General features: G+C 35.1%; 10 protein-coding genes across 15 annotated transcripts in view; 5 read left to right on the top strand and 5 right to left on the bottom strand.

The window, feature by feature from the left end:
• The window catches only part of LOC128221864 (uncharacterized), a 20477-nt gene extending 18114 nt beyond the window's left edge, over positions 1 to 2363 (bottom strand). The window contains exon 1 of the mRNA XM_052930487.1: positions 2306 to 2363. Within this exon, the coding sequence (XP_052786447.1) occupies positions 2306 to 2356 (51 nt within the window). The 5' untranslated portion in view covers positions 2357 to 2363. The remainder of the gene's footprint in view (positions 1 to 2305) is intronic.
• Positions 2364 to 3922: 1559 nt separating this feature from the next.
• Positions 3923 to 21612, top strand: LOC128221861 (uncharacterized). Of its 2 annotated transcripts, XM_052930484.1 has the most exons (10): positions 3923 to 4111; positions 12275 to 12407; positions 12957 to 13097; positions 14269 to 14507; positions 15376 to 15618; positions 17164 to 17372; positions 17674 to 17722; positions 18006 to 18189; positions 18772 to 18882; positions 19408 to 21612. In XM_052930484.1, the coding sequence occupies exons 3-10, from the start codon at positions 13055 to 13057 to the stop codon at positions 19482 to 19484; spliced, it is 1155 nt and encodes a 384-aa protein (XP_052786444.1). In that variant the 5' UTR covers positions 3923 to 4111; positions 12275 to 12407; positions 12957 to 13054; the 3' UTR covers positions 19485 to 21612. The 2 variants fall into 2 exon arrangements, with proteins under 2 accessions (XP_052786444.1, XP_052786445.1); XM_052930485.1 differs by lacking the exons at positions 3923 to 4111; positions 12275 to 12407 and having other exon boundaries at positions 12960 to 13097; positions 14318 to 14507.
• Positions 5889 to 7412, bottom strand: LOC128221661 (uncharacterized). Its single transcript, XM_052930262.1, has one exon. The coding sequence runs from the start codon at positions 7410 to 7412 to the stop codon at positions 5889 to 5891; it is 1524 nt and encodes a 507-aa protein (XP_052786222.1).
• On the bottom strand, positions 7352 to 8619 carry LOC128221863 (uncharacterized). Its single transcript, XM_052930486.1, has one exon. The coding sequence runs from the start codon at positions 8479 to 8481 to the stop codon at positions 7498 to 7500; it is 984 nt and encodes a 327-aa protein (XP_052786446.1). The 5' UTR covers positions 8482 to 8619; the 3' UTR covers positions 7352 to 7497.
• A 9674-nt stretch (positions 21613 to 31286) lies between the features above and the next one.
• On the top strand, positions 31287 to 35802 carry LOC128221860 (multiple epidermal growth factor-like domains protein 10). Of its 2 annotated transcripts, XM_052930483.1 has the most exons (7): positions 31287 to 31311; positions 31579 to 31685; positions 31885 to 31958; positions 33185 to 33700; positions 34773 to 34887; positions 35078 to 35151; positions 35494 to 35802. In XM_052930483.1, exons 3-7 carry the CDS (start codon positions 31898 to 31900, stop codon positions 35538 to 35540), a joined length of 813 nt encoding a protein of 270 aa, XP_052786443.1. In that variant the 5' UTR covers positions 31287 to 31311; positions 31579 to 31685; positions 31885 to 31897; the 3' UTR covers positions 35541 to 35802. The 2 variants fall into 2 exon arrangements, 1 of the variants encoding a protein (XP_052786443.1); XR_008259007.1 differs by lacking the exon at positions 31287 to 31311 and having other exon boundaries at positions 31319 to 31685; positions 35042 to 35151.
• A 6569-nt stretch (positions 35803 to 42371) lies between these two features.
• Positions 42372 to 46054, top strand: LOC128221660 (uncharacterized). Its single transcript, XM_052930261.1, has 4 exons — positions 42372 to 42541; positions 43152 to 43308; positions 43726 to 44040; positions 46029 to 46054. The coding sequence occupies exons 2-4, from the start codon at positions 43158 to 43160 to the stop codon at positions 46052 to 46054; spliced, it is 492 nt and encodes a 163-aa protein (XP_052786221.1). The 5' UTR covers positions 42372 to 42541; positions 43152 to 43157.
• Positions 46055 to 51039: 4985 nt separating this feature from the next.
• On the bottom strand, positions 51040 to 54736 carry LOC128221859 (tereporin-Ts1-like). Its single transcript, XM_052930482.1, has 2 exons — positions 54632 to 54736; positions 51040 to 52650 (listed from the first exon to the last, which is right to left on the bottom strand). The coding sequence occupies exons 1-2, from the start codon at positions 54639 to 54641 to the stop codon at positions 52100 to 52102; spliced, it is 561 nt and encodes a 186-aa protein (XP_052786442.1). The 5' UTR covers positions 54642 to 54736; the 3' UTR covers positions 51040 to 52099.
• A 2992-nt stretch (positions 54737 to 57728) lies between these two features.
• LOC128221659 (macrophage mannose receptor 1-like) lies at positions 57729 to 82827 on the top strand. The gene is made up of 15 exons (XM_052930260.1): positions 57729 to 57813; positions 60733 to 60821; positions 62638 to 62709; positions 62905 to 63025; positions 65349 to 65449; positions 68817 to 68884; positions 69908 to 70173; positions 70843 to 71031; positions 71867 to 71949; positions 73397 to 73547; positions 75047 to 75259; positions 75786 to 75920; positions 76562 to 76669; positions 77943 to 78122; positions 82597 to 82827. Exons 1-15 carry the CDS (start codon positions 57744 to 57746, stop codon positions 82824 to 82826), a joined length of 2076 nt encoding a protein of 691 aa, XP_052786220.1. The 5' UTR covers positions 57729 to 57743; the 3' UTR covers position 82827.
• A 2740-nt stretch (positions 82828 to 85567) lies between these two features.
• On the bottom strand, positions 85568 to 91040 carry LOC128221858 (calmodulin-like protein 4). The gene is made up of 6 exons (XM_052930481.1): positions 91002 to 91040; positions 90879 to 90909; positions 88879 to 89016; positions 88362 to 88454; positions 87297 to 87386; positions 85568 to 86881 (listed from the first exon to the last, which is right to left on the bottom strand). Exons 1-6 carry the CDS (start codon positions 91002 to 91004, stop codon positions 86787 to 86789), a joined length of 450 nt encoding a protein of 149 aa, XP_052786441.1. The 5' UTR covers positions 91005 to 91040; the 3' UTR covers positions 85568 to 86786.
• A 2731-nt stretch (positions 91041 to 93771) lies between these two features.
• Positions 93772 to 115916, top strand: LOC128221857 (uncharacterized). 4 transcript variants are annotated; one of them, XM_052930478.1, is made up of 9 exons: positions 93772 to 93815; positions 98328 to 98463; positions 98627 to 99763; positions 104040 to 104148; positions 104839 to 105025; positions 105710 to 105826; positions 107183 to 107334; positions 107972 to 108094; positions 111961 to 115916. In XM_052930478.1, exons 3-9 carry the CDS (start codon positions 98657 to 98659, stop codon positions 112167 to 112169), a joined length of 2004 nt encoding a protein of 667 aa, XP_052786438.1. In that variant the 5' UTR covers positions 93772 to 93815; positions 98328 to 98463; positions 98627 to 98656; the 3' UTR covers positions 112170 to 115916. The 4 variants fall into 4 exon arrangements, with proteins under 4 accessions (XP_052786438.1, XP_052786439.1, XP_052786437.1 ...); XM_052930479.1 differs by having other exon boundaries at positions 93785 to 93855; positions 98328 to 98402; XM_052930477.1 differs by having other exon boundaries at positions 93785 to 93855.
• Positions 115917 to 144179: the final 28263 nt, after the last annotated feature.

Here is a 144179-nt window from a genome sequence, read left to right as displayed (position 1 = left end):
TTTGCTTAAATAAACTGGTTATAATATGCATTTTAATATTGGGGGGATATCGTCCGTTTTTTCACTAAGACGGGGGGGGGGGCTATCTTCCGGGAGGGCTATGGTCCTAGGGGCTAATGTCTGGGGGGGGGCAATCATCCGGGGGAGATATTATCCGTACCTCCCTGATTCCATACGTCATACTTTCAAGTCACTGATGAAAACTGTAAGCACTCTCTTGCAATCACACAGTGGAGTTAGGAATTTGAAATATGGTACCTTAAATTAGGAACATTTTTATATAACTTTATTAAAATTCAGGCCAGCGGATTCTTGGAAGATTTCCTTATTGTGAAATTTAAAAGTACAACATGAAGTAAAAAAAATTGGCATGGACAAATCTAAGACCCTTTCACAAGGGTAGTTTTGGTCTTGGAATAAGCCAATTTTTGCGAAAATCCATTGAATCCAGTTGTATAATACTGCTGACAAAAAATTAGAACGCAGATTTTTATATTCAAGTTAAAAAAATCATGTTTTACGCATATTTCTTAAAACCATTAGTAACGGTTTAAGCCATAAAACATTACTTTTGGTACGGAAATATGAAAATCTACGATCTGATTTTTTGTCAGCAATCTTATGTTATTGGAATTTTGTAGATATTTACGCAAAACTTTGCTCATTCAAAGACAAAAAATAAAAAAGTTGTAAAAATGTAAATCTGTGAGAGTGCAGCTTAAAGTTACAAAAGCTCAGTTTCAGATTTCATTAATTTAATCTATAATGCATCATGTACAACAGTGTCAAAACCCATTTCATAGTCAATGAATGCCCACAATACATTTCTTGTGATAGTGAGTTTTTGAATAATAGAGTTAATGAATTTTAAATAATTATAAATATCATAGTTATACACATATATATGAAGTAGTTAGCATCAAAGATTGAAAACTTGAATAAACAAATAGAATTAACAATGCAACTAGTAAGTATTTAAAGTGTAAGATGAAAACTTTTAGCATGGTGCATTTGTTGTTGTTGTTGTTGAGTCTATGAAGGCCTGCCCTTGCATGGTGCAATATACTACACTGCATATCATACAGATCTTCACATTTAGTTAAAGCCAATCAGTCAATAGCCCGAGTGATAGGGGTGGAGCCAATTTATGAGCAACTCAGTTAGGTGGAGCTTTAAATCAACGTGCTTTGACATACTTGATTTTTTCTAATATTGTTTGCTTGTGATTTAAATATTAGAAAGCGTCATAAAATAAAAACAACAAAAATGATATCAAACAATAACTAGTAATACTTGTTCCCATATATAATCCTTTGCCATACTTTTAATAATTTTATACTTAAAAAAGACTCAATAATTGAGTATTATTATAATTAGAATCAGCCAAGTGATGGCCATTATTCAAGCCAAATTGTGTTAGACAATTAATCAATATGACCAACAAAGTATAAAAACATTTTCAACTGAATGAAATCAGCTATTTTCAAAGTATTGCATTTATTAAATATCCATGTGAATCCAGTTCAAGGATGTCCCATTAAAATTTAATGAACTGTTTATTTTGTGACATAATAAAGACTATATATAAGGCAATATTGAAAATTCTATGAATAATATAATGTTGTTCTAGCACGAACCAAATATCAATTGAAAAGAAAGAAACAGTCACATTTAGTAAATTTAGTAAATTGTATGGGACAGTTATTCTGATTGACATGCCTATTGTCTACATGAATGTCAACTACTAATTGGTTATAGCAATAAAACTGTCATCATGATGACTTCCTGGAGTTTAATCCCTGCTTAATCCCCTTGATCTAAACTTCATTTTTTAGTAAATAGCTATGGCTGTTTATGACATTTTTATTTGCAAATTTTATATTTGGATGCATTGCTCTCCCAATTTCATCAAATTAAAAAAAATCAGAGTGAATACATCAAAATATTTGTTTAACTTTTCAACTTTGACATCATAATTCTTTAATACTGAAATATAAATTTATGATGTGATTTTTTACCTCTCAGTAGTGCCAGGGCCATTTAACATTTGGCATTTTCCAAAAGAGACGAAAATACTTATGACCTGAAAGTTGTCCACCAAGGCGGTGCCTGAGAATCATTGATAACGTTCAACTCATCAGAGTAAAAATATCAAATACCTTAAACCTCAGTAATGAGATGAATAAATATTTTTGGTCTAGACAGTAAAATATATTGTAGGCTTGGTTCAATTTAACCTATTTGAAATAAACACACGTACTTTGTGTGCATTTTTGAAATGAATCATATTTTATATCAAACTTACTGGTAACAAGCTGGCCAACAGGCGCAGATTTGGGTAATCGGGCATATACATGCTCTGGGTCTACTCCATCGCTGCAATTCATCAGTACTTCACTTGAACTTGAAGATGACAGGCCAACAAGATCACCTGAGGAAGAACTGTCAGATAGTCCAACTTCATCCTCAGTGGAGGTACATGACAACCCAACCTCGTCATCCCAGTACTCAGCTTCACTCTCCTGCGCCTAAATCAAGCGCAGTAAAAATAGAGTTAAAATCAATCTTGAACTTGAAGCAATAATATTGTGCAGTAATTATACAATTATTGACATACTGGTATGGTTAACTTATTATGAACTTAAATGTTAAAACAATTGAAATTTAATTAAATCAAATATATATGAACATTATACTCATTAACATAAAACTTACCACAATTACAGTGGCTACAACCAACAGTAATAATGATACTGTTTTGTACCTCATCATCAATCTATGAGAAGCTGTGCGCGATTTTGCGACATTTTTCCCGTGTACAACATTTTCTACGCATGCGCACACGTGCCGGAATGAAATGGAATCGCCCCAAAATCGGTTAATTAGTGTTTAATAGGTTCGTCCAAAGTTGATGACCGGGTTAACTGTTTAATTAGGACAATCAGCCTAGTCATTTCCAAGTGTCATCATGTGGTTCCTGGTGAAAAAAGATGACCAGCTGATCTTGAGAAGAGAAGACGAATCGCCGGTTCTTGTCAACGGAATCCGTGAGGGAAAACGCTTTTTCCATGTTGATGTAAGTATTCAATTTTATTTAAATGCAATTATACTGATTAAGTTGTGACCCTGTCGTCGAAAAGGATTCATGTGGAGAAAAAAGTAATGATATTTTTCGAGGTTCATTCGTTTATGCTTCATGAACAGGCAATCCTAGATTTCTACATATTTTTCAACGAATGTCTTGAATTAAATGTTTGTTTTCCTGAATTTTAAGATTGTTTTGTCATCCTACTTTATGGTTTAATATCAGGCCTATTGGATTTTGAATATATGTGAAAAACAGAAGCAGTCCTGTATAACTGAATTATCTAATTTACTGAACATTTATCTTCTTTTTTTATGTTTGTGAGATAAAAAAAAACACATTGGGGTTTTACAGAAAAACCAAGGTGAAAAGAATGAAACAAGTATTTTTTAAACTGTTCCTAAGAAAATTAATTCAAAAAGTTAAAATCACTAATTTATATGGCCTGTAAAACATAAAATTGCAGATGACAAGTAGAGTTAATATTAATGATTGATGATATGAAAACATACATTGTCTTTACATGTGTAACAATGTATAAATTACAAGTATAACAACTAACATATAGAAACAAATCAATTTATCAAAACCCATTTGCGAATTGCTCTTATGACATTTATTTTTTATTAAATCAGTATCAAGTCTCTTGTTGAAACAACATTAAAAGGACTCATGATTGAAAGATATTTGGGGGTTGAAATGTCTGTAAATTAGAGACTGGAATGTTTTCAATACGGCTTTATATTCTCCGATATATTTAGTTTAGCGTTATTTAACCTAACGCTAATTTCACAACAACAAAAAATTATGCGCGCAATTCAAGATGGAGGAAAACGTTTTATTTTTTAAGTTTCTGTCGAAAGCATAAAAATAAACGAAATAAATACAATAAAGATATTTTCAACATCAGTCGAAGATGCCTTCAACATTATACAAATGGGTGTTACTAGGTGGACGGGACCTATGCCGGGGTGTTCAGTTCCTTTGTGAACTCGACACCTCCATGCGTGTACTTGTACAAAATGGGTAAATAATTACAGTATACTTGCTCAACTTGGGTTAATAATTATTGTGAGATCCTTGCTTAAGATGACAATTATTGGCTGGCGATCCTTAATTCTCAACACCAAAGGTGGCCACCACATGGTTAAGATGGTGTATATTTGTGAAATATGACTCCAAAAATGTATTTAACTGAAAAACCCACTATATAAACATAACATACTAACCGTTAGTGTATTATGTTTATATAGTGGGTTTTTCAGTTAAATACATTTTTGGTGTCATATTTCACAACTATACACCATCTTAACCATGTGCTGGCCACCTTTGCTCAACACTATGTTTTTTTGGTCGAAAATAATATGTCTAAAATAACTAGAAGAAAAAAAAGGATTTATACTGGATAAAAAGAAGATAATGAAAGCACACACACAATATACCTTGATACCTTGATACCTCTTCTACAGGAAAAAGGCTATGCCGCCTGTAACTCCCGCTCTATTCTTTTCAAATTCACTGCATGCGTGGGTCTTGTCTCGTACTGTCTACAATGCCAGTACCTATCTAACTTGCTCTTAAAGTCATTGATGTTATTTGAGCTAACTACACACTCAGGAAGACTGTTCCAGTCATCCACCACCCTCAAGCTGAATGAGTATTTTCGCGCATTTAGCCGACTTTGTCGCTTCATCAGCTTCTTGCTGTGACCTCTCGTCCTTGCTTCATGCGACGGTGGCAGTAGTTTGTCTTGATCCAGTCTATCTTTCTCCGTGATTATCTTATAGGCCTGGATCATGTCTCCCCTTTGTTGTCTGTAGTGGAGGGATGGCAGCTTCAAATTCTCTAATCTTTGTTCATACGAAAAGTCCTTTATGTCAGTGCACAACTTCGTTGCTCGCCTTTGGACCCTTTCCATTTTGTCCAAGTCGCCCACAAACTGGCGTATCCTTGGTGCATTACCGTATTCCAGGATCGGTCTAACCATAGTGGTGTATAGTCTTTTTATGACGTTGCATGTTCTGGTCGCAAAGGTTCTCTTGATCACCCCTAGGATTCGATTGGCCTTTCCTACTGCAGTGTTGGTATGGTGGTGGAAGGTGAGCTTATTGTCGACATATACTCCCAGGTCTTTCTCAATTTCAGTGACTTCCAACTGTCTGTATTGTCCATCATTGTCCCTCATATTGTAGATGTGCTTAGGGTTGTTGTGTCCAAGGTGCATAACACTGCATTTGCCTGTATTAAACTTTAGTTGCCACTCTTCAGACCAGTCTGAGAGTTTGTCTAGGTCTCTTTGTAGGCTTCTCCTATCGTCATCTGTTGCTGCTCTCCCGTACATCTTGGTATCGTCTGCAAATATACGAGTGACACTGTTCACAGCATCTGGGAGGTCGTTTATAAAGATGACGAATAGGATTGGGCCGAGGACGCTGCCCTGGGGGGATCCCGCTTGATACCTCTGACCAATTTGATGTGTTTCCATTTACGGACACCCTCTGGGATCTATCATGTAAGAAGTTGGATATCCATGTCCTGATCTTCCCTCCAATTCCATAGCTCTTGATCTTGTTTGATAGTCGCTGGTGTGGCACGGTGTCAAAAGCCTTTTTGAAGTCAAGGTAGACTGTATCTAGGGGGTCACCCCGGTCCAATGCTTCTGTCCACTCATCGAGGCACACAAGAAGTTGCGTCATGCAAGAACGTCCTGGGACGAACCCATGTTGTTCGTCGCAGAAAAGGTCATTGTCGGTCATATGCTTCATCACTGCTTCCCTTATAATGCCCTCCATGACTTTGCAGATCACTGACGTAAGACTGACTGGTCTATAGTTGCCTGGTGAACTCCGATCCCCTTTCTTAAATATCGGTGTAACTTGTCCTTGCTTCCACTGGGATGGCAGTTGTCCAGAATCCAAACTCTTTCTGAATATGATGTGGAGTGGGGGGTTATGGCCTCTGCTACTTCCTTCAATACTCTCGGATGGAAACTATCAGGACCCGACGACTTGCTGATTTTCAATTTCTGAAGATGTCTCATGATCATTTCTTCACTGATAAGTGTTTCTAACAGTTCATGTCCTTCTGACCTGTCATCCAAATCTGGTATATGCGTAACATCCTCCTTTGTGAACACACTGCAGAAGAATTCATTTAGTATTTCTGCTTTAGAACTGTCGTCACCATGCAAGTTGCCCTCACTGTCTTTTAGATCACTGACGCCGCTTTTAACTGTGAGTTTAGAGCTAGCATATTTCCAGAACGCCTTTGGATTTACCTTCACATCTCTTGCAAGCTCTTCCTCAAAATTCTTCCTCAGTTCCCTTGTGTAGCTACGTAGCTTGTTTCTTGCTGTGCAGTACTTCTGGTAGTCGTGGGGGTCTTCTGTGTCTGTGAAACGCTTCCAGGCTCTCTGCTTTGCCTTGGCAAGTCTCATACCTTGTTTATCCATGTAAGACTGTCTTTTTAATTTTCTTATCCCACCTCCAGTATGGGTTGGTATGTGTGTCTGCATTGCCGTGTCAAGTATGCCACTAAAAATGTCCCATGCTTCCTGAGTAGTCTGGTCCTTAAGCTCCTCTGTCCAGTCAATGCTTGAAAGATTTTCTCTCATCCCAACATAGTCGCCCTTATCATACTTGTATTTCTTTGTCTTGGTGCTTTTAGTTTCTGCTATGCATTTATATTCGAAAGCTAGGCAGCAGTGGTCACTATTTCCAAACGGAGCATGGTACTGTAAGTCACTTATTACATTTTCTTCATTTGTCATTACCAAGTCGAGAATTGATGGCCTCTGGTTCCCGCGATATCGTGTTGGTTCGTCAACATGTTGGATCAGGAAACAGTCTTTCACACATTCCGCAAACAAATCTGAATCTGAGTTTTCCCTGTCTGCAACACAATTCTCCCAGTCTATGTCGGGGTAGTTGAAATCCCCAACTATTATTAAGTCATGAAAATTCATGTCAGAAATGTGACGAAGTAACTTTTCTAACCCTCTGTTATTGTCATTACCACTTGAGGGGCTTCTGTACACACAGCCTAACACTATTGTCTTTCTATTGTCAACAATCACTTTCACCCATACGGATTCGTTAAAGTTAAGCGAGTTTTCATCGTCTATTTTTAAAAGCTCCAGTCCAAACTGTGAGGAAACATATATACATATGCCACGTCCTTCTGCATCAAGGTTATGTACTGGTGGGTGATATCCTTCGATCCTTAACTCTGTCTCTTGCAATGGCACTTTACAATTCTTTGGTTTTACTTCTGTCAAAGTTATAATGTCTGGTTCGTGCTCATCAACATATCTCTCTATGTCTGGCATCTTTGTTGTGATAACATCCACATTGCTTGTTAAAAACTTAAGTCCTTTTCGTTTAAAACTATTTACACTGGATGCATTCTTACGTTTATCGCTCACCTGCTGATCCTGACGCCCCACCCTTGAAGCGCAGTGCCTTGTCTTTGGCCTGGACAATTTTGCCTCCCCTGATAAAAATATCCTTCTCTCCATTTCCTTTCCTGTCACGCAGTTCCTTCCTTAAGTTGAATTGTTCTTCCCTTTCCATCTTTGTGAGGTCGGGTCCAATGAAGACTTCTTTGTATATGGTCTCATTTTTCAAACGTTTGGCATCTTTTAGAATGGCCTTCTTTGTTTCTACACTGTTCACAATAATCTTTGTTATACGAGTCTTATCATCCTCTTTCTTACCAATTCTCATACACTTCTCCACAACTGCCTCTTCTGTTATGCCAATAATCTTTAACAATTCACCCACTGATCCCATATCCTCTTTATTTCTCTCTTCAGGTTCCTCTGCACTAGACTCTGGAAGGTTCTGGATAACTAGGTTTCGCGCACGAAATTCTCTTTCTCTCTGTTCATAGATTGTCTCACTCACTGAATTTTGCTGTATAGCACTAGTATTGTCCGTTCCTTTCTTTTCCAGTTGCACTACCCGTTCCTGTAAATTTTTGACGACACTTTTATCTGCCTTCCCTTCGACTTTCTCTTCAATACAGTCAATTTTTGCGGTTAAGCTGCTCATGTACGCTGCACATTTCTCCTCGATCTCTTTGTCACTCTTAACCGCTGTTAATGCTGGCTTTTCACACTCATGACAGAACCAATGTAAATTCTTATTTGCTACCATAACGGAATACACGCTAGGCTCCATGCCCGCACACTGTATACAAAACCACTTGTCGCATCTCTCGCACTCCAAAAGTTTGTCATCAATATCTACAAAAACTGCTTCACATTTAGAGCAAGTCAATTCATTGTCCATACCTGTATTGTCCGTAGCCTGCTTAGAAGTTGATTTCTTACTTCTTCCTTTTTGTTTACTTGTCTTATTTGCCTTACCGGAAGTTCCTTTGTCCATTTCCGCCATCTCAAATGTCAATTTCCACAATACTTCAAACACTGATAATAGACGATCGGCAAAACCAATATATTATCTGCGACTCAGTTACACATGTCTTGAGCAAACAAACACATTGCAATACTTTTTAAATCGCGAATAATCCTTCAAAACCATGAAATAAATTAATTTCTAAGCGAGCTCAAAATCTGACATCTGACATCCCACGCATGCGCATACTTCTAAACTAATTTATACCAGGCAAGTTTGGTCTCTACTATATCCACTGGAAATTGCATGACCTGTGCCTTTTTATGAAAAAACCATGTCACCACTATTTCAATTTTTATTAAAATAAAATGTCTTCCTAGTAGAATTCATTCCTTATGCCTGATTGGCTGGTGAATCTTATGTTTGTCTTTCTGGACCAAACGGCTTAAGTTCTGTCAATCATTTAAAACCTGGTTTTGTCACGTTGCGGTTCTTGTTTACTGTTCAATTTGATTTTTTATTGCTTTTGATTGGCTTGTGTCAGTGCTCCAGCTAGCCAATTTTTAAAAAGCGCAGTGCCCATGCCCCTTTTCTTACAGCCTTGCCCCCTTTTTAAGGAGTGCCCTTTTCACAAATGTTCTATTAGCGCCAATTATCCTGTTAGTGCCCTTTTTACTATTGAAATCATTATGAAAGATCGGCAGTGGCTGTCATAATTGTAACAAATTACGTAATACTAATAGTGTTCCCGCTAGGTGTCACCAAGCTGCCATATTGCCGACTGCTTAAAATATGCCGTACTGCCCTTTCATCTTTCCATGTGCCTTGTCCAAAGTCATATGACAGCTAATTGTGTATTTGTGTAGTGAGAAGACGACCTGTGTATTCATAATCAGTCATCTTTTAATCTGATAATTAGGAAGAGCCAAGTTGGGAACATCGGCAGATAATGCAATAGAAAATGTAAGGGGATGGTGAAATTTTTTGACAAGCACCATTAGATATTTAAATTGTATTGTACAGACGAGACTCGCCATTTTAATCAGACAGTCACTGCTGATTTGTAAACACAGGAAAAGTGGCGCTTACACAATCAAATACATGAATTTTCATTAACTATTTTGAAAGTTTATTTGTAAAATATTCATGGTGAAAAATGCTTTGGAACCTACAAAAATATGTTGATGCTTTATGTAGTGTTTACCTATCATGTCCATGATCTTGCCAAAATTCGCTGAAACAGCCATTTTGTCAGAACGGAGTTATATTATCAATGTTCTATGTTTTGTAAGTGAATTTTTAAGCAAGGGCAGTGATTTTATTGTCATTTTATTCTAAAACATCAGCATATTAAACATTATTTTACCAAAGACAATTAAACAACAGCCAGGCTGATTGTAACATTCATACCTAATCCTGAACGTACCAAATTAAAATCGTCCCCTACATATTTGTTTATTTGTGTATTAATTAATTGGTTGCTTCAAATGTTTAACTGTCTTTGGTTTTTTTTCTTCATTTTACATGATGTTTAGGAGAACTATGTGATTTTGCACTAAAGAAGACTCCAGACAAGTACAATCATACTATACCACAGAGAAAAAGACAAATTTTATTTTTGATATTAAAACACACCCTTCTAAATTTTGAAAAAAACAAACCCATTTTGTTCAAGTCTGAAAATCATGGAAAATGATTTAAATTGAGTATACAAACAAAACAAATTCTTGGGTGAGACCCCCCCCCCCAAAAAAAAAAAAAAAAAATCAAAAACAACCTTGTGCCAGGGTTGACCCCTCCCACAACCACCCCCAATCGCCCCTACACGATATACAGTACACACAACGAGTGAGACCCACTTTCCTCGCTCACTCCGTGGGATATAGTCGATGATCTCGGATAACCTCCGAGGGTAAGACCCCCTCGCTAAAATCCCCCGAGCTCCTCCGATTGGCTGGCTTACCGCTAAGTTTACTATGAAACCGCGGCGGAACTCCGAGTCTAATCAGATAAGCAAGAAATCATTCTAGTTTAGAAGTGAATTATTTTTATGCTATATAAATGCACATTGTTAATCGTAAAAGATTCTTACATGTACCAGCGTTTAATTTGTATTTGTGTCCGTAAACGCCAATTGAATATTGTCTTGAATAATAAACATTGAATCATAAAAGTATTGCCACTAATTGTATTGCATCATAAAGCAGCCAACATTTTACATGATTCTGAACCATGACCTCTGACGTCAAGCACGTGATCAATACAATGTAGAATATACTATTTATCATGGTGGTTAAGAATAGCTATGACGTTTATTGGAATTTTCCACAGAAAACGAGACAAGAAGGCCTTCAAAACCATGTGCTGTAAACTTTGAACGCTTCTTTGACCTCCTCATTTTCCGAAAATGTGTAAACTAGCCTTTCTCCGGTGAAATGTGATTATCAATGTATTCAGTCATTAGCAAAACTTGTTTATAAGATGCATGTGCAACTAGTTAAATACGACTGCATTCTTGTGGTAACTTTATCCAAAAGGGCTGAGGAAAAAGAATAATAGCAATATACTGAAGCCGTTGAAAATTTTACTTAGAAATAACTTTAGGGTAGATTCTTATCAAGTGTCCACAGAGTTTCGCAGAGTTAACCCCTCCGAAGAACGCCGCCTTCGTTATTCTTCGGTCGACTGATCACCCTCCGAGCGCCTTAAATTCAAACTCCAAGGAACACAGACAGTCGATAAAATCATTGTGTTGGCCGCGATAGCGAAAATCCGTGGAGGGAAACGAAAAGTGGGTCTAACTCAATGAGTGTACTGTAGCTTGCCCTTTTCAAAACTCCACCCTGCCCTATTCAAATCCTTGCTTGAGCTCTGCTGTGTTCTATCATTATTGTTTTCCTTTCTAAGACAGAACAGAACATTAGACATATACCAGCACAGTACATAGTCAAATTATATCAAACACATTTAGTGATGATTTACAAATATGAATTCAACAAGTCACATAATAAGACAACGTGATGTAATCAAGCGCTCTGTGTTAAGACTAATCGACTTAGTGCAATAACTCAATAACTGCATATAGAAATAGATGCAGATATTGAGTTATTGCACTAAGGTGACGGACTGCTCTTGTATTGATTAATTCTTAATCAAGTTTGAATGTGACATTTTGGACAAAAACTAGGTCATCATAAGTTTAAAACATAAACTTTTACCTATCATCAGGACGTAGACACTTATTTGAAAGAATCTTGTGTCTGATAAATATGCAATGGATCCATATCTTAAAATTTGCATATATGTCTCATGTTGCCCAACCCCTTCAAAAAAAGCCCAACAAAATTAAACCAACCTAGCAATCGACCGCGTGTATCGAAGGTACAGATTTGGTCACATATAATTTCTGGGAATTTCATTTTTTATGCCAACATACTCATCTGCTCAATATAGAGTTAAGACATGGTGCACTGTAACAGATGGGATAGCTGGTTCTTTACTGTGGGAAGATATTTTAAAAGTTCAGACACTTTGACCCCATATTGAATGTCTCTCTTGGAACCCAAAGTTAAACATGAATCTACCGGTATACACTGTGAATGACATGAATAGAGGTGCTCTATAAAGGTTGATGCTTACAAATTCTTGTTGATTTTACATCAAATCAGGTGATATTATTTACGTGAACACTAATCGTACGTATGGAAAAAGCATTTGACCCTTTTCATCATATACAGATATATCTCATATGTGAAGTACGGTGCATAGAAACATAACTCAAGGTTCAGAAAAGAATAGGCATTGTCACTTTTTTATAATGTGTATCTTACAGGTCCTTCTTGAAAATGACGTGATCTGTTCACTGAATATCCGTGAATTTGACTGGAAGAAATGCCTTCCAAAGCAAGACCAAGTTGGTGAATGCAAGTCCAGAAGCAAATTTGTCAAAGCCTGGTCTAAATATGGTATGTTGAAGACATAATAATTCTTCATTTATTGATAACAGATTTTTGCCAGACCCAATACATTTCAATAATATACCTTACCCATAAGACTTTGACTAAATTAATGTACCATTTATATCTTGTGATGAAATTTTAGAAAAAAATAGATATGCATGATACAAAGATTAACTATTTTGAAGCATTATTATACTTTTAAGACAGATTAAATTATACGTAAAAAACATGGATGAAATTTGCTGTTTTTTCTTATCCAAATTGTAGAATATTTTCATTTGCATTTTGAAAAGGAATGGAAAAAACATGATTCAATTTAAATTATTTAAACTTTTCTGAGTCTATAGTTTTGAACTTTAGACTGGTTGTAGTCAAGACTCATAGGCCCATTTAACAACATCCATAAAATTGTAATTGTTGGATATAGTTCCTTATAAGAGTATGTTTACACTTTTACAATATGCTATTTGAGTATTACGTCATAAACTCAAAAACAATACTTTAGTGAATATTGGCTAATTCAGATAAACAATATTATGCTTGTTGTTTCTAAAGTGCCTAAAAGCAACTGGGTTGAAAGTGATGGTGAGCGTGATGTTTCGGACTCAAGCACTGAGCCAACTGAGCCAAGAACAAGAACTTCAGCCCATGAGATGAATCTGCACCTAGACCAGTTTTTAGAGGACAATCATCTTGGTAAATACATGAAGATTTTTTTCATTTGTTTTTCTTACCCCGATAGAATTATTGCATTGTGTTGCCTCCTTGTTGACTCCATTCATTTAATGGGACATATCAAAGATTCAGATCGTGGCTTATTGTTGTCAAGATGTCCAGTAATTATATCAATAACTTAGGAAGGATTTGTCCAGTCATCACCAAATTTGCTTGGTATTTGACTGGACATATTTTCACAGAGAAATTCCATAAACAGCCATATAGTTTTTATTCTCAAGTTTATAATCTGTCTTAAATACAATAAATCATTCTAAAATCAGTGTTGTTAAAAATGTTTGACCAATGACTTAAGAAGACGTTGTCAGATATGTATGGACCCTACACTTTGGACAAGTTCAATAACACCTCAAAATGCTTTAGTTAGTCAAGACTGAAGAGTAGCTCTTCACCTTTAAATTATAGAATTAACCTTCGTTTTTTTTCCGTTTAATAATGTGAAAATCCTTTGTCAAATTATCACCAATTTGGATTTGAATGTGTATGAACATACAATCATGGATAATTTTAGTTGAATCACTTTATTGTTAAAACCTATAACCTAAAACCTATAGAAATAACCTTTGATTGGTTTTGTCTAAACAATATCTGTAGAAGCCATTTACCAATCGTCCCCTAATTTGGTCAGAATATGTATGGAACAATATCACACCTCCAACATAAATGTCATATTGGCATTGATCCAGAGCTGGTCACACAGTGACCCCATACTTTTCCATATTGGTTCACTAATATTTATATACAATACCAAAATGGTGTCTATTTTCCTGTTTCAATGAAAAATAAAACATTTTCAATAATTGTCCCACAACGTGGTAGTTTACAAAGGGAATGTAACCTTCAGTGATCATGTTTTATAAATATACTTTGCTGTGACATATTTAGAGATTACAGGATCAATCAGCCATGTCTCTTCAGGAGAAATGACTCTTTAATTTGCCTTAATTATAATTATAATTACAGGTCTACTCAATTCACTTATCATGCTAGCACTGTTAACCAAATTTAAAAATATTATGAGCGTTTTTTTTTTTAGACATTTGCCTTTCTTGGTTAACTTACATTATCAAAGGGAAAAATGTGCCTTTACTGCAATGTTTCCACCTTTTATTGGATATTTTATTGTAAACAGGTGTATACGATGTACATATTGAAAACCTCGTGGCACCTGATAACTGCAGAGCAACAAGACATGTGGATCCCCACCATGTTGGATTCCTTGCGGACAGTTTTGCAGAGACAAAAATGGGCCAGCTGGTGGTGCTTCAGGGCATGGTTTTGGATAGAGATGTCGATCCTGCCACTCTGCACCAGCTTGGTGCAGGCAAGGTTGAATGCCTGGGTGGGAACCACACCAGACAAGCCCTACAGGTATGTTGAATAAGTAACAATCTAAACAATTTACGATGCCTATCTTAAGATGTTTTAAGGTTCTCGCAAATAATGCTCTGTGGGTTCTTAAAAGAAACAAAATAATTTCATTTGGATGTAGAAAATAGAAAAGATTGTTGGTCATTTTTTATAAATTACCAAATAAGATGCCATATGGTAATGTTTTTTTTCCCTAAATCTTAAGTCAGATCTCTCAATGACCTTTCCTGGTTATTTGACAGTGATAGTCTGTTTGTCAGGTTGAGGTTTGTAGAATTGATGGCTAAAACTTAGTTTGGTAGGTTATTTCAAGTGTTTTAGGGTAGTTCGCAGTCAAGATTAATTTTGACTTATCTTTATAAGATGGCCAAAGTTGCAGTTATATGTCGTCACCCTCGTGCATCAACTCAATAAAAAGAAGCAGATATTGAGTTCTTAAAGCAAGTTGATGATGAATAAACTTTTTTGCTTCATAGCTTGTGATATGATACTGCAGTAGCAATTTTCCTGACCCAAATGATGTAATTCATTTTCCAGCCAAGGGCTTCCATTTTAAACTGGTCTATGCATCCCTAGGACTCATAAACATTTATTGAGTTCAAATCATATGCCATGGGGGTCACAAGACTTCCCATAGTAAAATATGTCAAAAATACCGGGTAATCCCAGTCTTATATGATGTATAATTAAAATGATCCTTGATCATCATTAAAATAGTAAAACTGTTTCGAAGGCTTGCCTTTTTATGTATTATAAAAGTTTTATGAGTTGATCAATTGATCTTGTTTGATTAAACTCCTAGCATTATTGATTCATTTTTATTTGAAATTTGATTGTGTTTTTATATATTTGCTAATGATTGTTTCAGACGCTGTACCATGAGGGCCCCTGGAAAACAGATTCTGTCAAGGTTAATGTCTTTAGAGAACTGACCAGGGAGGCTGCCCTCTCATTGGGCTACCAACATAATGTTGTATTACATGAGAGGAAAAAAGCTGTCTTCTTCCTGGACAAGGTGCGCATGATGAGGCATTTGCGTCCCGAGGAGACAATGTCAGCAGCCCAGGTGAAGACCTGGAAGGACTCACTGATATTGGTGTTTAAAGCAAAGGTATAATGATGTGTTACCATTAAAATGCTGATTATGTTAGGTGAAGATATGTGATATGTAGATGTTAGTACTATACGACTGTTCTGATGTAATTAGCCTTATTTTTCATTGTGATTTAAAACATTGTAACAGACAATGCGAATGTCCGTCGGACAGTCGGACATGTCCGGTATATTTCCATTTTGACCGACGAAACTTTTGTTTTGGTCGGTCACAATGTCCGGTGAAAAATTACAGTCAGCACCATTTAATTTTCGGAAAATTTACTTTCAGTTTCTAAATAAATGTTCAGAGTTATTTTTAACTATTATATCATGATTATTCAGCGTGTTAATCCGTGTATCATTATTTGTAAACCCCGTTTCGACATGTTTCCGTAAAAGCCAAGGTTCCGATCTCAGCTCGTACTATAATACTTTTATTTTACGGAAATGTTCGGAAATTACAAAATTCCGTATGTATTTATTTTCGGCGAAGTGGTTCCCGGCAATCGTGTTAATTTAAATATGATGATTAAATACCGAGTTGACTTTCTTTCCGCTCTGTTTAACATTGCCAATAACAAGAAATCTACTTTCGTTTTTGCATAAATGTTGTGCCTGAGTTTGACTTGTAGTACAATTCGTTACATTTTATAACTGTACTTTATCTTTAATTTAAAGATGAATTAAAAGAGTAAGATCTAGCAGTTCCATAAGTAGGCGAACCAGATATGATTTTTTTTTGGGAGGCAAGGGAAGAAAAAAATTATGACATAAGATTCGAATATTGATTTTTTTACATGATGTTTAGCTTTTTTTGTAATTTATTATAGTACTGTAGGTCAAATCTAACCAAAAAGATCTAAACCTGTTATAATGGGGAATTACAAAACTTATTTAAAAAGAGGCTTAAAATCAAGGTTTAGGCTGATGTAACCGAATACTGTTTGTAACATTGCGACAGGTAAAAATTTGTTGCGACAGGTAAATTTTAAGTGTTTACCTGTCGCAATGTCCTGTGAAGGAGAAAAAGTTTTCGCGTTGTCTGTTGTAATGTAGGAAACCTAGTCTTTCATTCACTGGGACTTTATTTTGTTTATTTATGTTCAATGCTTGTTCAAGTTATCAGTTTATAACAACTGAGGAGGTTCAAGAATGAACCATTGACATTTTATTGCAATGGAAAATTATCCATGCCACCCCTTTCAATAACTAGATACCTGAATTCATAAATATCTGTCCTCCTGACTCATATGTGCAGGGCGCCTGGCAGAGAGGCAATCTGTAGCCAATATTTAGTATTATACCAAGTCAGCAACTGTACATACTGAAACCTTTTCCTGCTTTGGAAGCAGAAACCCAAACCACTAGGCGGCAGAGATGGGTTTTTTTTATTAAGGGTTCAAATTATTTGGCATTATCATTAAAGTTCTATAATTGGGTTTAATAATGAAATTTAACTGATTACTTGTGTCAATATGATTTAAATACAACATATATTTTTAATGATTCATGTATTGTCTGTGTCTTTTTCGACTTATTTTCTAAACACTATTTGTTACAGGACCGTAGGAAGCTCCAGCAGAGGTGGGCCCACCACCTTCTTATGGCACAGCTGCCAGATGAGATATGGGCAAAAGTGTTGAGGTCCACTCAACTGATAGATGTCAATGAGCGATTCTTTAAACAAATGATGAAACTCAGCCAGGCATGCATACCAAAATGCTTGTCAGTTTTAGAAGAGAGTGGTCCAAAAGCATTTAATGTGAAAGTGTAAGTTTTTCTTGTATCAAATTAAGATAGGTTTGTATCCTTCTTGACAGTAAAACTTTTAAATACATTTAGATATTTATTTGTCATCACAATACACAACTAAGGCAATAGATTTTTGATATAACCCAATATTCCTTTGTACAAATGTGACCATAGAAATAATGCATGTAGTATAAAGGGACACAACCACAGCATTAAAAAGTTTCATAGTTTTAGCCTTTTTCAAACATATATTTTTGGTCACCTCTTTAAAATAGTAAATGGTGGTCACTTTTAATATGTTTAATATTTTACATTTCAGGAAAGAGTTCCTTGCAGTGAATGAGTTAAGATCAGGTCAACCTAAATTGGTATGCATTATAAGCTTAATACTTACCATTGCCATGTAATTACATATGAACATTTTTGTGCATAATTTACTGAGGTCTATTTCCTACTTAATAAAATTTGATAGAAGTTTCTTTTATCATTTATGTAAATGAATATCATTATCTTATTAATTTCGAAACTTTCACACCAAAATATGCACAAATAAGCTTCAATTGAAATGTAGGATAAAAAATCTGTCAATGATGTTTGTTTTGCAAAAGACTCAAGAACTGAAAGACATTTGTATTCATCTAAAACTTTCAGAAAACCCCAAGTCAGCCTCCCACTCCTCTGGATGAAGAAAATCGCGTAGAATTTGATGGTGATGCTGATCTGTTTGATGATATTGACCATCATCAGCCAGACATTCAACCTGCTATAGATTACAGACAGAAATATGAGGCTCTGCTGGTCGAACATGAAAATTTGAAGAAGGAGATGGAAAATGGTAAAACTTACTTTATATTAATATTTCCAGCTTTAGTGTTTTTGTCGCTAGTATTCTTATGCATGTTAATTGTCAGCCAACAGGTAATATAAGGCCTTGATGAATTTAATAGGTGGTCATGTTTATATATCCGTTAAAGGAAGTTTGGAAGTATATTACTCCCTAGAAATGGGTTAAAACTTCCAAAGTTTATTCCTTGGAAGTACAAAAACATAATTTTGAAGTAAACTTCCAAAGTTGAAAGCTTGGAAGTTCAAAATATCAAAACTGGTGTCAATATTACTTTTATGGTCACAATTTCAATCAGTGTTTCAGTAAATTGGAGTATTATAATATAAGGCTGTGAATTTGGCAGGTTATAATTGCATATTATTTGATTTTTAACATACAGTACTGGTTGAAGAAAATGGAAAAAAATACTGTTTTCGGAGACTTCAACTTTCAAATTTCAGTGAAAAACATCCAAAATTGATAGAAAGGAAGTTCATACTTCCAGTGTCATATTCTTAATGGAAGCCCTGAGTTATACATATACATACATGGCTATATTGATTAGAATTTCTTTACTTCTGTATGTAACAGTAAAGAAGCGAAAAAGGGAGGAACATGATTTCCAAGTGGGTGAAGCTGTTCAAGCCAAGTGGACGGAAAAGGGAAAGTCAACATGGCTATCAGCCAAAGTGATTGGGAAAGGTAAGAGACTATGTAAAGATACATCAAACTGCAAAGTTTTCTTATCAATATGTTGATTTTTAACTTGACTATTTGAAGACTAAGGAGGCCTTTCTCTTCTTGTTGTCGGGTTGAGGTTTAAAGGCTGGTTTGCACTTTCACTTTGAACTCCAATGCCATTCATTCAATACGCTTAATACTTGAAACACTTATTCAGGACCATCACACAATGAGGTTTCACAACACTATTTTACATGATACAAATTTTGGCAATTTTCACATTATGCAGGGACTTTTTTGTATATATAATCAGGCTTTCACAAAGGAAAACTTGTTATAAGACTGACTTGCAGCCTTGCTCGGTCGTCAAACTCACCAATGATAACGCTTGTTTAAGTTAGGTTTAACATAATTATACTGTCCAAACTTGCTTTATAGGAAAAGAGTATATGGAGACCTTTAATGTGATTGTGTTTGGGGAAAAGTGGTCGGTATTGAATAACTTAAGGTCTCCATATTAAAGTACCGAAAATTTATTTATTTCAGATCTTACACTGGATGTTGAGTGGGACTGTGACAAAAAGGTTTCCTCAATATCACCAATCCATCTAAGAAGGATATAAGACATCTGGCTACATCTACTAGACTTAATTTATCTGTAAATGAAATTTATTTTTTTGATTATGAGATGTCATTACTGTGCTAGAGCTGTTTTGATGATTAATGCATGAGTCTATGAATCATTTTTGTTTATTGACATAGAAGTATTTTTTTATTATTACACCAACTTCTGATAAAAAATATTTTTGTTTAGATAATTTCAAGACATTTGCACATCTGATGAAACACTATTTTACATAACCCTGGAGTTGTTGAGTTATTATTATTTTTGATTCATTAATTTTCATTTAACTAATTTTTATCATTACTTAGTTCTGATAATAATTATTTAATGTATTTAAATAATGATTTTTATAATAATGCTTAATTTAATCATGGTGTTGTTTATATAGCTATGGCATCAATAATGTCAAAGATTTTATGTATGATATTAAATTGGATTCATTGATTTTATCAATTTTTTCTCATTGTTGAAAAATGTAGTATGAAACCTTGATGACATAAAACATTAGTGTATAGGTTCTTCTCTTAAAGCTGCCTTCTAACAGATTGAACGTTTGACAAAAAACATTGTCTTAGGATGAGCCAATTTATGCGAAAAATGCATAGAAACGATTGATATAAGACTCAGATTGCAGGTTTTCATATCTTATTTCAGAAATTAATGTTTTATGCATTTTTCTAAAACAGTTAGAAACACTTATAGCCATAAACATTATTTTTGAATTGAAGTATGAAAATCTGCTCTGACCTTTTGTCAACAATCTTTGATTACTGCTTTGCAGATATTTAAGCAAAAATTTGCTCAGTCCAAGACAAAAAATGAAAGAAGTCAAAAGAGCCAAATTGTGAAAGAGCAGCTTTAATGTCTTGAGTTGTTTAATATATATTTTATATAGCTAGAACTGATTTCAACCAAAGTGTTTCAAACATAAGAAACTTAAGCTTTAACAATAATGATGTTCAATCTGTGAGAGTGCAGCTTTAAGAATTAAAGAAAAGTTTGTACCTGTATTTATTTGCAAGTTTACCTCACCTACATCATATAACCTTTTTTTAGAGTTTCAGACCCCTTAAGAACCCTTATTCAATATTCTTACAAAGCAATGTTTTTTTATAATCTTTACAGGACAAATGTCATACATAAATGGATTGTCATTATATAAAATATATAATATGCATCACAAACTGTCACATAATATGCTCAATGTCTTTCACTTCAACTTTGTCTTTCATGTGAATCTGTAAATACTCTATGTTAACTGTTTTTGTCTGTAATTAACTCAAATTGAATTGCTTTTAAGCTCACCTATTCAAAGAATAAGGAGAGCTATCCTAGTCACCCGAGTGTCGGTGTCGGCGTCGGCGTAACCACTTATGTTAAAGTTTTTGTAAGAGTTTGTGTACCACCTCAAATATTGACATATGGCTTTGAAACTTTGCACACTTGTTCACCATCATGCCCCCAACCTGTACACAGGAGGAGATAACTCTATCAAGCAATTTGACAAAATAATGCCCCTTTTTCAACTTAGAATTTACGTTAAAGTTTGCGTACCACCTCAAATATTTTCAAAGTCAATTGACATCTGGCTTTGAAACTTTGCACACTTGTTCACCATCATGCCCCCAACCTGTACAAAGACGGAGGAAACTCTATCAAGCATTTTGACAAAATTATGCCCCTTCTTCTACTAAGAATTTATGTTAAAGTTTGCGTACCACCTCAAATATTTTCAAAATCCATTGACATCTGGCTTGGAAACTTTGCACGCTTGTTCACCATCATACCCCAACCTGTTCACAGGAGGAGGTAACTCTATCAAGCATTTTGACAAAATTATGCCCCTTTTTCGACTTGGAATTTACGTTAAAGATGGCATACCACCTCAAATATTTTCCATTAAATTTATGTAAATATCTCAGCACATCATGTATTGCATTGAAATTCAATCTAAAAGTGATCCCTGCATGTTTCGCCAAAACTTTTCAATCCATACACCGAAAAGCGGCGGAATAGTCGAGCGCACTGTCTCTGAGACAGCTCTTGTTTATGTACCGTTAATTTTTTTTTTATTCTTATATCTTTTGTACATTATTTTTTTTCAATTGATAAGATATAAACTATTTAAAAAAAAATACAAACCAAACATTTTCTGTAATGACATTTATTTTTATTTTAAGTTGTTTTTATCAAATCACTACGAAACATTTTCTCTTTGACATTTTTTGTTTTGATGTGATTTTCATGGTTTCTACTGATTAGAAATGGTGTTGATAAACTTTCTCTTTAGACATTATTTGTCAAGTTTTTAGCTTTTATTGTTAGGCATTTTACCACATCCAATTGTTCGGACGACCGAACATTTTTTCTTTGGACATTTTTTGTCTAGTTTTTAGCTTTTATTGTTAAGCATTTTGCCACATCCAATTGTTCGGACGACTGAACATTTTCTCTTATAAAAATTGTTAACTTTATAATGTTTACGCTTTGAAATTTGGTATGTCAATCAAACATTTTGAAAATTAGAATACTGTTTTTCAATGGTTTTACATTTGACCACTTAACTTTGTTCGGACGACCGAACATTTTGTATCAATTTCAAGTTTTGATTTTAGTTTGACCATTTTCAAATTGTTAATTACATCGAAATCCTTATTAGCAATTTTCAAGCATTTTGACCACATCCAATTGTTCGGACGACCACACATTTTCTCTTGGACATTATTTGCCAATTTTTTAGCTTTTATGGTAAAGCATTTTAGCACATCCAATTGTTCGGACGTCCGAACATTTTCTCTTTGGACATTATTTGTCAATTTTTTAGCTTTTATGGTAAAGCATTTTAGCAAATCCAATTGTTCGGACGTCCGAACATTTTCTCTTTTGAATATTGTATACTTTATAATTTCATGATTTGAAATTTGGTTGGACAATCAAACATTCGAAAAATAAGAATACTGTTTTTCATATGTTCTACATTTTGACCACTAAACTTTGTTCGGTCGACCGAACATTTTGTATCGATTTAAGTTTGACTATTTTCAAATTGTTAAATACATCAAAAATTTTACTCTCAATTTAAAAACTTCTTGACCACATCCAATTGTTCAGACGACCGAACATTTTGTATCAATTTCAAGTTTCGATTTTAATTTGACTATTTTCAATTTGTTATCATTACTGAACATTTTGTGAATTGATAGTTTTGAATAGTTTAAATTCTGTCTTGTTATTTTTTTTCATTTGTTCGGTCGACCGAACATTTTCTTATATCTGACTCTTTTGGATGGAATAATGCTATGAAATAAAAGAAATTAACTTTTTTTGTTGTTGTGTTGGTTCTATTTTTTAGTAAAATATGCTTAAAAAGGGCATGCATTATGCAGAAAACCTGTCTGTGAATTGGGATCGATTGGACGATCCCTTTTTAAATTGGACGAGCGTCTGGTTATTGTGAATTTAGGCCCTAAATGCGAAAGATGTGTAGTTGGAGATTATGGTTTTACGGGCTACACTGTATTGATATGTGGAACAGGTTTGAATATGTGTTTCTTCATTCCATTGTGGAACATGTTACTATGTCAATATAATTAAATAGTAAAAACCCTAATTACTTTTAACTCTGCGAAGAAGGAAATGGAAAATAATGTTACGAGATTTGGTAAAGTCGGCTATGATTTTATCAGAGAGGGGACGTTTTTAAGTTCAATGAAAACATTAAGTGGGAAAATGTTCGGTTTCAAACTGAGGTACCGATTATGGTTCCAACTGTTGCGTGATAATAGATCTGTGCATGTTTCTGGTCGATATGCTGAGCCTAAACCACCATTGTGTTTGTTTCATACATACGTTAGCCTCCTTTCAATAGTACCAGTGTATACAGCCGTCTATAATGTACGGTATTAAATAACTTATACCGCTGACTAAGCGCTGGATAACGAGAATTTTAACCGGTGATGATTACACTATAGTAAGAAGGTTAATAACAACTGAAATATTCTAGAATACCGTACCACGACTGCATTTTTATGTGCAAAATCATTAACAACGCCGTGTCGTTATTATCCGTAACACCTACATTGGAATTTTAAACCTACGGTTTGCATGTCAACATCATAAAGAAGTGCCTACGTTCTAACTTAACGACAAACAAGTTTACACTCAATATTTTTTTAGAAACGGATGTAGAAATATGTTTAGAGTACTCCTACATTTATCATTTGCTTTAGCGGTCAATTTCCATATTATAACCACTGAGGTTAAGTCCAGATGGGTACATATAAGATAAAGAAAGTGATTTAGTTTTTGTCATTATTGTCGATTTACAATTTAAAAAAAAAACAACCGTCGGTACTGTTTTTTCATGTTTAGGTATTAATGTGCGGACTGTTTTAACTCATGTTATTTTTTGAAAGCGTATATGTTTCGCAATTTGAAGAAAAGTCATCTTACCAACCAAAAGTAGGTACCAGAATCGGTACGTTTTTTAACAAGGAGCAATTTTGTTTGGAACAGAACATTTTTCTCAATTTTAATTTGGATGAAACTAAATTAAACTAAATTATGCCCCAACTCTCTTTGCTCAATGCTGAATGCAAATTTAAAGTATCCTAACAAAATGCTGTTTTTTTTCTATCAACAGCTTTTAAAGGCGATGCTTTTTTTTGGTGTGTGCCGGAGTTATAGTTGCGATAATGGTGACTGTGGTGGTTGTGAAGTTAATAGTGAGGTATTTGTCGTTCCATAACAAGGTTTAATGTATAAGCTGTATATCTCTTAGTTCAAACCTGTCTTATTTAAAGGCGAAGATGTCAATAGTTTTGATAAATTGAGACAAATAGATGTGTAAACGATTAATATGATCTGACATTTAATTGTTGACACTGTTATATAAAACATTGATTTTAGATATAAGAATTTCTGTTTGTGTTCCATGTGACCTAGATGTAACAGGAAGAAGGCCAACGACGCAATACCAAAAGGAATAAAAACCAGCAATCGAAAATCTGGAGAGACAGGTAGAACTTCTTTAAATTATCACATCAGAATTAAAGGAAATGAAAAGTGTGATCCTTATCAGTACCACTTCTAACACATGTAATATATGAAAATAAACTAAGAGCATGTGCCATTTGCGAAGTTCTTACAATCATCAATATTTCAAGACTATCACATTTACACATTTTTCTAAACAAATGTTTCACATTTTGGTTGATTTGGACACAAATATAATTTATTTATAAAGCATTGTCACTGTATAAGTTATTAAAAAGTGTTTAATTACTATACCGTTCTGTTTTAATTTTAGATTTCAAGCTCATGTACGAGTATTTAGACGAAAAAACACGTGAATAACAACAGATACCTGAAAATGAAATGCCACTTGCTTCGACTTTTATTGTTGGAATGCGGTCTAATGGAGATGTAAATACGGTTTATTACAACAATGCAAATAAAGATAAAATACTTTGTAAGGAAATGGAATAACCAATTGTGCATTCGTGACTATGTAAAAACAGGACACTGTTAGATTGTACTCGACTAACTCTTGTAGATCCTTTAGGTAGTGAAAATCAAAAAAATGTTAACCAAATATTAACAAATATACATGTACGAACAGGAAGCATTGGGTTATTTGTTTTAGATACTGTGTGTACAACTATCAAATAACATAGAACCCTGGAAATGTTTTCTAATACTCGGTTATCCAATACCGATAAGAGATATACGCCTATTTATACAAAACACTTATGTGATGGAAATATATTGCAGATATTGAAATGTGCTTTAAAAATATACTAGTTACTAGTTTTTGAAAATGGAAGTAAACCCCTTAAAACTTTTGGTTTGAAAAAATGAAGTTTTAATAAAAGTTGAGTAATGTTCTTATGTTTGAATTTAATGGGCAATTTATTGCATTCATATTTTTCCTTAACTATTATTTTATTTTTATTTTTTTCTGTGTAAACAATATAGTTTTTTTTAAATGTGATAATGCTTTTGACATGTGATATTAAAAAAACATGTTTTATTTACTGTTAATCATGGATTATACTCATGCATTTGGTCAAAGGAATGTTTTACTGATGTTGCAGTTAAATCGACATATTTAATGAAATGGATAGTGTTGAAGTTAAATCTTCAAATATGAGTATTGAATGTTATTGTTACAAGAATATGATAAATCACCTTAGTGCAATAACTCAATAACTGCATATAGATATAGAAGCAGATATTGAGTTCTTGCACTAAGGTGACCATATACTCATCTTTTACTTTTTTTTAAAAAATGTCTTCAGTATCAGCTGAATGCTCATGTTTTATCCTCATTATAATTATATGCTACCTAGTTCTTGTTTATAATAATAAATAATTTGTCTACTGCAACATAACTGTATGAATATCACATTACTCATTTACAATGGTCATGTGCATATTTATCTTATATTTTATAGCTTTAGTTTATAAATGTATGTAGATAGTGTATCTATGTAAATTAAGGACTCATAAATAAACTGTGAAATACTTACTGCTTGCTTTATGGAAAGTGTGAAAGACCAATACTTATAAGGATTTAAATCTTGTAATAGGAACGATTTCCTTCACACTACTTAGCCGATTTCTTTCACTATGGTTTTAATTACTAATCAAAATACTGAGAGATCATGCAAAGTATGTGGCGTGGCAAGGAAGATGGCGAACAATGGAGATATGCCTGTACTATCATACTAGTATTCATTAAATCATGGACAAATAATGGTCTGTATCTTTTACTTCTTCAAAAATTGGTTTTCTGGTAACTGGAGTGTAGACCCGATATCAAAATAATTATACAGCTGAAAAGCACATTCAAAAAAGCCTCTTCGTCCTTGACATATGAATATTCATAAATTAAGGCTATGTGCTTAACTTTAAAGAACATTTACTGAAAAGTTTTTCGACTTGTCTATAGAAAACAGCTAGTTGTTCTTGATGGCCCGAGAGGCAAAATTACCGGCCGCCATGTATTGTAGAACACGTGTTTCATAAAAAGAACTACGATTCTGGCAATAACACTTCAAGCCCGTAGAGGCAGCGCCTTAGTTCATATTAATGAAATATGATGAAACGATGTATATTAATTTGAACTCGTCTTTGCATTTTACTTAACTTTATTGCATATTTAACACTTAACGTTTTGATTACTGACAGCATTTCGTGGGTGCGACCTTCAGAGAGGAGAGACAAGTTTTGAGGGCACATGTACCGAATGGTATTTGCTATACCTTCGGCTTGCAAAAGAGTGTACCAAAATGAACAATTAAATAACTTGTATCCAACATTGAAATATTTAACATTCCCACCCAGAGTGTTGGTTCCAATAAAATTTACCTCCACGCACACAATTAACCTTTTGTAGCTCTGAAATTAAGGGCAAATACTTCAGATTGAATTGTATGTACAGTCTGGCTTATTATCTGAATTATATCATGGGTGATCTGAACGGATTATTTTGAAAAGTAAACTATTTTATCACCAACGCAGATGGTTCGATCTATTCGAAGAATAACTCACTTGATGGTGAATATTCTAACTATATATACATTTTAACATAACGGACAACAATAAATCAATTGAAGTTTAACAAATGCCAATGATAACATTGCACAATCAAATTTTTAAGACATAATTACATTCGAATAGCTTGATGACATACAGATTAAATAAGTCAAGCATTTGTTTTTGCACTTTGCATGTGGCAATCCGTTGGTAAATATCAACATTCAAATAATTATCAAATATTGTTATCGTATTAGTGTCGGTTAAACTTATCTTAAACGATAACGTTATTTCAAAAGCCGAATATAAAACTTGAATCTCAAAATCTATTTGTTAGTTAAGTATGCAGAACCAAGGTTTTAGGATATTGTTCGTTGCTGGATGACATTCTTAAAACTTTTTTATTTTAATATTTTAATAGTAAGTTCATGTTTGGGTTGAACAAGTATTTCCGACTATGTCGTGATGATTTTATGAGAGTTGGATATTTTACGATCTCGGTGTCCTAATGCTGTATGCATATTTTATTTCAATAAGAACGTAAAAGATATCAGTTATATAAACGTACATGTGTTCAATATGGACTACCCTTCTTTATACCACTGAATAAATGTGTATTGCCTAAATTGCAAGCGCTTTTATTGTTCCATATAACTGTTTTGGATAAAAAATGTTTACTTCGTTCAAGTATTATACTTATTTTATGTTGCATCATTAAGTTTTAAATCCGCCAATCCTGTATTTATTTAAAGTCAACATTGAGACATCTTCTTGATATTTCAGGACACTATGATTCAATCGTTCAAATATAACACATATTTATGTATTCATAATTTTTAATACTCCAAATATGGAGAGATTAAGATTAAAAATGGAAGACTATTTCACGTATTGTAGAGCAAGCAAACTTTAATTACTGTTCAAATGTTGATTTAGCGCACCACTTGTTTAAATCAAAAACGACATGTACAATTCAATCAAATCATTGCCCTTGATCAGATGTTTTGCTAAATTCCAGTATTAACGAACACAAAAGTAAAGTGTGTATTTAGAAAACAATTTTGAACATGTTTTTACACTACGAAAAGTGTATCAAATCTTCGTAGCACAGGTGTTGTGCTACAAAAATTGTTGTAGGCGACAGCTGAACTGTCTTACATTTTTTTCAAATGTACTGTTGTTAAACTGTTGTATACATGTCCATGATCACAGGCCAATTTTGCTATACCGTCGTGTGAACCTCTACGACGTCTGACGACTGGGTTATAATAAAGATAGGAATTTCAAACGAATGTTGGATTATCTGTGATGTTCCTACGATAATCCTATGATTATTGTACTTTGAACACACGACAACCCTACAGATGGTCAAAGTCCTATCTGCAAAACATTTGGTTCATCGCTCGAATATATTTCGTTATTATCAGTTTATTATGAGGAGTTGTTTTACTTAAAGCTGTAAATGCCTTTAGATATTTTATGACATCGTTGAACTGCATTGGTTCATATTTATGTCATGCAATATTGTGAGTGAACTCTGTGATAAATATGAAAGATAAATTCATACTTTAAGGTTTATTGTCACTAAAACTACAGGTCATGTGACACAAAAACTGGAGGATTTTGAAACTTCAAACGACTGTGGTTTCAACTTCATGTCATGTCATCAGCGTGTGTTTAAGTCTTGCCAAACTTACATTAGTGATTTAACGAGTATTATCTGTTTTCAAGATTCATCTCATTGATACATGATATACACCGGACAAAGCTTTTTGTTCAATTTACAATAACAACAAAAAGGTTTTCCGTGCACGACGTTTTAATGCATAACAAAAACATTAAAGTGGTTTACGTATACCTGATAGCTGGTTAATACTGTATTGTTTATAATACAACTGTCGAAGACGCATGTATGGTCGAATTTAGTTGATGTTTGGATGGTTGAGTTTAAAGACAGAGAATAAGAAATTGAATAACATTCAAATTAAATTTTAATTTTAAGGCGGACCTTAAATAATAAGCATAGCCATGCAAGATTATCATCATCTTATCAAAACCATGTTTAAAACTGAGTGCCGATCCAAATCTTTATTGTGTGTCTATATACCTTATAGCTCAATCCGATTCGGCAGTCCAATCAACTGACAACTATGAGTTGTAGTAGTAGTAGAAGTAGTAGTAGTAGTAGTAGCAGCAGCAACAGCAGCAGCAGCAGCAGTAATAGTAGTAGAAGTAGTGGCAGCAGTAGCAGTATCGGTAGCAGTAGAAGAAGCAGTAGGAGTAGCAGCAGCACCAGTAGTAGTAGCAGTAGCAGAAGCAGTAGCAGTAGCAGAAGCAGTAGCAGTAGCAGTAGAAGTAGAAGTAGTTGTAGTAGGAGTAGTAGCAGTAGTAGTAGTAGTAGTAGCAGTTTTAATAGTAGTAGTAGTAGTAGTAGTAGTAGTAGTAGCAGCAGCAGCAGCAGCAGCAGGAGGAGCAGTAGCAGGAGCAGTAGCAGTAGCAGTAGCAGTAGCAGTAGCAGTAGAAGTAGTAGTAGTAGTAGTAGTAGTAGTAGTAGTAGTAGTAGTAGTAGTAGTAGTAGTAGTAGTAGTAGTAGTAGTAGTAGTAGTAGTAGTAGTAGAAGTAGTAGTAGTAGTAGTAGACTTTTTTTTTTGCAAAGTAGAGCAAGGATAAGAATAAATTATTCAACCAATTTTCTTTGAAGATAAAATTATGCAGGTTTTAATTTAAATATGGTAACGCAGCGTGTTTATTCTTATGGCCTCTAACAGCCATATACACGAGTGTTCCGGGATATTTTGACATGTATGTTCATTGTTGGTCTTGTCCGCCATGTACGAAAAACTTTCATTTAGGTTCAGTTAAAACCTTTATGGACACCAATCAACAAATGGGAACTGGTGAGATTTATCATAACATTCTCCCTTTGGCCAGCTCGAAGCCTTGACTGTTCCCTCAACTTACGGAACAAACAGGGCATGTTTTTAAATCCAGTGGACAAAATGAACATTGATCCTAAATATACCGTACAAAAATAATTGGAGTAAAGGAAGACAAACATGATACAATATCGAGAACGTCAAATACAAACTCTCAATCAGTCTGTAGCCACGTATTAAATAAATCACGCATATGAGGACAATTTATAAAGTGTCGTTATCATACTGGCAGCCTATATGCACGATCTGTTTAAATACATGCAGGTAAATATGAAGGTTTCCGTTCAATTACCAATTACGTATTGTATATCAAGATATCAATACATCATGAATAACATAAAGAAAAGTGACAATTTCCCGTCAAAGGGTGATATCGAAGAATCATTTATGTATTTTCGCTCTATAACTATGTGTCTTTTTGCACGTCGATAGTTTCATGTATATTGTTTGTTTTAAAATTTTAATATAATGTATTTTAAAGCTGCACCCGATTGTTTATCTAAACCCTCATATATATAGCTTACTAAGTCGTGACACAAATTTTAATACAAATAATACTGATTTTAACTTACCACTTATATGTAGCAATTCCCCATAAACGGAACAGTGTTAACTTAAGATAACTACACATCTTAATAATAAGTTATGCATATCATTAACATGTTAAATGTGGTGCATTTATTCACACAAACAAAGCCACAACTTACACAATCAATAGTCAATACAAATAGCAACATCAATTCAAATTAATCTAATTGAATAAGGGAGCATAAACCTATGTCAAACTAAGCAGGATATGTTGTCATTGTTCAGAAACTAATGTCAAGCTCTGTAGGATACGTTAACAGTCTATACTCCTATTGAATTCGGGTACCAGAAACATATGTCGAGCTCCACAGGATACGTTTTCAGTGCATTGTCTTATTAAGTTAGGGACTAGAAACCTTTTCGATCGACAGAAAAGGGAATAGCGTTTTATATGCATCATCTTATTTTATTCGAGTACCATAAACCTATGTCGAATGTAAAACCGTTTTTGTTATTATCTTTGCAAAATAGTACGATGTATACACGTTTTAAGTAACCAAGCTAGTAAGTTTATCCGTCGTGTTTTTATTACTGGTTCAATTGTGTACATTTCGTTAAATGCAAATCATATTTGTATTAATTATAAATTTGATATTCGTGCAAGTCCATAATAGCATGAATGCACTTCCAAAGGCATGCACTTCCAAAGGCGGAAGTAAATGATTAAATACATCGTACTTTCGTTATTACGATACAATGTTTACCAATGGTGACGAGCGCTAGTAGGATTATTGTAGTTTATTTGAAATATAGGCTATTTAGGTAAGATAACATTCTACCGTTTATAACTAGTTTCCTAGTACAAACGTTCAAATGTGTGTCAGATTAACATCAAAACATGTATATCAATTACCAGATGTTTATATTTGTGTGTAATTGAGTTTCAGGGATGAAGAATTCAATGGGTTTTTCCCTACCATGTTAACACTTACTCATTTGCTCTTTCGTTTTTAAATATTACTTTGCCGGAGATAAATGTTGTTTATTTTTTTCTTGCGCGGCTGTCCTGCTAACAAAAACAACCGGTAGTGACTACACTAGACACTACAAAAGTCATCTCAGCTGCACAACACACCATCCTGTTTTGCTACAAGATTACGTACTAACCTATTTCCGTTTCTCATTGAAACGATCAGGTATTCCTTTCACAGATAGAACAAAATTATTCAGCTGGTCTTGACCTTTGTTAGCAGAGAGATAGCAACGATTAGAAGCATTGGTTTTCCACCACAACTATATATACTGTATTGTAATATTTGAATTTTAACGTAATTAGTTGAATAAAACGTTATTTTATTTCATTGTGTAAACAATAAGTATTCTTTCTGTCGGAAGAGGAGAACCAGACATGACTTATCTGATCTTCAAACTGTGTGTTCTACTTAGCTTCGCAGTTTCAGGCTTAGCAGGTAAGGCCTAACCATCAACATGGTTTTTGTACTATTCAAATCATTTAATAAGTATAAACCCGTGGCCATAATTGTTGCAAATGAATACTATTGGAGCTTTAATTGATTTGAACACTTTCAAATTCCCACATCCAGCATGCTTTTTACAACTGTGTTCATAAATACTAATTTATAATTTGTACAATACACATCTTATTATAATGTTCAGGATTACATGAGACCTACTTTTGTGTTTATTGTCTCTCTATTCCAATTCTACAAATGAATTCTGCTTCAGTTTGAAAATAGCATGGCAATAATTTTTATATAACATTGTTTAATATTTTTGATTCGAACGAAAATAGATATTCAATATTTATGCGAAAAGCTACAGAAACCAGCTCAGTAGCAAAAAGTTCAAACATAATCCTGGTTTATTGGCACTGGGTAAACACAAAAGACATAGAACATAAAATCACAAACAAGAAAAATGGAAAAAAGCACAAAACTCAACAAACAGCACAGTGCATACATACTATACATATATATAACTAGGTATGTTTATCAATGATTATGAGATACCTATTGATGAATATATTCAAAACGTTTTCAAATTTAGATGTTTGTTTTCATTTATCAATAGAAAAACACTCAGCAACTGGTAAATATTAAATGACATGTTGTTTAAAGTCTAAGTATATAAGATATAACAGTTTCGTTGAAATATTGACTTCGATAACAAATGTTGACGGTATAATAGATTTTGTTTGAAAAAGAATACCGTTTAATAAACAAAGATATTCTTGGCCTTTATACTGGTCAATGACCATTACGTTGAAATGGCACAATGACAGTCACGACACCAACGCCTTGTCTCACGTTTTATGCAAAGGATACTCCTGAAACAGTCAATTATGTCAAGGGAAACACAGCCACGGCACTATGTGCCTCGGCCAGTTTTTTTCTCTTATACCATGGACGGTTTTTCGGACAGTTTTTCCCTTATATAATAGACGGATTTTGGCACTATATGCCTCAGGTAGTTTTTACTTTTACATGTCGGACGATTTTCTGCATATCATCCTTACTGAAATATCACGTGCTACATTCAGTTTTGTAAATCTTCGATGCAACTGCAAAACACTTAACTTTGTTTATATCATCCAAATTGATGCCTGATTGTGTGTACTTATGTTTACAATGACCATTTGTACATACATGACGTTTGTAAAACGATTCCCTTCCAGTGACAGTAAACGAAGATGGTAAGGAGGTAGACTGTAGTGTCCCATGTGCTTGTTGTAGAGAAGGACGAAAACGTTGTGGAAAAAGTCATATTTGCGATTCTGGTTGCATTGATACAGTATATGGTAACAGATGTGAACATCTTTGTAAAGGCAACTGTTATACGTGTCAACAATCGAAGGGGACAATCTGTACGACATGTAAGGAAACATTTTATGATATCGACAGTAGCTGTGGTAAGACCTGCTCAGTCGGGTGTATTGGTGGAAAATGCAACTATCTAGATGGCACATGCTTATGTCGTAAAAACTTCAAAGGAGGAAGATGCGATGCGTGTGTTGACGGACGGTATGGTTCAACCTGTGATCAGGTTTGCAGTTTTGGCTGTGCAACAATTTCCTGTGACAAAAACACTGGTTCTTGTGGATGCCATGCCTTTTTTATAGGCGATAAATGCGATATTTGTACAGATGGGGACTATGGTTTTCCAGGCTACACATATTCGAAATGTGGAACAGGTTTGAATATGTGTTTCTTCATTCAATTGTGGAACATGTTATTAAGTCAGCATAATAAAATAATTAACACTTATTGTTTTAACTATGCGAAGAAGGGAATTGAGCATAATATTACTTGATTTGGTCAAGTCAGCTATGTTTTTATCAAAGAGGGGACGTTATTCAGTCTGTTCCTGGTTCATGTGCTTGGCCTAACCCACCATTGTGTTTGTTTCATATATATTATACCACTGACTAAGCGCTGAATAGCGGGAATTAAATACGATGATGATTACACTATAGTAAGTAGGTTAATAACAACTGAAATATTCTAGAATACCGTACCATGATTGCATGTTAATGTGCTAAATCATTAAAAACGCCGTATCGTTATTATCCGTAACGCATATATTGCAAATTTAAACCTACGGTTTGCAATTAAACATCATAAAGAAGTGCCTACGGTAACACTCAACGACAAAAAAAGTTAACACTTGAATCAATTGGGTTTTTTTAAGAAACGGATGTAGAAATATATTTTAAGTACTATTACATTGTATTTAAATGCAGTATCATTTGCTTAAGCTGTCAATTCCCATATTATAACCATTGAGGTAAAGTCCAGATGTGTATCCACTCAAGAAGTGAAAGAAAGTGATTTAAATAGTTTTGACTCGGTTGGTTTTTGTCATAATAAACATTATTGTCGATTTAAAATTTTGAAATTTAAAATAAAACCACAACCGAGGGTACTGTTTTTTTTCCTGTTTAGGTATTAACGTACGGACTGTTTTAACTCGTGTTATTTTTTTTTTATTTAATGTAATGACACAACACTATGATGCCGATTGAAGAACATGATTTTCGTCAAATACTAAACGCGTGTAGGTTTCGAATTTTTAAGAAAAAGGCCACTTAACAGGCAAAAGTAGTTACAAGAATCGGTACTTTTCTTTAAAAGGAGCCATTATGTTTGGAACAGAATATTTTTCTCAATTTATATTTGGATGAAACTAAATTGTGCCACCACACCCTTTGGTTTATGTTGAATGTAAATTAAAAGTATCCTAACAATTTATTTTTTTATCAACAGCTTCAAAGGCTAGCGTTGGCGATGACTTTCTCACTGCCACTACTGTCAAGATTTATGGTGGGGTATTAGTGGCGATAATAGCGAGTGTGTTAGTGGTTGTGATGTTAACAAAGAGGTAATTGTCGTTCTTTAATCAGGTGTATTGTATACGCTGTATAATTCTTAGTTCAAAGGCGAAGATGTCAATTGTTCTGATAAATAGAGGTGTACACGATTAAAATAATCTGACATTCAATTGTTTACACTGTTATATAAAACATTGAATTTAGATAGAGGAACTTCTGTTTGTGTTCCATGTGACCTAGATGTAACAGGAAGAAGGCAAACGACGCAATACCAAATGGGATAAAAACCAGCAATCGAAAAACTGGAGATACAGGTAGAATTTCTTTAAATTATCACATCAGAATTAAAGGAAATGAAAAGTGTGATCCTTTTCGATTTCTTACGGTTTGCAAAGCTTATGTCTTCCTTATAATATCAGTACATCTTCTAGCACATTTTATATATGAAAAACACTACGAGGATGTGCCATTTGCGTAGTTCTTACAATTATCAATATTTCAATACTATCACATTTACACATTTTTCTGAACAATTGTTTCACTATTTGGTTGATTTGGACACAAATATATTTTTTTTATACAGCATTGCCACAAAAAGTTACTGTATTGTTTATTAAAAAGTGTTTAGTAACTATATCGTTCTGTTGTAATTTTAGAATTCAAACTCTTGTACGAGTATTTAGACGAAAACACACGTGAATAGCAACAGATACCTGAAAATGGAATGTCACTTGTTTCGACTGTTATGGTTGGAATGCGGTCTATTGATGATGTAAATACGGTTTATTACGAAAATGCAAATAAAGTTGATACTGTGTAAGGAGAAAATGGAATGACCAATTGTGTATTTGTGACTACGTAAAAACAGGACACTGTTAGATAGTACTGGACTAATTCTTGTAGATCCTAGTGGAAATCAAAAAATGTTAACCAAATATAATCAAATATATATATATGTACGAACAGGAAGCTTTAGGTTATTTATTTTAGATACTGTGTGTATAAAAATTGAATAACCTAGACCCCTGGAAATGTTTTCTAATACTCGTACATCTTGTACGGTTATCCAATACCGTTAAGAGATATACACCTATAATATGTGAAAACAAAATCTCATTGATGATATAATTCTCTTCTTGGGCGAATTCCTAAAATTGCATATGAAATATTAAAGTTAATGCAATGAAGTCTTTTTATCGGTAACTGACTCAATCATTCCAGGAAATGAGGTTAATACCTAGTTAGCGGAAGTAATTGGTGAAAAAGGTTAACAAAAAGGTTAATATTTGTAAGCTAAACCTTTCTTTTCTTCGGGTGAATACAATCGATTCATCGCTTTTTATTTGAAAGGACCTAATATCACCGACAGTCTTTCGACGCTTCCAGCGCTTTGATTTGTAATCCTTTAATAAATTGATGAAACTGTGTTAACATCTAAAGACAGTAATCAGTTGTTGCAAAAAACATTCTGTTCTTCATTCGTGTATCAACATTTTGTATACAACATTTAAAAAATGATAAGCGAATTTAAGGTTTTAAAAATGCGTGAATGCCTGTTTATATTACGGGTGTTTGCTTTATATTTCAATCAGAGTATTCCGATCCGCTAAATAACTAAAAGTGAATTGTACTCCACTTGTTTATTGACTTTGGCCAAAATAATCAAACAGGTAACACTAATACCAGTGCACTTTCACAGAAAATAGTTTCTATTGTAACGTGCGACGTTAAACAAGCCCAACAGATCCCTTCAGAGAAAAGCATGCTTGACCCGGAAGGGGTTTGCTGGTCTTTATATACACTAACTTCTCTGTTCACACATATCCCGGGCTTTGCTTATTTGCATATTACCAAGTTAACATACGTACTACGAATGTTCTTCCGTTTATAACTGAATATTATTATGAACGTACATCCGCCGCCTACAGCGGACCGTTACACTATGAACGCACATCCGCCGCCTACAGCGGACCGTTACACCATATAATATGGTAAATGTTTTGAATACCATTTGAAAACCGGTTTGTTAACAAAAACCTAAATATTTCTGAATGAGACTTGTCCCTCATCATTCAATTATAATACGAAATAGATATTTTAAAAAGCTTAAAGTTGTCTAAACCAGGAAGAAGTCTAATGAAAAGAGAAGAATATTTTGTTTTGAAAGGGGTATCAAATAAAAGGAAGATAATGTCTTATTACTCGATTTACAAGGTACCAGAACAAATCTCATTATACACTGAAAGAAGGAAGAAGGAAGAAGGAAATGATTAATTTAAAATTACATATATATATTCTTACCGTTTCATCAATGAGCCATATAAACTCACAATTGCAATAGCAATTAAGTGACGCACCGGAATGCGATCTACTTTTTTATGGCGGAATAATTCTTGTGTTCTTCGTTTTGATTGGTATATAAAGAGTTGTTTTTCGTGATGTCATCATTCACAAGTTGAACATTGAGATTGAAGCATCCAAAATTCACGACGGATAACCCAGAGAAGAGATGAATCTCGACACAGACAAGTTTAGAAGTGACTACAAAGAGTTGCTTCCCAAAACCGATAAAGAAGGCAATCAATCGATTATTACTGGCCGTAATAGAAAGGCTCACCAGGAATTTGTTAAAGCAAATTAGCTGAAAAGAAGAATAAGTTAATTCTAGATCACGGTCTAGAAGCATACGAGAGACTAGTGGGAAATTTCATTCCTCAAACTACGTTCGCAGAACCAGAATATAAAACAACATGCCTAAGCGTCAAGGTGCGCTCTTTCCAGAAGGAGAAGATGATAGCGAATTCTACAGAACACATATATATTCCCGTTATATTTGATGTGCATTTTAACATGCTGAAGGCCAATTATTGAATATAATTTTGTTCGTTTGTTAGCTATTTACACCCGAAAATGATTTAAACATATCAAACAAACATACCTGTTAAATATACAGTGTTTACAACATGACATATTACATTTCACATATGATTAGACACAAAGTCGTTAAACCATTATGCCAATGTTCATGTCATCATATTGTAAACTAAAGCATAAACGTGCGTAAACTGAGAGCATACTTTCAGAAATCAGGCTAGTATGATGATAGAGTGTTACAATGCACTGAAGAGGTATTATAAATATTTTTTTATTCTTCATTTCTTTTCATTTTTTTCTCGTGGTACCTGTTAAAAATAATAGCCGAAATAGAAATGCAAGTAATTACAGATGCTCAGAAAAGATGGTTTTATAATAAAAACTTTGAATATCCTGCATCCGTGTGGAAGAATTTAATGAGACGAAACAAATGCCTTAATATGCATTAAGACATGTAAAAAAAAGAAAACCAAAAAATATTTGTTACATTCATATAAAAGCTGTCGTATTAAAGCGAATACACATTGAAATGCAAGAAACTTCGAAAAAAACGAACATAATAATAAATTATGATGCGAATGAAATAAACCGAAGTGTGAGATTCTTTGTTAGTGTAAGTCTAAGTCTGTTTGGACAACGCATAACGAAAATATCTACGGCTGCGCGGATACTTGTGTCTATATTATTATTTGGTGAAGCAAGTTCATGAAGAATCACGTTAGTACAGTACTAAATAATCTCTGCACTGTTGCACGAGGTGCTGAATGTGTTCGTTATCACTTGTCTCTCGGTGGAAAGACTTGGGCACGAAGAAATACTATGGACGTTGACGTCAGCTGAACATTAAAAACAGTAATTACCTATCCCTGCCAGGGGAGATCATGTGTTTGTGATGAAGCGAATGGTATATATCGCGTTACGTATGTCTTTTTGAGATTTTGCGGTTGACACTATTAAGGACCGGTAGACTCGAGTATGTAAACTGCTGAAACGTTAAAATTTCTGGTCGCCGGTGATTCGAGCTTTCAATTGGTCGTTGTAGGACCTTGTGGTGGCTGTTCTGACTGACCTTTTCCAAGCCAGTTTTTAAGAAGCATCGCTGTTTATCTGTAGGCTTGTTAGGGCTGTTCTTAACCATACTTGTTTAGAATTTCGAAAATACTGGGATAAAGCGAAGGTGACTGTTATTACCACGAGTACAGAATAACTGTCTACTAAAGTCGAACAACTTTTTAACAAGTAGTGATGCATTAAAAGTACATAGTTTGTGGAAAAACATGAACTTTTGTAGGTCGATCTGTGATAGAATAGAATGCAATCCCATCATACCAGTTCTTGTCCTCGTGTTTAGGTTTTGACAGATCTTAGCTGCGAGACGAACGTAACGTTTGAGCTTCGTTATGTCAGATTCAGTAAGTTACAAACATATTACAGAGTCATATTTGAAAACTTGTGAAGATATTTTTTGCACTAAGCCAGCAAGCTTTAGCGGATTTACATTAGCAATAAGTAACATAATTAGGAAACTATTTAGGCGAAAAAACATCTTTATAATAATCGCTGAAGGCATTTAAAATGTCCTGGGTGTCTCTCAAACTTATGTAATTCCACTGAATTTCTTTTCTTTTCTATTGTTCTGTTACTGCTTCGAACGAAAAAGTCCCCATAACAAACGTATACCACAAGTTGCAACGGTTAAGGTTGTCATAAAAGCAACTATCACTTACAGACTTTACCTGTTTTTGAGTGTAAATAAAAATACGTTTTTCGTTTGTAATTGTTATATCAGTAGGGTCCGCTTTGTCTAATATACCAATTTTCTGCCCGTGCGCTGTGCTGAATGCGCTGATTTTAACTCTTTATATCCATACGGTTGTGTGTGTGTGTGTGTGTGTGTGTGTGTGTGTGTGTGTGTGTTTGTGTGTGTGTTGAACATTGCCTGTGGTAACGCTTGAGAACCGGCACTGATTGCTTTTAATATATGAGAGTACAACAGTTAAATGCTGCTATTTTAGTCTGGACATAAACGATATGTATTTAATGTTTATAAATATACTTCTAAACTGTTAACATGATTCTCGCAACAGTACATTTGTTCCGTGCGATATAGTTCTCGGCATTTTGGACGATGTGTGAGCAGGGGATGTCCAGCTGTGTAAGGAGCGAAAGGTGGCCTTAGACCGCGCAGCAATCGTTATTTAGCACCCTGTTGTTAAGAATAACATATGACTGCCATGTTCCGATGACGAAATAGTCGGGCGTTTTTCGTGTTGGTCAAAATGTAAAAAAATCCTTGTTATGTGTGGGTACATCAGTTAAGCTATTATCTAATAAATCATTTCAAAAGATTTGCCCATTAATTGTTCGACATGACGGAAGTGACGTCGGCATTTAGATATCAACAGAACAAGATGACGCATTCTGACGAGTTCGCCTCATACAAGCCTTGGATATGAATATAGACAATCAACAAAGAATACATTCTTACGAATACGACAAGTACCATTCCGTACACGAGGGACGCGAGCACATAGGCTATTTCCGCTACTACCTTTCTGCATGGATGATTTTGAACGTGAATATGTATTTTGCTATAAATATAAATACAATACAAAAACAACAAGACTTGGCTTTATTGATTAAATATGTTGCATCATGTAATGTTTTATGTGGTTGCCAATTCTTCGAAGCGGTTTGCATTTAAAACAACCTATTTTAAACTATAATTTCAACATACATTGCGTTATTATGTGTGGATTGTCCTACGAAATCCATTTTATTAAAGCAGATAAGAAATATTCGTACTTTATACTTGACATCAAAAAAGTAGAAGCATCGCGTTTTGTCGGTATCAATTATAACATACCGACGTCAAGACATATTTTAAAAATATCATGGTGCTTTTGTTTCAGATTATATTAACCCCTTTACATGAATAAATTTACAACGCGCTAAATTCTTAATTACCTGAAATACAGAATATTTAAACTAGTAAATTACTTGAAACAACTGCCTCTGGTTGCGTTTAAATATAACTTATAAAATGTCATGTTCGCGCAATCTGTCTTTAAAAGAAACATGCTTGTTTTATGTAATTATTTGATACATAACCACCGGCTTGTTCAATATTTTCTATTCGACATGTTATAGGTAATTGTACGCTTGTAAATAGAGAAATATGTTATGTCCAGTTAATTAAAGTCCAAGCGGGGCAACTCTGCCTGTCTACGCTTGTTATATTGAGGGATATTTGCGCCTTGCTATGCTGTAAAACTGCTAATGTGAGTGTTATTTTCGTTCTCCTGTTTTACACCATACCACACACATACGTCAATCTCGCTTCTTTAATCATTTCTGTTTGGTATTAGCTTAGGGCCGAAATGTCAATATATCATGCCTCCAACATAGATGACGCAACGCCATTGGTCCAGGACTGGTCACGTGGTGACCCCATAGTTTCCATATTTGGTCACCATATTTATAACATACCAAAATGGCGTCTATTTTCCGATTCCGATAAATGTTCCGATACATAAATTAAACGTTTAAGCATGTTATTAGGTTTCTGACATGATATATACGTTACGGGGTAAGTAGGCTTCGCTCTCAACGATATGGTTTCATTTGCCCCGTATATCCCACATAGGGTCACCTACTAACCCCGTGACTGATTATATTTCTGATAAGTCGAGCTCGTATTTTCAAATAAAGTCTTTAATCTGACAGTGGTGTTATCATTTTGATTTGACAATATTAGAATATATCCTACTGCACATCATAATTGATAGAGAAAATAGGCCGTTTTGAGAGGTATTAAGATATACTTTGGTCAGATATTTGAAAATAACTTCAACGTAAAAGATTGAATGTCACTTTAATATTAAAAACTTAAATTTGCGTACTAAAAGCTGCACTCTCACAGATTTAACGTTTTGACAACTTTTTCTTTTATTTTTTTGTCTTGGAATGAGCCAACATTTGCGTAAATAACTAACAACCACTGATCTAAGACTGCTGATAAAAGATCAGAGCAATTGAATGAAATTTGGTTCCCCGCTAATAGCGTATGCGCTACGATGCAACAGGGATACATTGGATTCCCGCTTATAGCGTATGCGCAACGATGCAACAGGGATACATTGGTTCCCCGCTAATGGCGTATGAGCTACAAGGGATACATTGGATTCCCGCTTATAGCGTATTCGCTACGATGCAACAGGGATACATTGGTTCCCCGCAAATAGTGTATGCGCTACGATGCAACAGGGATACATTGGTTTCCCGCTAATAGCGTATTCGCTACGATGCAACAGGGATACAAAGGTTCCCCGCTAATAGCGTATGCGCTACAATGCAACAGGGATACATTGGTTCCCCGCAAATAGTGTATGCGCTACGATGCAACAGGGATACATTGGTTTCCCGCTAATAGCGTATTCGCTACGATGCAACAGGGATACAAAGGTTCCCCGCTAATAGCGTATGCGCTACAATGCAACAGGGATACATTGGTTCCCCGCTAATAGCACATGCGCTACATTGCAACAGGGATACAAATAAGACAGTTTGCTGAAGTACGCTTACATAAACCATTGATAACCTGAACACAAGGCTGGTATGTCGATGGTGCAGATAACGGACTACATGTATATCATTTTACGAATGGTTTAAGAACTAACAAAGTCCACAGTTGCTCATTGGATATTTTTATTTTATAAGCGTTCGATATGTGTATATACCCTATTTCCGGATTATACAACAAGCGGATATATATGGATAAATATGGAATCTTATTAATAAAAGCTTAGAGAACAACAGTGTCAACTGACGGTAAAGTCACAATTTATTAACATATTCTTACTATTATATGTTGATAATGTTCTGCTTATAAATACAACAACTTTATTTTTATAGAAAAACAATGTCTTCGGGTGGAGGGGTTACAAAATTGATATCAAGTACATGGAACAAATTGTTAACTGTTCAATGTTTAGAAATTAATTGTTATCTATATTTTGTTTGTCCGTACCTTAAAAGGGAGCTCAGCATTGCTAATAGAGACCATCATTTTATATGATCATATTTTCCATATTAGTCTTTTAAATAACGCTAATTTAAAGACAATACCTGTTTAAAAACCAACGGCTAATTGTTGAAGTCGATTGTTGTTTAACTGGTTGTACTGTGTGAATTTTCGTCTTGAACCGTATGCATTTTGTCCGGGTTTTCGTTGATATAATATATATTAATCTTTTCCATGTTGCTATTATATTAAATGTACTGGAAAATCAAATACTATTTTATGACGTGTGTTTCAAAATAGTTTGATTTCTTTAAAAAAAACATCCGACAACCAGACTGTTTTTGTGTATTTTGTGATTTAAAATGGAATCTTGCTTCATTTATATTGTTAACGAACAATTACATTGACTATTTTCAGAACATTATGGCTACAGCCTATAGGCAAACACACGACCATCCAAAGGAATATTTCGTAGAAACGGATACGGATACGGAAGACTCCGATTTCGACGATTTCGTTTGTTCAGACTCCGGAAAAAGTTTGGATGCAACGATTTTTGCTGATTTGGAACAATGTAAGTGATTTGTTATATATTTCCATGTACAATGACAATTGAATCTTGTGTGTCGGTTATGATTTGGAAACATGTACTTGTAGTACTTACACAGTACTTTTTTTCTAATTTATTTCAACAGCCATGTCAATTAGATTATTTATACTTGAACTATTTTGAGTGTAGAAATCCTTAAATTTTGCTTTGATATGTATGCCAATTTGTAATGCCATGATGACATAATGCTTCAATATTTTTCATTTCTTTAAACTAAATTACTTTTACCTGATAGAAGAAAAAAGTCGAAACGAGTTGTGGAAGTGGGAGTCTTCACATAGTGGGATATTACGAGCATTTAATGATAAAATGGTTCTTAACTTCAGAAGTTAATGTAATTCGAGAGGTGATATCGACGTCTTTTGTTGTTGTATTTTCCAGTGTTCCAATCTCAGGGGTCTGAAAAAAATGATCAGCCAGGAAAACTCCTCTGCGAAGTTCAAACTGAAGAAAATATAGCGGAAATTTTCGCGGAAATACGAAAGGAATATAAACCAACAGAGGCTGAATGGAGAGTTTCCAATATTGACGAAAGGAAAGATCATGAAGCAGCCAGCCTCTTAGATGACGCCTTTGAATCCCTAAGCTCGGAGGTGGAAAAAAGCGGAAGTATTGAGGGCTGTTCCTCTTGTGCTGAATCAGTTAATGTGTTGGATGTTTCGCAGTTTAAAAAGGGACAACACATTTCAATGCCAGGTAAATTCGGAACAATTTACCAACACCATGCGATTGTCTGCGACGTAAAAAGCACTTCAGGGACAAAAGCTGAACTGGAGCTTATACATTTTGAGAATAAAGATAAAAGCATAAGAATTCGCAAGGGGATAAAAACATACGACCTTAAAAACAAACAAATTTATCTAAAACACTACAAAAAGCAAAGGTACGATTGCCATTTGATCGTCAGTCGGGCAGAGACAATTCTGGAAGATTTTAAAATGTCCAAGTTTAAGAAATACAATTTTTTATTATTAAATTGTGAGCACTTTGCAACTTGGTGTGTTAACGGCGAAGAAGAATGTTTTCAGGTACAAGGGGCTTTACAAATGATGGTCGACACTCTCACGAGTGCACTGGGCATTGGTAGTCGAGTGGTAAAGGTGGTTCAACAACTGGTCATCATGAGTACAGATGAAATCGCCAAGACAATATCGTCAGCGATTGTTCCAGAGATTGTACTCGGGGCAACTGCGGGTGTTTACTTATTGTACTGTCTTGCTAAAACAGCATACCTTAAAATGGCATACAAGAAAAACAACTTATGCTTGACGTGTTTGAAAATCACATTAAAAGAAATGTGGTTAGGCTTTTTAGTTTTTAGTTCGACATCAGTTGTACAACTTCTGATTTACACTTTTGCGGTGCCTGCAATAGGAAGTGGAGTGGGCATACCGTTAGTGGTTCTCTCAGTTCTGCTCTCAGTTGCGTTAAAAATGTCTGTAAACACATTTTTACGCGTCTTAAGAAATCCATTCGGAAAAGAGAAAACTAAACTGTCAAGGCCCTCGCAGTTATCAATTGCAGACATTGTGGCCTTCAGTTACTATAGATTGGAGCATGTTGCAATTGTCACGGATATTTTAGATGTGAACGAAAGGGCACAAACAGCAAGGGTCAGGTGCATTCATTATGGTCTTCCTAAGTTGTTAGCAAAGCGACAAATTGTTGAGGAAGAATTTGAAATGAATCTGGTCAACTCATCGTGGCACAAATTTGACGTAGATGACACAACTTCTTATGCATGTGAAAAAAGGCTAAGTCGTGCAAGGGAAAGGGTAGGTGAGAAAAGATGGAGTAAAACAAACCGTTCAGACAACTTTTGTCACTGGGCAGTGGTTCCAATTGCGCGTTGGGACAACTACGCTTTCGAAGAGGTAAACGTCAAAGAAAAGAAGAACAAATCAGTTGAACCTTTTTTTAATAAATACCCAGTGTACATAGCTGAAGAGCTCAGATTAGGCGATGTTGTAGATTATAAAGAAACAGGTGTGCTGGTGAGGAAACAATCAAAAGTTGATCAAGGAAAGAATGTTGTAGAAATAGATTTGATCATCACAAGTTTTTGGAAAGGAGAACGAAAGACATATACAATAGACTTGAAAAGGGACGATATTCATGTGATGTATTACAAACCAGCTCTGTGCATTTCTATGCAAGATCGAGTAGAGCGAGCATTATATTGGGAAGGACGAAGAAATCGACTATTGTGGACCACGAATGGATTCATAGAATCTTGCATCCTAAAAAAAGAATATTTAGACAACTAACATGGCGCGAATGAAAGCTTCGCTCTGACTGCTTCCTTGTAGAAAAGTGTGTTTGGAAAATGATCAAAGTAATCAGTCTTACTAAAAACCGGTGTGTAATTGTTGATTTTAATAATGAAAATGTACCAAATTAATTAGGTACAGGTTTAATTAGGAATAGGTTTCACAAAAGTGTCTGTATTATACTGTACATGCTTAACCGATTTACTCGTTGTAAGTTTTGCAAATTTGTATGTTTTGATTGTGTTTTTATGTTGCTTAATTGGCCTTTTACTCATTGATATGCTTGGATAATTGAAATATATTTAGCTAACCACAGGTATTTTTGTGATATTAAAGGACCCTCCTTATGGCATCCATATTCTGATTTTTTAAATTTAAATCTTCATTTTTTTATTGTTTGATTCGTTTCACCAGTATCATGTGAATCAAGGACCGATTGAGGACTTGTATTGCATCAATTCCAGAAGATATAAAACGAATCTAACTTTTGTATTTCGAGTTCAAAAGATAGGATGCGCACAATTACCAGTATTAGTACATGTGTACTCCTTTGTATGATTTGTTAAACATAACATTTAAATACTTTTACAAGTCTATTCATTTCATCCAAAAATCATATTACGAAAGGTGACGAAAAGAGCATGATAACACATATCGACTTGTGTAGTAATGTAATATTCTCACAGAATTTCCTTTTTTACAACTGTTTTTGTCTTGGAAAGCAGTTTTTTGGAGTAATCATCTGCAAAACAATGATACAAGATTGCTGACAAGTGATCAGAGTGCAGATTTGCCTATTTCGTTCGAAAATTAATGTTTAATGGCTTTAACCGTTTCTAACGGTTAAAGAAAAATGCATAAAACATGAATTTCTTAACTTATATATAGAAAGCTACGATCTAATTTTTGTCAGCAGTCTTTTATCACTGGTTTCCATGGATTTTCGCAGAAAAATGGCTCGTTCCAAGACAAACAATGAAAATGTTTTCAAAACGTTCAATCTGTGATAGTGCAGCTTTAAGGACAGATGAACTTCTTAAGTTTTTGTTATCATTGTTATCAGTAAGTGTTTTTCTATTTATAATCATGCACGACGTGTCATAACATCTTGTACTTTGTTTTGTTTAGTTTCCATTATCATGTACTGTTCGCAATTCATCTTTTCGTACATAAGTTAGCTCATGTACGAAAATTGATTGGATTAAAGTGACACTCTTATTCAAAATAAAACATACACATGGGTTTACAAACATCAATTTAAATGATAAACCTTTAACTACTCACTAAATTATACATTTAACTCATGTACGAAAATGTATTGGGTTAAAGAGGTTTTTAAAACTTGCTTGGAATATTAATGAAAAATCAAAAAAAGTATTCCTGTGGTGTGCAAAGAACCGCGCATATCATAGATGTGCTGGTACAATAAAAGGTCAACACACACACACACACACACACACACACACACACACACACACTAAATTAGCAAAAAAAAACTCATGTACGAAAAGGTGCATCGCAACGAGGGCATGATATTAAAGCATTCAAAACAAAAAAGTACTTAATATTAGTTAAATCGTACCCGTAGTTTAATTATCAAGATCAATAACAATTATAGATTGTTAACTAAGCTCAACAACATCTTAAATTATATTTTATTATGTTTCAGCATATAAAGGTATGCAAATTATAACATGATAATGATTTGATTGGTTTACATTATGAGCATAGTGTTTTTATTTTTGTTTTATTGTTTATATTGTATATGATTGCTTCAAAATGAAAACATTTGAATCAGTCTAGTAAGTATTTTATATACAAACATACATATATAATAAATGTATACAATATATTTTATTATTTCATTTAACACGATTAACATGATGATATATCTGACATTACTGAATTATAAATATAAATATACTCGCAAACACATAAATACTAATGGAGAAGAACATCATGTTATTTATCAACAACAAAGGTTGGGAATTTACATAATTTTATGAATTTGGCATTGTTTTATTTACACCTCAACTTCCATTCCTTAAATGGACTGCCTTTCGGCAATTGCGTTCATTAATCGATGAACGCAACATCTTCGGATATGTTCGGATCGTAATTCATTGCATAACAATATACATGAAAGCTATTGATCTTGTTATTGGTTGTATTTTGTCTGCAGGACCCGTAAAATATAGATCAACATTTTTAAAAGTGTTATTTTATTATATTTTAAATATATTGGTACCAGAAGTGTTTCAATTTTACGTTTTAAAGTGATTTCAAGTGGTTGATCTTTTCCCGCGTTATTGTGACGTCATTTGAAAAAATGTTTCCGGTTACAGTCGGGTCGTTCTATTTACAGAATGGGTAAGAAAGGATTACTGAAAGGTTTTCTTAAATGAAATAAAGTATTTTTTAACAATTCTTGAATGAAATAATTAAATAATGAATTAGTGGTGTAAATATAAGGAATGAATTGCGGGGTTTATGTCATTATCGAGGATTTGAACGCAATTGGGTTGGTCAAAGTACGTGTGGAGTCCTTTAAAGAAGTTTTAACAAGATATAAAAAGGTAAGGAAAGGGATCGAGTATCCGCGCATCTATAAATACCCATTTAAAGAAAGAATGCGTCAGGCATTCGAGGATCTGGAGGATTTCTCAAAGTTTCTATTCAGTAATTGAACGTAGATCGAGTCTGACGAATGAACAAAACAATGGTTTCATCGTATATTTTTTCAATCAGTCTTTATCCACCAAGGCTTTCTTGTTGAACCAATCTCAGAAGAGAAAGGTAGCCTATACTTGTTGTCTGCATATTTGTACGGGCAAATAAAAAATCAATGATTTTTCATATTTCCTGGTCAATACCTCAGTTGTTCTTATGAATGCGCCAACAAACGTCAAATGAGTTAAATTCTAATTTTGACGATCTACAGAAAAAAGAACGAGCCAAAATTAAAATCTAATCTAAACGCTGAACGGCTTGTAAATTGTTAAATCATGATTTAATAGCCGGATTTTTCAACGATAAATACGGGTCGTAGAATTTCGAAAATCGGGGGGTCGGGCGGATGTCGTTAACAATTCTGCGATAAAGTTTTTATTCCATATCATGAATTCAATATTTTGACCCAATTGGTATGCAACTTGGTAAGAATACTTGTCTGTATGTTGTATTGAAAAAGTATGAATATGGGTCACCTGAGTTAAAAACTAGATCAGTAAGTCAAATCTTAAAATACTAAAATCCCCGTCATAAATTAAATAGATTTATTGAATTGTGATTTATCTTAGTCAGAATTATTGTATGCATTTTGCCTTGAGCACATATTAATAGGTCACATTTGACGTTGTCAGTAACATAATATTCAAATTTAGTATGATTTTAAATATGTACATATTCACAACGAAGTCAAATAAAATGTAATGCTGAAATATCCTTAGATCGTTGAAAAATATTATTGCATTTCCTTGTGTTTATATGGATCTAACGTTTTATTTTTGGCTTTTGACTCTTTACGCAAAACAATCAACAAACTGCAAATGAAGCAGTTACAAAAATTGTGTTTTTATTGCCCAATATGATGTTAAGCATATTTTAAAATATCCAAAGTGGTAGGTGCGATATTCAAGAAGGCGATGCACAGTCAACCGTCCCTTGAAAAACAAAATGAAGACCATACTTCCGATTCACCGAAGTTAGAAAATTCAACTCCATACACCTCACGTTCTTTCTCAATGCCTTCTTTCGACCATAGAGTTAAATACTGTAAAGGTGCCATTTACATATGTCCTATATACCTATTCTTTACAAGAGATGGGCGGAGCATAATCCGCAATCATAGGTACTTTTAATGCATATGTACTTAAAACAATAACAATTTCACTTAAGTTGAGGTTAACATTTGTCAAGTATTTATTACTTATTTATAGCGTGGTTGCTCTGTAGGGTTTGAAGGACTTTGGTACAGACTAGTTTGCTTAAAAGGTCATATCGTTTCATGAAATTGCATTCTAAACAAGTGTTTACGGGAAAGTGTTTAAAAACTGCATTATTCAATTGCATCGCATAATATTGGACATCAGTAATGAATTAATGAATGCAAGATGTCGCAATCCCAATACTCACCAGAATACAAACGAGAACACTTAGGAATTGCAATTAAAATAATAAATTGATGCCGTTAAAACAAACACATTTCTGTAAACAAATAATATCTTGTAGATTTGATATTACCATTTGTTCTGTTCCCGAAGTCATATATCGTGCAATAAAGGGTAGGCACAACTTGGGAAATGTATGGAGTGTGACGACGGGAAGTGTATGGAGACTTACGACGGGAAATGTATAGAGTGCGACGACGGGAAATATATGCAGAGTGACGACGGGAAAATGTATGGAGAGTGACGATGGGAAATGTATGGAGAGTGACGACGAAATATGCATTAAACTAGTGACGACGGGAAATGCATCATGGATTTTGACGACGGGAAATGAATGGGGTTTGACGACGGGAAATGGATGGAGTTTGACGACGGAATATGCATTATACTAGTGACGAAGGGAAATAAATTGAGTTTGACGTCGCAATATGCATTAAACTAGTGTCAACTGAAAATGAATGGAGTTTGACGACGGGAAATGAATGGAGTTTGACGAAGGAAAATGAATGCAGTTTGACGACGGAATATGCATTAAACTAGTGACGACGGGAAATCTTTGGACCTTGACGGCGGAATATGCATTATACTATTGACGACGGGAAATGTATGGAGTTTGATGACGGAATATAAATTAAACTATGGCGACGGGAAATGAATGGAGTTTGACGACGGAAAATGAATGGAGTTTGACCACGGGAAATGTATGGAGAGTGACGACGGGAAATGTATGGAGAGTGACGACGGGAAATGTATGTAGAGTGACGACGGGAAATGTATGGAGAGTGACGACAGGAAATGTATGGAGAGTGACGACAGGAAATGTATGGAGAGTGACGACGGGAAATGCAACGATAGTGACGACGGGAAATGTATGGAGAGTTAATACGGGATAAGTATGGAAAGTGTTGACAGAAAATGTATGTAGTATATTGTATTATGGAATGCTGGTTGTTCCGAATTCCTTGTATCAAAATATATTCAATGTATAAATAGTTTTAATCTGTCTGAATTAATTAATTCATCTAGCAACCATAGAATGGGCAGAACACAGGCCGGATTCCATAGACATTAAATTGACACTTGGTATATTAAGTTGTACGCCTTTAGTAGAAAAAAGGGATAAAATAAGAAATAGAAATTACGGTTCAGTTCACCTTTAAGAATATGTTTCTGTCATTTGGTTCATACAAAAACACCATAAATATATATTTGGTTTATTATTTGTTAAAGGCAGATATAATAAATTAACAAAACGTTAATAGTAAGATATACAGTGAGTTCGGTAAAGAATATACTAGAGTATGTACAAAACAAGACAATTCAAAAAGTGAATTAAGGGTCTATATTTCGTGGAATCTTGAATTCGTGTATCACCCAACCCACGAAAACCACGAACATTAATGGCTCTCGAACATTTATGATTTCACAGTAAAGTTAAGAAATTGCATTGCAGGTCGATTATAATCTGCAATTCCATCCCTGTACATATTTGTGAAATCCATATGTGAGTACATACTCCAATAGGTGATGTCCTAGACAACCATGTTTGTCATTATGCCTAAAAAAAAGGAAACGAAAGCAACCTCAGATATATGCCGGTACATCAGTATAAATAGTTCGTAAACTTTTAAATAATAGTATAAATTAATTGTAGTGTTGTAACTTGTATTTTGTATATCCAAGTTTAAAATTATTACCAGTGTAGTGAATAAATGCATAGATAATAAAGATCCCAAAGTGTGAAATCTTAAAGTTAAACTGTTAAATTGAAATAACTACCCGCCATTCAATTAATACTTGCAGCGTAGTTAAATAATAAAATTTCTGGCATTGTAAACCGTCCATATACATCCCATGTTATTTCGATGGAACATTGCCAAGTAGTTCCGAATGGCATTGAATTTGATAATAACTATCATGACGTCGTCCTTAGTAAAATTGCATAAATATGAAGTTGCATGAATATCTCGGCTCAATCGTTTAGACATTAATTTATTTTACTGGTAAAAATCGAAGTCACTTTATCATTTTAACATACAATTACAATTAACCCTTTGCATGCTGGGTAAATTGTCGTCTGCTCAAAAATGTCGTCTGGTTTATTCTAAATTTCTTTCAATTTACTTAAAACTTTGGGGATATATTGACTGAGTGGCAAACAGCTTGGAACCTGACCAGGCGCCGAGTTACTCCGTGTCTGGTCTGGTCCCAAGCTGTTTGCAAAGCCTTTAAAATTGCCATCAGCAGCCTAAGGGTTAAATACAAAAAAAGAACATGATAAAGCAAATACAAATGCGTTAGAAATTTAAAAGTGTATTAACCACTCTCTGATCGAATGTGTATCTTCACATAGGCGTTATGGTCTGATGACATTGTTCCTTCAACAACCACATCTTCGTATTTAGCAATAACTGGAACCATTCTCGCACTTTTAAACTTGTCTATTTTATACGTGAGACTGTCAATGGGTTTATCCTTTATCATTTGATCAAATAGTTGTATGTCAATATCTTTGGAATCTGTGGTAATCCCAACCCCAAGACGGTTTTTGTAAAAATCGAAGTTGAAAGGAGCCGACCATAAAACAACAATCTTCTTATCTGGGTTGTTTTCGAAAGTATAGCTCAGTATTCCATGCGTCCCTTTCGCTAACCCCCATGTTTTTCTTGTAGCTACAAAGTCACTAGAATTAGACTTCAACACAAGTGGTGATTGCAACACACTTCCATTCACAGCAAAGATGGACCCACTTACCAAGTTATATTTGGTGTCATTTTTGATATCCATCACAGTGGATACCCGATAGTTATTCGATTTGATTTTGTCAATGACCTTTGAGGTCGCCGCTAAACCCGGACTAAGTAGGCCTGGAAACAACAACAACAAAAAAAATATTAAACCATATTTGTATATTTACACCTCAACTTCCATTCCTTATATGATCTGCCTTTCGGCAATTGCGTTCATCAATCGATAAACGCAACATCTTCGGATATGTTCGAGCGCAATTCATCGCATAACATTATACATGAAAATTATTGATCTTGTTATTGTTTGTACTGTGTCAGCAGGTCCCGTAAAATATAAATCAACATTTAAGAAAGTGTAAATTCATAATATTTTACATGTATTGTTGCTATAAGTGTTTAATTTTTACGTTTAAAAGTGATATCAAGTGGTTGATCTTTTCCCGCGTTATTGTGACGTCATTTGAAAAAATGTTTCCGGTTACAGTCGGGTCGTTCTAATTACAGAATGGGTAAGGAAGGATTAATGAATGGTTTTCTTTAATGAAATTGAGTATTTTATTTTTAGCAATTCTTGAATAAAATAAGGAACTATTGGTGTAAATATAAGTAATGAATTGCGGGATCGATGTCATTATCGGGGTATGAACGCAATTTGGCTGGTCAAAGTACGCGTGGAGTCCTTCGGACTCCACACACTTTGACCAACACAATTGGGTTCATACCCCGATAATGACATCATCTCCGCAATTCATTCCTTAAATGAAAAAGATTTTTTATTACAAAACCAGCATTTTATACTACTGTCAACGGCTAATGTTAGTCAGCTAATGGAGTCGTCCGTTTTATGTTTCTCTGGATGACCTTCTGTTTAGGGTTACTGAGTTACCCTAGTTTTATATTGCATATATGTACTTTCCTAAACATATTTATTTAACAATGATTGTGAGACAAGTTATTACAACATTATATTAATCACTCTCGTTGGCACGATTTTACGCGAGAGTGTGGTCTTGTGTTGTGGGGGAAACCGGAGAACCCGGAGAAAACCCACTTTTTCGGCTTGGTGACCACAAACCAAACTCGCATGCGCCCAAGCCGGGAATCGAACCCGGGTCGCCTAGGTGAGAAGCGAGTGCGCTAACCACTGCGCTAACCGGACAACCGCATATAGACTGAGTTGTTTGTGAAGTGTTTTGCGTTTGTTCCATGCGTATGGTTTGTGATTGTCTGTTTTTGTGTTCTATATCCTTGCCGTTTACCCTGTGCCATTAAACGGGTCTTAGGTTTACCATTTTCGTCTTGACTTAATTCGGGAGTGTTGGGATAAGATTGAGGTTGTACACAGAAGCTGGTTTAAATCCCCAGAAAATTGATTTTACTGACTTTTCCAAGACGGTACTTAAGTTGATAAACACACCTAGTTTGTTAATAAAGTATATATGCACTGTGTTGTTTGTAAAGTTTTGTGCTGTTGGTCTATGTTTCTTGTTTGTGATTTATTTGTTTTTGTGTTCTATGTCTTTGGCGTTTACCCTGTGGCATTAAACGGGGTTTATGTTTAAACGTTTGGCTACTGAGCTTGTTTTTGTAGTTATATATATATATATATATATTACCATACGGCAGCGATTGGTTATATCTATAATAGTGTGACTTCTTTAAGCTCTTTTACGGAGTGAAAACTTCTAGTCCACCTAAACAAATACAAAAAAATGCCAATTTATCACAAACAATGGGCCGATTGTTCAGACTTTTGTTTTAGAAAATAATGTTATTAACGTCATAATTGTGAACTTCAAAAATGTACTGCTCTGGAAGTTAAATGGATACAGGTTTCATAAGCAGTATTTCTAACAAGATTCGACAACTGTTTCAGTTGTACTTGTTTTATTTAAATATATGAGCACATTATGTAATAATTCACGTTTAATAGTTAACAACGATATCGTTAATCACGTTGTTAACTTTAACAAAGTTCTAAACAATCGGCTCAATACGACAATCTCTTACCTCGTTACATATAAATCATTTACTATAATCACTACGTTGTTTCTCATGTCAAATTTATCACATTTACATAAAACAAAATACTGCTTACTGCTTGCCATTTTTCCTCGAATTTCTCCAGATTAAATTTTGTCAATTCCGAACAAGGCTTGTATTATCTAAAGGTCCTCTTAATTAAGAACCCTGTTGAAAGTTTTATGCTCTTTAATAGCTGATTTAAAGTTCGGATGTGACCTGAGCACAAAGTGGCCTCTCGATATATTGTTTTATATTCAAGGATGTAATATATTTCCTCCATCTCATTCATTATGTAAGTGCTAATTCAAGGCGAACAATACGTTAAGTTACGGGATTAGTAGGTGACCCCGTAACGTACATATCATGTCGACAACCTCTTAACATATTTAAGTGTTTCAATTATTCATTGTAATCGGAAAATAGACGCCATTTTGGTACAATATAAATTTGGTGACCCAATATGGAAAATCATGGGATCACCGCGTGACTAGTCCTTGACCAATGGCGTTGCGTCATTTATGTTGGAGGCGTGATATAGGTTGATGCAAAAAAAAAATATTCAAGTTTTTTTTAATGAATTATTATATTCAACTCATTTGACTTTTAAAAATCAATACAAAACAAAAACAGCATGACTTGTATACAGATAAAAAAACATAAGCTATATTTTGGCGCTTTTATAACTGTTGAATTAATGTCCGCGAAACGTTTAGTTGAAAGCATAATATATTAAAGCCGCACTCTCACAAATTGACAGTTTTAACAACTTTTTAAAAAAGAAAAATTGGAAAGAGCAATATTTTTTTGTAAATATCTGCAAACCAATGATATAAGATTGCTGACAAAAATCAAATCGTAGATTTTCATATTTCCTTTCGAAAAATACTGTTTTATGGCTTAAACTGTTTCTAACGGTTTAAGAAAATTGCATAAAACATCACTTTTTGAATTTAAATATAAAAATCTGCAATCTGCTTTTTTGTCAGCAATCTTATATAACTGGTTTCCATGCATTATGACAAAAAAAATGGTTAGTTCCAAGACAAAAATTTAAAAAAAAGTTGTCAAAAGGTTCAATCTGTGAGAGTGCAGCTTTAAAGCTAATTTTGTATTAAAATAAAAACAATGAATACATCTATCAAGTGTAAATCTATTTTCTGCAATTGACATTTTAGGTCAAACCCCGCTGTTAGCTGATGTATGAGTAGTGGGTTCCTTCGTTCCTTAGAGTTGGGATCCCTAATCATTAAAGTCCTTGGGGTTCACCTATTAGTTTATTATAAATTGTTTTATTAATATGTTTCCTCAAGTATATGCATTCTTTGATAAGATTTACCTTTTGCGTTTTTATTTTATTCAGGATTGTTGGGATAAGAGTAAGGTTGTGCACACAAGCTGGTTTGGACCTCCAGTAAATTTACATTTTGCTGACCGTTTCAAGGCGGTACCTATCAATCCTTGATAAACACACCTAGTTTTTATATAATATATATGCAATGTGTTGTTTGTGGGGTTTTGTGATGTTGTTCCATGTTTCTTGTTTGTGATTTGTTTTATTTGTGTGTAATATGTCTTTGGTGTTTACACTGTGCCATTAAATGGGGTTTATGTTTTAACCTTTGGCAACTGAGTTTGTTTCGGTAGCCGTGACGTTATATGTTGGCGTTTTTTACGTCGAAGTGCTCCATGGTTGTGATAGGGTATACTGTAACGCCGCTGTAAAACTGATTATATTCTATGTATTTTGACACGTTCGTGTATCAAGTGCGGAATTGAATGTACTTTTTTACTGTATCATTTTGTTTTATCTATCTAAACATACTAATAAATTTAAATGTTGTCTACGAACTTTACAAACAGCCCTCGTATATTCCAATTCAAATCAGGATACGTGCAAAGAGTGATGACTTAACGAATCTGAAACAAAGTAGGCATCAGCATCACATGTTGTCCGTGCTGAGATGTTGGACTTTATTATAAGATTCCTACTTAAGATCCACTTTAACATAATTGAATTGTTAACTGTTTATTAGATTCCTACTTATATGCACTTAAACATAGTTCAATTGTGAATTATTTATAAGATTCTTACTTAAGATGCACTTAAATATACTTGAATTGTGGATTGTTTATATAAGATGTCCACATAAGATGCTTCTAGATATAAATGTGCTTGAAATTTGAAAAACGAATTACTTTGTTTCATTAAGTTGCAGAATTATGCTTTGTTACTATATTTGTTCAAGAGCTTATAAAATTGAAACTATTTTTTTTGAATTACGGAAAATAAATATCCTCGTTACATTGAAAAGCAGGTTCTATAATATAAAGGACATTCAAATAGTCACGATTTATAAAGTTGGGATAGGTAGTTGACATACAGCGGAGGAAATGCTCGTTAGTACTTTTCATCAATTTACATCAAATTATTCCGTGAACCAAGGACACACATATACAATTTATATAACCATGTTATGCAGTAAAATCGTTTATAAATTACAATGTTTCATAACTTGTTCTGATACTTGGGGATTTTACAACCGAACTTGTTCAAATACCATGCTACCTTCGGGGCAGGCATAGACGGCATTGCAGAGATTTCAAACATGCCGAACTGCATCATCTTTTATGTGATTAAAACATGATAAGGAAATTGACTTAAAGTGACACTCTTATTCAAAATCAATACACACACATGTATAACAAACATACATTTTGAGTGATAAACCTTTAACCACTTCCTTAATAATGCATTTATTGAAAATAATAATTACTGATAACAAGATTGTAACCGTGTATTTAATAACTGAAAACGCAAAAATATTAAATACTGAATGCTAAAGAATTTACTGTAATTTTCTATCGTGCCATAAGGTAGAAATACCGTGTTTTCTGCACATTTGTTTTCTCGGTATCCTTCATTAGAGCCCTTGTTTTCGACATGTATTCATCCTTTTTGGTTAATTTTAAACAATTGTACTAATTGTGATAAATCTTATTTGGCAGTAAGAGTGCATCTTAAATGGTTTATTGATTCATGACGTCGAACACGAGAGTCTTATATAGTAGTAATTAAACTCCGTCACTGTGAATGTGCATAATGTGTCCTTATCATGCCTTGTTCTGATAATAGGTCAAATGATATGTGATTCGTACTAAGAGCTAAATGTGTACATGCTGCTAGTATGGGGAACTATAATAATGGATTATTATGTGTCATACACCTGTTGCTTGTCACACTTCTGAAAACCTTGGGTTAGTTGGAAAATACATTATATCTTTTATATAATCTCAGTGACATAATATATACATGTATTGATATATAATGCTAATGAGAAATTGTATTCAAATATTTATTCCTCAACTTCCTTTCCTTAAATGAACTGCCTTTCGGCATTTGCGTCTATCAATCGATGAACGCAACATCTTCGGATATGTTCGGATCGCAATTCATCGCATAACAATATTCATGAAAACTATTTATCTTGTTATTGTTTGAAATGTGTCAGAAGGTCCCGTGAAATATAATAATCAACATTTTAGGAAGTGTTATTTTTTATATTTTAAATGTAAAAACCCAAAAAGAAGCGCCAGACATACATGGACAAGCAAGGCATGAGGCTACTAAAAGCAAAACAGAGGGTATGGCAAAGATACAAAGAAACAGAGGACGACCAGGACTATCAGAGATACTGTACTGCTAGAAACAAGCTACGATCATATACCAGATGTGCAAAACAAAACTTTGAGGAATCGCTGGCAAGTGAGATAAAGACCAACCCTAAAGCCTTCTGGAAGTACACAACGTCAAAGTTAACAGTAAAAAGTGGAGTGAGTGACTTGAAAGACAGTGAGGGTAACACGCATAGTGAAGATGGAGACAAAGCAGGACTATTAAGCAGTTTATTCTGTAGTGTGTTCACAGACGAGGACATATCAACTGTACCAGTTTTGAATGACAGGCCTAGTGACAGTTAGTTACGAGATATAGACATTACAGAAGAGACCATTCTGAAGCAGCTATTGAGTCTATTGAGTCTAAAGATCAGTAAATCATCAGGCCCTGATGGTTTTCACCCTAGAGTGTTGAAAGAGATTGCACAGAGCATCACACCACCTCTAAAGATCATCCGGAGATCTGCCAAGCCAATGGAAACAAGGCCAAATGACGCCCTTATTCAAAAAGGGAGACAGAAGTTCACCAGGGAATTACAGACCGGTCAGTTTGACATCAGTACTAAGCAAGAGCATGGAATCCATCATTAGAAAGGCGATAATGGACCACATGACGAGAAACAACCTGTTTTGTGACGAGAAACACGGTTTTGTACCAGGACGCTCATGCATGACTCAGCTACTGGTATGCTAAGACGAATGGACTGAAGCCTTAGACAGTGGAGATCCAATCGATACAATCTACCTTGACTTTAGAAAGGCATTCGACACAGTCCCGCATGAAAGACTTTGCAATAAGCTTAGCAGCTATGGTATCAGAGGCAAGATTGGAACATGGATCAAGAGTTTCCTGCAGGGTCGAACGCAAAGGGTATCATTAAATGGTCACACCTCAGACTGGGAACCTGTCACAAGCGGCATCTTCCAGGGCAGCGTGCTCGGCCCTATCATCTTCGTCATATTATAAACGACCTTCCGGATGCTTTAAGCAGTGTAACTCGAATCTTTGCTGATGACACAAAAGTCTTTGGAAAGGCAGGAACTGAAGAGGACAGATCCAGGCTGCAATAAGACATTGAAAGACTATCACTCTGGTCGGACACGTGGCTGTTGAAGTTCAACACAGAAAAGTGTGGCGTTATGCACCTTGGCAACAACAACCCACACCACAGCTACCAAATGAGGAACAACGAAGGCAGCTATAGGACTCTTGAAGAAACGAATGTTGAGAAATACCTAGGTCTTCACATCGACAGCAAGCTGACCTTCCGCAAGCATGTGAACCAGGCTGTAAACAGGGCCAACAAAGTGCTAGGTCTTATCAGGCGCACTTTTGTCAGCCGAGACACTGCCATTATCAAGAGACTATACATGACAATGGTTCGGCCAATCCTAGAGTATGGCAATGCACCTAGGATCCACCAATTTGTAGGAGACATGGACAAACTCGAGAGGGTACAGAGAAGGGCAACCAAATAATGCAAAGACCTCAAAGACCAATCCTATGAAGAGCGCCTCAAGAAAATGAAACTGCCATCTTTATACTACAGACATGAGAGGGTTGACCTAATACAGGCGTACAAGATTATTACTGGCAAAGACAGAACAAACCAGGAGAAGCTGCTTCCAAAGTCCAAACTGACAACAACCAGGGGTCACAGCATGAAGCTGGCGAAACAACGCGGTAGGCTCATCATCCGCAAGTTCTCCTTTGGTCTCAGGGTTGTGAATAACTGGAACGCCCTTCCAGACTTTGTGGTCAGCTCAAAAGACATAAACACTTTTAAGAGCAATTTAGACATGTATTGGAAAGACAGACTGTTTGACACTCGTCCCACGCACGCGTCGTCGAGTAACTTTCCAAGAAGCGGGAGTTACAGGCAGCATAGCCTTTATCCTGTATATGCGGTATCACGGTATCACGGTATTGTTGCCAGTGTTTCAATTATACGTTTAAAAGTGATTTCAAGTGGTTTATCTTTCCCCGCGTTATTTTGACGACATTTGAAAGAAAGAAGCAATTGCCTTAGACTAAGTAACAACTTTAAATAATAAAATTAAGTATTAACTTTAAGTTGCTTAAGTAGCTCTAAATTTAAACCAAAAAACGCAAAAGTTGAAAATGGACGCGCTATATAGCGATGTATTATGTAACTAAGGCTGTATATCATCAATTTAAATGGAATACACTCGTTCAAACCGAATTAAAACTAAGGAACAAATGAAAAAGGCGCCAAAATAAGAAGGGCGGACAACTGAACCTTCGGCAATGAGAAAGAGTTCCCTCCCTAATAATTATTTAATTTCCTCAAAATTTGTTAAATTTTCGCTGTTCATCATCAATTTAAATGGAATATCACATTCGTTGTAATTCAATTTGAAATTTGTTAAACTTGTTTACTAAAACTGAAAAAAAATTCGACAAGACTCATTCTTGTTTAAATAAATCTCTTATTGAATTTGCACTCCTGTAATATCCTCAATTTATGTTTTATCAAGTTTCAGCTGACGGGCCTCTGTGTTTTCACTGCACACGCATCCCTCTTCCACTGGATTGCAGCCATGTCATACAATGCGAAGCTCACGAGGTAAAACGATCATTATATACATGAATAGGCATAAAGTCTCCGTTGACGGGCTTCAACTACATAATAGATACTAAAATTGATGTAAAGTTTAAGTTACCGGGACCCGTGTTTTCACTTTAAACTGAAAGCATGGGATACAATCATTCGGAGCTCCTCGGCCTTTTTTATCGAAAACAACCTCGGATGTATTTGGACGGTTTACATACTACAAAAGTGGTACGTTTAAGTCCGCTGCAAGTAGATCGCGTAGTAATTGTATATAGCAGTTAAATTTTATGGCTTAACTCTTGGAAATCTTAATTATGTTTGCAATAATTCATTTCACTGGCAATCAATTTAAACTTAGATCAATAAATACAACTTTAGAACACAACATTTAATTAATGATATTATTCAAAAATTTACGAACTACTTCAACTGATGTACCGGCATACATCCGAGGTTGTTTTTGATAAAAATGGCCGAGGAGTTCCAAATGGGGGTACAATGAGAAGCGCACTCTTTCCTACAAACATAATTTAGATTGATACATCTGTACAATCTATTACAGCGATGTGACCTTTTGTAACTTTATGTCTTAATACGAGAAACATGACTATGCAGTTAACATTGTAATACTTCTTGCAAAATATTTATCTCCAAATCAAATTGTGAAGGAAATAGTTCCATAGTTTTCAAAGATGCTCCAAACAGAAAAGACAATAGCTATGGCCAAAAAAATATTGCTTACACTTCATGATAGATGGACCCTTACATAGTCTTCTTTTCTTACTCCTTTTTCTTAACTAACACCCAAAATCAGAAAACTCAAATACTTTCTCATGGCATATTCCGGTTCATAACTTTTGTACATTTTATAAATATATGTATGATCTACATGTATATTTAGTTTAAACGTTATTATACATATTTTACAACGATTGTGAAGAAAGCTATGATAGCTTATACTAAGTCACTCTCGTTGGCACGATGGTCCGCGAGAGTGTGGTCTTGTGATGAAGGGGAAACCGTTTTTGTCTTGGAATAAGCAAATTTTTGCACAAATATCTGTAAACCAGTGATAAAAGATTGCTGACAAAAGATCAGATCGCAGATTTTCATATTTCCGTTCAAAAAATAATGTTTTATAGCTAAAACCGTTACTAACGGTTTAAGAAAAATGCATAAAACATCATTTTTTTAACTTTAATATAAAAATCTGCTATCTAGTGTTTTGTCAGCAGTCTTATATGACTGCTATGCATGCATTTTCACATAAATTGGCTCGTTCCAAGACAAAAAATAAAATAAGTTGGTAAAGCTTTCTATCTGTGAGAGTGCAGCTTTAATTGACTTGAGGTTTAAACGTGGAGTGTTTTTTTCTGTTTTTATGTATACATATGAAATGAATTAAACATATTTTAAACCAGTTGTATGCCTAGTATTTGTATGCACATTTTTTCATAAAGGCAAAGTTGGATTCAGAAAGGATTTATAAATACTATGATTGTGAATCCCCGTTTATGTTGATTTGGCCGAAAAAAAGGTTTGGTTATGGTTACATCTTTTTCAAAAATAGGTAAGGTAGGTAGGCTCTTTTTTTCATTGCGCTTTATATAAGAATGTCATTTTTATCATTGGAGAATGGTGTAAAGTAATCTTCTGTATAAAGCATTTAAGGTTTGGAAGTACATATTTCTTAAAATATTTTTTTGTTTAGATTTTTATGGGTTGTTTTTCAAACTGACTAAAGCACGGTAGGTTCGGCACCTGTTTCGTAGGTAGGGTATAGTAGTTCGAACCAAATGTATTTTTTTATGCCTTTTGAATGTTTCAGAGCTGTTCCGTTCAACAATTTGTTTCTGATGGCGGGCATATATATTTTGATGTTGGTTGTTTCGATATATCAGTAAGTTATCCTTTATGTAGTAAATTATGAATCACATTTTTCCCAATGAACCACCGAGAGGTGTGAAATAAAGTTCTTGATATATCTGTGTTGCCTTTGAAGTAAGATACTTTATGTCATAATGTGGTATGTAAAATTCATAAAAAAAAACATATTATAAAATATATATATTACAACATTATCATTTGAAACTAGAAATGCCAAACCAAACGTGACGTCACAATCAATGAGCTTGATGACATCACTGGTGACATCATCACGTGCAGAGAGTGCTGCAATGGGAACTATTGCAACATTCAGGGTTGCGGGTCGAGAGGTTAGCCAGAACTTATTACTTAGAAGATTAAAGATAAACTCTTATTCATAAATAAGATTTAACACATTTAATACAATTGTTTTGCCAAATACCAAAAAGGATGAACAGATGGCGAAAACAATGGTCCTTATGAAGAATACCGAGTTGAATTTAAACGAAATGTGTAGAAAACAGTATTTCTTCCTTATGAGACCATAGTAGAAAGCAGGAAATATTTAAGCATTCACCAATCATTTAATATTTTTGCGTTTTCAGTTATTAAATATACGGTTATACTATTGTTAATAGTAATTAATATTTTCCATCAATGCATGTTTAGGTTGTAGTTAAAGGTTTATCACACAAAATTTATGTTTGTTATACATGCGTTTTATTGATTTTGAGTGTCACTCTAATGTATTTTTGCGCTACTTGAATTAAATATAGCAAATATTTATCAACTGAACAGTGGAAAATACAAGAACAAGCAGATTTGCATAACAAATGTTCTGTTTAAAGTAAGCCATCCATTATTTTGATGTATTTTAGATATAACAATCGATATTATTTATATTGATTAACCATTATATTATTTTTGTAGGATAACATTTTAATAACACTTTAAATACGATACTATAAGGATACGAAATATTAAAGGGAGATAATAAAACATAATTAAATTATAAAGCAATGGTATTAATCTATTTCTTAGATATAACAATACTTATGTGAAAAACTACAGAAACAAGCTCAGTAGCCAAAAGTTTAAACATAAACCCCGTTTAATGGCACAGGGTAAACGCCAATACATAGAACACAGGAACAAAAAACAAAGACATACAAGAAACATGGAACAGCAGCACAATTCTTATTTTAAAAAGACTTTCTGTGGTAAAGATATTCAAACTTAACATGTTATAACTTTAAAATGAAACTTTGTATTAATGATCGATGACTAATCTTTAAGACGCAACGATTAAGGCAAAACAAAAAACATTTGAGGCACACAGCAAAACAAAACAGCTTACATTAAACAAACAGCTCTATTGAATATCTATATTTGTAGATGTTGGGTTAGCTACCTTGGAACAGTCAGTGAAAACGAAGCAAGAACTTCTTTTAACTATGGTGTGGTGCCTCACGCATCTAATTGAAGAAAAGTAGTAATTCCAAATCAGTAAAATATCTCAGATAGCCTGTAATAGTCTATGTTCATTAGTCAAACAAATTGAAAATCATACTTATTAAAAAGTTAGTAAACAGTGGGATAACAAACATACACATCACAGACAGAAATACACATTGTTAATTGCGATGTTGTCATTATTCGTTACGAAAAGATCCTGCAGCAAATCACATTAACTTGGTCAAAAACTTATAACTATAAGTCATATACCTTGGCGTTGGAAAAGGGAAGCTAGTACAAACACTGGTCCTAATTTCTGATACAGTGTTAAGTCCCATGTAACAGGGTCAGTCTCAGTACACTAGTTTTGTTTTGGTATATTTTATTTACATTTTACTGACCGTTCCAAAGCGGTACCTAACAATCCTTGATAAACACCCCTTATTTTTATATAGTATCTATATACATGTACTGTGTTGTTTGTTTAGTTTTGTGCTGTAGCTCCATGTTTCTGGTTGGTGAATGTTTGTTCTTGTGTTCTATGTCTTTGACGTTGACCCTGTGCCATTAACGGGGTTTATTTTTAACCTTTCGACTACTGCATGATACGCTGCAAATTTATGTCCCAAACCACAAATTATTTAGGTGAGTTCACAGTCTCAATATTTTATATTATAACTGCATAGCATCATCCTTTTATGGATGTTTTTCTCCTTTTGAAAGCGCATTCTCTCATACATTATATTGATATAAATATTTGGTCAATATTTTAAGAAAAACAAAAATTCTAATGAATGAGACTAAAATTAGCTTAAATCCAATTCATGTTTACGAGTTATATTCTAGAAATACTCTTGATGCATGGTTTAGCTATGGCAACACATTTATATATATATGTGTTTTACACAAATTTTTGGACCGCTGCAGTCAAGTGTACCAAACTGAATAAGTTGAATATCTTACGGCTATCTTTTGGATAGTTTGCACAAAAGGGCAGTTTAATAGTAAAAGTTGGATAAATATTGAATAATCAATACATAGTTTGACTTACTTTAACCAAACCAAAGAAATAACCGGTTGTATATAATATGACTCCTGAGCTTTTACTTGTCAGTTGGACATAATTATGTTTAAATAGTTGGCTACTGAGCTTGTTTTTGTAGTTTTTCACATAAATAATGAAATCTAGCCACGCATAAATCGTCACCTTTACTTCAGCACCACCAGGGATGCCAGACAGGGGACCTCTGTGCTTTAACTGTGATTCACACATCAGCATGGACTCTTGTGAAACTATGATGACCTGTTCGGTGGATCAGGTAAACATGGATTTATATTTCCATTCACAGCAAAAAAAAAAAAAAAATCGGCCCTAGTCCAATATGGACATCTTTGAGCGAGTATTGTATAATGGCGAGCAGCAACCGCTAAATTGTCACATGAATAGGTAACTGAAATGCGAGTCACGAGACAGTCAAAAACTCTTGTGAACTCAAGTTGGTCTGCGAACTGATACATCTATGTTTATATTCATAGATCACAACAATAAATGGTTAACAATGGAGAAGGTGCAGCAGACAAGTCTATTTCATCTTGTTTAAGGAATCAGACCTACAAATATGTGAATTTAGATGGCTGATGATCCCATACTAGTTACTAAAATGGTACCATTTGAAAGGGTCATGTATGCAGAAAAATGTAAACAAAAATACGGAATTATAACAAAAGGAGTATTTTTACCACCTTCAAATATTACAAACAGTGGTCAATTTACTTCCGATTTCATTATAAATAAAGGGCAAATTAAACAAAATGGTATAATGTTTTTTATGTACTTATAGTGATTGATTTTACATATCAGTAATCAGCAAACTAATACTTATCAAATGATATCAAAATTATATGTAGTTACGAGACACCCAAAATTAAGTCTTTAAGATTAATGTGCCTATCTGAGAACCAGCTGTTTTGTTGGTTGGATCACTGAATGGCACAAGTGTAATAGTCGAATGATACAAGGGACTAGCAAGACATGAAACGCATTAAACAACTCTTTCAAATTAGACTCTAGACTTCGGTTGTCCGATAAGCGCTGTGAATAGCATACTCGGTTCTCACCTAGGCGACCCTGATCCAATTTCTCGGCCTGGGCGTATGTGAGTTTGGTTTGTGGTAACCGAGCCGGACAAGTTGGTTTTGTCCGGATACTCCAGTTCCTCCAACAAAACAAAACCACACTCTCGCGTAACATCGTGCCAACGAGAGTGATTTATATAATGTTGTAACAACTTGTTTAACAATCGTTGAAAAACTAAATTTGTCTTTCATCTTAAACAAAGAGATTTTTCGCATCATAAGATTCCGAAATGATAAAATAAATTCACTGGTGTTCTTTTTCTCTTCAGCTTTGTTATGTAACCACATTCGAGAATCCTCTCAGCCATGAAACCCGGTACAAGACTGGCTGTAGACCGAAAAGGGTAACGTTTTCTCTTTCCTTAACATGAAATTGAAACACACTGTCCATGATAATAAATCAATCTAAGCATGTTCTAAAAGCATCTGAGGATGTTGTGTCATTTACCCAATTAATAAAACACACCAATACAAGTTTAAACACAAGGATATTCATATATCTTAACATGAAGAAAGTTCGATTAAACAGGGTTTTCAAGGTTGAGCAAACATCAACAGTTCAGGGTAAACTTACTTTACTCCGCTAGTATACATTTTATAAATATTTTGTATTTCTGGAGTTACTCTACACATCATTTGCATTTATACAACTTGTCTCAACAAGGTGTCTATTTGCCAAGGCTGCATTTGCATCAACAAGTTTAGTTGCAAATAGGCAGTTCATAACTCTTACAACAACAAACAACTTAGTGTTTAACGCCACAAATAACTTGACATAGATTCACATGAATCGTTTATATCACCACATGTAATCGATTTGCTAAAGCTACATTTGCATCAACAATTTAGAATTCAACCTACATTTTCAGCCAATGAAATTGCAGATAGGCAATCATTAAGTACTAGGCTTTATCATTAAGAAGTTCAACCTTCTGGGGTAATTAAAGGTCAACCTACTGCCGCTCATAGTTACACAATCCCTGCGTCAGATTTGGCGTTGGCAGTTTGTCAGCCAATGAGGTTATATAAGACAGTTAGATGACATGAAGTAATATGTTAATAATTAAGAAAGTCTCGTTTACTACGCTCACTCCGCCCATACTTAATCATTAAAATGTTACAAATCGACACATTATAACTATTACAACAACAAACACTAAAATGTTAATCGTCCCACATTATTTCAAATTCACGTTCTAAGCTTACGATAAGAGCGGCATATTCATGTATATCGCCATTTCAGACTTAGACAAGGCGCACAAAAATCATATAAACATATACAAATAACACAAAGAGAAACGTTTCTTCAAAGTGTTTTTCGTTGAGATGGACAAAAAGAACGATTACATATATATATAGAGAGAGGGGTCCAGGATGGATGGTCTAGATAGTTAGATCGTAGTCAATTGTAAAGTGTCCAACACAGTCAACATAAAGCGATACTCATCTTCTATCATATTTGAAATACAGCATTATATGCATATTTTAACACTAAACACTTTTTTTGTACGGCGGAAATCAGCACATGTCACTTTTGTATCGACTCTAAAGCTGCACTCTCACAGATTGACAGTTTTGACTTCAATTATTTTTTTTTTCTCAGAATCAGCTGATTTTTGCACCAATGCCTTTAATTCGGTCATATAAGATAACTCACTAAAGAACAGGCCCCAATATCACGAAAATACTTAAGTCAAATCTCAAACTCAGTCTCAACTCATTTCACCATATAAAAGAATAATATTCTTCAAAATCTTGCAAAGTTTTATACTTTTTGAAAACGTATTTTCTCATAGAATGGGTTGATAAAAATATTTTGTCAATATTTCAAAGAACACTAATTCTAGAGCAAAAAATATACCTGAGTATTTTATATAGAATACAGAATTGTACTCAAATACATTTTTGGCTGTAGAATATATTTACCTTGGAATTCGTCCAAAGGCTTTTATCAGCATATTCCATGATAGAATGTGCTTATAAAACTGCAAATAACATATATGATTTTTAATAAATTTTAATGCTATGTGATAAAATGTGTTGAGACTGAGTTTGAGATTTGACTTAAGTATTTTCGTGATATTGGGGCCAGATCTCAATGGTTGGGAAGAACTCATTTTTTTCCTGAAGCGTGTTACACTTTTAGCCGTTAAACACTTATTTTCAAACAAAAATATGAAAATCTGCATTCTGATCTTTTGTGAGCAGTCTTATTTCACTTATTTCAAGACATTAGCGCAACTATTTCTTGTCAGAGCTGTCAAAACGGTCAATTTGTGAGAGCGCAGTATTAATATTTATTTTTCGATGAGGTGGACAATGAGAAAATCTAGATATTTATAGAGTTCCAGGATGTTTGACCTAGATACTAGTATATTGTAAAGTGTCCAAAACAACATAAAGTGATTCACATCTTCTATCATATTTGAAGAAATTGGAACATGCCACTTTTGCATCAACTTTTAACGGTTCAAAATTACTGAGGTAGCATTATGAAATCGACAAAGCAAAGTCGTCGAATAAACTTGTGTGCATCAAATATGTTTACAGGAGTGTGAGACACTTGCAACAACGCAGTCATCATGTACAGGCTGCTGCAAGACAGATTTCTGTAACAGGTATTGATATTTATGTCTTCAAAAACACTTGATAAAAAATGTATGTATACTTATCGAAACAACAACATTTGTGATGGGTACAAACAACGTGCCTGAGCTGCATAACATAAGACTTAATTTGCGTATATTTGCTAATCAGCATCATCTTCTGTCTTGTACTTTGAATTGAATAAAAACAGGTCGTACAACTACGAAGTTTTACCATAATTGAAGAATTCGTCCCATATATATGTATATATGATACATACCAAAACATTACCGAAGATAAAAGTAATCTCTTTAGCCCTTGGTTTTTGAAGTTAAGAACATGCAGTGTTAAGATATTCACTAACAGTCTAACAAGTCGCCTTGTTTTCACAATAGTGCTGTTAACATTTACACTTAGCATCAACACGAAAAAATATACATGGAATGACTTCTCCAGATACGGTACGAATTTGTATTTGTCATTTGGGACTCCTCGGCCATTTTCCACCGAAACCAACATCGAATGTATGCCGGTTCAATAGTAGAAGTAGTTCGTAAAATTTTAAATAATATTATAAATTAATTGTAGTGTTTGAACATGTTTTTTTTGAACATCTATGTTTAAATTGATTGCCGTTGAAGTCAATTTTTGCACAAATTATTAAGATTCCCGAGAGTAAAGTCATGAAGTTGAACAGCTTAATTAAAATTTCAACGCGATTTATGTGCAGCGTAGTTAAATGTAAAGTTTTTTGACATTGTTAACCGTCCATAAACATCCGAGGTTGTTTTCGATGGAAAATGGTCAATGTGTTCCGAATGTGTATTGGTACGAGTTTATGTTTGTAAGACTTCTCCTGTTCTTATTAGAAAGTAGTTCATGCTGTCAATGATATCTCTTTCAGAAAGCATTGTTCTGCTCTTTCACCCAGATAATCACTGCGTACGTCTTAATGCATAGATTTCCTGTGTAGTGTCTGTTTGACCTTGACCTTATCACTGTTTATGCCATTGTATTATCAAGTATTTTAACCTCACGGCTGTTGTGAATTTTAGGGATTGTGCGATAAATACATCTACCTCCAACACTCATTCTTCACCGACAACTGTCGAAACAACAGTACCTTCGACTCATCTTACAACATCCGCTACAACAGTGCAACCTCATCAATCCACGACTCATACATCAGTCAACAGTGGAGTGAGCACATCAACAAAAGCAACACCACCTTCAACTAATCCATCAAAACCCACAAACCCTATTGTACAAACATCTACACAAACTGTGGTCGTCCCGACCGTCGATTCATTAGTTACTCATGGTAGGAACCGTACTTAATAATGGGCCGATTGTTCAGAACACTGTTATAGTGTACCGTGTGATGAATGGGCCGATTGTTCAGAACACTGTCAATGTGTACAGTGTGATGAATGGGCCAATTTTTCAGAACACTGTTAATGTGTACAGTGTGATGAATGGGCCAATTGTTCAGAACACTGTTAATGTGTACAGTCTGATGAATGGGCCTATTGTTCAGAACACAATCAATGTGTACAGTGTGATGAATGGGCCGATTGTTCAGAACACTGTTAATGTGTACAGTGTGATGAATGGGCCAATTGTTCAGAACACTGTTAATGTGTACAGTGTGATGAATGGGCCAATTGTTCAGAACACTGTTAATTTGTACAGTGTGATGAATGGGCCGATTGTTCAGAACACTGTTAATGTGTACAGTGTGATGAATGGGCCGATTGTTCAGAACACTGTTAATGTGTACAGAGTGATGAATGGGCCAATTGTTCAGATATAGTAAATATCAGTATCTATGTCTTTTGACATATTCCATTTATTTGCCTTGCAGTCAGTTTAGTGAATTAAACAATCAGTATTAAAACGTGTTCATACAAAGGACATTAAATGGCTTACTAGTATATATTTCTGCCCGCAATTATTATTAAAACAATGTGTTTGTGTTTTATTGTCACAGAAAGAATGTGCAGCTTGCTAGGTTACGCATACTACCATTCCCTGGACCTTTGTCTGAAAATCCATACCGACCATCCGTTGTCATGGAGAGATGCGAACAGCGCGTGTCGTCATGATGGAGGAACATTGGCCATGTTTAAGCATGTGACTGATCGCAGCATACTGGACGCCTGGTCTAAACAGCATTTAGGTGAGTGAAAATGGCTAATGAACTCCTAATGATATGCGACGTAACAGGTTATCAATTGAGATAACCTTGGATATTTACTGAATAATCCACACGGATAATTTCTTGTCATGGCAAGATGAGAAATTTCAAACATATGTGGAATATTTATTGCCCGAATCAATATATAATGTATCAATAAATATGTCCATCTGTTTTAAAAAAAGTCCTCTTAGGCATCTAAAAAGCACATATATTACGTAAATATTTACACATTGCGTCAAGTACGCTTACATCAAAGATTTTATTAAATATTTTCAATGTTTGTTGACTCGCATCATTAGCGTCTCGCCATAGCAACAAATGGCAGGTGTGGATCGCAAGGAAGGAGAGGCCGGATGTACGTTTATTTTACGACGCCACCGCGAAATTCATCAATCAGCTTCAGTCCCCGTGAGAGTTTAAGTCTTGTCAAGTTGTGGGCCATAGATCACAGAGAGGGTTTAACACTACTTAAAGTTACTGTTGGTCTTTAACGTGGACCAATGTTAAGCATTCTCACAGGAGACCGGCGTTTAAAGTGTTTGTGCCGGGGCTTGTGATTGAACATGCGACCCTTTGATTTAGAGTAAAGTGTCTTGCGCTTCTTAGGTGCCTAAGCGGATTTAGAAGCTGTGCCAACATACTCAGGTCTAATTGAATTTTGTATTAGTATTTCTATAATTTCATATTTTTGAACAAAACATTCATTTTATTAACACAAATCATGGACACAACAATATTCAAAGTAGTACATGTTAACACAACGATAAATGCTAGATCTGTACGCATTTCATTTAAAAAAAGCATTACATTCTAGGCGACTTAAGATTTAACATCCAGTACTTTGTTGGTGCGGTATCCAATGGCAACGGCAACTGGACATGGCTGGATGGAACTCAGGTGACGTTCTTTGCTTTGCTGGATTGCCTGTCAAATATATATAGTGTTTTCTGTCTTGATCATTTTCAGAGTTAGTTGAGACTTTTATGAACTTTAAAACGTTGCTAACTCTTCAATTTTAATTGATAAACATCTGATCTGCATACGGAACTTGAGACATTATTTTCAGCTGTACATGTTTAATTCAAATATATGACATATTATTTTTAAATATATTAAACATTTTTAAATATATTAAACAAAAACAATGTCACTTATCAAGTTATAAGCTTCAACATTGTTCTGAACAATCGACAATGAAACGAAAGTAAGTTACGTCTTTTCTTTCTTAGTGTTTGCATTTTCATGCGGGCCTATGACAAGTAATTTTTTTAAATTGTCTGTTCATTAGTTCAACGCAGATCGATCGGTTATATCGAATGTTCGTTATCACAAAGTATTTCCCGAGGTCCCAACTACTTTGACATAGCGAGTTTCGAATGTACTTGGTTGGTAAACAGGACGCTAGTTTGTAAAACAGCAATACAGATCATCAGACTTTAAGCCATAATTATATTGAAGTAGGGAAATGACCACTCGTATTGTGTACTTAAACTTGCATTTTTAGAGGTGAATCATAATTTTCAATATATCAATTAAACATATTTTGCTGAAATTTGTTAGAAATATTCTTCAATATACAAGTATTAATATCTGAGATTCCATTTAAGCACAAAAATGTGTCCGAAAAGGGCTCTTGGTCTCAGCATAATTATTTGAATTAACCGCTGGAAGATTGACAGGCACTCGATTGGCTGAGAGCCAATGCATAAACCAAGACAACATGTTTTCACAATAAAACGTTTCCAAATTGTACAAAAGAATATTTCAGGTTAAACAGAACTTAGTTCTACCCGGAGAGCAAAGTCAATGTGAAAACAAAAACAAATTACGTTCCACATTCTAACAAGAGTAGTTCAGGTTGAGCAAAACTTATTTCTAACCGAAAAGCAAAGGCGTGATAAACAAAACAAAACTGCTCCTCTTTTTTTCTGAACGATGGAACCATTCTGTTGAATGATGACGCTAATGCTCTTTATGGATTCGCAAAATCGCGACCGAGTGTTAACACTAAGTGAACGCACGAACGGAATCAATCTTTATATTAACGTTTTTCCATTTTCATCTTTTTTCGATTAAAAGGTTTTGCAATAATGTTCGCGTTTATCATGAAAATTATCCGGACTTTTTAATTCGTGTTTTACATATGCATTATTAGGTGTGTGAGTGTAAAACTCCGCCTACAGGGGTCAATTCGTGTTTTACATATGCATTATTAGGTGTGTGAGTGTAAAACTCCGCCTACAGGGGTCACGAAAGGTCGACCGGCTCATGCAAAATGAACGCAAGTACAATGGTACAGAAAACAAAAACAAAATGCGAATGTAATTATACAAGAATATTTCAGGTTAACCAGAACTTATTTCTACCCGGAGAGCCAAGTCATGGCGAACACGAAGACTGCTCATCTTTCTTTCTGAAAGACGGAACAATTCTGTTGAACGACGACGTTTGTGATGGAACACTTGCTAAATTCATATGTGGAATCGATCTCGGAGGTATGGCAAGATTACAGCTACAAAATACTGATCTTGGCGTTCAGTTGCTATATCAATAAGACCATGATAACAACAGGGACAAACCCAAAGTAAAACTCAACTTTAAACTAGTTTACCTACTATCTGTTGGTGTCGTCTTCGATTTGTATGGTCTCAATTCAAGTTTAATCAAGTTGAACTTAAATGGTGTAAGGTTTTTTGTGCGGCTTTAGTTAGATACTATAACCTGGTCATTTAACTTTAAATTCAAACATACAAGGTTATTGCATATGTGTTTAAGTATAGTATCATTTTAAGCTATACGGACTATAAGTATATGTTATGGCCAAGAGTGTAAGACAGGTTTTCTTCCCACCTCAGATAAGTAGATCCAGAATTTAAACCATGCTAGAAATTCTTATCTTTCCCACAGGTGAAGATAAAACGCCCGTATGGAACTACTTTTAAATGGTCATCACATTGTAATTACCTCCCTTGTTGAAGACTGTCGTCTGTACCATCATAAAAAACCTGTCTTGTGGCAATATTTAGATTGCTAATTAATTATTTATGGCTTCAAATGTCACCATGAAACAGTTTTCACGCACCTTTCAAGAAATAATGCTTCACTGTCCTCAGAACTATTTAAATACCGATTTGACTTTTAACATAATCTGAATCACTGCGCGCATATCCATGACAACCACGAATTATCACCTATCCATACGCATTTATTTTCACCACACACAAAACAGTTTCAGTAAAAAGTACATTTTAACTTAATTTTGTTTAACTGAGATGGGAGAAAAAGCATCTTCCATAGCCGCTCGTGTAAGATAGTTTCATCTCGGTAAACCTCGTTTCCGCAAAACACCCTGCGCTCGGGTTGGGATGAACCTATCTTACACTCTCGGCCATGGAAGATACTTATAATCTCAACCCTGCACAAGGGTTTTGATTAACCTATCTTACACGAGCAGTCATGTTAGATGCTTTTCTCCCACTGGAGTTAAACAAAATGTAGTAAAAAATACTTTTTCTCGCTGGAACTTCTTTTTTGGGTGGCTTAGTGAAAAAGAAGGAGTTCCACACTGGTACTTTTTTATCTTTGCCCGTTGGCAAGATAAGGATCTCAAGCATGGCAAACTATTTGGATCCAGATGTCCTTTTCTGGGTTGGGGGAAATATATTTCTCTACCATGACACCGGGCAGTGTATTTTGTCTGGCTATAACAATTGTTAAAGAAGGGATACAAAACGGCACCGATGTGCCCTCTTCACATAATGAGACACATGATTCGTAGTGTATATCGGGCCAGTGTCAACCAGATGAGCTACTATGGACAAACGGCACACCAGCGCCGTTTACTAATCTCTAACTATTGTCAGAAAAGGTTTGTTTCGTGGGGTTTGTCCAGTAAACTCGTTCTTGTGCTTTTCCCTGTACTTTGGCTTCATCATTTTATTTGCTCAACTATGATATTTATAATGAATTGACGCTCTGGTATATTACGTTTCAGGTTTAACGAAACAACAGCCTTTGTATGATAGACAGTTCTGTCGTAATGCCGACTACACACCGCGTCCTGACCTTGGGCTATGTTACAAAGTGTATGACAATGAACGTAAACCGCAAGCTGATGCGAGGGTATCTTGCCATGTCCAAGGAGCTGAGCTGCTCCAGATTAGAACCAGAGGGATTGAACAAGTGTTTCAAAATCTGCCTTATAAAGGTAAGATAAATATATGTTCTTTGATTTTATTTGTAATGTCGGTAATTTAGTGATTTAAAAGGTCATCTGAAGGATTTGTTTTATAATATGCTCTTTTTGACGCTCTTGCCATGTCCAAGGAGCTGAGCTGCTCCAGATTGTGACTAGATGGATCGAACAAGTGTTTCAAAATCTGCCTTATAAAGGTTTAAGGAGTATATGGGTTGTCTTTGATTTTAATTCTAATATTCGTAATATCATTATATAATTCAGAAAGACAACTTATTCTAATTGTTTCTTGAAAAATCTGGTTGAGAGGCCATGATTTTGATAGTCTTAACCTTTGAACTAATGAAGACGTGCATAAGAATTTATTATCGTAAACAAATTGCTCAGTTTTTTTACACAGATGTAAAGCATTATAATAAATAATGTCAAAAATGGTACACACTAGTAAAGATTGTACCTAGCATCATCTTAACTACCTTTGCCGCTCTTACTTAGAACTAGTTTGAACTGAATACAACATAAAATTACCTTCCCTCAGATCGGGACCATGACGAGAACCGCTATTGGCTCGGGGCAGAGAGGAGAGACGGACAGTTTTATTGGTTTAACGGACAACGGGTTGGTGGTAATACAGCAATGGCCTGGGATGCAAACGAGCCTAACAATTATAAAGGTAAAAACATGATAACGTTGAATTATCTTTATGCTTGTTTGATATAAATGGTGTTGTATTCTATTGAGTCTTTTTTGCTTATGTTTTGTTAGAATGCCGTAGTCAAATTGTTCCAATGTCGTAGTCGTAGTCAGATTGTTCTAATGTCGTAGTCGTAGTCAGATTGTTCCAATGTTGTAGTCGTAGTCAGATTGTTTTAATGTCGTTGTCATAGTCAGTTTGTTTTCACGTTGTAGTCGTAGTCAGATTGTTTTAATGTCGTTGTCATAGTCAGTTTGTCTGAATGTCGTAGTCGTGGTCAGTTTGTTTGAATGTCGTAGTCATAGTCAGTTTGTTTGAATGTCGTAGTCGTGGTCAGTTTGTTTGAATGTCGTAGTCATAGTCAGTTTGTTTGAATGTCGTAGTCGTGGTCAGTTTGTTAGGAAAAGATGTTTTATGAATAAAAGTCCTGATTAAAAAATGTTGAAGGTCTATACATTGTGTTAGAGAGTAGATTCGTTTGATGAAACCGTAGACGTGTATTGTCTTGTTTGTTGATACCGCAGTGGTAGTTTAATATTTACATATGCGTTGTTTGGTATATTTGGAATTGAAATCAATAATTTAGTGTTAAATATCTTAACACAAGATCGTAATTTCAGGGCATGAGAATTGTCTAGACTTTAAGTTTTCCAACGAGGGTCCGACACCAGACAGCATCGCGTTCAACGATGACAACTGTGATAACCCATACTTTTACATCTGTGAAGGTATCAGGGGATTTATTACCATTTTTGCAAAGTGAACATGGATAAGTTATACTTAATAGTTTAAGTGGCACTCTTATTCAAAATCAATTCATACACATGTATAACAAGCATACATTTTAAGTGATAAACCTTAAACTACTTACTAAATAATGCATAATTATATGGAAAATATAACTAACTGATAGCACGATTGTAATCGTGTATTTAATGGCTTAAACGCAAAAATATTAAATGGTTGGTGAATGCTAAAAGATTTTCTGTGATTTACAATAGTCTCATAAGGTAGAAATACCGTGTTTTCTGCAACTTTCTTTCAAATTTAACTCGGTATCCTTCATAAGAACCATTGTTTTTGACGTGTATTCATCCTTTTTGGGGTTTTTAAACAATTGTATGAGTGGTGGTAAGTCTTTTTGGGGAACAAGAGTACATCTTTAATACATACGTACAGGTGAATATACATATGGGCAAACTTTAACTTTGGGGAAAACACAACGGTATGGGTGCATTCTGAATAGGACAGAATTATTTTTGTAGTTTTGGGGCAAAATGTTTCACGAAACTAGATGATCGTAAAACGTTTTCATAATAGAGAAATTATGGCATTCATCTTAATATTGGTCAAACATATGTTAAATGTTACACGGTTTTCTTGTACTTTATACATACAATACATGAAAGCACTCTCAGGGTAACAATTTATGTAAAACAAATTCTTAAGAATTTGTTAAGGATTTTGCTTCCCGGACAACTTTCTTTGGGGTATGCCATTTCTCTTTAAGTAATAATTTTAAAATGCAATGCTTTTAAATATTAAGTCTGAATGTACTTTCGTAGATGTGCACTTTCTGTGCATTTCACTCTCGCTGTGTAGTTAGAAAGTAAGTGCTGCTAATGAAAGCCTTACTGTTAATCTGTGTTTTATAATGTTAGCGTCATGTTATATATCTACACTATTGTTGAGCATGTTTCCCTTCTTCTGGAACTGTCTTACACGTGTCATCATCCCATCCCTAATGTCATCATCCAATTTATAATGTCACAAGTGTCATTTTTAATATAATCTTCCAGTTTCGAGTAATATAAACCCTTAATGCACACATTATACCTACAAGGTCAGTGTATTTCGTTGTGTGAATCTTTAGACCATCTTAGAAATACTTTTATTATTAAATCGTATTGTTTCATTTGATTTTATCTAAATACTAAAGCTGTTTGGTTTTAAGTCTAATTTATGTATTATCATTATGATCTGGTGGCTTATTGATTCTAGAACGGTGTCCTAATACCACGTATCAGTACTTCCATAGTTCGCATCTGGACCTGTGTTATCACGTGATACCAAAAAGAGTCACGTGGGCTGAGGCAAATGCGTACTGTGTCAAAGAGCATGCGAATTTGCTCGCACCAGACAGCATAGACAAGCTGGACTTCTTTGGCAGTATATTGAAAGGTAATATGTTCAGCATTAATGAAGGCATTTGGCTTGAAGGATTAACACAAATGGAGATAATCCAATGGCTTGTTTTGACGACCGCGTTTAAAGCGACAGTCCGCAAAAGTAACCGTATTTCAAAAGTTTTTAATAAGTTCCACATTGTTTCAGACCGACTGAACCGCAATTATTTTTTAAAAAATCGCTTTAATAACTTAGATTTAACAAATTGAAAATTGCCGAAAGTTGCTATTTTTAGACGGCAAAAGAGAAAGTAGGTCTACGGTTTTTCCGACTACTCTTGGGGGCGATACTATTTCCCGGTCCCGGTCTCATCCGGTCCCGGTCTCCTCCGGTCTCTGTTTTATAGTAGCTATCGGGCGTTATCAAAAAGGTGTTAATGACCGCGGGGGGGGTAATAGGATTACAAAAGATTACAGTTGATTAAAACATTAGATATTTGATGATAATTATGTCACTATTTATTTCAAATTTTATATCAATAAAACATAAAATAAATTTAGGCAAAGATAAAAACATGAAATATGCACATGTACTGAAATTAATGTCATGAATAACAAACACATTGAGTGTGTGTTTTTTTCATATTAAATCCAGTTATAAGTATACTATTGATAATAGTAATACAAAAAATAACAATGCTTGACTACATGTAAATCAAATTTGTAAGTTATCTCAGTACTTCAGGAATTCTATTATCCTTCTTTTGTTTAACTATTGATTTTGTTGCAGCAGATGCGCTTCCACGACCAGTTGCCTTATGTATTTCTGCCAACTGATCGTCTAATCTTAATTTTTATGCCGACGCATTTCATGTGGAATCTTTTCCTGCATGTTCTATTTTCGCAAATAACTAAACTATCGACGAATTCTGGCATTTCACATGAACAGAATGTTTTTAATTTGAAATTCATAGGGATCGCGACTTTTCATTTTCTCTATAAAACGGATTTTTTTTTTTATTTTCTAGACAGCTGACTAGATGTTCCCTCATTTCACTTACAACGAAATTGACGTTTGTATTTACATAGCCATTCTGAAAACTAAAATCCACAGCATTAGCAGTTGCAAAGACACCACAGGCATGTACATTTGGTTGTTATAGAAGTCGTGGAACTTTTATAAGCTGAGATTTGTTACTTTTTATAAATTAGGAGCATCGTAGTTCCACCGATCATGACGACTTTAAATAAAGATTCTTGTATGTTGTAAGTTATATTTCATTTGTAAAATAGCCTTCCGAATATTTCAGAAGTTTATTTATTATCATTTTATTTTGTCAAGGAACTCTTCATAACAGGTTTATGACAATACACAATAATGTCATATCATGAAAGGTGTAAATGCGTTATGCAACGCGTGTCAGAGATTAGCGAATGTCCCTCGATAAGGGCATGATAAACGGATTAGTGTTTTTTATAACACACGCACGGCTACTGTTCGGTTCATACCCTAAAAATATTGTTGTTTATTATAAAGGCAATTTTATAGAATAAATGATTGTTATGCAAAGGCTCTAATAATCTTAATTAGAAATAATACGATGATAACATATAACCAAATTCAAAAATAAATAAAATAATCAGCATCAGATTTCTTAAACAGCTAGAGTTTTATTGCAAACTTCAAGTTGACAAATAAAATATATTCGGCTAAAGTTGTGTAATAATGACGAAGGTATTTAAATGTATTCAATGTTATGCTAGGTTTACATCTGGCCACGATCTCCCCGATTATCCAGAGGCTAAAAAAATCGGGGAGCTCTACGATTAAATGGTCTACTCCACGTTCAGTTACGCTTCCTTACGAAATCAGCACGTTTTGTTGCGCTCTGCTGCGCTTTGCTACGATCGAGCCCACGATTTGCATCACGTTCTGTTACGCTTTGTTGCGATCAACACGATTGGCTTCCACGCTCCACCACGTTCCGTTACGTCCTGTTAAGATCTCCCACGACAAAGCCGCTTTGTTGCGATCTCCTGCGATTTGACTACGATTTGTGACAAATGCCCACGTTTTACGTCACGATTTGAAATTTAAGCAAGAAATAATTCACTTTAGGCTTATTATTCGCAACAATGAACCAGCTGGATATAGACGATCCTGAATTGGCTGTTTTAATTTACGCATATATTGTTGAACGAAAGAAAAGGTCACAGCATACACGTGATATAAATATCGGATTAGAAGTCAGAAGAAGAAATAGAAAGCCTAGGTCATGCTGGGTTAAGCCATGGTTAAGTGTTGAAAGTAGGCTTCAATATGGACATTACACACAACTATTAAACGCCGAACTCCGGTGTCGGGATGTCGGAGCATCTTCAATTTCTTCCGGTTGTGGAGGTGGGGGAGGGGGTGGTGGCGGATGAACATCAACCACAACAGTTCTTGAAGTTTTGGAACCTTTTCGTTTCGCTGGCATGATTAAACGATAGAGTACCAGTAGATAAAGCTGTTATGTATATGCAGCTTGCGTGGAAATCGTGGCTATCGTGAGGAAACGTGTTGGAGCGTGTCAGAGCGTATCAGAACCTGAACGACAATCGGGGATACCGTAGGAGAGCGTGACGCAACGTGGAGCAATAAATGGTAGAAAAGTGTATATCGTAACAGATCGTGGTAGATCGTAGCAGAGCGTGGAGCTATCGTGAGACGTCGCAGCGAAGCGGGATGAAAAAATGTGTCCACGCTGGTCCCGATCTGTTGCGATTGTACTCCACGTTCTGTTACGCTTCGTTACGTTCCGTTACGTTTTGTTACGAAGGCCACGCTATGTCACGATTAGAAAATGAATCGGGGCAATCGTGGTGAAATTTAAGTTTGATTTAAAATCTGTCCCGATGCCCAAGATGTCCCCGATTCAACCACGTTCCGTTACGCTCCCCCACGATCACCGTGATTCGACTCCACGCTCTGTTACGTTCGCCACGATGCTCTGGAATCGGGGACATCGTGGTAATCGTGGCCTAATATAAACCTAGCATTAGAGAATAGCACAAAATTATAAACGAAAAATGGAGACATAATGTGTTGATTACTTCAGAATGGCGCAACTTCAAAGAAACACTCTTCATCTAGTAGCTTTAATGTCTAAGCACACGCATAATTACTATAATAGGATGTTATAACATTGCAACTTTTAGCTCCAGAAAATGTGTTTGTGTACTTTTTCTCCATTCATTGATTTAATTGTTTACATGCGATGAACATTGTATAATGTTTTACGCAATAAACATATCGTATCGTATCGATATGAGTCGGATATGCAAACATGGAATTTTTCAATTGTAATCATTTATGCTTAAAAAAAATTATGTCGGGGGGCGGGTAAACATAAAAGGAAGAACAATAACATAACATAACATAATTTAAAAGGTGCAATTCTAAGTTACTTCATACTCTAGCCGTCCTCAATCTTTTATGCAAAAAACATGAGCATTTGTACTGCATCGCATCTTTCTCTACACCTTTAACACGAATTGCATAAATAGTGTATACCTATAACAAATTGCATAAATTAAGACATAATGTTTATATATTTTATACCATTTTGTTACATATAAAAACAAATAAGATTGTCAAAATCGTGTTATAAACATCAGCAACACAATCCGTTGCCTGGGGCCATAAGTTATGAACCGGGAATTATGAGACCGGATGAGACCGGATTTTACGAGGAGAGACCGGGAAATAGTATCGCCCTGCGCATGCGCAAGAACTTTGGAATCCCACTGTTTTTTCTATTTATATAACCGTTAACTCTCGGGGGCCGATAGTTAAGAAGAGATATTGAAAATGACACGAAAAACTCATTTCTAGGTCGATTTGAACCAAATTTTTTTTGGATTCGTCAGTCAGGAATGCTTATCAACACATAGATGAATTTTATTTTTTTTTCATGGCTAATTTGCCCGATTTGCGGACTGTCGCTTTAAATATGTATGAGCAAATTATTCATCGTCCGCACGTTAACGCGGCACAATATAGGTTGATACAAAAATGCTGTTTGTTTATTAAAATGCATTATAATTTTTTACTTATTTCACTTCAATTATCAAAATATAGCTATGTGTGTTTGTTGCCACAACTTCCCAAGCTAAAAAAGCGACTTTATTTTAATGCATTATATTTTTGTACTCAGTTCACGTCAATTATAAAAAAATAGCTATGTGAGTTTGAGGCCACAATTTAAATTAAAAAGGGCCTTAATATCGTTAATATATCTGAACACGAATACAATTCTTTTTTTTAATCAAATGTCAAATGAGTTAAACATAATTATGCATTAAATTTTAAAGAAAATATAGGATTCAATGTATAGGAATAAATGTAAACCTATTTCCATTATTTATCAACCTTAATAGTTCATCTGCTATTAAACCTTAATAACAATGGTTTACTACCCACTAGTGTGTTTAAGTAACTACATTAAACATTTGTTGATACATGTACAAATGAACATAATTTACAGCTTCTGCAAGTATGTGGGTGGGAGCCACGGCCAGTCAGGCAACATCCCAATACCATTGGACCATTAACAACCACGTGATTTCAAGTGACCTACTTCATAACAGTGACCATACCGGTATAGATCAACAGAAATGCGTGTTGATGTCAATGTCCCAAACGGGCCAGAACATGATCCTTTCTTCTGCTAATTGTAACGATAAACATACTTTTGTTTGTCAATATATGTGGTAATAAACGTGTACACGTTGTCCATCGTTGCATTGGTTTGTACTAATTGTCTAACTAAACCCAAGTATTTAACAATAAAAGGTTTATATAAGTCATCAAGCTGTACCTTGTTTATACAACTGATGAACATTATTGTTACGGCATTAAATGAATGTCCATTTATCAACATATTCTGGTCGTTTGTTGATTACTTAGTCAAATGTAACCACGCCCTCCCCCCAGGTCCGCGGAATAGAGGGGACTTTGACTTTTGTTCCACCCAAACCCGGGCAAAAACTCCTGCCTGCGGGGACGAACTGCTGGTGAAACCCCCGCCAAACGCCCCCGCAGCCAAGGGACTCTAGGTAAGGCCCATTCCCCGCTATATTTTGGGCGAAGGCAAAATAACCGCATTCACCCGGCACTGCGAGGCCACCTGGAAGGTAAAAACACGGCCAATTTCCCCGGCTATCCCCGGTAAACCCCCGGACCTGGAGGGGGGCTTGGTTACAATTGACTGGTGCATTACTAGCTAGAGACATGTGACATAACTAAGCATAAAAGGTTGATTGGTTTTGTTGTTAACAGTGTACTTATGTCTTTTGTTTGATTGTCTCGTTATCATTTGTTATTTTCTTTTCATGCTACTGAGCTGTTCATTGTAGTTTTCAATGTATGTGTGCATTATGTAAGACATTTAACAAGTTGAAGGTATGTTCAATGCTACTGTAGTTTTCATTGTGCGTTTGTTTTATGTAAGACATTTAACAAGATGAAGGTATGTTTAATGCTACTGTAGTTTTCATTGTGTGTTTGTTTTATGTAAGACATTTAACAAAATCAAGGTATGTTTTATGCTACCGTAGTTTTCATTTTGTGTTTGTATTATGTAAGACATTAAACGAGATGAAGGTATGTTTAATGCTACTGTAGTTTTCATTGTGTGTTTGTTTTATGTAATACATTTAACAAGATCAAGGTATGTTTAATGCTACTGTAGTTTTCACTGTGTGTTTGTATTATGTTAGAGATTTAACAAGATGAAGGTATGTTTAATGCTACTGTAGTTTACATTGTGTGTTTGTATTATGTAAGACATTTAACAAGATGAAGGTATGTTTAATGCTACTGTAGTTTTCATTGTGTGTTTGTTTTATGTAAGACATTTAACAAGATGAAGGTATGTTTTATGCTACTGTAGTTTTCATTGTGTGTTTGTATTATGTAAGACATTTAACAAGATGAAGGTATGTTTTATGCTACTGTAGTTTTCATTGTGTGTTTGTATTATGTAATACATTTAACAAGATCAAGGTATGTTTTATGATACTGTAGTTTTCACTGTGTGTTTGTGTTATGTGATACATTTAACAAGATCAAGGTATGTTTTATGATACTGTAATCTTCGTTGTTGTTTTTTTGTATAATATAAGACATTTAACAAAAATCTATGTATGTTTTATACTTCTGTAGTTTTCATTGTATTATTTATTATGTAAGATATTTAACAAAAATCTATGCATGTTTTATGCTTCTGTAGTTTTCTTTGTATTCTTGTATTATGTTAGACATTTAACAAGATCATGGTAGGTTTAATGCTACCGTTGTTTTCATTGTATATTTTTATTATGTAAGATATTTAACAAAAATCTATGTATGTTTTATACTTTTGTCGTTTTCATTGTATTTTTTATTATGTAAGATATTTTACAAAAATCTATGTATGTTTTATGCTTCTGTAGTTTTCTTTGTGTTTGTATTATGCAAGACATTTAACAAGAGCAAGGTATGGTTTATGCTACTGTAGTTTAAGTTGTATTCTTATATTATGTAAGACATATAACAAAATCAAGGTATGTTTTTGCTACTGTAGTGTTCGTTGTATTCTTGTATTTATAATATGTAAGACATTTTACAAGTCAATGCATGTTTGCACTACTGTAACGGTCGTTGCATTATCCTATTATACAAGACAAATGTAAAGATCACGGTATGTAGCAATTGTCAAATCCCTCATTCCAGTAACAATTGTCGAATCCCTCATTCCAGTAACAATTGTCGAATCCCTCATTCCAGTAACAATTGTCGAATCCCTCATTCCAGTAACAATTGTCGAATCCCTCATTCCAGTAACAATTGTCGAATCGCTCATTCCAATAACAAATGTCGAATCCCTCATTCCAGTAACAATTGTCGAATCCCTCATTCCAGTTACAAATGTCGAATCCCTCATTCCAGTAACAATTGTCGAACCTCTCATTCCAGTAACATTTGTCGAATCCCTTATTCCAGTAACATTTGTCGAATCTCTCATTCCAGTAACAATTGTCGAATCTCTCATTCCAGTAACAATTGCCGAATCCCTCATTCCAGTAACAATTGTTGAATTTCTCATTCCAGTAACAATTGTCGAATCCCTCATTCCAGTAACAATTGTCGAATCTCTCATTCCAGTAACAAATGTCGAATCTCTCATTCCAGTAACAATTGACGAATCTCTCATTCCAGTAACAATTGCCGAATCCCTCATTCCAGTAACAATTGTTGAATCTCTCATTCCAGTAACAATTGTCGAATCCCTCAATCCAGTAACAATTGTCGAATCCTTCAATCCAGTAACAACAAATGTCGAATCCCTCATTCCAGTAACAATTGTCGAATCCCTCATTCCAGTAACAATTGTCGAATCCCTCATTCCAGTAACAAATGTCGAATCCCTCATTCCAGTAACAATAAGAAAAAAAACAGGAAAAAAAACACACAAATACTATAAAATTGTTTATTACAAAATTAGTAGTGCATAAATAAAAATTACAAAACACATCAAAGATATCAATTAAATTCACAAAACACTTTCTTCACAAAACATTTACTATCTATATCATAATGTAAATAAAGGAACAATATATAAGATATGCATTAAAGATTTTGGAATGTGTGTCATCAGATGGAGTGCTATTCATTAGAAATCACAACCAGAGCAAAAAGTCTTACATGTAAAGAACAAATATATTATACATTAAAGTGACACTCTTATTCAAAATCAGTACATACACATGTATAACAAATATAAATTTTGACTGATAAACCTTTAACTTCTTACTAAATAATGCATTTATAAAAATTATTAATTACTTATAACACGATTGTAACCTTATATGCAATAGCAGAAAGCGCAATAATATTAAATGATTGGTGAATGCTAAAAGATTTACTGTAGTCTGCTATAGTCTCATAAGGTATAAATACTGTGCTTTATGCACATTTCTATCCAATTATACTCGGTATCCTTCATTAGAACTATTGTTTTTGACATTTATTCATACTTTTTTGAATTTTTAAACAATATTTTTAATTGTGGTAAATCTTATCTGGGAGTAAGAGTGCATCTTTAAGTATCATATTTTTACTGTCAATTTAATTTACGATATTTAACAGCAACAAAAGTGCATAGCAGTCAAAAAGGCAAATAGCAAAACTGAATCATATATTCTAGCAGTAAAAAAAAGAAACAGTGCATGGTGAAAAACTTGCAAAATAAGATATATAGAGTTCTTTGCTGATTAAACATAGTCTACCTCGATAAGGTATCAATTGTATTTCATACAGAGGGATACTCCTTCATTACTTCAAACATTTTTTTAAATTAAATATCTCATCTGTTAACAATTTTACCTAATGTGATACTAATGACATTTTTGAAGAATATGAAATCATGATCATGTAAAAGAGTAAATAGTCTAGAAAAAAAATGCATTACACTGTTTATACAGACTTTCTGGAATTTGAAGTCCAATCTATCGTTAGGTATCTTAAGTCAGGATATAAAAGAATTATAACCAGTCAATTTTTGGGAACAGATTGAACAGATTACGTAACATTGCTAACAAAGTCTTTCTAAATATTAAAATTCCAATGCATAACTTTGTATTGAAAGAGAACAGAATGATAAACAATGTTCATGAGTTAATAGCCAGGGACTATTTAATAGTCAGGGACAGGTTGTGAAATATTGTTGATGAAGTCTTGGTATCGTAGCTGGGATCCATTCACACCGCCATCGCGAAACAGTGCATCCACTGAAATAGGAATTTATCAGGATTATTTCAGTGGCTTTAAAAATTAAGAAGCGAGTGGAAAAAAAAAATAAATAATAACATTTTTTTTTGTAATGACTTCAAAAATTAAGCATTGGCACTATGAAATAGTATCTCTAATGGAATTGGAACAGGTTTATTGAAATGGCTTTAACAATTAAACAGTGCCATCACGAAAACAGTGCCTCCACTGGAATAAGATTTTATCAGCTTTATTCCAATGTGTTTACAAATTTAACACCGCTATCATGATATGGTGTTTCCAATGAAATAGGATTTTAACACCTTTACATGACTTCTGCGATATATCCACATCAAAAGGAGAACTTACAGATTAGTTAGCAAACAAATTCTGGTCTCTTAAGACAACGTTTAGCAAGAGCGCACATGATTTTACCTTCTCGCTTTGTCAGCTGTTCTCCGAGATTGGCAAGGATGTTCTTGACCTCGTTTGTTTGGACGTAACCCCGACCTTCAGTGTCATGGGCTGTAACAGGACGTAAACAATTTGCTTATTATTTACATTCTGTCATACTTAACCAACAACTGATAATGATAAAATGTCAAGTGCAAGATATAAATATCTGGCCCCAATTTCTGGAAACTTCCTAAGCTTAACAGGCTTAAGTCGCTTATTTCAAGGGACTATAAGGGACTTTAAATAGAAACCCTAAGGGCCATTAAAATGTACAACCCATGGGGGGAAGGCAATTATTTGAATAGTATATAGGTGGGCGTCTTTTTTCCCTAATTTAGACCCCATAAGGGTAATTTTACTTCTGTAGGGGGTGGCATAATTTAAAAGTGCTTTCCCCCGGGGGTTATATGTTAAAATGAAATAGCCCTATTTAAGATTCACCATTATGTTGAGGATTACTATTTATTATTTTAAATACTATGTTATAGTAAACAAGAGCGCTGCAGGGTGAACACTAACACTCGCCTTTTATTTAACAGTCAAAAAAGGGGCAGACCTTAACAAAAACTACAAGAATTATGGATTTGCGATACATGTGCTTATTGTCTCAGGCAACATGCATACCACGTTGCATTTGAATATCTTGAATGTTTAGTGTTATGGGAAAGTTTTAAAAAAATGCATAACAATGACACTACTACTGACAAACACCAGAGCTTCATCAATTCCTTGTTGTTTTTTTCCTTTTAAAAACAAACAAGGTAAAAATGTTTTCTGACTCAATTGGCATTTTAACTGCCATAATAAGTTTTATCATTGGTATGTATGAGCGAGCCTATAATTAATTGAATTTTCCAATTTAAAACGAAACCATGTGTACCAGGATTCAGTTCTATAATAATCAGTTTATACAATTGGCCCAACTCCTCTAAATCAAGCCAGTTATATGGGCCTTGCTGCCCACATGTGCATTGTCTCTAGCAACATGTGTACCTAGTTTCAAATGAATATCTTATTTTTTGCTACAAATACATGTGAAAGTACCTTTAAATGCCAGGATGATCTCTTTCACTGCCTTTTCCTTCATGTTATGTTCATGCATCACCTCCAGGAAAGACGCAAAATCAATCCTGTCATCTGAAAAATGCCAGAGTAAGAGGTAATTAAAATCAATCACTGAACTGACAAACACATGACACAAAATAAATCCTTCATCAGTAACTGCCAACGGTTAATTCAAATCCTACTCCCGTTTTTTATGATTGTAATAAATGAAATTTAAACTAATGAGAAACCAACATTAAATGAAATGAATGAAAAATATTACAAGTACATGAATGTAATCAAAAACATTCTTCAGTCATGAAATAAAATTAAATTGATAAAAAAAAATTGACTGCTTCAACCAAAATATTGTTGCTACAGTTGATTCAATTTTGATTGTTTTTCTCAATAACATTGGACTGCCAATAAGAATGAAATCAGATTTGAGCAGTAATTTGTCTCGATCAATTACATGTATTAAGAATAGAAATAAAAATACTACACTCCAGGAACCCACCTTTCACATATTTTTGGAAATACTTTTTTATTTCTTCCTCTGTCGGGCTGTACGATAGAGACCTCATAATCTGTCCCATTTGGTGTTCATCTTGCGTATAGCCTCTCTTTGCAATGAAGAAGAAACACTCCTTGAACACTGAAAAACAGTAGAAGAATTTAAATAAGAATTCAAGTAGTAGATTGACAAGTAAATGTACTTTTTGTTGTTTTAGTTACATTGTTTAGAATTGCTAAGTTTTCCAGCGCAATGGTTGCCTATTGGACACATTATATTTCTTTAGTTTACATTTTTGTTTTATTTAAAGCATTCAGAGCTGTTACCGGGTATGTTGGGATAAAACTACTTTTAATGGGTTCAAATTAGCATCAAAATAGACCCACATGTTCATATATATTTAAAGAATATCAATAGCATTAAGGATCTTGAATATATATCGATGGCCTCACTTTTAATTGCTGAAGCTACAAATCCCATGTTTTCAGTAGCAAAGTTTTTAGTATTCAATCTTGGTCATTTGATCACACATTTTTTTACAAAATGATGATCAGAAGTTACAATTTTTGTAGTTACAATTTCTGAATGTTTGGCATTTTTGCTTCTCTGTGAAATGTCCAATTATTGCTCAACATTTTGATCACATGATACAACACTTTTTTCTCATTGGACTATTTACTCAGTAGCAGTTAGATGCGGCTTGCTTTTATGATTTTAGTGAGGTAAAAGTTAAAAAAAATGCAGCTTCGGCATTTTGAATTAGTGAGGCCATCAATATGTTGCCTCTTGTTGGCAGCTTTAACCACTTTGATGTCGTCACATGCATGCAATGCTCTTATGCCCTAGGCAGTAATGAAGTAGAAGTAAGATGCAGATGCAACTACCAATGTTTTGACCTACCAGAGGAGAAGAGAGGGTTGCTTCAAATGGACAGTGGGTGATTTCCAATATGCAGGATTTTGACTCCCAAGGGGGAATATAGACAGATTTTTTTCAAATGATTTTCCTGCTCCAGAGAGAGGACAGCAGGCCCCAATTTCTTGAACTTCTTAAGTCCCTTATAACAAGATTAAGCTAAGCTCACTTTTTTTGTTTTTCAATATTTTGCTTAATATTCACTTCTTTAAGAGTTTTTATTCTTTAGATAGGAATTATCTTTATGATAGTCCCAATAAACCATTTTTCATTTATCAAAATTCAAAGTATGTATTTTGGTGTATTGTAATAAGCTACTTAAGCCTGTTAAGCTTTAGAAGTTTCGAAAAATTGGGACCATGGTTCTCAATAATTTTGGGCCAAACTCTCCAAAAAAAAAATATTACCGGCAAATTTGTGTTATAGTCCAATACTACATGGGATGTTTTGACTGGGTGGTCAATAATATAATATAATGATATGTTCATCAACAACGGAAAATTCTAGCAAGCTGGTTCTAATTGAGAAACCTATCTATCTATCTTCCTTTACTGTCGAACCCTTTACAGGGACGTATGACAACACAATTATAAGTATTAAACTTGGGATGAAAAGTGCGCCCAGTGTGGGGCTAGAACCCACGACCGCCGGGATACTAGCATTGCACTCTAACCAACTAACCGGGCAGCTGGTTCTAACCCCTATACACACACTACACTCCTCCCCCATTAACCTATTAGGCTTACGTAGGCAATCCTGCCATTTACCACTGCCACCAGTAAAGTAAACCTAAGAGGCAAAGTGAGCCCAGTGAGGGGCTAGAACCCGCCGGAACACTAGCACACCGTTCTAACCAACTGAGCTAACCGGGCGGCTGATTCTAACACCCACACACACTATAGTATGCCCTTATTCACTTAGTGTAACGCCACACCCTCCTCCCTCTTCCTGTTGGGCAAACATTGATCGGTGGATCAATACCATCACAGCATCAGACTAAGAAAATTGATACCCTGGTTAAACAGGTAAATGGGTGTGGCATATTTGACAGGTGGTAAACAAATTAAATTATGTTCTCAAATACTTACGATCTATATCGGTCTGACTGAAGAACTTCGCCTGAAAAATAAGAAATATAAAATTAAATAAACAAAGTCGTAAAACAACTTCAAAACAAGACAGAAATTAAAGAACAAAATGTAAACACGAACCATTTTTTCAGATTATAATAGTGACCTCCCTTGTTTTTTTGACGAATGAAAATATGTTGGATTCCGATCAAATCGACTAATACTAAAACCCGGATCACCGTACACCGCTCCGTACATTTTAAATCCCGTTCAGAATATCATATATTGTAATATGACCACCCTCAGTGGTATTTGATATTTCTTAAACAATATCTTTACACAGGGAGAAGGGGAGCAGAAAGAGAGGGAGTGGATGATAGGGTGAATTAAAGGAATGTGGTTAGGGTGACAAGGAAAAGCAAAGAAAGAGGGTATGACTGTGAGGGGAAGCGGATAAAGAGAATGTGGATGAGAGGGGATGCGGAGAAAGAGGTGTGGATGAGAGGGGAAGCAGAGAAGGGGGATGTGGATTAGAGGGGAAGCAGAGAAAGAGGTTGTTGATGAGAGGGGAATAGGAGAAAGAGGTTGTTGATGGAAGGGGAAGAGAAGAAAAAGGGCGTGGATGAGAGGGAAGCGGAAAAAGAGGGAGTAGGTGAGAGGGGAAGCAGATAAAGAGGAAGTGGATGAGAGGAGAAGCGGAGAATAAAGGTGTAGATGAGAGGAGAAGCGGGGAAAGAGGATGTGGATGAGAGGGGAAGCGTAGAAAGTGGGTGAGGATGAGAGGGGAAGAGGAGAAAGAGGGTGTGGATGAGAGGGAACGTGGGGAAAGAGGGTGTGGATGAGAGGGGAATCGGGGAAAGAGGGTGTTAATGAGAGGGGAAGAAGAGAAGGGGGAGGTGGATTAGAGGGGAAGCCGAGAAAGAGGTTGTTGATGAGAGGAAAGCAGAGACAAAGGGTGTGGATGAGAGGGGACGCGGGGAAGGAGGGTGTGAATGAGAAGGGAAGCCGAGAAAGAGGTTGTTGATGAGAGAAAAACAGAGAAAATGGGTGTGGATGAGAGGGGACGCAGGGAAAGAGGTTGTGAACGAGAGGGGAAGCGGGGAAAGAGGGTGTTGATGAGAGGGGAAGAAAAGAAAGAGGGTGTGGGTGAGAGGGGAAGATGAGTTAGAGGGTGTGGATGAGATGGGAAGCGGAGACAGAGGGTGTGGATGAGAGGGGAAGCGAGAAAATAGGGTGAAGATGAGAGGGGAAGCGGGGAAAGAGGGTGTTGATGAAAGGGAAAGAAAAGAAAGAGGGTGTGGGTGAGAGGGGAAGAGGAGTTAGAGGGTGTGGATGAGATGGGAAGCGGGGAAATAGGGTGAGGATGAGAGGGGAAGCGGAGAAAGAGGGTGTTGATGAGACGGAAAGCGGAGAAAGAGGGTGTGAATGGGAATGGAAGCAGAGACAGAGGGTGTGGATGAGAGGGGAAGCGGAGACAGAGGGTGTGGATGAGAGGGGAAGCACGAAAATAGGGTGAAGATGAGAGAGGAAGCGGGGAAAGAAGGTGTTGATGACAGGGGAAGAAAAGAAAGAGGAAGTGGGTGAGAGGGGAAGAGGAGTTAGAGGGTGTGGATGAGAGGGGAAGCGGGGAAATAGGGTGAGGATGAGAGGGGAAGCGGTAAAAGAGGGTGTTGATGGGACGGAAAGCGGAGAAAGAGGGCGTGAATGAGAGGGGAAGCAGAGACAAAGGGTGTGGATGAGAGGGGAAGCGGAGAAAGAGGGTGTTGATGTGACGGAAAGCGGAGAAAGAAGGTGTGGATGGGAGGAGAAGCGGAGAGAGATGGTGCGGATGAGAGGAGAAGCAAAAAAGAGGGTGGGAATGAAAGGGGAAGCAGGGAAAGAAGGTGTTGATGAAGATGGTTTTAGTGGAGAGGGCCGAGTTTGGGTGAAAGAGGGGGGAAGAGAGTTTGAATGTGGGAGGGGGAGGGTGTGGATGAGAGAGGGAAGCAGAGATAGAAGGTTTGGACAAGAGAGGGAGGAAGATGTGTTGGGTAAAGAGAAAGACGGTGTTGGTGAGAATGAGATGTAGCGGGTGAGGATGAAAGGAGGAGGAAAGGGGAAAGAGGTTAGTAGATTAGAACGAGAGAAACAGAGAGGGGGGGGGGGGGGGTGACAAAGTATAAAAAGTGAGGGTAGGGATGAGAGCGAGAAGAAGAGGTAGTAAGATTATGTTAATTGGGGTTGGTGGAAAGAATACAAAAACACACACACACACACACACAAAAGGGTTCAAACTGAGGCACAGAAGCGGATAGGAGTAAGATGCAACAGGAGAGGGAGAATAGGGTGTTATGTGAAAAGAGGGTAGTTGAGAGAAAGAGGTAGGAATATGGAAAGATGGGGAGAAACATATCAAGAAATAGAGAGAAAATGGGAAGCTGACTAGATAGTTAAATATAAAGAGGATGAGAGAAGAGTGGTAGAGAATTATATACACTATATTTAATTGGTAGGGATAGTAGTAGAGAATTGGAATACACATATATGAATACGATGGTGGCTCTAAGAACCAAGGAGAGTGACGTGTGGTCGTGCATGGTACGAGATATGTTCTCTTTATTTTTAAAACTGCTACTACTGCTGCTGCTACTTATGTTTCTGATGCTGCTGATGCTGCTTCTGATAATGATGATGATGATGATGATGATGCTGCTTCTGATGATGATGATGATGATGATGATGATGATGAAGATGATGATGATGATGATGATGATGATGATGATGATGATGATGATGATGATGATGATGATGATGATAGCGATGCGATGTATGCGATGCGATGATAGCGATGATGAACAATTATGTGGATGATCGAGCAAAATTGATTCGATATTTAGTAAATCAAGGTTAAAAAGTTGAAAAACAAACGTCTTGGAGACCTTGAAGAAACTTTGACGTTCTATTTTCTAACATGATGTAAAGAATATTGTTTTTTAGCAGTATTCGTTAATTGCTGGTACATGTTTACCGTAATGTTTGTTGCATAAAATAACTATGTTTCATATTCAGCTTTATAACCCCATTGACAAGTTTGCATTTTTGCAATTGTTCGCAATAGTGTAGGTGTAAAACATGTCGGGCCAAGTTCTAACTCAATTATTCATTAAAACGTGTTACATAAACACATACTAAGCAGCACACCTCAAGGTCATTGTGTTTGTGAATGTTATTGTTGAAACTAATGACTTTGATTTCTTGTTATGATGCATATTACTGGATATGCAGAATAATTATAACATATATGACATGTTTGCAAAGAGGTCTTCGTCTGGTGTTGCTTGGGCAACTAGCCTAACACAAATCGAAATGAAAAGAAATACATAATGTATCATCAGTAGATGTGTATCTTAAAGCCTATGTTTATGTTCCACAAACCAATTCCTGCATTTTATTTTGTAACAGGCTGCACAAATTGCTTTGTGCATCTGGCAGAGTTTGAACACACAACCTCTCCCTCTGCAGACAGACACTCTACCATGTCACTATAAAAGCTTGCTCTTTAGCAGAACAATTTAAGTGCCACTATATACATATGGAATACCCGGTAACACATTCCCCCTCCATTTTGAAACTCGTCCATGGTTCGAATTTAGACTCGCATACTCGCAAAATGCGAGCGACATTTGGAAATTGCGAGTGACTTTCATTCAAGCTCACAAAATTCTGCGAGTGGCTTTTTCTAGACCGCAAAATGTTAAAAGGAAAGTAGAATAAACATGAACTTAATTCCGCTATGTTGTCGAGTATAAACAGCCTATTAGTGGCATGTTTACGAGTGTAAACAGCCTATTAGTGGCATGTTTACACTACCGGTATTAAGAAGACGGTACGGAGTCACGCTCTAGTAGGTTTTCAAAAATAGAAAAAATACGGAAAAGGCCGAGTTTTATCTCGAATCTTTCCGGGATGCTCCGAGGCGTGCATAATACAAAGTAAATACGAATGACGTAATCACCTAGCTCAATCATTGGCTAAATTTAGCGCTTTTGTGCACTATATGTAAACCCCATCATCCTTTGAATATATTTCCGCCCAACTGTCAAAATGAATAGACTTCGTTGATTGATATATTTCATGGTCCAAAGTATCCATGCTACGTTTACTGTTGCTTTTTATGCCCCCTTTTGAAAAAAGTGGGGTATATTGTTTTGCACATGTCGGTCGGTCGGTCGGTCGGTCGGTCTGTCTGTCTGTCGGTCGGTCGGAATACCAAATGGTTTCCGATCAATAACTTGAGAACGCTTTGACCGAGGGACCTCATACTTGGTATGTGTATTGGTCATCACCAGCAGATGAACCCTATTGATTTTGAGGTCAGTGGGTCAAAGGTCAAGGTCAGTGTGACCTTTACATGAAAAACGGTTTCCGATCAATAACTTGAGAACGCTTTGACCCAGGAACCTCATACTTGGTAGGTGTATTGGTCATGACCAGCAGATGAACCCTATTGATTTTGAGGTCAGTGGGTCAAAGGTCAAGGTCAGTGTGACCTTAACATGAAAAACGGTTTCCGATCAATAACTTGAGAACGCTTTGACCCAGGGACCTCATACTAGGTAGGCTTATTGGTCATGACCAGCAGATGAACCCTATTGATTTTGAGGTCAGTGGGTCAAAGGTCAAGGTCAGTGTGACTGTAAGCTGAAAAAAGGTTTTCTGATTGTCCATATTTTATTTAAGTGTCCAAATCCTACTAACAATTTGGCTCCCAAGGGGGCATAAATGTTTCACTAACATCTCTTGTTTATTTTAAATTTATTATTTTATTGTTTTTAATACTTATAGACTTAATGAAATCTGTAGCGTTCTTGTATGGATATTAAATTACCCGATGGCGAGAGTAAATATACAAAGTGAACAATGTCAAATTATTGGACAGCTTTGTTATCAAAAAGCTGCCAGCATCAGACTAGTCTTTCCATATCCCCCCAAATAGAATAAGCCATCAACAAGTTCTAGTAGTCGAGTCACTCAAGATAGTCATCTTACGATGGCCGTATTATGGGAACACCCATGGCGGGCGGGCGGCGGGCGGCTCCACAATGTTGTCCGCTCTCTAACTTGAACATTTCTCATCCATTTTCAACCAAACTTCATGAAAGTGTTTGTTGGTGAAATATCTAGGTCAAGTTCGATAACCAGCCAAATTGCTTTAGGCACTCCAGAGTTATGGCCCCCTGAATTTGTCAAAATTGGCCATTTTAGCTTTGTCCGCTCTCTAACTTGATCATTTCTCATCCAATTTCCACCAAACGTCATGAAAGTGTTTGTTGGTGAAATATCTCGGTCAAGTTCAATAACCAGCCAAATCGCTTTAGGCACTCCAGAGTTATGGCCCCCTGAATTTATCAAAATTGTCCATTTTAGCTTTGTCCGCTCTCTAACTTGAACATTTCTCATACAATTTCCACCAAACTTCATGAAAGTGTTTGTTGGTGAAATAGCTAGGTCAAGTTTGATAACCAGCCTAATCGCTTTAGGCACTCCAGAGTTATGGCCCCCTGAATTTATCAAAATTGGCCATTTTAGCTTTGTCTACTCTCAAACTTGAACAGTTTTTATCCGAATTTCACCAAACTTGCTACTATAAATGTTTGTTGGTATATATTCTTGGCAAAGTTCTATAACCAGCCAGGCTCTTCAGGATTATGGCCCTTGAATTGGTCAAAATTTGCCATTTTTGCTTTGTCCACTGTCTAATTTGAACAGTTATCATCTGATCTTCACCAAAATTGCTGAAAATATTTGTTGGTAAAATAAATCGGACAAGTATGATAATCAGCCAAATGCCCCGAAGCACTTCAGGATTACTGCCCTTGCCATTTAAGCTTTGTCTACTCTCTAACTTGAACAATTCTCATCTGACCTTCACCAAACTTGCTGAAAATGTTTGTAGCTATAAAATCTTTACCAAGAATGTTTGCCGGTATACATTTTAGCACCTTTTGACTCGAAACCCTCGAATTAAAATAAATTTTTTCTACTGTTAATGCCATATTGTGCCAAATCATTTGCTTCTTGAAAAGCTTGCTTCTCAAAGGGCCAATCTGACAGTAAGTTGTCTTAGAATCCAAGAAAGTATTGATGGGCGTATTTTGTGAGTGTCACTCTTGTTAATATTCATAATATGTCTTAGGTGTTAATTTCTACTTTAATTAGACAATATTATAAGGGAATAAAGCAAATAATAAAATTGCAAGTTGATTTGTCATTTTGCGAGTTGCCTCAAAATGCACTCGCAAAATTTTGCGCGTGCTCCTCAAAGTTAAATTCGAACCCTGTCGTCTTCCAATATTCGGAGACAATGATCAATTTGCAATGACCTTGATGCTCATCGTGCAACACAGGTCCCTCAACGGGATAAGTGATTTTTTTTTTAACTATTTTTAACGCCTGTGCCTTGCAAATTGGGAAAAAATCAACTTTCGGAAAAATACAATGTCTTAATGCAGCCTTTTTCTCTAAAAAATCTTGAAACCTGGGATTTAAAGGGGTTTTGCTTTGTTACTAGGGATTATATTATTGTAACTTCACATTTTTAGGCATTTTGTCCCTATTTTCACAATTCCAAGAGATCTGGCCCAATTCATAAAAAGGTAAAAAAGTGTTAGGCATCAAAATATTTCAACAACCCCTGTTATTTATAATTCAGAATTTGAGCAAGCCCGCACATTATTTTACCAGTGCAGAACTAATGCATGCTTGTGCTTTTTTGCATCCAATGCATGGTATATGTACATATATATTAGAATGTCTTTTAAACATTCCTCTACAATACAACTTATTACTGTTAAGGCAGTGTCACAGTGGATGCAGTGTCAGAAAGATTGGACTCAAGTACATTGCTGGGCAAAAAAATCCCCTTAACAACCAGTACAGATATGTTTAAATGCAAGCTCAAGATCTGAAAATGAATTGAACCCTTTAGGCATTGTTACCCTCAACTGAGTATTTTCACATTTTTAGGCATTTTGTCACTATTTCCATAATTCTATCATCCCTTGACCCATTCAAAGAAAGGTGGGAAAAAACATTGGTATATAATACCACACTTAATATATTGGTAACAAAATTAATATTGGACAATTTATTTACTGATAATTGAAAACATTTCTTCGACACATCAACATTCTTGATGATAAAAATCAACTAAAAAAATGTATGTTTATGTTAAAGACTCAGTGACACTTAGGATTAGGTAATAAGAGAACAAAACTTAAGAGAGAATTTAACGATCATAGAGTCTCAGATAATGTCTTATAAATATATCTTGAGGTCCACACTATGCTTTAAGAAAAACAAAATTTCAAACTCACGTCCACTGATTCACTATATATGCTTTATAGCAGTGCTGTCAAATAAAAAATCACAGCAGTGAGTGAGTACTTGCACATGTTTTAAATGATAAAATAATCTCACTTTTTTCAGAGTTTAGTTGACCATCGGAAGACAATGCCCTGAAAATGTGAATGATTGGAGGGCGAAATGATAAGATGCAGCATCGTGAGTTGACAGTATGGTGTACATTTAGATGATGGAGGGAATTATATAATTATATCATAAGGTATTCAATTATGTGCAATTAGGCCACAAGTAAAATGGTTTGGTTAGGGATACATTCTTTTTAAATGCCATTTTTAATAAATTATTTTTATTTATTTTTTCCATTCTACATGTACATTGAACACCTGACTCCATAAGTCATATATTTTTGATATATATTTCAGATAGTTTTATTAAACATTTGCTGAGAGAAAATGGATGAATTGATGGAGACATTTTGTTCAAGAGAAAGGGACGTTACAGGCTCTTACATGCGAGGTGGTTTAGATATCAGATGCACAGCATCAAAACAGAAGCTTCAAGGTTGTACGAAAAACCTCCTTCAGTTTCAACAGTTTTGCTGTGAATATTTCAATGACGACTTAATTAGATCAGCAGATTTAAAGTCTGATTATTTCAATGACGATTTACTGAGATCAACAGTGTTTAAGTCTGATGGAATGTTTAAAGAATACTTAGATAAAACGATTAACTATAGTGTAGTGAATCCGTATGCAAAGTTCCTAATGTCTTTCAAATCCAACCCAATCTGTAATATACTCAAGACAAGCCAGTCTGAGAAATCATTGTGTGATAGTATTAGTGATCTACTAGATCAAACAGAATTTGCTCAAAATTATTCAATGTTCAAAATAATAAATTGGGCCACAGTAAACAAACGCTACACCAACAGAAATCAGTTTCAAAGCACCAACGAACATTCAATCTTTGATAGTTTAGTTCAAGACATTGCCAGTAGGTTAAGTGTACTTGCTGACAGCAATGATTCAATAATGGAAACCCAAAAATGTTCAGCTGAACATTTTGTGAATGACCGGCCTTCAATTACTTTAAAAGAAAAATGTCAATTTTCTGTCAAAAGTTATGAGAAACTCGAAGCAATAAACAGATTTCAATATGAAATATTTCAACAGGAGATCAATGCAATAGAAAGTGGTATCAATGTTAAACTTGAACAAGACATACCATTGTCAGTAATATGTGATCCAAATGAAATGGAGAAAATGGAGAGCCAGATTGCAATCAATAATGTGCATTCAATGACTTCCCCTAGTGTATCAACTTCAAGAATGAAGATACCAGCGGGATTGTCAAGATTTGTGTCAGTCTGCAAGGCAGAGGAGAAATCGATAGGAGATAAAGTCATTTACACCGGGCAGTCACTTGAAAGTACTGGCAACAGCAGAAATATTGCCACAACTTCCACCAATACATTTGATGATGATGGTGGTGTTGTCAGCAACAACAGCAACAACAATGGTGAACACTATCACCATGAGGAACACCATATCAATGAAAAGGTTTGTTTCATACTTAAGTTATTTATATTAGCTTGATTGTTGAAGAAAGTGATATAAGCTAATAGTGATATAAGCTAATAGTGATATAAGCTAATAGTGATATAAGCTAATAGTGATATAAGCTAATAGTGATATAAGCTAATAGTGATATAAGCTAATAGTGATATAAGCTAATAGTGATATAAGCTAATAGTGATATAAGCTAATAGTGATATAAGCTAATAGTGATATAAGCTAATAGTGATATAAGCTAATAGTGATATAAGCTAATAGTAATATAAGCTAATAGTGATATAAGCTAATAGTGATATAAGCTAATAGTGATTTGTTTTGGAATTATTTTCACCACCTGTTCCTTCCAAATTGGGAATTTTTTCAACTTCAAATGGGAAAACACAAAATCATGCTAAAATAGCAAATATAATAGCAAATATACATGTTTTTACTTTTTTATGCATACATTATGCTGTAAAAGAACTGATTTTGTCAAGATTTTGTATATTTTTTAATAAATTCATTGCTTTTTTATTCATTCACAGGATCTGTATTCAGTTAATTAGGAAAATATAATGATTTTGGGGAAAAATGAACACTTCCGCTAGGGGAAACAGCCTTTAGAAGGCAGTAAATTGCACCAAAAAAATCACTGGCTTATAAGATCACTCTGGAGTCCGTTTCTTGGGCAGAAACCAGAACTGGTGTCTTTTTTGAAAGGCCATGAAAAAGTACCCCTGGTGGGGATCGAACCCACAACCTCTTGAGTGATAGGCGGACACCTATACCATTAGACCACTCTCACCCTCAAAAGGTGTGTTTCTTAATGTTTTACTTTTCGACTGTTTGACCCCATAATTGGCTGTTATTGTTCATTTTAAGATCATAATGTTTTTTGAATAAAAAGTCGAGGCATCGGGGCTTTTTCTATAGTACCCATGGGTCAGACTATCGGACCCATTCCCAAAGCAAAATATAAGATGTTTTTCCCAATCTTATGAAAAATTCCAATCAAAAAAATCTTTACCTGTACTGGTTCATTTTCAACATCCTAATAATTATGTGATGTAAAGTTTTTTTGATCGTTGAACTCTAAAATCATAGGTTTTCATCACTCTCAGAGATGAGTATGAAATATTGTCTGTCATGATTTATTGCAATAGATATTTTAGCCTAAGGATTGATACTTTTGGGGTCTTTTAAAGGGAAAATAAACTAATTTTAAATAATTTCCTTATTTGCAGGAGACTAGACAGCTTTTTCTTTTAACTGTAAAATTTCCCAATTTTGGCATTTTCACGACTCAAAATTTCCCAAAATGTCTAGGGTCTTTTTCCCAAAATGGGCAGAAAAAGCCCAGGGCATTGTCATAGCCATGTTGTCTGGGTCAGCATTGTTGTGCAAACTGGGCTATAACTGACTTCTTGTTTGACTGAAAAAACATGAACAGACAAGCACTGGCATTCGCTATGTGGAGCTCAAAGGGCTTTTTTACCCATTATAATATGAGAAAGACGCCATAGCTCTTCTTTTTTTTGGGGGGGGAAAGCATGTATTTTCAGTTTTGAGTAAAAATTATTGAAAAAAGTACTTTTAAATGTTCAAACAATTTGGAGAAGACAGTTTTATAAATGGATTAAAATATCAATAGCACCTGAAGTAAATATGTCACTCAGAAACATCGTTTAATGAATCTTAAGGATTGCATTATATAACATTTAAAACAAAACAAAAAATATTTTTTGAAAATGAGGAATATATCAGAAGTTACATGGAGTTTGGGGAAAGGCATAGGGTATGGCCCTTTGGGAAGAATTTGGGTATCGGCTACAGCAAAGATGGGTTAAAAGGTCCTGGCTCTTATTTAGCGAGTCAATTCGGCCCTCTAATGATAATTTTGACCAATCAGATTACCACTACTCTAAGTAGTTTCCTACTATCTCTCCATTAGTTTAAAAGCTATGATTATTTATATTAGGGTGGTGGACATCTTGTCAGTTAAAAAAATCAACATAAAAATTGTGTGTATTTTTAGTTTCCTTCATAATTATATTTCAGGGTGTGTATACCACGTGATGAATTGCGTCATAAATGCTACGTCGGAAGGCAATATTTTGCTTCGATTAAAAACTTAAGACAATGATAACTTTTCATTTTCTTTACCATTTTAAATAAAACATAGCGCATTCTATGCAGCTTACGAAGCCCTGCCTTCGGTCTTTTACCAAAATTTGATTGAGAGTTTAGTTTCTTATAACACTTCAACAAACCTTTTCACGATACAGCTGTCTGACGGAGCACTGTCAAAACATTGTTTGGGAAACAGGTTTGTCGAAGTGTTTGATGAAACTAATCACCTTATCAAACTCCGGTTATAAAACAAAGGTGGGGCTCTTTAAGCTGCATAGACTGGCCTTTGTTTCATTTAAAATGGTGAAGTAAGCGAAAAGTTATCTTTGATTTAAGTCTTTATTTTAAGCAAAATATTGCCTTCCGACGTAGCATAATTATGACGTAATTTATCACGTAGTATACACACACTGTATTTTCAAGTGAAAGTTTAACTCCATTTTAAATCAGCTGTATTCTGTAAACAGACTTAATCACTTCATTTCATACATTTACAAATGCATTGAATTAGTCTATAATCCATTTCAAATGCTTTATGATCTCTGAACTGACTGAATTATACTTCATGTTTAAACATTTATAAGGGCATGGAACAAATTTGAACTACATTTCAAATGCTTTATGATCTGTGAACTGACTTACTTGTTTTCACTTCATGGTCGAAAAGTTCAGTAATTGACATAGGAATACTCTCGTGAAATATTTACAAATATTTACCTCCAAGGAAGAGAAAACAATACATTAAAAATATTGATTAACTTGCAATTATTCCTGTATTTCATCCTGAACTCTCACAGAAAAGTTTTATGATAAGCAGTGATCCTCATCTAGTTAAAGGGACTAGACGCCAGATGGTCCAAAAATTGGCAAATACAGTATTTCCTCAAAACAAGCCTAGAATTGGCAATGCAAGCTAGTAGGAGGCTAATTATACATAATGTTACATGATTAAAACAATAAATGCAACAATCATGATGCTGTCTCATCTGTGTTTCCCCATTTAAAAAGCGCATTATGGTTTTCCAGTTTAAATTATATCAGTTTATGAGTACAAATAAATATATACCAATGCTATTTTTAGACTTACTAGGATTAACGTGGTAGAAAACCCTAGTAAATTTCGAATTGGAAAAATGCACAAAACCAAAGATGCATGTGTCGTTTGCGATGTCATACATTAGTAAGTCAGTTTCAGTGCGTTGTACACAATAATGTCAATTTAATGTATTTTTTTCACATTTTTTTTCTTGCAAATGTATCATCTGGCGTCTAGTCCCTTTAAGGATTAATGGCCTGTAAGGTTCTTACCTGAATGCATTATGTTTACATCGACTCTTATATAATATTGAGGCTGCCATAAATGTTTGAAAGCTTGGGAGACAGTTTAAGGGAGGTTTATAAAATGAAAATCATGGATATTTTATTCAATTAGGTTATGACTGTCTTGCTAATTTCCTACTTTGTTAAACACGTCAAGAATATATATTAATATTATATATATTAAAAATACATACATGTATATGTATTAAAGGGACTAGACACCAGATGAAACAACTGCATGAAAAAAAGAAAATGGTAAAAAACTAACATTAAATGATTATTATTGTTTTGTTTTTATAACGCACTGAATCTTACTTACTGATGTATCACATTGCTTGTACGACACATGTATTTTTCGAAGTTTTTGCGTATTTTTCCAATTCGAAAATTTACTTAGTCTGTCAACCATGTACATCCTAGTTAATTTAAAAATGGCGTATGTATGTATTAGTATTAATCATGTGACTTCCACATGCTAAATATACACACTTTAAACTGGTAAACCATTATGCTCTATTTTTAAACGGGTCATTTCAGTTGAGACAGTGACAAAATATTCTTTTTATTCTTGGATTTAAAGGGACTAGACACCAGAAGGTCATAAAATGGGCAAACAGAATTTCTTCAAAACAAGCATAGCATTGTCAATACAAGCTAGTATGTGGCTGATAAAACATCACTTTACATGATACAAAGAATTAGGCAGATTAAAGATAATGCATTGAAATTTAAAAAAAAATGCATGAGCCTTTAGATTGATGACTTACAGTGGTGATCATATTTCTACTTCGCCTTAGGATTGGTGGGTCAATTCCCTTTCTTTCTTTTGTAGGTATCGAACAAGAACAAGATAATCACATCCTTCATAGCCGGGGGCCTGGCAGGGGCCATAGCCAAGACAACGATAGCTCCTCTGGACAGGACAAAGATCAACTTTCAAAGTATACTTTTAATCTGGTGTAGCTTTTTCATGTAGTTATATGTATGCTCAGAATTCAAATTTAATTATAGATTTTATCAGCGCTTATTGCCTCAATATTGCAAGTTTGTACTTCTACCAATAGAAACCTTCCAAACAGTAAAAAAAATAATCTTTTTTTATGTTTTAGCTTGACTGCTGGTAGGTCAAATTAAGTAATACTTTTAGGACCGTCTTATCACTTTTAAAGCTGCACTTTAGAGATTGACTTTTTTATTTTTTTCTCTCAGAGTCAGCTGATTATGTTTGGCATCAGTGGCTTCAAATCAGTCATATAGGATAACACACAATGGAACAGATCTCAATCGTTTGAAAACTGCTGAAATTTTCATTTTTCTTAAAGCTTAAATAACACCTCTAGCCATAAAACATCAATTTTCGAACGTAAATATTAGAAACTGCAATTTGATCTTTTGCCAGCAGTCTGATTATTTATTTCAGACATTTAAATGCCAAATTTGGCTTATTCCAAAACAAAAAATTAAAAAGTTGTCATAATGGTTGATTTGTGTACGCAGCGTTAATACCATTTTCCTGGTGAAATATACAGCATTTCAATAAAACTAAATGTTAAAAATAAAATAAAAATGGCTTTAAAATTGCATTTTATGTACAAAAGAGCCATAAAAAAGTTTGATTTCTGTCATTTCAGCATCAGAGAAGAAGTTTTCACCAAAGAAAGCACTCGAGTTCATCAAAAAGACGTATAACAATGAAGGGTTCCGAGCTCTGTGGCGTGGGAACTCAGCGACTATGGTCCGCATTGTTCCGTACGCCGCCATCCAGTACACTGCACACGAGCAGTATAAAATGTTGCTTAAAACCGACATCAGGAAAAAGTAAGTGAAACTTGGATAGTATTAAATTTGTATTTAGTAATATCATACATTATTTATGAAAAAGTTAAGACTACTGAGGGTCTTCATGCATTATATTGAGTTAGCACACAAACATTTAACGGACGAAAGCAAAAGTTCAGACTCAAGTGCAGTCTTCGTCGTAACTGGGTAGCACGAAGCCCGGGACAAGTAAATACTGTTTTCGGGCAAGTCAAAATTCCCAGGTGGTTGCCCAAACGGGCAAGTGCATTTTTTTGAAATTTAGATCCCTCTATTTTCATAATTTCTTCAGCAACAATTCACAAATCCTGATTGAATGTTATTATTATATTGAAATATTGGCTTTCACACATTCACATTCAATACATAAATTGGTTATTTTGGGCAAGTAAAACCGTTTTTTTGGCAAGTGGTTTTCTTCAATTACTTGCCCGAAAGGACAAGAGCTGAAAAAAATTAAGGCAAAGACTGCAAGTGGCAAAACTGCGAATCTTCATTTCATTGTAACTTTCTTTCTGGTTAAACTTATTTGTTTTAAAGCAATTGTAAAAAAAAACATTACATCATAATATAAATCACTTTAGTTGGCATGATGCTTTGTGAGAGTGTGGCCCTGATTTCTCGAAACTTGACTGGTGTGGATCATAAAGTGTGGATTATTATTTTATTTTTGTATTGTTTCAGACATCTACCTCCAGTACGACGAGCCCTAGCTGGGTCAATGGCCGGTGTATCTGCCACTAGTCTTACATATCCACTTGACTTTGCCAGGGCACGAATGGCTGTCACTGCAAAATCCAAGTTAGTTTTTCGTATGCTCATGAAATAAATAGGGCCAGACACATTGGTTGACTAAAGAGATGCTGGGTAATAAGCGATTGTTACACTAACTTGTCTTAAATATCCACTGGACTTTTCCATGGCACATTTGGCTGCCACTGCATAATCCAAGTCAGTTTTTCATATGCTCATAAAATAAATAGGGCAAGACACATTGGTTGACTAAATAGATGCTGAGGTTTTCATATGCCCATAAGATTGAAAGGGCTGACACATTCATTTGGTTAACTTAATAGACAGCTGCTGGTTAACTAGCTTGTCCTACATATCTACTAGACCATGTCAGGGCAAGCATATCTGGAACTGCAAAATTCAAGTGTGTTTTTCATATGCTTAAACGAAAAATTATATTAAAATAGGGCTAACATTGGTTAACTTTATAGACAGAATATGTTGGTTCATCAACGATTGTTACAGCTAATTGGCTTACATATCCACTGGACTTTGCCAGGGCAAACATGGCTATTACTTAAAAAATACGAGTTGGTTTTTCATATGCTGGTAATGTAAATAGGGCTAGACATATTGGTCACATTAATAGACAAAAAATGCTAGGTGGTTGGCCATTGTTACAGTCACTAGTCTTACACATCCATTAGACTTTGCTTGGGCAAGCAGTTATTTGAGGGTATTCCCCAACCTGATCGGCTCCCTTAGTTTGGTAATATGATGTAATGTAAAGTTCTTATTACTTCTTGTATTATTTCAAATGAAAAAAATGAGCTTTGGCGTAATCATTGGCATCCTGCAAAAACTTTAACCGTAATTGTTACTCAAAAACAATTAAAGATATCTAAGATGTTCAAATAAAACTTGAGCAATACATATATGCCATATTTCTGAGGGGATTTTGGTCTGAATTCCAGGCGATTTTGATTTTACACCAGGGGATTTTTACGCGACGAAAATTTGCGCAATATCTGCATTTATAATATAAGAATAAATACAGAAATACACTCAAATTCCAATAATTTTTGGACTTAGTTATCATGGTCCTTCATGGAATTTCAACCTTATAATATCATTGAAGCTTTTCACTGTCAACCTTAAGCAAGTTTTGAAAAATGGCATGTATGGCAATATATGTGGCCAGTGAGAATACGCACATGTTTAGAAAGGTCCATAACTCTGACTTATTATCAAGTCATGGCCTTTTTTTGCTCCGTGTTGCTATTGTTAATAGATATGTTAATCTTTGGAAAGAGATGGCAGTTTAAAGCAGAGGCAAGTGCTTTAAATATTTCTGGCTCTTGTATCTTCTCAGGAGACTGTTCCTTGACCTATTTTTAGTAACATGATGTAATATTCTATTTATAGATATGGTAATATAGTCACAGTGTTTACAGCAGTATGGAAGGAGGAGGGATGGCGAATTGTAATGCGGGGGTATACACCAACTGTGATAGGCTCTTGCATCTATTCAGGAATCAGTTTCTTCACCTATGAAACGCTGAAGAAAGAGCATGCCAGTAAGTGGGAATTTTGATATATTGACGCCATTCTTAATTTATTGTTTTGTTTAAGTATATAGACGGCCGACTTACCAAAACGTCTTGACTTATACTGCTTTGCGTCGCATCCATAACAACTTTCGTAATAGCTTGTATTAAATGGCAATGAATGTAAGTTTCTTCAGCAAAAAGTTTAACACTCATCAGTAGGGTAAAATAATGTCAGTGTCAAGTTATATTACACTGAGTGTGATGGTTGTATTACAATTGAAGCAAGAAACCCTTACATGTCTGCTATTAGCCTCAGGGTAGATCCATTGTAATGTCGCTCATTCATTGGTGTTTTGGGAATTTCCTGAGAGCATTTATAACATCTGTTGATTTTGGGTTTGTTGAGTTCAAAACTGATTAAGAAGATATATTATAGTTGCTTATACATATTTTGTTAACCCCAGGTTATTCTATAGTTGCTTATACATATTTTGTTAACCCCAGGTTATTCTATAGTTGCTTATACATATTTTGTTAACCCCAGGTTATTCTATAGTTGCTTATACATATTTTGTTAACCCCAGGTTATTCTATAGTTGCTTATACATATTTTGTTAACCCCAGGTTATTCTATAGTTGCTTATACATATTTTGTTAACCCCAGGTTATTCTAAGGGGGTGGATCCAACGCCGTTCACTCGCTGGTGTTTTGGGGCGTGTGCCGGCATCCTGGGTCAGTGCACATCTTACCCCCTCGACATTGTACGCAGAAGAATGCAAACTGCCGGTATGTTGTTTCTAAAAGTTAGCATGTCTTTTCGTAAGCGTGTCTTTTATTCTCAAAGATGTCAAGTTCAGGGGCGGTATTAATGAAACTTCTTGAGTCATTTTCTAACTTAAAGCTGTACTCCCACAGATATACCATTTTTACAACTTTTTTATTTTTTGTCTTGGAAAGAGCAATTTTTTGCATAAATATCTACAAACCAATGATATGAGATTGCTGACAAAAAATCAGATCGTAGATTTTCATATTTCCGTTCGAAAATTAATGTTTTATGGCTTAAACCGTTACCCCTTGGTTTAAGAAAAATGCTTAAAACATCCATTTTGAACTTAAATATAAAAATCTGCAATCCAATTTTTTGTCAGCAGTCTCATATAACTGGTGTCCATGGATTTTCGCCAAAATTGGCTCGTTCCAAGACAAAAAATAAAAAAGTGTCAAAACGTTCAATCTGTGAGAGTGCAGCTTTAAGTCATTCTCTAAAGTTAAGTATCATACTTATCAAAATAAGATATTATTGCTTCATAATATCTAAAATACTTAATCAAATGTCAAGACAAAGAGGTCGAAAAAGGTATTAACTACCAACTCAGTCAAATGTATTTACACATTATTCAAACCCACAATCATTGTCTAAGGTAGTTGGTGACATATTTGATATCTTAATTAGTGAATCAGTGTTTTTCTGCAATGTTTAATCATTGATTTGATTCAAGCTACATATTTTTATGATTTTTTTTTTAACTTAAATAAATTTGCTTTAGTTAAGAAATGATTTTTAATGAATAAGGCCCCAGGCCCCAATTTCTCGAAACTTCTTAAGCTTAACAGGCTTAAGTAGCTTATTTCAATTAGCCAAAATACATACTTAAATTGAATTTTGATAAATGAAAAATGGTTTATTGTGATAATCATATTGATAATTCCTATCTAAAGCATAAAAATTCTTAAAGAAGTTAATATTATGCAATTTATTGAACACCAAAAATAGTGAGCTTAGCTTAATCCTGTTATAAGATACTTAAGAAGTTTCGAGAAATTGGGGCCAGGTATTTTCATAACCCTCTAGCCTTCTTGGTCCTCGAGACTGTACATAGACTGGCTGTGAATCCAAATTCCAGGAGCTTTTCCCCCTTTTACCATGGGATATGGCATGTATGCATAATAGAATTGTGAAGTTTGATATATTCCGCAGGGGACAGAAGCAAACTATTTTTGTTTTGTTTTCGTAGCCTATATATATTTTAAACATGTACAACTTAGTGTTAAGTCTGTAGTTAAAACTCTACCTTATACACATAACAAATTTTAAATCAAAATGCAGTTTATGGTTTTGAAAGAAACAACATTATTATGTCTCCCCCTCTCTGGGGAAGACATATTGTTTTTGCCCTGTCCGTCAGTCCGGTAGTCCGTCAGTCCGTCCGTACGTCACACTTCGTTTCCGATCGATAACTGGAAAACCGCATGACCTAGGATCACCAAACTTGGTAGGGAGGTTGGTCGTGAGGTGTAGAGGATCCCTATTGTTTTTGGGGTCACTAGGTCAAAGGTCAAGGTCGCGGCGACCCCCAATATAAAAAACATTTCTGCTCAAAATCTTGAGAACGGTTTGACCTAGGTTCACCAAACTTGGTAGGGAGGTTGGTCATGAGGTGTAGAAGATCCCTATTGTTTTTGGGGTCACTAGGTCAAAGGTCAAGGTCGCGGCGACCCCCAATGTAAAAAACATTTCCGCTCAATAGTACGTCACACTTCGTTTCCGCCCAATAACTATAGAACTCTTAGACCCAGGAACTTCATACTTGGTATGCTAGTTGGTCATGACTAGTAGATGACCCCCATTGAATTTGGGGTCACTAGGTCAAAGATCAGGGTCAACGTGACCTTGAGGGGAAGAAACGGTTTCCACTCAATAACTAAAGATCCTTTGGGTCCAGGAACTTCATACTTGGTATGCTAGTTGTTCATGACTATTAGATGACTCCTATTGATTTTGAGATCAAAAGGTCAAAGGTCAAGGTTACCTTCAGGTAAAAAATGTTATGTTGGCAGTGACCTTAAGCTTAAAAATGGTTTCTGCTCAATAACTAAAGAAAGCTTGTACCCAGGAACTTCATAGTTGTTCATGACTAGTAGATGACTCCTATTGATTTTGAGATCAGTAGGTCAATGGTCAAGGTCACCGTGACCTTGAGGTGAAGAAACTGTTTCCGCTCAATAACTAGAGAACGCTTGCAACCAGGAATTTCATACTTGGTATGCTAGTTGGTCATGACTAGAAGATGACCCATATTGATTTTGAGATCACTAGGTCAAAGGTCAAGGTTGCCATGACCTTGAAGTGAAGAAAAAGTTTTCGCTCAATAACTAAAGATCCTTTGGTTTCAGGAACTTCATACTTGGTAAGCTAGTTGTTCATGACTAGAAGATGACCCCTATTGATTTTCAGATCAAAAGGTCAAAGGTCAAGGTTACCTTCAGGTAAAAAATGATACGTTGGCGGTGACCTTAAGCTTAAAAATGGTTCCTGCTCAATAACTCAAGAACGCTTGTACCCAGGAACTTCATTCTTGGTACGCTAGTCGGTCATGACTAGTAGATGACCCCTATTGATTTTGAGATCAGTAGGTCAAAGGTCAAGGTTGCCATGACCTTGAGTTGAAGAAATGGTTACCGCTCAGTAACTAAAGAACACTTGCACCCAAGAACTTAATACTTGGTATGCAAGTTGGTTATGTAGATGATCCCTATTGATGTTGTGATCAGTAGGTAAAAGGTCATAGTCACGATGACTGTGAGCTGTAAAATGGTTTCCGATCAATAATTGAATAACGCTTGCGCCCAGGAACTTCATACAATGCAAACTTCGTTTACATTTTCCATGATTAATCAACAACACTTTCTTCTCTTCACTATTTAATATAATCGAATAAACCAAACTTCACTGTTGGTTTGTCTCCAGTCCAAAGTTACAAATTTCATGTCCATCATTTATTTTTTCTCAGCTACGACCACACAATAGGGGAGACAAGCGCTTTTTCAAAAAAGCAATCTCTAGTTATTAATGTAGTTAAAGTGACACTCTTATTCAAAAACAATACATACACATGTAAAACAAACATCAATTTTGAGTGAAAAACCTTTAACTACTTCCAAAATAATTCATTCATGAAAAATATTAATAACCTAAAACAAGACTGTAACAGTGTATTTAATAGCCGAAAACGCAAAAATATTAAATGATTTGTTTATTCCAAAAGATTTATAGCGATCTGCTTATCATCTCATAAGGTAAAAATACCATGTCTTCTGCACCTTTCTTGCAAATTAAACTCGGTAAAAAGTAGTTAGATGTTAGAATTAAAACCTTAATGATTAGGAATGGGCAAAGTGAGTGAAGCTTAATGATTTAGCCTAGTACTCAAATTTTCGTAATAGTAAGGTGGCCTGAATTAAAACCTTAATGATTAGGAATGGGCAAAGTGAGCGAAGCTTTATGATTAAGCCTAGTACTCAAATTTTCGTAATAGTTAGATGACCTGAATTAAAACCTTAATGATTAGGAATGGGCAGAGTGAGCGAAGCTTAATGATTAAGCCTAGTACTCAAATTTTCGTAATAGTTAGATGACCTGAATTAAAATCTTAATGATTAAGAATGGGTAGAGTGAGCGAAGCTTAATGATTAAGCCTAGTACTCAAATTTTCGTAATAGTTAGATGACCTGAATTAAAACCTAAATGATTAAGAATGGGCCAAGTGAGCAAAGCTTAAGCCTAATACAACTAGTACCTAGGACGCACAGCTTCTGTCCCCTTTTGAGTTATTCCTTCCTCAACTATCTTTTTTATTTTCCGTTTCCAGGGGTAACCGGTCACTCCTTAGACTACACCACGATCCTGGGAACGGCACGCAGGGTCTACCAAAGGGAGGGTATCAAGGGCGGACTGTATAAAGGCTTGTCTATGAACTGGATAAAGGGCCCTGTATCCGCAGGCATTAGCTTCATGGTGTTCGAAACGGTTCAGCGCTGGTTAAGAAAGTGGCCAGTGTTCCATATAAATGAGGACTGATTTGATATGACAGCTTTAAATATGGAAAGTTTAACGCCCCTGAGGAAAATTTACTGTTGATTAGCGTTGTGGTGTTTGAAACAGTTCAGTGCTGGTTAAGAAAGTGGCTAGTGTTTCATATTAATGAGGACTGATTTGATATGATGGCTTTAAAGATGGAAGGTTTTATGCCCCAAAAGGAAATTTACAGTTGATTTGAAACTGTTATATGAGAAAGTTGCCCCTATTTCTATTGAGGACAGATATGATTGGACAGCTTTAAAGATGGACAGTTTTACACCCCTCAAGTTAAAAATTCACAGTTGACTCTGATGTGTTTCCGAAACTGTTCAATGCTGATTGAGAAAATGGCAGGTGTTTCATAATAGATGATTACTGTGGTTAAAGAACTATGAAAGACCAGGGGTCATGTTTACGACCCATGCTCAAGCCTGATTTCAGACTCAGAAAAAGACATAACTTATGTTACATTTTATTACACAACTTGTGTTAACAATGAAAATACTTTGGAAAGGTAATAAATTTATCATTATGCATAATAATGCACTGCTAGAAAAAAGAGTTAAAATTAGATAAAGATCAGCCATTTTGAGTTTCAGTCTATACACACAGACTTCAAACTGTTTGTAAACGTTGGTATTGGCCTGTGTTGTTTTCTGTATTGAATACAGACAGTACCATTGTTTGGTTCAGAAAATGACTGTTGTTCAGTACAGAGATGATTGTTGTTATAATGGACAGACATTGTATCCAAGACAGGGCATGGAAAACCTTCTTACTAGCCTAGTAAGATAGTGAGTAAATTTGGCTTCATAGAGTGTTTTTGATCAGCATTGGTTCTTGTCCTGTTAAGCTCTTGTCGAGAACATCGCATTTTTTTCATTTAAGTTAAAATCTTACACAATGTCACAATGTCAAGATAACTTACATTCTCACAAGATGTCAGAATAATTTTCATTCTTAGATGATGTCAGAATGACTTAACAATCTTAAATGATGTCAATTTCGGATAAAGAGGGTTCAATATATATCGGGCATTGTCGTGATGGGTACAAGAGCATTTTTTATTTTTAGAAGATGCAATGTGTATTTTTCAATTTGGGCATATGGCATTATAAAGGACATATTACATGTTGGAAAGTCTAAGAAATAACGAACTGCTCATAATGAGTTTATGAAACCTACTTAATGTTATATTTGTTGTATTTATCTAAATTCTTTAAATATATTTCTCTTTTGATGTTGTTGTGTGATATTTTGAATCATTAAAATACAAGTAGTCTTATTGTTTGGGCCCTTGCTTTGTGCCCCGTAACAGGGTTTATTTTATGCCCCCCTTCGAGGAAGAGTGGGTATATTGCTTTGCACATGTGGGTTGGGTGTGGTTCGGGGGTCATCAGGTCTAAGGTCAAGGTCACAGTGACCTTTAATGGGGAAAAATGTCAAAGCTTGTTCGAGTGATAACTCAACAATGCCTGGACCTAGGCTCATCAAACTTGACATTGAGGCTTGGCCTGACAATTAGATAACCCCTATTGATTATAGGGGTCATTGGCTTAAAGGACAAGGTCACAATAACCTTGAATGCTTAAAGGTTGTCCTAGTGATAACTCGACAACGCCTGCACTCATGGCCCTCAGACTTGACTTTGATGTTGGGCCTGACCAGTAGTTGACTCCTATTGTTTTCAGGGTCAATGGTCAAGGTCACAATGACCTTGAACACAAACTCGACATTTCCCAGACCTATGGTAATCAAACTTGACATGAAGTTTGGGCCTGACCAGTCGATGATCCCTATTTATTTAACGGGTCAAAGGTCAAGGTCACAGAGACTTTGAATGTGAAAAGGTTTTAGTGATATCTTGACAATGCCTACAACCATGGCCCTCAAACTTGACATGAAGGTTGGGCCTGACCAGTAGATGACCCCTATTGATTTATTAAGGTCAAAGTGACCTGCAACGCAAAAACCTTGCCTGTGTGAAAGCTCAATAATGCTTGTACCCATGACCCTCAAACTTGACATTTAGGTTGGGGGTGATCAGTAGATGTCCCCTTGGATCTTAAAGTCATAAAGTTGAGGTCAAGGTCACAACTCTGGTCATTAAAATTACATCATATCTACTCAATTCCTTCTGCTAAGAGGATACATGTTTATCTGCAAAGATCAGTCATTACCTGAGCATAATTAAAATCTGTACCTAAAATCCCCATACTTTTAATGGTCATTATCTTAAACTGCCTCAAAAGGCATCCAACGCCAATGACAAATCAGCTGTCATTTTGGTCCATGCATAGTTCATTCAATTATCCAAATATTCTTGACCTCATGGGGGTGCATAATGTTTGACAAACATCTCTTATTGAATATTAGACTACTTGGCTTGTCCCTGTATGTTTCATTGTATTTATATATGAATTCTTTATCTACATTTTTTGCATATTATATTTATATATATATGTGTAAGTTTTTTTCCTCACAAATACACAAAATGGATGTTTTTTCACATATATCAATAATAGCTGTATGTACTTCACATAGAAAGTTAGCTACAGTTGGATAAATTGTGTCAAGTGAAATACAAACTTAACGTTAGAGTTTATTGTAAAGTCTTGTCTTCAAAAAGTTTCATTTTGCCTACAAAGCTATTTTGAATTGTCTATATATTTAAAAAGCACATTCAACGAATTATATTTCCGGAGTTATAATTTCTTGATTGTATTTAAAATTTTATTTATAAATTGTTAAAATTAAATAAAGTGTTTTGTTCATTTATATCTTCTTGTTATTATAATGACTGATGAAATTTATTCAGCCATAAGTTAGACTGTTATAGGGTACATCAAATAGTTCAGAGTATAAATTATAACATGTAAATGATATAATATTTTTAACTTTGTCATTTTACTCAAAAAAAAATATTGAAACATATTGTTCAAGCCTTTGTTAGAACACAGGCTCTTCTGTATCTATTGTGGTTTTGCATGTTTCTTACCTCATATCAGAATCTTTTGAAGGACCCTCGAATGTCTCTTTTTGTTTATGATTTGGTAATGTTAAAGGGACTAGACACCAGATGGTCCAAAATCGGAAAATACAGTATTTTCTCAAAACAAGACTTATATATAGCTCTAGACCTTTCAATATGAGCTAGTATGAGGCCAATAATACACTATTTTACTAGATTGGAATAATATTTTATCGCTGTCACAGCTTACTTTACCCGTTTAAAAATAGCTCATGATGGTTTCCCAGTTTATAATGCGTATATTTACGGTAGTCTGTAAAGGTCCCGTTATTAGTACAGATACAATTACCGACGCTATTTTTAATTTTACTAGGATTTACGTGGTAGTCAAACCCAGTAAATTTCGCATTGAAAAATTATGCAAAAACGGCGAAAGATACATTTGTCGTAAGCCATGTGACACATCAGTGAGTAAGAGTCAATGCGTTGTACACAACGATATCAATTTTATGTATTTTTTTGACAATTTTCTTTTTTTTCTTATAATGGTATCATCTGGTGCTAAGTCCCTTTAGTTGTCATAGATAAGATATTGTAAACAAACAAATCATTATTAAAATTATGTCATAATTTAGAATTATATTAAATGGAATATTAATTAGATTTACCTGCCTGTTTATTATACTTATTTCAGTGAATTTTACCACTGTGTAATATGTTAAATAAATGATTGTTACTGATAGAAATGCTAGATATGTTTATGAAATAAAATAAGAATGAAAATTTACAGAATATTTGTTCTACTATTTCGATCAAATACAGACCATGTACAGTGTCGGACCACCAAGCTTGCTTGGATGTCCCTCTACAAAAATACAACAAGGGGTCACCGTTAATTAACAACAGCATCATCAAAATGGCCACTATTGTTTTGCTTTAAAAAAATCTTTGAAACTACCAGGCCAAATTCAATAAAACTTTACAGGTAGCTTCATTGCATAAGATATGTTTAAATTGCAATTTTTTTTAATGCTTTATTACAGAGTTGTGGCCCTTTGCGTTTTAGGGCCCTCTTGTTAAAAATCGCACGTTGAAAGCGTTTGTAATGGTTAAATGTTTTTCAACTATACTTACAATAATTAACACCCTGGAAAACCACGGGGGGGGGGGGCGTGGTTACAATTGACTGGTGCATTACCTTTACTATCAGCCATTATGTTCTCGTGTAGTTCTCGGTCCTCCCGGTTGGTGGGTAGTGTGGAACAATGTTCTCGGACCTTATTTGTGTCGTTAGGGCGATTGTATCTAACATGCTAAGGTCAGACACATAAGAACAAGACGAACAAAAGCGCCGAAAGACGCCCACACCTCTCACCTTATACAGGAGCAAGTATGAAGAAATAGTGCTTAGAATATAACCTACGTTTTCAGTTTATTTTGATAACTGAATAAAGGCTATGAGAAAATGTCCATTTTTTCTCAAAACATTGTCAAAAATCTTTACTATAGCGGTTTGTTTAAAAACAACTTAGTATCTCCCTTAGTGTCTTACAAAGCTCTTGGGCTGCTGAGTTCACGCTGCTAGACTGCCATGCTACCAGGCTGCTTACTTAGCGCTGCCAGTCTGCCAGACTGCAAACTTCACTGTCATACTGATACCACTATGTAACGACTGTCTAAGGGAAACAATATATATACACATTAGCGTAAAGAGTTTAAACTTTATTAATTTTATTCATTTTACAACGATTGTGAAGAAAGTTATATTTACTTATGCTCACTAAGTCACTCTCATCGGCAGGATGTTGTGCGAGGGTGGTCTTGGATTGTTGGGGAAACCGGAGTACCCGGAGAAAACCCACTTGTCCGGTTTGGTGACCACCAAACAAACTCACATGCCCCCAGACCGGGAATCGAACCCGGGTCGCCTTGGTGAGTTGCGAGTGTGCTAAAACCACTTACACCTTAAACATGTTAAAACACGAGTTTACAGTAATATGCATAAAAAGATATTCGTATTTTGTCAGATGGAAAATCAACTGCCACGTCATATTTGAAACCAGTTAGGAAAAAAATTACGAAAATATGAGAAAGATAAGGCTGGAACTATAGCTTATACAATCCCTCTCGCGTATATTTTCTGCGAAGACACCAGGCCCCAATATCTCGAAACTTCTTAAGCTTAACAGGCTTAAGTCGATTATTTCAATTAGCCAAAATACATACTGAAAATGGATTTCGATAAATGAAAAATGAATTATTTTGATAATCATACAGATAATTCCTACATAATTTCTAAAACTTCTTGAAGAAGTTAATATAACACAATTTATTGAACAACACAAATAGTGTGATTAGCTTAATCCTGATAAAAGGGACTTAAGAAGTTTCGAGAAATTGGGGCCAGTACCAGTGTCCATTTTGTGAAACCATGGGTATGTACCTGTATTGGAGATTGAACCCACAACCTCTCGGTTGAGTGGTAGACACATTGGGAACTGGGCATTTCGTACCCTGACCAATTCGTACCCTCCATTTTGGGTCATTTCGTACCCTTTAGATATCCATTTCGTACGTATCCGACCTATAGTCATGTCATACCCTGACCAGTTCGTACCCTCCGAATTTTGGTCATTTCCTACCCTTCGGATGGCAATTTCGTATCCGACCAATAGTCATTTCTTACCCTGACCATTTCGTACCCTCCGTTTTTGGTCATTTCGTACCCTTAAGATAGCCATTTCGTATCCGACCTATAGTCATATTGTGAATAAGAAATCACGATCACTTCGCTGCGCTCCGCTTCCTTAAGTTACTTATGCACGAAGAAATTGCTTAATAAACTCTAACCTATACTTGTATGAGACCGCCGGTGTAACCAACGTTACATACTTGAATGCCGTATTGGGAAATATCGGAAAGTATTGGTCATGTATTTCGCTGTATTAATTGGAAGTTGTTCCTAAGCTGAATGTAACAACAATGTTAATTGATTGTAGTGTTTTAAAGTGTAATTTGTATTACGTATTTCAAATTGATACCAAGTGAAGTTAAATATTTCACAAATAATCAAAATTCCTTTGGTTAAAATGCTGAATTAAATTTACTACACAATCCACTTGCAATGCCGCAAAATGAAAGAATTATGACATTTTAAACCGTCCATATACTCCGAGGTTGTTTTCTATGAAAACATGCAGAGGTGTTCCGATTGACCCCTTATTAGCCGATGTGTTACATACGTCACAGATATACTGTCAGTTGTCCATATTGCACTTAAATATAAAACAGTTAATAAAACATGCATAAATATACTAAACACTTAAAGGGACTACTGTTTAAAATATAATAATTATATGCATAGTTTAACTACGCCCCACCAGGACAACATCCACTAGAATACAAATATGATGGATGCATACTTTAACTACGCCCCACCAAGACAGCACCCGCTAGAATACAAATATAATGTATGCATACTTTAACTACGCCCCACCAGGACAACATACACTAGAATACAAATATATTGTATGCATACTTTAACTACGCCCAACCAGAACAGTACCCACTAGAATACAAATTTTATGTATGCATACTTTAACTACGCCCCACCAAGACAGCACCCACTAGAATACAAGTATAATGTATGCATACTTTAACTACGCCCCACCAGGACAACACACACTAGAATACAAATATATTGTATGCATACGTTAACTACGCCCAACCAGAACAGTATCCACTAGAATACAAATGTTATGTATGCATACTTTAACTACGCCTCACCAAGACAGCACCCACTAGAATACAAATATAATGTATGCATACTTTAACTACGCCCCACCAAGACAGCACCCACTAGAATACAAATATAATGTATGCATACTTTAACTATGCCCCACCTGGACAACACACACTAAAATACAAATATAGTGTATGCATACTTTAACAACGCCCCACCAGGACAGTACCCATTGAAATAGAAATGTAATGTATGCATACTTTAACTACGCCCCAACAGGACAGCACCCACTACAATACAAATACAATATATGCATAATTTAACTTCGCCCCACAAGGACAGTACCCACTAGAATACAAATATAATGTATGCATATTTTAACAACGCCTCAACAGGACAGTACCCACTAGCATACAAATACAATATATGCATGATTTAACGCCACCCCACCAGGACAGTACCAACTAGAGCAGTATATATTTCGAGTAATCCGTGTCAATGCAACGCATATTAAAGCATCAGCAAATATTATACTGTGTATTCATTGTATTGTATTCGAACAATGCTTTCTAGCCCCCGGGCACGTGAATATTTCGGTATGAATGAATGGAGGGTCGGGTGGTCAGCATTGCATGTACATTGGTCACTCAGGTGAAGGCAGGAGAGGTACAAGACGGATGTTTCGTAATGGCTGTCATCAGGACAAATGTTTCTGTTTATAGGTATTTGAGTGCGTTTTAAATGCATTATGCTTCCTGATATTACTATTGGTTGGACTTTATGTAAATGAATTGTTATCCGAAGCGGAACTTATCTGTATATGAACGTACATTGAGTCACCATCGCAAGATAACTTCGCAGGATCAAACATAAACTCCCGCGTACTGGCACAAAAACTACCCCGCACCCCACGTCAAGTTGTCAACTCCACCACTGTACTGCTTAATGACGCCATAATGATTTACAGGTAATTTCAATTTTGCTCACATTGTATACTAATAGCCAAAAGTATTGTCCGGTCTACAAAAACTACAATATCCAAAAGACTTGTCCGGTCTACAAAAACTACAATATCTGTTTTGTTTTATATCGCACACTCATAAATTTAGTATCGATGGAAAACGGACATTAATATGCATTCAATGAAAAAACGAATTTTGGAATTTGCGCCAGTACTGCCGGTACAGTAATGTGTTGAAAATTGGCAAGGCACAAATGAAACCCATACCGGACAAGACTTTTGGCCATTAGTATAGTATTATGTACATTCGGAACTCCTCGGCCATTTTTTTCAAAAACAAACTCGGATGTATGCAGGTATATCAGTTGAAGTAGTTCGTAAATTTTTGAATTATATCATTAATTAAATGTAGTATTTTAGAGTTGTATTTATTGATCTAAGTTTAAATTGATTGCCATTGAATTGTATTATTGCAAACATAATTAAATACCCCAAGAGTTAAGTCACAAAGTTTAACTGCTAAATAAAATTACTACGCGATCTACTTGCAGCGGACTTAAAAGTACCACTTTTTAGTATGTAAACCGTCCAAACACATCCGACGTTGTTTTTGAAAAAAAAAGGCCGAGGAGTTCCGAATGGTATTATGCAGTGTTTGTGGGTTAACCAGAACCAGAGCGTAGTGCTTAGATAAGATTTATTTAAAGTCGGCAAGACAGATATACAGACAACATAAGCTCTGTTGAGCCTTTATAACCGACATTTTAGCAAATGTACATGGTTAACATATATAAAGCAGCTCTACAAGAGAGTAAAACATACATAATTACAACATAAAAACCATGGGAGACATGCTAATCTTACAAAGAGGTTTGAAAGAGCTTAAAAAATATTAGTACAAGATAAAAATAAATGTAAAGGGCACACACGTGTTTGTTTTAAAAATGGCATAAGAAATCACAATTTCAGCTCAAATTAGATTTGAAGTGACCTGATTAGCATGTTACTCATAGTAAATAAAATTAAATCAGTTTGTTTTTTGTTCATTGAAGGCCACATTGTAAATATGAAGTTATTTTGGTTGAACCTGTAATTATGTCATAATGCGTATATCCATATTCTAAATAAAGATATTATTATTATTTCTATTATTATTATAGTTGGTATAAATTATTACATATTATATTATTACTGACCTGGCACACTAAACTACACAATAATGCTAGGTTACAGGTATCCTGGCTATAGAAGATAAACAAACATGCATGATATTTTCTAAAATAGTGCTCGTGTTTCCAAGTTTACCACAAGAACGCAAAATCTCTTTTGCATTTTAATTCACGACAAAAGTAAAACAATGAAAACGTTTTGCACAATTAAGATAAAAAAAATAATCAAAACGCACGTTTCGCTAAATAGGTAATTTTATATTTCATGAGCTTGAATTTAAAGCTGCACTCTCACAGATTTACCATTTTTAAAACTTTTTTTAATTTTTTGTCTTGGAAAGAGCAATATTTACTAACGGTCTAAGAAATATGCATAAAACATCAAGTTTTGAACTTATTTATAAAAACCTGCGAACTTATTTTTTGTCAGCAGTCTTTTATAACTGATTGCAATGGATTTTCGCAAGAATTGGCTCGTTTCAAGACAATACATAAAAAAGTTGTCAAAACGTTCAATCTGTGAGAGTGCATCTTTAAGAAATACACATGAAACAAACTTACATTTTCTTTTGGGCTAAGACTTCTTTGCATCTATCCTAAGACATCTAACCCGAGTATCAGAAACTATTTGATTCATTTCTGTGTATATATATGTTGTCATAAATATGATATTGCACATTGGTGCAGACATTTTCCGAAGCGGACTGCGTTTAAATGAGATTACTGATACTATTTTAGGAGAGGCTTATGAAATATAAAATGAAAATTATTATCATGAAAAGTTAAACAGTAAAGGTACGTTATAACAAAATGTCAAGTACCCGTATGTGGTCTAGGATGCACTCAATACCACAGTTATCTCCCCTGCCCCTCCGTTGACCAAGATCCGGATGTTAATACAGAAAAAAAGAGTGCCTGTGTTCAAATACAATAGTTTATTAAAAATGAATTAAAGAGAAGAAACGGGTGCTCTATTTTCATAAAACTGAACATAACCTGACTCTGTATTAAAAAAGAAATGAGTTTGTACTGTAAATAATGGAAAAATCATTGCCTGTGGAACTCTATAAATTGGTTGTTTGTAGCCTTATTCTTTTTCGAGCTTAGGGTCATGGATTTTTACTTAATTTGGTGAGACGCTGAATTGGACAACACTGGCAGGTCAACGTCATGTCTTCTCGTGATTAAATGTTGTGTCTTGGAATGTTTTTTATTGTTTTTTGTTGACTGGTTTAAATCTAAGTAATGAACACAAATCACAGCCGTTACTTTTTGAATTTACAACAGAAAGAAAAAGATCATGATTTTGTCAGAGATTTAATATTTTTTGCTGGACCTTTCTTACTTTTGGACTGGTTAAAAAATATCCCGTTGAAACTGGGAGAATTTTTGTAGAAGAAAAGCGACATACCTTTTTATAAATTAAATCGATCGATTTTGTACTAATGTTTCATGTTGAAATTTATGCGAAAAGCTAGTTATATATTTTGTTCCGATCTTAAAGCTGCACTCTAACAGATTAACCGTTTTGATAACTTTTTTAGTTTTTGCATAATGCATAAAGCATCAATTTTTTAACTTAAATATAAAAATCTGCAAATGTTTCAGCGTCCATTGCACCGGAAGGGTACATCCACCCGAAGAAATGCCCCTTGATGACCCCCTCCACCATTAAGGCGATGGCTCATAGCGGTACTGGATGTATCAAGAATAGGTCTTGAAACCTTATTCATATATATATCTATATATTTATATTGATAAAAAAGATAATGATAATAAAGATGGGTAAAACGCGTACAGTTAGTGATAATTCAAGGGTTGAATATGTAATGGATGGTGATTATAATCTTGCATTCGGAGAATAAATATGAGGAGGCGGGTGAGGATATGGATGAAGATGCGGATAGCACACACGAAGAATGTTCTGCTACGGGTGGTTGTGGTGGTGGTGGTGCTGCTGCTGATGATAATGGTGCTACTTCTTCTGCTGCTGCTGAAGAAGAAGAAGAAGAAGAAGAAGAAGAAGAAGATTATTGCTAACTTTTGCATTTAAGATATTCACATTGCAAAAAAGGCTGATGAATCGATTCGTTTATACTTTTCAAGTTTTGCCCATTTAAAGTTAATTAATCTTATTTTCTCAGGTTGGCGGGATGCAGCTTTACTAGCAGTGGAGTTCGCTTCCTCTGCTTCTGCGGACAACACCATAAAAGAAGTTATGTTTAATTTTGCTCACTTTTCTAAAATTTGTTGAAAGTCCGAAAATGTGTTTATATCAATAAGTCAAATTTTCTTTTTTTAAGAAATACACATAAATGAATAGGCATTTTCTGTTGGTTTTTGAAATCTTACAGTGAACATGTTAAAAGGCACCAGCATTGTTCCCAAGATCTCTTTAACCGAACCCGTGTAGTAGAAAATGTTTATTTAGTTTTGGTGTATTACAATAAATATAGAATTGAATATTGGACGAGTCTTCCTATTGTTACATTGAATGTTATTAATTATATATTCATCAAATTGAAAAACTTAAGGAAACCTGATATTTCATTCTTTTGGATAATATAAGTTTAAGAGCACTTCTATTTATTTGTTTAATATTTGTTTATTTTATTGTTATTGTACTTGATTTATTTAAATATAAACTTTATATAGGCACATATGGTGCTGCTTCTGTTCAAATGTTTCAGCGTCCAATGTACCGGAAGGGTACATCCATCCACCCGAAGAGATGCCCCTTGCAGTGGAGTTGGCTTCTGATGCCGCCCCCCCCCCCCCACCCTCCACCATTGAGGCGATGGCTCATAGCGGGACTGGATGAGGTAAGAATAGGTCTAGAAACCTTATTCATATATATATCTTTATTTTATATTGATAAAAAAGATAATGATAATAGAGATGGGTAAAACGCGTATAGTTAGTGATAATTCAAGGGTTGAATATGTAATGGATGGTGATTATAATCTTGCATTCGGAGAATAAAGATGAGGAGGCGGGTGAGGATATGGATGAAGATGCGGATGGAACACAAGAAGAATGTTCTGCTACTGGTGGTTGTGGTGGTGGTGGTGCTGCTGCTGATGATAATGGTGCTACTTCTTTTTCTGCTGCTGCTGCTGCTGTTGCTGCTGCTGATAATGATGATACTGCTGATAATGATGTTGTTGATGATGATGAAGATGATGATGATGATGACAGCTGTTGCTGCTGCTTATAATGATGCTGCTGCTACTGATGATGATGATGATGATGATGATGATGATGATGATGATGATGATGATGATGATGATGATGAATGAGGAATGACGAAGAGGATGATCATGACAGCTGAAGATTATGACAGCTGAAGATTATGACAGGTGAAGACGATGTTGAAAATGATGGGAGTGAAGAGGGGGGTGTGAAGAAGAAGAAGAAGAAGAAGAAGAAGAAGAAGAAGAAGAAGAAGAAGAAGAAGAAGAAGAAGAAGAAGAAGAAGAAGATTATTGCTAACTTTTGCATTTAAGATATTCACATTGCAAAAAAGGCTGATGAATCGATTCGTTTATACTTTTCAAGTTTTGCCCATTTAAAGTTAATTAATCTTATTTTCTCAGGTTGGCGGGATGCAGCTTTACTAGCAGTGGAGTTCGCTTCCTCTGCTTCTGCGGACAACACCATAAAAGAAGTTATGTTTAATTTTGCTCACTTTTCTAGAATTTGTTGAAAGTCCGAAAATGTGTTTATATCAATAAGTCAAATTTTCTTTTTTTTAAGAAATACACATAAATGAATAGGCATTTTCTGTTGGTTTTTGAAATCTTACAGTGAACATGTTAAAAGGCACCAGCATTGTTCCCAAGATCTCTTTAACCGAACCCGTGTAGTAGAAAATGTTTATTTAGTTTTGGTGTATTACAATAAATATAGAATTGAATATTGGACGAGTCTTCCTATTGTTACATTGAATGTTATTAATTATATATTCATCAAATTGAAAAACTTAAGGAAACCTGATATTTCATTCTTTTGGATAATATAAGTTTAAGAGCACTTCTATTTATTTGTTTAATATTTGTTTATTTTATTGTTATTGTACTTGATTTATTTAAATATAAACTTTATATAGGCACATATGGTGCTGCTTCTGTTCAAATGTTTCAGCGTCCAATGTACCGGAAGGGTACATCCATCCACCCGAAGAGATGCCCCTTGCAGTGGAGTTGGCTTCTGATGCCGCCCCCCCCCACCCTCCACCATTGAGGCGATGGCTCATAGCGGGACTGGATGAGGTAAGAATAGGTCTAGAAACCTTATTCATATATATATCTATATTTTATATTGATAAAAAAGATAATGATAATAGAGATGGGTAAAACGCGTATAGTTAGTGATAATTCAAGGGTTGAATATGTAATGGATGGTGATTATAATCTTGCATTCGGAGAATAAAGATGAGGAGGCGGGTGAGGATATGGATGAAGATGCGGATGGAACACAAGAATAATGTTCTGCTACTGGTGGTTGTGGTGGTGGTGGTGCTGCTGATGATAATGGTGCTACTTCTTTTTCTGCTGCTGCTGCTGCTGTTGCTGCTGCTGATAATGATGATACTGCTGATAATGATGTTGTTGATGATGATGAAGATGATGATGATGATGACAGCTGTTGCTGCTGCTTATAATGATGCTGCTGCTACTGATGATGATGAATGAGGAATGACGAAGAGGATGATCATGACAGCTGAAGATTATGACAGCTGAAGATTATGACAGGTGAAGACGATGTTGAAAATGATGGGAGTGAAGAGGGGGGTGTGAAGAAGAAGAAGAAGAAGAAGAAGAAGAAGAAGAAGAAGAAGAAGAAGAAGAAGAAGAAGAAGAAGAAGAAGAAGAAGATTATTGCTAACTTTTGCATTTAAGATATTCACATTGCAAAAAAGGCTGATGAATCGATTCGTTTATACTTTTCAAGTTTTGCCCATTTAAAGTTAATTAATCTTATTTTCTCAGGTTGGCGGGATGCAGCTTTACTAGCAGTGGAGTTCGCTTCCTCTGCTTCTGCGGACAACACCATAAAAGAAGTTATGTTTAATTTTGCTCACTTTTCTAAAATTTGTTGAAAGTCCGAAAATGTGTTTATATCAATAAGTCAAATTTTCTTTTTTTTAAGAAATACACATAAATGAATAGGCATTTTCTGTTGGTTTTTGAAATCTTACAGTGAACATGTTAAAAGGCACCAGCATTGTTCCCAAGATCTCTTTAACCGAACCCGTGTAGTAGAAAATGTTTATTTAGTTTTGGTGTATTACAATAAATATAGAATTGAATATTGGACGAGTCTTCCTATTGTTACATTGAATGTTATTAATTATATATTCATCAAATTGAAAAACTTAAGGAAACCTGATATTTCATTCTTTTGGATAATATAAGTTTAAGAGCACTTCTATTTATTTGTTTAATATTTGTTTATTTTATTGTTATTGTACTTGATTTATTTAAATATAAACTTTATATAGGCACATATGGTGCTGCTTCTGTTCAAATGTTTCAGCGTCCAATGTACCGGAAGGGTACATCCATCCACCCGAAGAGATGCCCCTTGCAGTGGAGTTGGCTTCTGATGCCGCTCCCCCCCCCACCCTCCACCATTGAGGCGATGGCTCATAGCGGGACTGGATGAGGTAAGAATAGGTCTAGAAACCTTATTCATATATATATCTATATTTTATATTGATAAAAAAGATAATGATAATAGAGATGGGTAAAACGCGTATAGTTAGTGATAATTCAAGGGTTGAATATGTAATGGATGGTGATTATAATCTTGCATTCGGAGAATAAAGATGAGGAGGCGGGTGAGGATATGGATGAAGATGCGGATGGAACACAAGAAGAATGTTCTGCTACTGGTGGTTGTGGTGGTGGTGGTGCTGCTGATGATAATGGTGCTACTTCTTTTTCTGCTGCTGCTGCTGCTGTTGCTGCTGCTGATAATGATGATACTGCTGATAATGATGTTGTTGATGATGATGAAGATGATGATGATGATGACAGCTGTTGCTGCTGCTTATAATGATGCTACTGCTACTGATGATGATGATGATGATGATGATGATGATGATGATGATGATGATGATGATGATGATGATGATGAATGAGGAATGACGAAGAGGATGATCATGACAGCTGAAGATTATGACAGCTGAAGATTATGACAGGTGAAGACGATGTTGAAAATGATGGGAGTGAAGAGGGGGGTGTGAAGAAGAAGAAGAAGAAGAAGAAGAAGAAGAAGAAGAAGAAGAAGAAGAAGAAGAAGAAGAAGAAGAAGAAGAAGAAGAAGAAGAAGATTATTGCTAACTTTTGCATTTAAGATATTCACATTGCAAAAAAGGCTGATGAATCGATTCGTTTATACTTTTCAAGTTTTGCCCATTTAAAGTTAATTAATCTTATTTTCTCAGGTTGGCGGGATGCAGCTTTACTAGCAGTGGAGTTCGCTTCCTCTGCTTCTGCGGACAACACCATAAAAGAAGTTATGTTTAATTTTGCTCACTTTTCTAGAATTTGTTGAAAGTCCGAAAATGTGTTTATATCAATAAGTCAAATTTTCTTTTTTTTAAGAAATACACATAAATGAATAGGCATTTTCTGTTGGTTTTTGAAATCTTACAGTGAACATGTTAAAAGGCACCAGCATTGTTCCCAAGATCTCTTTAACCGAACCCGTGTAGTAGAAAATGTTTATTTAGTTTTGGTGTATTACAATAAATATAGAATTGAATATTGGACGAGTCTTCCTATTGTTACATTGAATGTTATTAATTATATATTCATCAAATTGAAAAACTTAAGGAAACCTGATATTTCATTCTTTTGGATAATATAAGTTTAAGAGCACTTCTATTTATTTGTTTAATATTTGTTTATTTTATTGTTATTGTACTTGATTTATTTAAATATAAACTTTATATAGGCACATATGGTGCTGCTTCTGTTCAAATGTTTCAGCGTCCAATGTACCGGAAGGGTACATCCATCCACCCGAAGAGATGCCCCTTGCAGTGGAGTTGGCTTCTGATGCCGCCCCCCCCACCCTCCACCATTGAGGCGATGGCTCATAGCGGGACTGGATGAGGTAAGAATAGGTCTAGAAACCTTATTCATATATATATCTATATTTTATATTGATAAAAAAGATAATGATAATAGAGATGGGTAAAACGCGTATAGTTAGTGATAATTCAAGGGTTGAATATGTAATGGATGGTGATTATAATCTTGCATTCGGAGAATAAAGATGAGGAGGCGGGTGAGGATATGGATGAAGATGCGGATGGAACACAAGAAGAATGTTCTGCTACTGGTGGTTGTGGTGGTGGTGGTGCTGCTGATGATAATGGTGCTACTTCTTTTTCTGCTGCTGCTGCTGCTGTTGCTGCTGCTGATAATGATGATACTGCTGATAATGATGTTGTTGATGATGATGAAGATGATGATGATGATGACAGCTGTTGCTGCTGCTTATAATGATGCTACTGCTACTGATGATGATGATGATGATGATGATGATGATGATGATGATGATGATGATGATGATGATGATGATGATGATGATGAATGAGGAATGACGAAGAAGATGATCATGACAGCTGAAGATTATGACAGCTGAAGATTATGACAGGTGAAGACGATGTTGAAAATGATGGGAGTGAAGAGGGGGGTGTGAAGAAGAAGAAGAAGAAGAAGAAGAAGAAGAAGAAGAAGAAGAAGAAGAAGAAGAAGAAGAAGAAGATTATTGCTAACTTTTGCATTTAAGATATTCACATTGCAAAAAAGGCTGATGAATCGATTCGTTTATACTTTTCAAGTTTTGCCCATTTAAAGTTAATTAATCTTATTTTCTCAGGTTGGCGGGATGCAGCTTTACTAGCAGTGGAGTTCGCTTCCTCTGCTTCTGCGGACAACACCATAAAAGAAGTTATGTTTAATTTTGCTCACTTTTCTAAAATTTGTTGAAAGTCCGAAAATGTGTTTATATCAATAAGTCAAATTTTCTTTTTTTTAAGAAATACACATAAATGAATAGGCATTTTCTGTTGGTTTTTGAAATCTTACAGTGAACATGTTAAAAGGCACCAGCATTGTTCCCAAGATCTCTTTAACCGAACCCGTGTAGTAGAAAATGTTTATTTAGTTTTGGTGTATTACAATAAATATAGAATTGAATATTGGACGAGTCTTCCTATTGTTACATTGAATGTTATTAATTATATATTCATCAAATTGAAAAACTTAAGGAAACCTGATATTTCATTCTTTTGGATAATATAAGTTTAAGAGCACTTCTATTTATTTGTTTAATATTTGTTTATTTTATTGTTATTGTACTTGATTTATTTAAATATAAACTTTATATAGGCACATATGGTGCTGCTTCTGTTCAAATGTTTCAGCGTCCAATGTACCGGAAGGGTACATCCATCCACCCGAAGAGATGCCCCTTGCAGTGGAGTTGGCTTCTGATGCCGCCCCCCCCCCCCCACCCTCCACCATTGAGGCGATGGCTCATAGCGGGACTGGATGAGGTAAGAATAGGTCTAGAAACCTTATTCATATATATATCTATATTTTATATTGATAAAAAAGATAATGATAATAGAGATGGGTAAAACGCGTATAGTTAGTGATAATTCAAGGGTTGAATATGTAATGGATGGTGATTATAATCTTGCATTCGGAGAATAAAGATGAGGAGGCGGGTGAGGATATGGATGAAGATGCGGATGGAACACAAGAAGAATGTTCTGCTACTGGTGGTTGTGGTGGTGGTGGTGCTGCTGCTGATGATAATGGTGCTACTTCTTTTTCTGCTGCTGCTGCTGCTGTTGCTGCTGCTGATAATGATGATACTGCTGATAATGATGTTGTTGATGATGATGAAGATGATGATGATGATGACAGCTGTTGCTGCTGCTTATAATGATGCTGCTGCTACTGATGATGATGATGATGATGATGATGATGATGATGATGATGATGATGATGATGATGATGATGAATGAGGAATGACGAAGAGGATGATCATGACAGCTGAAGATTATGACAGCTGAAGATTATGACAGGTGAAGACGATGTTGAAAATGATGGGAGTGAAGAGGGGGGTGTGAAGAAGAAGAAGAAGAAGAAGAAGAAGAAGAAGAAGAAGAAGAAGAAGAAGAAGAAGAAGAAGATTATTGCTAACTTTTGCATTTAAGATATTCACATTGCAAAAAAGGCTGATGAATCGATTCGTTTATACTTTTCAAGTTTTGCCCATTTAAAGTTAATTAATCTTATTTTCTCAGGTTGGCGGGATGCAGCTTTACTAGCAGTGGAGTTCGCTTCCTCTGCTTCTGCGGACAACACCATAAAAGAAGTTATGTTTAATTTTGCTCACTTTTCTAGAATTTGTTGAAAGTCCGAAAATGTGTTTATATCAATAAGTCAAATTTTCTTTTTTTTAAGAAATACACATAAATGAATAGGCATTTTCTGTTGGTTTTTGAAATCTTACAGTGAACATGTTAAAAGGCACCAGCATTGTTCCCAAGATCTCTTTAACCGAACCCGTGTAGTAGAAAATGTTTATTTAGTTTTGGTGTATTACAATAAATATAGAATTGAATATTGGACGAGTCTTCCTATTGTTACATTGAATGTTATTAATTATATATTCATCAAATTGAAAAACTTAAGGAAACCTGATATTTCATTCTTTTGGATAATATAAGTTTAAGAGCACTTCTATTTATTTGTTTAATATTTGTTTATTTTATTGTTATTGTACTTGATTTATTTAAATATAAACTTTATATAGGCACATATGGTGCTGCTTCTGTTCAAATGTTTCAGCGTCCAATGTACCGGAAGGGTACATCCATCCACCCGAAGAGATGCCCCTTGCAGTGGAGTTGGCTTCTGATGCCGCCCCCCCCCCCCACCCTCCACCATTGAGGCGATGGCTCATAGCGGGACTGGATGAGGTAAGAATAGGTCTAGAAACCTTATTCATATATATATCTATATTTTATATTGATAAAAAAGATAATGATAATAGAGATGGGTAAAACGCGTATAGTTAGTGATAATTCAAGGGTTGAATATGTAATGGATGGTGATTATAATCTTGCATTCGGAGAATAAAGATGAGGAGGCGGGTGAGGATATGGATGAAGATGCGGATGGAACACAAGAATAATGTTCTGCTACTGGTGGTTGTGGTGGTGGTGGTGCTGCTGATGATAATGGTGCTACTTCTTTTTCTGCTGCTGCTGCTGCTGTTGCTGCTGCTGATAATGATGATACTGCTGATAATGATGTTGTTGATGATGATGAAGATGATGATGATGATGACAGCTGTTGCTGCTGCTTATAATGATGCTGCTGCTACTGATGATGATGAATGAGGAATGACGAAGAGGATGATCATGACAGCTGAAGATTATGACAGCTGAAGATTATGACAGGTGAAGACGATGTTGAAAATGATGGGAGTGAAGAGGGGGGTGTGAAGAAGAAGAAGAAGAAGAAGAAGAAGAAGAAGAAGAAGAAGAAGAAGAAGAAGAAGAAGAAGAAGAAGAAGAAGAAGAAGAAGAAGAAGAAGATTATTGCTAACTTTTGCATTTAAGATATTCACATTGCAAAAAAGGCTGATGAATCGATTCGTTTATACTTTTCAAGTTTTGCCCATTTAAAGTTAATTAATCTTATTTTCTCAGGTTGGCGGGATGCAGCTTTACTAGCAGTGGAGTTCGCTTCCTCTGCTTCTGCGGACAACACCATAAAAGAAGTTATGTTTAATTTTGCTCACTTTTCTAAAATTTGTTGAAAGTCCGAAAATGTGTTTATATCAATAAGTCAAATTTTCTTTTTTTTAAGAAATACACATAAATGAATAGGCATTTTCTGTTGGTTTTTGAAATCTTACAGTGAACATGTTAAAAGGCACCAGCATTGTTCCCAAGATCTCTTTAACCGAACCCGTGTAGTAGAAAATGTTTATTTAGTTTTGGTGTATTACAATAAATATAGAATTGAATATTGGACGAGTCTTCCTATTGTTACATTGAATGTTATTAATTATATATTCATCAAATTGAAAAACTTAAGGAAACCTGATATTTCATTCTTTTGGATAATATAAGTTTAAGAGCACTTCTATTTATTTGTTTAATATTTGTTTATTTTATTGTTATTGTACTTGATTTATTTAAATATAAACTTTATATAGGCACATATGGTGCTGCTTCTGTTCAAATGTTTCAGCGTCCAATGTACCGGAAGGGTACATCCATCCACCCGAAGAGATGCCCCTTGCAGTGGAGTTGGCTTCTGATGCCGCCCCCCCCCCCACCCTCCACCATTGAGGCGATGGCTCATAGCGGGACTGGATGAGGTAAGAATAGGTCTAGAAACCTTATTCATATATATATCTTTATTTTATATTGATAAAAAAGATAATGATAATAGAGATGGGTAAAACGCGTATAGTTAGTGATAATTCAAGGGTTGAATATGTAATGGATGGTGATTATAATCTTGCATTCGGAGAATAAAGATGAGGAGGCGGGTGAGGATATGGATGAAGATGCGGATGGAACACAAGAAGAATGTTCTGCTACTGGTGGTTGTGGTGGTGGTGGTGCTGCTGATGATAATGGTGCTACTTCTTTTTCTGCTGCTGCTGCTGCTGTTGCTGCTGCTGATAATGATGATACTGCTGATAATGATGTTGTTGATGATGATGAAGATGATGATGATGATGACAGCTGTTGCTGCTGCTTATAATGATGCTACTGCTACTGATGATGATGATGATGATGATGATGATGATGATGATGATGATGATGATGATGATGATGATGATGAATGAGGAATGACGAAGAGGATGATCATGACAGCTGAAGATTATGACAGCTGAAGATTATGACAGGTGAAGACGATGTTGAAAATGATGGGAGTGAAGAGGGGGGTGTGAAGAAGAAGAAGAAGAAGAAGAAGAAGAAGAAGAAGAAGAAGAAGAAGAAGAAGAAGAAGAAGAAGAAGAAGAAGAAGAAGAAGATTATTGCTAACTTTTGCATTTAAGATATTCACATTGCAAAAAAGGCTGATGAATCGATTCGTTTATACTTTTCAAGTTTTGCCCATTTAAAGTTAATTAATCTTATTTTCTCAGGTTGGCGGGATGCAGCTTTACTAGCAGTGGAGTTCGCTTCCTCTGCTTCTGCGGACAACACCATAAAATAAGTTATGTTTAATTTTGCTCACTTTTCTAGAATTTGTTGAAAGTCCGAAAATGTGTTTATATCAATAAGTCAAATTTTCTTTTTTTTAAGAAATACACATAAATGAATAGGCATTTTCTGTTGGTTTTTGAAATCTTACAGTGAACATGTTAAAAGGCACCAGCATTGTTCCCAAGATCTCTTTAACCGAACCCGTGTAGTAGAAAATGTTTATTTAGTTTTGGTGTATTACAATAAATATAGAATTGAATATTGGACGAGTCTTCCTATTGTTACATTGAATGTTATTAATTATATATTCATCAAATTGAAAAACTTAAGGAAACCTGATATTTCATTCTTTTGGATAATATAAGTTTAAGAGCACTTCTATTTATTTGTTTAATATTTGTTTATTTTATTGTTATTGTACTTGATTTATTTAAATATAAACTTTATATAGGCACATATGGTGCTGCTTCTGTTCAAATGTTTCAGCGTCCAATGTACCGGAAGGGTACATCCATCCACCCGAAGAGATGCCCCTTGCAGTGGAGTTGGCTTCTGATGCCGCCCCCCCCCCCACCCTCCACCATTGAGGCGATGGCTCATAGCGGGACTGGATGAGGTAAGAATAGGTCTAGAAACCTTATTCATATATATATCTTTATTTTATATTGATAAAAAAGATAATGATAATAGAGATGGGTAAAACGCGTATAGTTAGTGATAATTCAAGGGTTGAATATGTAATGGATGGTGATTATAATCTTGCATTCGGAGAATAAAGATGAGGAGGCGGGTGAGGATATGGATGAAGATGCGGATGGAACACAAGAAGAATGTTCTGCTACTGGTGGTTGTGGTGGTGGTGGTGCTGCTGATGATAATGGTGCTACTTCTTTTTCTGCTGCTGCTGCTGCTGTTGCTGCTGCTGATAATGATGATACTGCTGATAATGATGTTGTTGATGATGATGAAGATGATGATGATGATGACAGCTGTTGCTGCTGCTTATAATGATGCTACTGCTACTGATGATGATGATGATGATGATGATGATGATGATGATGATGATGATGATGATGATGATGATGAATGAGGAATGACGAAGAGGATGATCATGACAGCTGAAGATTATGACAGCTGAAGATTATGACAGGTGAAGACGATGTTGAAAATGATGGGAGTGAAGAGGGGGGTGTGAAGAAGAAGAAGAAGAAGAAGAAGAAGAAGAAGAAGAAGAAGAAGAAGAAGAAGAAGAAGAAGAAGAAGAAGAAGAGGAAGAAGAAGAAGATTATTGCTAACTTTTGCATTTAAGATATTCACATTGCAAAAAAGGCTGATGAATCGATTCGTTTATACTTTTCAAGTTTTGCCCATTTAAAGTTAATTAATCTTATTTTCTCAGGTTGGCGGGATGCAGCTTTACTAGCAGTGGAGTTCGCTTCCTCTGCTTCTGCGGACAACACCATAAAAGAAGTTATGTTTAATTTTGCTCACTTTTCTAGAATTTGTTGAAAGTCCGAAAATGTGTTTATATCAATAAGTCAAATTTTCTTTTTTTTAAGAAATACACATAAATGAATAGGCATTTTCTGTTGGTTTTTGAAATCTTACAGTGAACATGTTAAAAGGCACCAGCATTGTTCCCAAGATCTCTTTAACCGAACCCGTGTAGTAGAAAATGTTTATTTAGTTTTGGTGTATTACAATAAATATAGAATTGAATATTGGACGAGTCTTCCTATTGTTACATTGAATGTTATTAATTATATATTCATCAAATTGAAAAACTTAAGGAAACCTGATATTTCATTCTTTTGGATAATATAAGTTTAAGAGCACTTCTATTTATTTGTTTAATATTTGTTTATTTTATTGTTATTGTACTTGATTTATTTAAATATAAACTTTATATAGGCACATATGGTGCTGCTTCTGTTCAAATGTTTCAGCGTCCAATGTACCGGAAGGGTACATCCATCCACCCGAAGAGATGCCCCTTGCAGTGGAGTTGGCTTCTGATGCCGCCCCCCCACCCTCCACCATTGAGGCGATGGCTCATAGCGGGACTGGATGAGGTAAGAATAGGTCTAGAAACCTTATTCATATATATATCTATATTTTATATTGATAAAAAAGATAATGATAATAGAGATGGGTAAAACGCGTATAGTTAGTGATAATTCAAGGGTTGAATATGTAATGGATGGTGATTATAATCTTGCATTCGGAGAATAAAGATGAGGAGGCGGGTGAGGATATGGATGAAGATGCGGATGGAACACAAGAAGAATGTTCTGCTACTGGTGGTTGTGGTGGTGGTGGTGCTGCTGATGATAATGGTGCTACTTCTTTTTCTGCTGCTGCTGCTGCTGTTGCTGCTGCTGATAATGATGATACTGCTGATAATGATGTTGTTGATGATGATGAAGATGATGATGATGATGACAGCTGTTGCTGCTGCTTATAATGATGCTACTGCTACTGATGATGATGATGATGATGATGATGATGAGATGATGATGATGATGATGATGATGAATGAGGAATGACGAAGAAGATGATCATGACAGCTGAAGATTATGACAGCTGAAGATTATGACAGGTGAAGACGATGTTGAAAATGATGGGAGTGAAGAGGGGGGTGTGAAGAAGAAGAAGAAGAAGAAGAAGAAGAAGAAGAAGAAGAAGAGAAGAAGAAGAAGAAGAAGATTATGCTAACTTTTGCATTTAAGATATTCACATTGCAAAAAAGGCTGATGAATCGATTCGTTTATACTTTTCAAGTTTTGCCCATTTAAAGTTAATTAATCTTATTTTCTCAGGTTGGCGGGATGCAGCTTTACTAGCAGTGGAGTTCGCTTCCTCTGCTTCTGCGGACAACACCATAAAAGAAGTTATGTTTAATTTTGCTCACTTTTCTAGAATTTGTTGAAAGTCCGAAAATGTGTTTATATCAATAAGTCAAATTTTCTTTTTTTTAAGAAATACACATAAATGAATAGGCATTTTCTGTTGGTTTTTGAAATCTTACAGTGAACATGTTAAAAGGCACCAGCATTGTTCCCAAGATCTTTACCGAACCCGTGTAGTAGAAAATGTTATTAGTTTTGGTGTATTACAATAAATATAGAATTGAATATTGGACGAGTCTTCCTATTGTTACATTGAATGTTATTAATTATATATTCATCAAATTGAAAAACTTAAGGAAACCTGATATTTCATTCTTTTGGATAATATAAGTTTAAGAGCACTTCTATTTATTTGTTTAATATTTGTTTATTTTATTGTTATTGTACTTGATTTATTTAAATATAAACTTTATATAGGCACATATGGTGCTGCTTCTGTTCAAATGTTTCAGCGTCCAATGTACCGGAAGGGTACATCCATCCACCCGAAGAGATGCCCTTGCAGTGGAGTTGGCTTCTGATGCCGCCCCCCCCACCCTCCACCATTGAGGCGATGGCTCATAGCGGGACTGGATGAGGTAAGAATAGTCTAGAAACCTTATTCATATATATATATATTTTATATTGATAAAAAAGATAATGATAATAGAGATGGGTAAAACGCGTATAGTTAGTGATAATTCAAGGGTTGAATATGTAATGGATGGTGATTATAATCTTGCATTCGGAGAATAAAGATGAGGAGGCGGGTGAGGATATGGATGAAGATGCGGATGGACACAAGAAGAATGTTCTGCTACTGGTGGTTGTGGTGTGGTGGGTGGCTGATGATAATGGTGCTACTTCTTTTCTGCTGCTGCTGCTGCTGTTGCTGCTGCTGATAATGATGATACTGCTGATAATGATGTTGTGATGATGATGAAGATGATGATGATGATGACAGCTGTTGCTGCTGCTTATAATTATGCTGCTGCTATGATGATGATGATGATGATGATGATGATGATGAGATGATGATGATGATGATGATGATGAATGAGGAATGACGAAGAGGATGATCATGACAGCTGAAGATTATGACAGCTGAAGATTATGACAGGTGAAGACGATGTTGAAAATGATGGGAGTGAAGAGGGGGGTGTGAAGAAGAAGAAGAAGAAGAAGAAGAAGAAGAAGAAGAAGAAGAAAAGAAGAAGAAGAAGAAGAAGAAGAAGAAGAAGATTATTGCTAACTTTTGCATTTAAGATATTCACATTGCAAAAAAGGCTGATGAATCGATTCGTTTATACTTTTCAAGTTTTGCCCATTTAAAGTTAATTAATCTTATTTTCTCAGGTTGGCGGGATGCAGCTTTACTAGCAGTGGAGTTCGCTTCCTCTGCTTCTGCGGACAACACCATAAAAGAAGTTGTTTAATTTTGCTCACTTTTCTAGAATTTGTTGAAAGTCCGAAAATGTGTTTCAATCAATAAGTCAAATTTTCTTTTTTTAAGAAATACACATAAATGAATAGGCATTTTCTGTTGGTTTTTGAAATCTTACAGTGAACATGTTAAAAGGCACCAGCATTGTTCCCAAGATCTCTTTAACCGAACCCGTGTAGTAGAAAATGTTTATTTAGTTTTGTATATTACAATAAATATAGAATTGAATATTGGACGAGTCTTCCTATTGTTACATTGAATGTTATTAATTATATATTCATCAAATTGAAAAACTTAAGAAAACCTGATATTTCATTCTTTTGGATAATATAAGTTTAAGAGCACTTCTATTTATTTGTTTAATATTTGTTTATTTTATTGTTATTGTACTTGATTTATTTAAATATAAACTTTATATAGGCACATATGGTGCTGCTTCTGTTCAAATGTTTCAGCGTCCAATGTACCGGAAGGGTACATCCATCCACCCGAAGAGATGCCCCTTGCAGTGGAGTTGGCTTCTGATGCCGCCCCCCCCCACCCTCCACCATTGAGGCGATGGCTCATAGCGGGACTGGATGAGGTAAGAATAGGTCTAGAAACCTTATTCATATATATATCTATATTTTATATTGATAAAAAAGATAATGATAATAGAGATGGGTAAAACGCGTATAGTTAGTGATAATTCAAGGGTTGAATATGTAATGGATGGTGATTATAATCTTGCATTCGGAGAATAAAGATGAGGAGGCGGGTGAGGATATGGATGAAGATGCGGATGGAACACAAGAAGAATGTTCTGCTACTGGTGGTTGTGGTGGTGGTGGTGCTGCTGCTGATGATAATGGTGCTACTTCTTTTCTGCTGCTGCTGCTGCTGCTGTTGCTGCTGCTGATAATGATGATACTGCTGATAATGATGTTGTTGATGATGATGAAGATGATGATGATGATGACAGCTGTTGCTGCTGCTTATAATGATGCTGCTGCTACTGATGATGATGATGATGATGATGATGATGATGATGATGATGATGATGATGATGATGATGATGAGGAATGACGAAGAGGATGATCATGACAGCTGAAGATTATGACAGCTGAAGATTATGACAGGTGAAGACGATGTTGAAAATGATGGGATGAAGAGGGGGGTGTGAAGAGAAGAAGAAGAAGAAGAAGAAGAAGAAGAAGAAGAAGAAGAAGAAGAAGAAGAAGATTGCTAACTTTTGCATTTAAGATATTCACATTGCAAAAAAGGCTGATGAATCGATTCGTTTATACTTTTCAAGTTTTGCCCATTTAAAGTTAATTAATCTTATTTTCTCAGGTTGGCGGGATGCAGCTTTACTAGCAGTGGAGTTCGCTTCCTCTGCTTCTGCGGACAACACCATAAAAGAAGTTATGTTTAATTTTGCTCACTTTCTAGAATTTGTTGAAAGTCCGAAAATGTGTTTCAATCAATAAGTCAAATTTTTTTTTTTTAAGAAATACACATAAATGAATAGGCATTTTCTGTTGGTTTTTGAAATCTTACAGTGAACATGTTAAAAGGCACCAGCATTGTTCCCAAGATCTCTTTAACCGAACCCGTGTAGTAGAAAATGTTTATTTAGTTTTGGTGTATTACAATAAATATAGAATTGAATATTGGACGAGTCTTCCTATTGTTACATTGAATGTTATTAATTATATATTCATCAAATTGAAAAACTTAAGAAAACCTGATATTTCATTCTTTTGGATAATATAAGTTTAAGAGCACTTCTATTTATTTGTTTAATATTTGTTTATTTTATTGTTATTGTACTTGATTTATTTAAATATAAACTTTATATAGGCACATATGGTGCTGCTTCTGTTCAAATGTTTCAGCGTCCAATGTACCGGAAGGGTACATCCATCCACCCGAAGAGATGCCCCTTGCAGTGGAGTTGGCTTCTGATGCCGCCCCCCCCCCACCCTCCACCATTGAGGCGATGGCTCATAGCGGGACTGGATGAGGTAAGAATAGGTCTAGAAACCTTATTCATATATATATCTATATTTTATATTGATAAAAAAGATAATGATAATAGAGATGGGTAAAACGCGTATAGTTAGTGATAATTCAAGGGTTGAATATGTAATGGATGGTGATTATAATCTTGCATTCGGAGAATAAAGATGAGGAGGCGGGTGAGGATATGGATGAAGATGCGGATGGAACACAAGAAGAATGTTCTGCTACTGGTGGTTGTGGTGGTGGTGGTGCTGCTGCTGATGATAATGGCTACTACTTCTTTTCTGCTGCTGCTGCTGCTGCTGCTGTTGCTGCTGCTGATAATGATGATACTGCTGATAATGATGTTGTTGATGATGATGAAGATGATGATGATGATGACAGCTGTTGCTGCTGCTTATAATGATGCTGCTGCTACTGATGATGATGATGATGATGATGATGATGATGATGATGATGATGATGATGATGATGAATGAGGAATGACGAAGAGGATGATCATGACAGCTGAAGATTATGACAGCTGAAGATTATGACAGGTGAAGACGATGTTGAAAATGATGGGAGTGAAGAGGGGGGTGTGAAGAAGAAGAAGAAGAAGAAGAAGAAGAAGAAGAAGAAGAAGAAGAAGAGAAGATTATTGCTAACTTTTGCATTTAAGATATTCACATTGCAAAAAAGGCTGATGAATCGATTCGTTTATACTTTTCAAGTTTTGCCCATTTAAAGTTAATTAATCTTATTTTCTCAGGTTGGCGGGATGCAGCTTTACTAGCAGTGGAGTTCGCTTCCTCTGCTTCTGCGGACAACACCATAAAAGAAGTTATGTTTAATTTTGCTCACTTTTCTAGAATTTGTTGAAAGTCCGAAAATGTGTTTCAATCAATAAGTCAAATTTTCTTTTTTTTAAGAAATACACATAAATGAATAGGCATTTTCTGTTGGTTTTTGAAATCTTACAGTGAACATGTTAAAAGGCACCAGCATTGTTCCCAAGATCTCTTTAACCGAACCCGTGTAGTAGAAAATGTTTATTTAGTTTTGGTGTATTACAATAAATATAGAATTGAATATTGGACGAGTCTTCCTATTGTTACATTGAATGTTATTAATTATATATTCATCAAATTGAAAAACTTAAGAAAACCTGATATTTCATTCTTTTGGATAATATAAGTTTAAGAGCACTTCTATTTATTTGTTTAATATTTGTTTATTTTATTGTTATTGTACTTGATTTATTTAAATATAAACTTTATATAGGCACATATGGTGCTGCTTCTGTTCAAATGTTTCAGCGTCCAATGTACCGGAAGGGTACATCCATCCACCCGAAGAGATGCCCCTTGCAGTGGAGTTGGCTTCTGATGCCGCCCCCCCCCCCCCCACCCTCCACCATTGAGGCGATGGCTCATAGCGGGACTGGATGAGGTAAGAATAGGTATAGAAACCTTATTCATATATATATCTATATTTTATATTGATAAAAAAGATAATGATAATAGAGATGGGTAAAACGCGTATAGTTAGTGATAATTCAAGGGTTGAATATGTAATGGATGGTGATTATAATCTTGCATTCGGAGAATAAAGATGAGGAGGCGGGTGAGGATATGGATGAAGATGCGGATGGAACACAAGAAGAATGTTCTGCTACTGGTGGTTGTGGTGGTGGTGGTGCTGTGCTGATGATAATGGTGCTACTTCTTTTTCTGCTGCTGCTGCTGCTGCTGCTGTTGCTGCTGCTGATAATGATGATACTGCTGATAATGATGTTGTTGATGATGATGAAGATGATGATGATGATGACAGCTGTTGCTGCTGCTTATAATGATGCTGCTGCTAATGATGATGATGATGATGATGATGATGATGATGATGATGATGATGATGATGATGATGATGAATGAGGAATGACGAAGAGGATGATCATGACAGCTGAAGATTATGACAGCTGAAGATTATGACAGGTGAAGACGATGTTGAAAATGATGGGAGTGAAGAGGGGGTGTGAAGAAGAAGAAGAAGAAGAGAAGAAGAAGAAGAAGAAGAAGAAGAAGAAGAAGAAGAAGAAGAAGAAGAAGAAGATTATTGCTAACTTTTGCATTTAAGATATTCACATTGCAAAAAAGGCTGATGAATCGATTCGTTTATACTTTTCAAGTTTTGCCCATTTAAAGTTAATTAATCTTATTTTCTCAGGTTGGCGGGATGCAGCTTTACTAGCAGTGGAGTTCGTTTCCTCTGCTTCTGCGGACAACACCATAAAAGAAGTTATGTTTAATTTTGCTCACTTTTCTAGAATTTGTTGAAAGTCCGAAAATGTGTTTCAATCAATAAGTCAAATTTTCTTTTTTTTAATAAATACACATAAATGAATAGGCATTTTCTGTTGGTTTTTGAAATCTTACAGTGAACATGTTAAAAGGCACCAGCATTGTTCCCAAGATCTCTTTAACCGAACCCGTGTAGTAGAAAATGTTTATTTAGTTTTGGTGTATTACAATAAATATAGAATTGAATATTGGACGAGTCTTCCTATTGTTACATTGAATGTTATTAATTATATATTCATCAAATTGAAAAACTTAAGAAAACCTGATATTTCATTCTTTTGGATAATATAAGTTTAAGAGCACTTCTATTTATTTGTTTAATATTTGTTTATTTTATTGTTTTGTACTTGATTATTTAAATATAAACTTTATATAGGCACATATGGTGCTGCTTCTGTTCAAATGTTTCAGCGTCCAATGTACCGGAAGGGTACATCCATCCACCCGAAGAGATGCCCCTTGCAGTGGAGTTGGCTTCTGATGCCGCCCCCCCCACCCTCCACCATTGAGGCGATGGCTCATAGCGGGACTGGATGAGGTAAGAATAGGTCTAGAAAACCTTATTCATATATATATCTATATTTTATATTGATAAAAAAGATAATGATAATAGAGATGGGTAAAACGCGTATAGTTAGTGATAATTCAAGGGTTGAATATGTAATGGATGGTGATTATAATCTTGCATTCGGAGAATAAAGATGAGGAGGCGGGTGAGGATATGGATGAAGATGCGGATGGAACACAAGAAGAATGTTCTGCTACTGGTGGTTGTGGTGGTGGTGGTTCTGCTGCTGATGATAATGGTGCTACTTCTTTTTCTGCTGCTGCTGCTGCTGCTGCTGTTGCTGCTGCTGATAATGATGATACTGCTGATAATGATGTTGTTGATGATGATGAAGATGATGATGATGATGACAGCTGTTGCTGCTGCTTATAATGATGCTGCTGCTACTGATGATGATGATGATGATGATGATGATGATGATGATGATGATGATGATGATGATGATGATGAGAGAATGACGAAGAGGATGATCATGACAGCTGAAGATTATGACAGCTGAAGATTATGACAGGTGAAGACGATGTTGAAAATGATGGGAGTGAAGAGGGGGGTGTGAAGAGAGAAGAAGAAGAAGAAGAAGAAGAAGAAGAAGAAGAGAAGAAGAAGAAGAAGAAGAAGAAGAAGAAGAAGAAGAAGAAGAAGATTATTGCTAACTTTTGCATTTAAGATATTCACATTGCAAAAAAGGCTGATGAATCGATTCGTTTATACTTTTCAAGTTTTGCCCATTTAAAGTTAATTAATCTTATTTTCTCAGGTTGGCGGGATGCAGCTTTACTAGCAGTGGAGTTCGCTTCCTCTGCTTCTGCGGACAACACCATAAAAGAAGTTATGTTTAATTTTGCTCACTTTTCTAGAATTTGTTGAAAGTCCGAAAATGTGTTTCAATCAATAAGTCAAATTTTCTTTTTTTAAGAAATACACATAAATGAATAGGCATTTTCTGTTGGTTTTTGAAATCTTACAGTGAACATGTTTAAAAGGCACCAGCATTGTTCCCAAGATCTCTTTAACCGAACCCGTGTAGTAGAAAATGTTTATTTAGTTTTGGTGTATTACAATAAATATAGAATTGAATATTGGACGAGTCTTCCTATTGTTACATTGAATGTTATTAATTATATATTCATCAAATTGAAAAACTTAAGAAAACCTGATATTTCATTCTTTTGGATAATATAAGTTTAAGAGCACTTCTATTTATTTGTTTAATATTTGTTTATTTTATTGTTATTGTACTTGATTTATTTAAATATAAACTTTATATAGGCACATATGGTGCTGCTTCTGTTCAAATGTTTCAGCGTCCAATGTACCGGAAGGGTACATCCATCCACCCGAAGAGATGCCCCTTGCAGTGGAGTTGGCTTCTGATGCCGCCCCCCCCCCCCACCCTCCACCATTGAGGCGATGGCTCATAGCGGGACTGGATGAGGTAAGAATAGGTATAGAAACCTTATTCATATATATATCTATATTTTATATTGATAAAAAAGATAATGATAATAGAGATGGTAAAACGCGTATAGTTAGTGATAATTCAAGGGTTGAATATGTAATGGATGGTGATTATAATCTTGCATTCGGAGAATAAAGATGAGGAGGCGGGTGAGGATATGGATGAAGATGCGGATGGAACACAAGAAGAATGTTCTGCTACTG

The sequence above is a fragment of the Mya arenaria genome, chromosome 16 (assembly GCF_026914265.1).
Source record: "Mya arenaria isolate MELC-2E11 chromosome 16, ASM2691426v1".
In the NCBI taxonomy this organism is placed as follows: domain Eukaryota; kingdom Metazoa; phylum Mollusca; class Bivalvia; order Myida; family Myidae; genus Mya; species Mya arenaria.
Note: the sequence above shows the minus strand (reverse complement) of the source record. Positions and strands in the feature narration are given on the sequence as shown.

Bases quoted from the DNA above. Each gene is read 5' to 3' on its own strand.
- LOC128221660 (XM_052930261.1), top strand. From the start codon at position 43,158: ATGGCTACAGCCTATAGGCAAACACACGACCATCCAAAGGAATATTTC. The intron at 43,309-43,725 runs GTAAGTGATTTG...TGTATTTTCCAG, and splicing joins TTTTGCTGATTTGGAACAAT to TGTTCCAATCTCAGGGGTCT. The intron at 44,041-46,028 runs GTAAATTCGGAA...TCGTTTCACCAG, and splicing joins ACAACACATTTCAATGCCAG to TATCATGTGAATCAAGGACC.
- LOC128221863 (XM_052930486.1), bottom strand. From the start codon at position 8,481: ATGGCGGAAATGGACAAAGGAACTTCCGGTAAGGCAAATAAGACAAGT.
- LOC128221861 (XM_052930484.1), top strand. From the start codon at position 13,055: ATGAATCTGCACCTAGACCAGTTTTTAGAGGACAATCATCTTG. The intron at 13,098-14,268 runs GTAAATACATGA...TATTGTAAACAG, and splicing joins TTTAGAGGACAATCATCTTG to GTGTATACGATGTACATATT. The intron at 14,508-15,375 runs GTATGTTGAATA...TGATTGTTTCAG, and splicing joins ACACCAGACAAGCCCTACAG to ACGCTGTACCATGAGGGCCC.
- LOC128221659 (XM_052930260.1), top strand. From the start codon at position 57,744: ATGGGGAACTATAATAATGGATTATTATGTGTCATACACCTGTTGCTT. The intron at 76,670-77,942 runs GTATCAGGGGAT...TATTGATTCTAG, and splicing joins ATACTTTTACATCTGTGAAG to AACGGTGTCCTAATACCACG. The intron at 78,123-82,596 runs GTAATATGTTCA...CATAATTTACAG, and splicing joins CTTTGGCAGTATATTGAAAG to CTTCTGCAAGTATGTGGGTG.
- LOC128221857 (XM_052930478.1), top strand. From the start codon at position 98,657: ATGGATGAATTGATGGAGACATTTTGTTCAAGAGAAAGGGACGTTACA. The intron at 104,149-104,838 runs GTATACTTTTAA...CTGTCATTTCAG, and splicing joins GACAAAGATCAACTTTCAAA to CATCAGAGAAGAAGTTTTCA. The intron at 105,026-105,709 runs GTAAGTGAAACT...GTATTGTTTCAG, and splicing joins AAAACCGACATCAGGAAAAA to ACATCTACCTCCAGTACGAC.
- LOC128221858 (XM_052930481.1), bottom strand. The intron at 89,017-90,878 runs GTAAGTATTTGA...ACTGTTTTTCAG, and splicing joins CAGTCAGACCGATATAGATC to TGTTCAAGGAGTGTTTCTTC. The intron at 88,455-88,878 runs GTGGGTTCCTGG...GGCATTTTTCAG, and splicing joins TTTCCAAAAATATGTGAAAG to ATGACAGGATTGATTTTGCG.
- LOC128221860 (XM_052930483.1), top strand. From the start codon at position 31,898: ATGACTTATCTGATCTTCAAACTGTGTGTTCTACTTAGCTTCGCAGTT. The intron at 33,701-34,772 runs GTTTGAATATGT...TTTTATCAACAG, and splicing joins ATATTCGAAATGTGGAACAG to CTTCAAAGGCTAGCGTTGGC. The intron at 35,152-35,493 runs GTAGAATTTCTT...TTGTAATTTTAG, and splicing joins TCGAAAAACTGGAGATACAG to AATTCAAACTCTTGTACGAG.
- LOC128221661 (XM_052930262.1), bottom strand. From the start codon at position 7,412: ATGCCAGACATAGAGAGATATGTTGATGAGCACGAACCAGACATTATA.